This window comes from Rhinopithecus roxellana, chromosome 9 (genome assembly GCF_007565055.1).
Source record: "Rhinopithecus roxellana isolate Shanxi Qingling chromosome 9, ASM756505v1, whole genome shotgun sequence".
In the NCBI taxonomy this organism is placed as follows: domain Eukaryota; kingdom Metazoa; phylum Chordata; class Mammalia; order Primates; family Cercopithecidae; genus Rhinopithecus; species Rhinopithecus roxellana.
In genome coordinates, this window is record NC_044557.1 from 144,321,771 (window position 1) to 144,454,123 (window position 132,353).

The 132,353-nt window shown below is 47.9% G+C and overlaps 1 protein-coding gene and 1 pseudogene across 1 annotated transcript; one reads left to right on the forward strand and one right to left on the reverse strand.

Moving 5' to 3' along the window:
- The first annotated feature begins 7,806 nt into the window (after window positions 1-7,806).
- Window positions 7,807-7,901, forward strand: LOC115899743 (annotated as a pseudogene).
- Window positions 7,902-25,424: 17,523 nt separating this feature from the next.
- LZTS1 (leucine zipper tumor suppressor 1) lies at window positions 25,425-82,697 on the reverse strand. The gene is made up of 4 exons (XM_030938279.1): window positions 82,456-82,697; window positions 34,323-34,801; window positions 32,286-33,089; window positions 25,425-29,587 (listed from the first exon to the last, which is right to left on the reverse strand). Exons 2-4 carry the CDS (start codon window positions 34,665-34,667, stop codon window positions 28,946-28,948), a joined length of 1,791 nt encoding a protein of 596 aa, XP_030794139.1. The 5' UTR covers window positions 34,668-34,801; window positions 82,456-82,697; the 3' UTR covers window positions 25,425-28,945.
- Window positions 82,698-132,353: the final 49,656 nt, after the last annotated feature.

Sequence of the window (132,353 nt, forward strand, 5' to 3'; positions counted from 1 at the left end):
ATATAAAATGAAATAAATTAAATGGAAGTTAACTAAAGTGACTCTGTATCTTCTAACGAGGAAAGCAACAAGCAAATATGTAATCACGCATCTCTTCAATTCACAGCTCTGAGCATCATAACCAGGATTGGGAACCAGCCCTTGTGTTGTAGGGACAAGGCTTCCAGACTGCCCTTGCCGCTCTTTTCAGTACCGTCCCTTACAGCGCGCTGTACTTTGATCCAGGGCTGAGTGTTCCTACAGGTGCTCCCCAGCATTCCTCATTTCAGACCTTATCAGACCTGTAGAGCCCATCTGCTGTGAGCAAAAGAGGGTACTAAATAGTGAAACACAACTTGAAGCAAGCCAAAACCTGTTTCACATAAAATCTCACGTGGATGTCCAGTGTATAAAGAAACCTGGTGAAAGCACCGGACATGCTGTCATGGAGCCTCTCATTTCTCCCCACTGCAGTTCAAGGTAGCTTTCAGGAGATGTAGAGGAAAAAGCTTCATCATAAGAAGAACTCGGTAGACCTGAGTTCTCTTTCTGATTCTACCAGTACTACATGGCCTTGCTTAGTTATTGAACAAATTCGAGTCTGCTTGTCTGCTTGTATGCCTTTTAGGGTTATTGTAAGGATTGGAGATTTTTGTGTGTAAAATACTAGGACTGTGCCTGGTCCGTAGCAGGCCACTGTTATTAGTAAACCTTTTTAAAGATAAATTTGCCTTATTACTCTTACATAATACTTAGGATTTGTTGGTTATGTAGCACTCTTATTAGTTTGTAACTTATTTTTTAGTGAAAACATTTTCTTAAGGAGCCTTTTTATTCCGGAATAAGACCTAATGAAAAGACTTGTTAGGAAGCCAAGTGTTCTCAAAGGTCAGGCTGACTCAGTGACTCATTCAGCATTTATCCTTGCAGTTGACGGCCACTTCGTTGTGTAAGATTTCGTGTAAGTGAAAAAATGTTTTCAGACTAATGTCGTAAATACCTCGCTAAGATGTTTTATTTTTACCAAGTGTGGGGGTACAAATCGTCTGAGGTCAACAAAGCATCCTGTGCTCTTGAAATTTTCTGTTACTCTCGTAAGAGAGAGTTAGCTTAATTCAGTATTAGGAGCCAACAGATAATAGTTCCCCAGACTACATTTAAAATAGCACTTAGAGACTACAACAAGAAAAACTTGGCAAGGCAGTTCTTGAGGGAAAATTATCCTTTGTGGGGCAACCTAAGTAGAAGGAAGTGAGTTTTCTTAAATGCAACAGTCATGTTCCTTACTCAGCTACCAACTGTAGTTTTATTTCGAGCCATTTTTCCAGTTTGGGGTTGAACACCTGCCTCACACTCAGGCAAACCATGTGGTGTCCCCAGCTGCCCCCTCCCATATGAAGCCCTGCAGTGGTAACAAGGAGCGGGTGACTGATGTTTGGAAACAATGAGAAATCGCTTCCAGTCACTAATGGGTCACAGAGCTTTGCATCCTGAGCTAGTGGCCAAACTCGTCCAGAAAACTTAGTAAATGTTTTTCAGACACGTGTGAAGGCGAGGAATTGTGGGACCCTCCCTGAACAGTCTGCTGCATTTCTACTTAAGGGAAAAGCAAAGCATCTGACCGTGGCTCTCCCTGATGCCGAGGCACACGTGAACAATGCCTCGGTCTCCTTTGTAGGAGGCTGAGGGTCCCTAACCTAGAATCAAGCCCATGGCTCTTTGCTGTGATTAGCAGCTACAAGTAGTGCACATGTGATATGCCACTGTTCTCTAAAGAATTTCATCTCCAAACTGCTAGAGCATTTTCTAAATCTAATAAATTATAGCATTCCAGGTAACAGTGGTCATATAGCCCTTTATCCGCAGATGCAACTAGAAAATGGCTTGTCTGGGGTCACAAGGGAATGGCAGAACATGAGCTGGAACCTGGGTCTTTAAACCTGGGCTAATGCTCTTCCCAAAGCACTATGTTAACATCCAAAGGCCACTCCACGCATCAAAATGGCATTCACAAATGTCAATCTTGCTAGAAACCAGGATTTTGTATTGTGGCTAAAGTTCCGTATCCTGGTGGACAGAATGGTGGCGTGAACGTAAACCAAAGGCCCTGACTCTCTGGACCTAAGAACTTCAGGGCCCACACTAAAAAGTTAAGCTTTTAGGGGAAGGTAAGATGGGAGTGTGTGTACAGACAGTAGCCTCCAAATGCATCTAATTTCTTTTCTAAGCAGTCATATTCTTCATTTCCACAAGAGGGCAGCAGCCCCTGAATGGTGTGACAATGGCTAAACATTGAGTTCCAAAAACAGACACTTTCGGCTCAGGCAATCAACAGTTCGCTGAATCAAACGGTGCTCTTTTTGGAGCTGCATGTTAGTCTGGGGACTATACGGGAACATGCTCTGATAAAAGATTAACTGAAATCCGTGTAAGGAGCCCTGTACTGTGGAATCGGGAGGTCGGGGTAGAGAGATGGCAGGGAAGATCTGGTCCAGCCCTTTCCTGATAACTGAAGGGCTTTCTGAGCATCTGAAGCAGTGAGATCCAGCTTCTGGTGAAGGTGGGACAGTGTCAGGAGGCAGTCCACTCGGGTGGGCATCTCTGGTAGTTGCAATTGGAATAATCTTCCTAAACCAAGAAACTTGCCTCCCTCTAACTTCAGGGAGGGCTATCCTTGGGCTGTCCACTAGGGCTCTCCCAAGTGTTGACCCTCTACCATTCTAAAGTTAGTTGTCCACTTTTAAGTCTTCAGTCTAAATGTTTCTAGTTCCCTTAACCATCCCTCCCTTTACGAGTAAGGGAATTACTCATCTCTCTGGTAACTGAACAGGTTTAGAAGTCAGATCTAGCCTCCTGACACAGTACTTTTGTTCTTGAGTCTGTGCTGTCCATAGAAAATCTTCTCCAAAATCTAGGAGCTCAGCTCTTGGAAATCAAGGCCTCTCCCAAACGGGAAGCTGGAGCTGGAGGCAAGCACTGACCATGGGCCTTGGGACCAACTCACAGAGGCCGGGACTCTGATTCAAGCTTAGGTTGCTGGAAACCTCAATATGCTCTGACCTAAGACATTGTATTCTCTGGTTCTACTATACTTTTCCGCAGGATCTACTATTCAGTAGCACTCAAGTGTGGCCGTAGCACTAAGGAAACTTCATTAGTGGTTTACCTACTAGACATTCATTGTTCATGTAAAACTTGTAAAGTACAGGTAAGCATGAAGAAGAGAGTTCCATAATCCTATGACTTTGAGGACATTTAACATTTTATCATAAAGAACCTTTCAACAATCATGACTTTACCAACTGTGGCTTTGCCCTTCTGTCTTGTTAAGCCAAAGCCCACGGCATTTCTGGCTGCTTTCTCCTTATATATACCGTGTATATATAAGATAATGGGAATCGTGTCAAGAAGATATGTATTTAAGGTGTAAACTTTCAGTGCATGCGATTACAAAACAGCCATGTAGTTTAATCTGAGGGGTCCATTGAAAAACAAAAATAATTTCAAAATAACAAAGTTCTACTGAATTCCTTAGATTACGTGTGCCATGAGGGGAATTGTGGTCCTTTAGCAGTACTTCTCAAAAGCCCCTTTCTTCTTTTTTTTTTTTTAAATGTCTCCCTTTGTCACCCAGGCTGGAGTGTAGTGGTGTGATCTTGACTCACTGCAGCCTGCAACCTCTGCCTCCTGGGCTCAAGCAGTTCTCCTGCCTCAGCCTCCTGAGTAGCTGGGATTACAGATGCACACCACCACACCTGGCTAATTTTTGTATTTTTAGTAGAGACGAGGTTTCACCATTTTGGCCAGGCTAGTCTCGAACTCCTGACCTCAAGTGATCCACCCGTCTCGGCCTCCCAAAGTGTTGGGATTACAGGCATGAGCCACTGCACCTGGCCAAAAGCCCCTTGCTTCTCATGGGTCTGCTGCTGTTTCCTTCAGCCACTTTGGTTTTCAGGGAGGGTTCAGGAAACCATCCTCCATTGTGCTTCTTGCCTTTGCTAGCCCTGTTTCCCATCATGAGACCCCAGGAACTGAAGTGGTGAGGATGAATCCTGTGGGACGATGAGGAATGAGACCAGGCTGAAGTGTGGACTTGGCAGAAGCCCTCCTCCACCTCCACCAGAAGGCAGGGGCGGAGTAAGGGCTGAAAGGTTTGAAGGTTTGTATGCACATTTCTGCGTTATCCAGAGAGGGGAGGAGACAGAGATAGAAAGTGAGTGAGTTACTAGTTAACTGTGTGTGTGTGTGTGTGTGTATTTAACAGCTCTACTGCAATATAATTCACATACCATCCAGTTCACCCACTGAAAGTGCCATTCGATGATTTTTAGTCACAGAAGTCACCGAGTGTGCATCTATCACAATCAATGTTATAACATTTCCATATTCTCTCCCCACCCCCAGAAGACTGTACTCATTAGAAGCTACTCTCCATTTCTCCCCAACCCTACCACTGATCTTTCTGTGTCTGGATTTGCCTGTTCCGGAGTGTGTGTGTGTGTGTGATGGAGTCTCACTCTGTCGCCCAGGCTGGAGTGCAGTGGCATGATCTCAGCTGACTGCAACCTCTGCCTCCCGGGTTCAAGCAATTCTCATGTCTCAGCCTCTCGAGTAGCTGGGATTATAGGCATGCACCACCGTGCCTGGCTAATTTTTGTATTTTTAGTAGAGATGGGGTTTCACCATGTTGGCCAGGCTGGTGTTGAACTCCTGACCTCAAGTGATCCGCCCTCCTCGACCTCCCAAAGTGTTGGAATTACAGGCATGAGCCACTGGCCCGGCCTGTTCTGGATATTTCTTGTAAATGGAATCATACAGCGCTTCTTTCAGTTAGCACAGTGCTTCCCAGTTTCATCCAGGTCACGACGCATCATCAGGCTTCATTTCTTTTTATTACCAAATAATATTTCATTAGATGAATATACTACTTTGTGTGTATCCATTCATTGGTGGACAGACATTTGAGTTGTTTCTGCTTTTGGGCCATTAATGCTGCTGTCAACATTCATGTGTAAGTTTTTGTGTGGATGTATGTTTCATTCCTCTTGAGTATATCCCTAGGAGTGGAACGGCTGGGTCATATGATAGCTCCATGTTTAACCATTTGAAGAACTACCAAACGACAGACCAAAGTGGCTCCCCCATTTTATATTTTCATTGGCAGTGTGTGGGGGTGGGGTTTTTATAATGCCCAATCATCAGGTTTGTTCAGGAAGCAAGTAACTTCTAGCTTATTTACTGAGCTTTTAAAGATACACTTAATGTTGTTTCTTAAGAAAAACCAGGTCTTTATTTACTATGAGACTCCAAGTGTTTTAATATAGTTGAAACTAAAGAACCATAAATTTTACATTCTGCCTCTTAATTGCATGGGAAACTGCACTTATTAAGTATTCAGTTTAATGACTAACACTTTATCATAAATACACCCTTCTTTTCTCTGTTTTTTAACATTTACCATATTTTCAACTTTTGCTTACACTGTGATGGATTTGTTGGTACATAAATATTCATCTGTGTTCTGGGATATTTAAGAGACTTCCGAAAGTATAGGACAAAGAATATGAACAGTACCAAAGCTCATGACTTATATTGGCTCCACTGCTCTAAAAAAGATGTATGACAGCCTTTGGTCTCACCATGATTTCGTTGCAGCCTGTCTAGCACTGGGTGCCCATTCTTGTTAAAACACTAAAACCAAAAACACCTTAATTTTAAGAAAATTTTCTTTTAGAGTAACATACATAGAAAACTGCACACAGATCATTACTGTGATAGCTTGACACATTTCCACAAAATAGACACGCCTGTGTAACAAGACCCAAGTTACTAGACAGGACATTTCCAGCCTCTCAGAGATCCCCATCCTGTCCCCTTTCAGTGACTAACCATCTCCTCTTTCTCTCCAGAAACCACTATCCTGACTTGTAATAGGGGAAAAAAATCCTTGCTAATTTAATGCATTAAAAAGTATACTGTATTAAAGTAAGCCAAGTTATCACAGAATTCCAACATTTTTAAGCCATCTGTATTTCTTGTGGAAATCCAGGGCCTAGCCATGTACTTTGCAAAGCTAGCTTTCTTCCTTTTAAGGTCCCCAAATGGGTGGAGGACAGGGAGCCCACGTGATTTCTACAATCCAGGAAATCTAAATCTGGCCTGCAGCCAGTGTGCCGTGGCTGTGCCCAGGATCCCTCTTGGGCAGCACATGGGACCTCTTTCTTGCCACATTCTCTAGGTAATGATGGACTTTTTGCTGTCCCTCCTATATCACCAAGTCAAACTCCAGGGGATGCCAATCCAAGACACAAAGCCAGCAGCAGAGCTTTTACACGATGAATGGACCGTTTCACTCAGGGCAGGACACTGCTGAACTCACCGTTCCACTCCTGATCAATTTTTCTGAGGTAGTGAGCTCCCTTTCTAGAACAGGATAGAATAAATACCTTAGGGGGCCATGGCTGTTTCCCCTGCAGACCTGTGCAGAAGTCTGGAATGGGAAGCTCTGGCTTCCTAGCTTAAGGACAAGAGGATCTTTTTCTTCCAGACCTGGCACTTTTCCCCAGGTCTGCCTCATGGACTCTGTTCCCTGGTCTTCCCCTTGCTTTGAAAAATACAAATACAAACATACAGGAAGTGACATTAACACATTCAAGCAATTGGAGCTCTTTGGGGAGGTATTTAGTACTCTGCTGCTGCCATGTAAAAAGAAGGAATAAGGAATAGAGTTTTCCTCAAGAGCCCAGGAGAGATTCCAACTGCATGGCTGTTGTCAGCACAAACCCCCATGCCCACCTTGACCCACTTCCTCTAATATTGAAGATAGGGCAGGGGGAACATTACTGCCTGCTACCTGAGGTTCGGGGAGGCCAAGTAACTGACCCAGATTTAGTGGAACAACTGGGATTGGAACTCCAGGATGCTGAAATCTAGTGGAGATTCCTTCTGTCACTCTGTTCCTGCTGTGCAGAAAGGTCCTGCGATTGTGGTAGCCTAACATGGAAAATCATGGGCTTTGGAAAACAGCAGATCCAAGATGAATTCTGTGTTCTACCGTTACATTATGAGAATTTAGACAAGTTGTTTACTATCTCGGACCCTATTTATCATATAAACGGAGAAAATGAACTGTTAAAGACTAAGTGAAAACACTACAAAATAGCGACCAGAGTATCTGGGTTTGAATCCTGGCTTTGCCTTTTTCTAATTAATTGCACAACAAATGGCAGAAACATCATACAGTAGAAATGAGAGATGAGAGGTCCTCTAGGTGAGTGGGAACTGTTTAATCTCATGGCCTTCATTTCTACATCTCTAATAATATACCTTAAAAAAAAAAAAAAAAAAAAAACTTAGGGGCCAGGGGCCAGGTGCAGTGGCTCACACCTATAATCCCAGCACTCTGGGAGGCCAAGGCGGGAGAATGACTTGAGCCCAGGAGTTTGAGACCAGCCTGGGCAACATGACAAAACCCTGTCTCTATAAAAATAAAAATGAAAATTAGTCAAGCCTGGTGGCATGTATCTGTGGTTCTAGCTACTCAGAAGGCTGAGGCAGGAGGATCTTTTGAGCCTAGCAGTTCAAGGCAGCAGTGAGCTATGATCATGCCACTGCACTCTAGCATTGGCAACAGAGCTAGACCCTGTCTCTGAAAGAAAAGGAAAAACAAGCTTTATATTTTTGTGATAAAATGAATTCACAGTTTTGAGAGATTTAAGGCCCATTCCTCAATGACTATGTCATTTAGCCTTAATTTCCTTACCTGTAAAGCAATCTGAGCAGGGATTATCTCTGTATCACCGGTTGATTGTAGACATCCAAAGTAGGTGCTAACTTTGGCAGCAGTATACTAAAATTGGAATGATACAGAGAAGATTAGCATGACCCCTGCATAAGGATGACATGTTTTTAAAAATTTTTTTTAAAGAAGAAAGAAAAAATCGAAAGTAGATGCAAACTATTTTATGATCTCATGATCTCAAAACAAAGGGAAAAGAGTAAGATTCCTTGTCTCCTAGAAGAATTAGTGATCTTAAGTTGCCATGAGTGTCTAGAGGACGCTAATGTTTTATTGTGTCTCTTACGTGGCTGATGAGAGATGCGTTCTATTTTATTAATGACGGTACTGAAGCCAGATGTTCAGTAACTTGCCCAAGTTCACAAAGGTAGTGTGTGACCAGCCTGGCTTTAACTCACGGCTTGTTCTCCAAAGACCATGGTTTTTTGTTTGTTTTGTCTTTGTATTGTAGGGTAAGAAGGTTATGACCAGGCCCTTAATCAGAGAAATAAGGTCAATGGCTATAAAAGTGGGTATGCAAAATTTCTTAGTAGGATGGCTAACCTTAGGGCTACCAGAATTGTATTCCTAAGTAAAACTATTTCAGGAAAGACAGGCTTGGGACTGGCACCCTTTTCATAAGAGCAAAATAAAATACCAAACTCTACTGACCTTGTACTATATTCTCTCCACGTCAATCACCACAACTCCCAACCATATTAAAAGAGAGGCCCCCTGAGGGTGGTCGGCATGGCAGCTGGAAGGTCTGATGCACCCACTAACCCAGAGGACCTCTCATTTCTGCTATATGACACCCACCAACGAGCAGGTCTCAGAGGACAGGGATGGGTAGTTACTAGAGAACTCTTATAGCCTGAGGACAAGACAAGATCCTTGTGGCTCCTGAGGGACCCAGGAAGGCACAAGGAGCAGGTGTCAGCTTCAGAAGCCTTTCCCCTGCAGGCCCCCCAGTCTTGGTGGCACGGCCCTGTCCCGTCAAGGAGCAGGTGCCCTTCCCCAAGGAGAGGCTCCAGGGAAGGCAGCCCTGGGCATCACCCCCAGGCAGCAGCTGCTCATGCCTGAGAGAGGGCGCCTACCTTCCCCAGCTCTGGCTGCGCCCTTAGACCCCAAGGCCCAGCCACCGCAGCTCAGTTTGGTCATTGACGATGCTTAGAGATTGTGTCACCAGTCCTTCCAGAGCAAGAATTACTTCTCAGCTCAGTGCCCAAAAAAGGGAGAACGGGCTTGAATCCTAATTCCTAGATAGGTGATTGACCACCTCATGGCATCCCCAGGAAGTGCTAATTTTTTAATAGATTTCAAGAAAGGACCAGATATGTCCTTCTCAAGCTGTTCCCTCTTCTTCTGTTCCTCTTCCCCCTCTCCCCACTTCCTTTTCCCAAATCCAAACACTCGGGTGCTCAGAATGACAGAGCCAGCTGTGCTGCCCCTTTTTGGGTTGGCCGGGGCAGCCTGGTTTTCTTTCGCTATTTGGAGGACATAGGTGAGGAAGGCATATTGTAATCAAGCAGCAGCAACAGCTTCTACTCTAGAGATTTTTAGGCCCAGAGAGGACTGACTCTCCCCTCCTTTTTTCTTCTTTTGAGGCAGAGTCTCACTCTGTTGCCCAGGCTGGAGTGCAGTGGCGCGATCTTGGCTCACTGCAACCTCTGCCTCCCAGGTTCAAGCGATTCTTCTGCCTCAGCCTCCTGAGTAGCTGGGATTACAGGCGTGCGCCATTACGCCCGGCTAATTTTTACATTTTTAGTAGAGACGGGATTTCACCATGTTAGCCAGGCTGGTCTTGAACCCCTGACCTCAAGTGATCTGCCCACCTCAGCCTCCCGAAGTGCTGGGATTACAGGCATGAGCCGCCACGCCCTGCCTGACTCTTTTCTGAAGCCTTCCCTGGGATTGACCTGGCCCTGAACAGAAAGACACCCAGCAGCAGCAGCACCATCATGGACCCCAGCGTAAAGCCCTCATAAATTTCAGGTCTGTGTCAGTTGGTATATGTGGGGAAACTTAGAGTGGCCATAGGCGCAGGTATCCATGTGTCTGAAGAGGCAGCAGTACTTTTAATCCTGTTACAGAAGTAAAATTAAAAGAAAAACACACACATACACGCGCGCACACACACAAAATCTTGCAACTCTCGCTGCATTTCCATTATTTACCATCAGGTGTCAGTAGACCACACGGGAAGAGGGAGCTTTAAGAGCCGGGGTGCTCAAGTCAGTGCCTGGGGAGGCAGCTCCTCCTCCGTATTCCTGTGGATCTCTTAGTAGGAGTCATCCTAGGCATCTCCTTTCCCCGTGCCCGCTGCCCTCATTCCACCCCTGGTCTGGTTTGTCCTTGTATTCCCAGCAATTCTACACTGTAAGATGACTTCTGTGTTCTCTGCAGGGCATCCCTCCCTGACTCGGGCTAGCAATGGCCAGAATTCATGCATTTACTGTGTGCCAGCTTGCCCTAATCATCTGATTTACTTATCAAAACAGCTGTCTGACATAGGCACAACTAGTTAGGCAGATTGACAGATCAGGAAGGGGCCTGGAGAGATGAAGGGCAGCTTGGTGGGATGCATGCATGTGGACTTTACATGGGCGGTTTCCCCAGAGGCAGAGCCATGACGCAGAGGCATGAGGCCACTCCTCTCTCCAAATCGTGCTAGATTACTGGGCTCTAAGTCAGCTCACAGGACAAGTTGTTTGTTTGTTTGTTTGTTTGTTTTTTGAGACGGAGTCTCGCTCTGCTGCCCAGGCTGGAGTGCAGTGGTGCGATCTCGGCTCACTCCAAGCTCCGCCTCTCGGGTTCACGCCATTCTCCTACCTCAGCCTCCCGAGTAGCTGGGACTACAGGTGCCCACCACCACACCTGGCTAATTTTTTTTTTTTTTTTTTTTTTTTTGTATTTTAGTAGAGACAGGGTTTCACCGTGTTAGCCAGGATGGTCTTGATCTGCTGACCTTGTGATCCGCCCGTCTCGGCCTCCCAAAGTGCTGGGAATACAGGCGTGAGCCACCATGCCCGGCCAGGACAACTCTTAATAGTTTCTGCTACCTCATGGCAAAGCCCAAAGACTGACCTTCTAATTCTTCCCAGCACATTGCACAGGCAGAAGAGACACAGCGATTATGCAGGGAGGGCAGCCTCCTTCCTGCCCCAGAGGCCCTGGCCCCAAGCACACCAGTTTTTGTTTTTGTTTTGGTTTTGGTTTTTGTTTTGTCTTCTCCCAAATAAGTCATACTAGAAAGCTCTCTTGCCCTAGCTTTAGGAGAGCAAGTATTAGGAGGGTGCTACTTCTTTGGTCAAAATCCAGCCAGGTGTGGTGGCTCACTCCTGTACTCCCAGCACTTTGGGAGGCCAAGGCGAGTAGATCACTTGAGGTCAGGAGTTCGAGACCAGTCTGGCCAACATGATGAAACCCTGTCTCTCCTAAAAATACAAAAATTAGCTGGACGTGGTGGTATGCACCTGTAATCCCAGCTACTTGGGAGGCTGAGGCAAAAGAATCACCTGAACCCAGGAGACAGAGGTTGCACTGAGCCGAGATCAGACCACTGTGCTTCAGCCTTGATGACACAGCGAGACTCTGTCTTCAAAACAAACAAATCCTACTCCACACTTAAGTCCAGGTTGAGTAGTGTCCCCTGCCAGAAACTATATATTTCAATCCTAACCTCCAGTACCCAGAATGTGACCTTATTTGGAAATAGGGTCATTGTAGATATTAGTTAAGATGAGGTCACACTGAAGTAGGGTGAACCTCTAATCCAATATGACTGGTGTCCTTATTTAAAAATGTACATGTGAAGACAGAGGCCCTGTGTGAAGATTGGAGTGATGTGGCTACAAGCCAAGGAATGCTGAAGGTTGCCAGCAAACCACTGGAATCTGGGAGAGCTGCAGGAAATAGATTCTCCCTCACAGCCTGCGGGAGGAACCAGCCTTGCTGACACCTTGATTTTCAGACTTCCAGAACCGTGAGAGAATACATTTCAGTTGTTGAAACCACGGGGCCTGTGGTTCTTAGTTACAGCAGCCCACCCAAGCAAAGGAATATAGTTCCTATTCCAATGCCTTCTCTTCAGAGCCACGGGGTCTTCCCTGCGGCAGGTCGGGACTGATGTCCCAGAGGAACCCAGGAAGGCACAAGGATCAGGTGCCAGCACCAGGAGGCCTTTCCCTCCTGGGAAAGGACAGGCACAGCTCTATCCCTTCCAAGGAGAAGCTCTGGAGAAGGCAGCACTGGGCATCACCCCCAGGTGGCAGCTTTGCATGCCCGAGTCCACCTTCCCCAGCTATGACTGGGCCTATAGACCCCAGGCTCCAGGTGCCAGTGCTGGGAGTTTGTTCAGAGCACTCTCTCAGTGAACCTTGAATTTCAGGGTGTCTTGCTCAGCCTAGGAGCTGTTCAGGTTGGCCTTGTTTTATCTCAGCCAAGACAGATCTGCCCCACTAGGGCCCTAAAAGAGGCAGGTAGCCCAAGAGGTAACGCGGTCACGGCTGAGAAGGGGGCAGATAAAGGATCTGGAGGGAGGAAGAAAGAAAGAAGCCATCCCTTCTTGAGCAAGGTCTGAGCACAGGAGGCCAGGATGGGGCTACCTGGTGGTTTTCTCTCACCTGACCTTACCCATTTTTGCGGGGGGCGGGTGCCACGACTTAGCCCTTTCTAGAAGCACCTTGGGTCCTAGTGAGGAAAGACTATGTTGAATATTATTGACAGGTGTTTTACATACACTTTCTCATGTCCACCCTGTAACGACTGATTCCTGTTTCACAGATGAAAAAACTGAGGTTTGGGTTAGATAACTTAACCAAAGCCCAATGGCGCGCTGGGTCTCACCGCCAGTCTCCATAGCTGCTCCTGCTCCTGCTCCGTCTGGTTCCCAAGCCCCAGCTTTCAGAGCAGAATCCTCCTGTCAGTGGTGTTGGTTTTGACTTGTCTTGTGGAGAAGCTCTGGGGTTTAAGGTGGAGCCTCATGGGTGACCCTAGAGCAGCCAGCTGGGACCCTCAGCCACAGGGGAGCCTGGCGCTAGGCATCCTTATCACCAGGGTCACTGCTGATTGTTATCAAAACCACCAAATGTCCCATCCTCCTCCTGCGACCTGCCTGACAGCCTGGGGCTCCTGTAAGTGAGCTGCTGTTAAACAAAGGGCTGCTCATGCCACCCTCCCCCCACCCAGGGCCCAGTGGGGACAGCAGGTATCTAAGCAAATGGGAGCGGGACCGCAGCTGCCACCCAGCACATTAAACACACTGTTTTCTTAATTCCCCCTCCCTGCTAAGTGCTGATTACCGGGTCTGCCTGGGGCCTGATCCTCCAGCCACCTGACTTCAGCCAGTGGGGCACCCAGAGAACGAGAGCAGCTGGCGGGTCGCACTTCAGGCAGGGCAGCAGATGCAAGACTGATTATTCTGGGAGGGCTGCACCCAGGGGCCGGCATTTGCACTTCAAAGGGGGATGGCCCCCTGTCCCTCACTCTTGGGACCTGGGTCTATTCTGGGGGAAATCATGTTGCTTTGAGTGAGTTACCCACCCGGGCCCCACCCCCTTCTTAACAGAGGGCGGTTTAAACAACCTCTCGGAGTTCACGGGCACTCGCTAGACGCTCCCTGGGACCCTCCCCCGTCTGGCAGCTCTCCTTTTCATGGGGTCTGCTCCTATCTGGACGGAGCAGGAGGGACTTGGGCGTTTAGCAAGCCCCAGGAATCTCAGTCCTCCCAATGCCCCTTTTTATGGATTGAATTGTGTCCCCCCAAAAACACTGATGTCCTAACTCCCAGGATTTCAGAATGTGACCTTATTTGGAAATAGGGTCATTGCAGATGTAATTAGTTAAGACGAGGTGACTCTTAATCCAATAGGAATGGTGTCCTTATAAGAAGAGAGACCCAGAGGGAGAAACACCACATAGAGACACAGAGACAGGGAAGAGATAGCCGTGTAGACAGAGGTGAAGATGGGAGTGATGTGGCTACAAGCCGGGGAACACCTGGGGCCACCAGAAACTGGAAGAGGCGAGGAAGAAATCTCCCTTGGAGCCTTCTGGGGGAACGGAGCCCTGGACCAAGCACCTCAATCTTGGACTCTCAGCCTCTGGAACTGGGAGAGGATTAATTTCTGTTGTTTTAAGCCACGTGGTCTGTGTAACTCATTATGGCAGCCCTAGGAAACTGACAGACCCCTGAACTTCGTGGCAAAGTGTCACAAGGATCTCGCTATGGTGTGATCCCACCCTGAAGCATGGCTGCGATAACCAGCCCTAGGGCTCCCACCCCCACCCACTCCCCATTTCCCTCCTCCACCCCCCCACCTTGTAATTAAACCCCGAAGTGATTAAAGAGTAACCAGTGCCCTGAGACCCCATCCCGAAATGGACAGATTGGACTAGACGCAAAGACCACTCCTTCTCTCCCCGAAGGGCAGGCGTTGCTGGCTTCCCTTCCTCTCAGGGCCTCTGAGAGAAAGCGGGGTCCGTCACTGTGCCCGCCCTTCCGGGGACACAAAGCAGGGGGAACCCCACCTCATGCTAAGCCTGCTCCCAGCTCCCCCCACCCCCAGGGTGCTGAGGGTCTTCACGGCCTCCGTGCAGCAGCACGTCCTGCTGTGGCAGGGAAAGAGCTCAGCTCTCGCGACACCTCACCCATGGTTGCAGTCTTTTCTCTCTTCTCTCTGTTGAGTACAATAGCCTGGAAACAGCCGCTTTCTCTGTCATTTCCTGCCTAAAATGGCGGCCTTGCCAGGCAGCCCAAGTCCTTTCCGGGTCACCATGACCCTGTGGGTAGGAGGAGCTGGGCTCCTGGAGGTCAAGGGATTTGCTCAAGGCCAATATGGAGAACTGGCCACGGAGCTCCTAGGAAGTCTGACTCCCCGTCCAGAGCCCTTCCTGCCCTCCTACTGAGCGCCTGCCGGGGGCCAGTGGGTGCTGGGCTGGCTTCTGGGGCCGATGTATTGAAGGGTAAGATAGGGCCACCTGTCAGGGGTCACCTACAGCTGAGCTGGCTCTCAGTAAGGAGCCTGGTTCTTGGGCAACCCACAAAACAACTACAAGGAGCCACCTCCGCCCTAGCCCTCTTCCCTCGCCAGCCCAGACTCTGGCTGGACCCCGAAGCACATTGGAGGCATTCAGCCAAGGTTCCTTCTCCCGGAGAGTTTGGTTCCTGGCGGCCAGTGTCTGCAAATCTCTACACAGTTGGCTGTGGGGCAGGAGGAGGCACGTGAATGTAGCCCATGCTGCAGCTTGGCCCGGGATGTGCGGTTTGGTATTGATGCCATCCATGGAGGGCTTGGGGGGTGGGGACTGGTGAGGGACTCTGCCACATCCATTAGGCATTGGTTTGTGGGGCAGGGTTCAGAGGCGGGGGGGCGCGGCAATGATGAGCGCAGAGAAGAGGGGAGAGAAAGGAGGGCGCGGGGGGACTCGAGGGTGATCCCGATTCCCCTCCAGGGAGAGGCTTTCATTCCCCAGCTGTCGAGAGTGCAGAGCTGTGTCCCTCTTTGAGGCTTGCCCTTGGCTGGAGAGAGCGTCCTGGCCCGGGCACACGCCCATCCTAGTTTGGGGAGGGGCCCAGGCACTGGCTGGGGGCTGGGATTGGGGTAAGAGTGGGGACGTCAAGGCCTAGCCCTCCCACCCCACCCCAGGTGAGGAGCAGCTGGGCCCTCCATTGTGACTGCCCCGTGGTGAACTCGCCTCTCTACCCATCCTTCTGGCTTCTTTTCCCCGTGGTCTTCCCCAAGGAGTAGCCAGAAAAGATTCCCTCAGACGGGTCTGCGTGCTGCGTCCTCATTTGCATCATAGGCACCTCCGTGAGGTTAGCAAGCGCCCTGGTGCTGGTGGGGGTGGGGATGACAAGAAAGAATGGAAGGAAGGCAACACTTTCCATATGCAGACACCCTCCAGCCCCTCCCACCCACATCCACACATCCACTCACACACATCCACACACACACACACAATCACACCTGCCCTCATGTATACATGCGCGTACACGCAAATGCATACACACACCCATATACATATATACACATAGATATGCACATATACACACACCCACATGCACACTCACACCTACCCCCATGTGTACACACATACACATACACATATATATACACACACAGATATGCACATATGTACACATACACACACCTACCCCCCATTTATACACACACAAATACATACACACACATATACATACACATATATATACACACATACAGATATGCACATATATACACACACACCATACACATGCACCTACCCCCATTTATACAAACACACACAAATACACACATACACATATGCGTACATACACACAGATATGCACATATATACACATACACACATACACCATATGCACACACCTAGCCCCATTTATACACACACATACATACACATATACCTATACAGATATATACACACATACACACAGATACGCACGTACATATGCATACATACATACACATACACTCACACCTACCCCCATGTATACACACACATACAAATACACACATACACATATACATATATATACACACAGATATACACATACATACACATACACACACACCTACCACCCCCACACATACATACCCATATACATATGTACACACACATACACACAGATATGCACACACATACACATATACACATACACATATACACATTGATAGGCACATAAAACACACACACACCTACCCCCATGGATACACACACATGTAAATACACATATACATATATATACACACAGATATACACATACCTACATATACACACACAACCTATCACCCCGCACACATATCCATATACATATGTACACACACACACACACTCTCACACCTACCCCCGTGTATACACACACAATACATACACACATACACATACACACACACATGCACATACATACACTCAACCCACCCCATATGCACACACAATTTACATAAACATATACATGCATACACATATATATACACATAGACTCACACCCACACATACATGCATGCACTTACATATGCACACTCACACATATACATGTGGACATACACATGCATGCACACTTACACTCAGCCCATATATACACATGTACACATATACATAGACTCACACATGCACAGCTATATATATGCATACACGAACACATATACATACCCACATACATACACAAACACACACAAAAACACATGCATGCACACACACAAACACCTCTGAAAAACACATGCATGCACACACACAAACACCTCTGAAAAACACATGCATGCACATACACAGATACCTTTGAAGTCCTAAGTTTAAAAGACATCTAGAAACTAGAGAAAAGGAGCAGTGTGTGTGTGTGGTGTGTGTGTCTACAGGAAAAGCACATTTGCTTAATAGGCTTTTTCCTTTTCTGATATAGCTGTACCCTTTGGGAATCTATAAGTAGGGAAATTCCCAATTAAACTATAAGATTGTAAGACAGCAGCAGGAAATCGGGCCTGGGCGCGTTCACTGCTCTTGGGCTCAGGAAGCAGGGGGAGGCAGGCCGTAACTGGATTGGGTGACGGGAGCGGGACTTTGAGTGGAGGACTTGCCTTTGGCTTTCTGCAGCATGAGTCTTGGGTGATGCCAGCTCTCCCTGGAGCTGGCCCATTGGCAAGGCTGTGTCCTCTCTCACTTTCTAAGTATAGTCTTGGAGGCCCAGCCAGATGAAGGCTGGAGCCAGAATTTCCCTGGAAAGCTTTTGCTTCACAGGGGAGGGGCCTGGGAAGCTAGTGAAGGAGGCAGGTGAGGTTGACAGTGGGCAACTGCGCTCAGGCAACTCCTTTCCTCTTTCCGAGGGGTGGGTGGGTCCCAGGCAACCTTCCTGCCCTAGCATGGCAGCAATCCAGGCGGGCAGAGCAGGCCAAGCACCTCCCAGCTCAGATGGGTGTTTTTCAGGGGCCAGAAGAAACGGTGGCCTGGGAGAGCTGGGCCACTCTGATGCGTAGCGTGGGAGGACAGCCAGGTGACCCTGACCACCACTGTGTCTCTTGTCCACTGCTGTAGCAAGGCTGGGAGGAGGAGGCAGTCTGGCAGCAGACCAAGAGCATGTGCCTTGGCCACAGTCGCAGGCCTGGGGCTGCAACTATCCACTGTGCACAGTACGATTTGCCTTGAAGGTGTAGAACACAGGGCTGCTGTGAGGGTTAAATGCAAGTGACAGGACTGAGAAGTCAGCCAGCACCCAGCCCAGTCAATGCCAGGGACTCCAGGGCACTTCCTTTCTATTTGGTATGGATAATACCCACCACCCCCAGCCTGCTTTGCTGAGCCCCTGGAGTCTCTGCCTGGAAGAGCCAATCAAGCAAAGGGAACCCTGGACCTTGAAACCCACAGGCTATGTGTGCACGGCCCCTGCAACCCAAGAAGGGACCATTTGAGTGATGGGCCATGGCAGGCAAATCGCCCTGTTATTTTTGGTGTAAGAAATTTAATTCGCTTCACATGTCACTGATTACAACTGCTATCGTGAGCCTATTTACCTCTCAATTAGCTGTAATTGAGGCAGTGGGGGGCAAGGGGCAAAAGGAGAATACAGGGGGGTGGGGGCTGCATGTGTGCATGCTTGTGTGCGTGTGTGTGGATGTGTGTGCATACGTATACACTCAGGCTGGCACTATGTGGCAGAGCTGAAAGAGGAGGGAGAGGGAAAGAGGGGCCAAAGGTGGTGAATACCCCATCTCTACTAAAAATACAAAAATTAGCCGGGCGTGGTGGCGCACACCCGTAATCCCAGCTACTCAGGAGGCTGAGGTGGGAGAATCGCTTGAGCCCTGGAGGTGGAGATTGCAGTGAGCAACCTGAACTCGTGAGATCGTGCCACTGAACTCCAGCCTGGGCGACAGAATGAGACCTTGTCTCAAAAAAAGAAAAAAAAAAAAACAAAGGTGGTGAATAAGGATTAAAACCAGCTCCCTTTCAGTCAGTGTCACAGTCACAGGCTGGCCCGGCCCAGCCCTGCTTCCTCACACCCCCCAGCAAATCCCTCCTTGTTCCTTTCTTTCCCCGGCTGCGCCTTTGTATGGGGGCATACCCCCATAAGGCAGCCTTCTGGTGTTGAAACCTGGAGAGAAAAGATTGCAGGGTGCTGGGGAGACAACTCATCAGAATAAGATCAGTTGTTTCCCATGGGGTAGAGCTTCGCCAGGCCAAGGGAACCTGGGGCACCACTGTAGCCCAACATGGCCTGAAGCAGGGACGTTTTGTTAACAGATACTAATAAGTATCACGTCACTAAATTGTGGTAGTCATAATAAACAGTAGCAATACTTTAACTTGTATTGAGTATTATCTCATGTAATTGTCAAAACAACCCTGGGAAGCCCAGAGAGTTTAAGCAATTTATTTAGTTTATTATTATTATTATTATTATTTTGAGACAGAGTCTCACTCTGTCACCCAGGCTGGAGTGCAGTGGCGCATTCTCAGCTCACTGTAACCTCTGCCTCCCGGGTTTAAGCGATTCTCCTGCCTCAGCCTCCTGAGTAGCTGGGGTTACAGGTGCGTGCCACTGCACCCAGCTAATTTTTGTATTTTCAGTAGAGACGGGGTTCTCAACATGTTGATCAGGCTGCTCTCGAACTCCTGACCACAAGTGATCCACCCGCCTCGGCCTCCCAAAGTGGTGGGATTACAGGCGTGAGTCACTGAGCCCAGCCTAAGTAACTTATTTCTTTTTTGAGACAGGCGCCTGTCTTGCCAAGGCTGGAGTGCAGTGGCGCCATCACAGCTCACTGCAGCCTCAAGCTCCCAGGCTCAAGTGATTCTCCCACCCCAGCCTCCTGAGTAGCTGACACTGCAGATGCGCACCACTGCGCCCAGCTAATTTTTGTAATCTTCCTGTCTCAGCCCCCAAAGTGCTGGGGTTACGGGATTTCAGGAGTTACTTAGGCCACCATGCCTGGCCTAAGTAACCTTATCTAACGTCACACAGCTCAACAGCAGAGGAGTTTGGACACGAATGTGGTCAGCTGATTATCCAGATGAAGGACTTAACCTCTGTACGTGCCGCCTCTTTGGGAGCGTCTCAGGTAGAACACAGGACTGGGCAGCAGAGTGGGGTCTTTTCATTAAGATTGTGATGGACAAGAGGAATCCCTCATTGTTGATGGAGCTAATGGTGATGATAGATGTGATGTTTTAGGGAATGTGCTCTGGCCCCTTCCATCAGATTCAAGTTTGCAGAGGTGGGTGTTGGAACCCCATGAAATGGAGAGACCTGAAAGCCAGCTAAGAGGGCTGGAGGTGATTCTGAGGTCAGTGAAGAGCCACTCAAGCTTTTGGGCAGAGCAAGGTTGTGATGGCAGCAGCACTGGAGGCGTAAACCGGACTGTTGTGTGTGAATGGGTTTAATGGGCCAGAGTGCAGGCCAAGAAACTAGCAGGGTTATTAGAGCTGTCAAGACCAGGTCTGTCATCCACTAGCCGTGTGACCTTTAGAAATCCCTCTTGTCTTTCTGGGTCTCCCTTTTGTATGTCTATAAAATTGAGGTGGTGAGAATTAGAAGATGTCTAAGGTCTAAGATGACTTGGATGTTTTGCAATCCTTTGGATGACCTCAGATGAGCTAATAGATGTAGAAAGAAAAGAGGGTGATGGGGAAGGCTGTAAGGAGTGGATAGAGCCTGCAGGATCTACGATCTGATTGGACAGAGAGGATGATGGAGAGGCAGGAGTCAACAATGGCTCCAAACTGCAGTGAGAGACGGTAGGATAGAGATACCCAGAGGGAAAGTCTGGATTATACAGTAGGCAGAATAAACTTGCGCTCGGAGCCCCAGTAAACACATCCCTCCCACCAAAACAAACAAAAAATACATAGATAAGTTGGTGGGGCATGGTGGCTCATGCCTGTAATCCTAGCACTTTGCGAGGCCGAGGCAGGAGAATTGCTTGAGGCCAGGAGTTTGAGAGCAGCCTAGGCAACACAGTGAGACCTCATCTCTACAAAAAAATTTTAAAAATTAGCTGGGTTTGGTGGCTAGTAGCTACTTGGGAGGCTGAGGCAGGAGGATCACCTGAGTCCAAGAGTTGAAAGCTGCAGTGAGCTATGATTATGCCAGTGCACTCCAGCCTTGGTGACAGAGACTGTCTCAGATAGATAGATAGATAGATAGATAGATAGATAGATAGATAGATAAAGTGAATTAAAGCTGAACATTTTTTAATTGTTACCTAGAAACTATTTTAATTTCTGCATCTCTATGAGAATCGTGCCATTTCACAAAATTTTGTCTTTAATATCATATGTGAAAAGAACAATGTTTAATGCTTAAGGCTTTTCAAAGGTCTTTGTTAGCAGGTGGTGGGAGGGGTTTGTTTTAGATGGAGAGGAAGGTAGAGATGTCCAGGGGGTGGAAACAAGAAAAGCTGAGGTTACGGAAGAAAAGTTCAAGTCCCCTGGTAAGATAAGAAGGTACCTGCTGAGGGCTGGCCATGGCGGCTCACGCCTGTAATCCCAGCACTTGAAAGACCAAGGCAGGTGGATCACTTGAGCTCAAGAATTCGAGACCAGCCTGGGTAACATAGCGAGACCTCGTTTCTACAAAAAATACAAAAATTAGCTAGCTATGCTGGTGTGCGCCTGTAGTCCCAACTACTCAAGAGGCTGAGGCAGAAGAATTGCTTGAGCCCTGGAGGAGGTGGAGGCTGCAGTGAGCTGTGATCGCACCACTATGCTTCAGCCTGGGTTACAGAGTGAGACCCTGTCCTGTGTGCCTGTGTGCTCATACACACACACATACACACACACACACACACACAGAGACACAGACACACACAGACACACATATTTATCTATTGAGACCCCCAGAGAAGAGATCTCTTTTTTCTTTTTTGAGATGGAGTCTCCCTCTGTCTCCCAGGCTAGAGTGCAGTGGCACAATCTCGGCTCACTGCAACCTCCGCCTCCCGTGTTCAAGCAATTCTTCTGCCTCAGCCTTCTGAGTAGCTGGGACTACAGGCGCCTGCCACCACAACTGGCTAATTTTTGTATTTTTAGTAGAGACGGGGCCAGGCTGGTCTTGAACTCCTGACCTCGTGATCTGCCCGCCTTAGCCTCCCAAAGTGCTGGGATTACAGGTATGAGCCGCTGCGCCCGGCTGAGAAGAGATTTCTAAGAGAGAGAATTTGGCACAGAGGGTGGGAAATCCAAGTTAGAAAAGGACAGAATGGGCTGTCAAGATAGTGACATAAGGTGATATTTGTAGTTCTCCGACTTTCCTTTCACAGTACCAGTTTCCCCACTTCACTCACTCCGCTCCAGTTATAGCACCTCCAGTTTCTCCACAGACAGCTTATATCACCCTCTTTATTTCCTTTTTAGCACTTATTATAATGGAAAATTATTTATTCGTTTTCTTCCAAAGTGTAAACTTAATCAGGAGAAGGGACCTTGACTGCTTTGTTCACCTCTGTATTTCTGGCATCTAGAACAGGGCTGGCAAAAAGTAGGAGTTCAATAAATATTTATTGAAGGAATACATGCATGCATGCATGAAATTGTGATATTTCAGGCCTTGTGGCACCTGGGTTGGGGAGATATTTGGGGACAGCATGACCTTCCTTAAATAACTCAGAAAACACCTGCTGCTGTGAATGCCTGGGGAGGATCACTGACTGCCTCCTTCTCACAGGCTCAATTGTGCACTGAGTCCGTCTGGGGCTCGATAAAAATATTCTGAGACTGTGCATTCTGTGCGGTGGAGGCTGAGGATTGAGCTGCTTGTTGTCAAGGAAGAAGGAGTCTCTCTCCTTCTTTCCCTTTTTCTTTGTCTCCTCTCTCTCTCTCCTTTCCCTTTTGTTCTATTCTTTTTCCTAAATTAATAAGCAGAGGGCTGAATGGGGTGGCTCATGCCTGTTATCCCAGCACTTTTGCCAGCTAAGGTGGGAGTATTACTTGAGGCCAGAAGTTTGAGACCAGCCTGGACAATATAGTGAGATCCCATCTCTACAACAAAACAAGACAAAAAATAAAACAATAAACATGTTTGGGAGGCTCCAGAGAGGCTCTGTCCTAGGCAGGGCTCTGGAGGAAATGGGGTCAGGAAAAGCCCTAGTTTCTCCACTCTTTTGTCCCCTTTCCTCACCGCTTCTCTTCCAGCTGGAATGGTCTTTCCCACGGCTCTGTGCTTTTCTTTATCTTTTGTTTGTTTGTTTGTTTGTTTTTGAGACAGAGTCTCACTCTGTTGCCCAGGCTGGAGTGCAGTGGTGTAATCTCGGCTCACTGCAACCTCTGCCTCCCAGATTCAAGCGATTCTCCTGCCTCAGCCTCCTGAGTAGCTGGGATTACCGGCTTGCACTACCATGCCCAGCTAATTTTTGTATTTTTAGGAGAGACAGAGTTTTGCCATGTTGGCCATGGCTGGTCTCGAACTCCTGACCTCAGGTAATCTGCCTGCCTCAGCCTCCCAAAGTGCTGGGATTACAGGTGTGAGCCACCACACCTGGCCAGCCCTGTGGTTGGTTTTCTAGGGGTGCTTTTTTTTTTTTTTTTCTTTTTTTTTTGTGACGGAGTCTCACTCTGTCGCCCAGGCTGGGGTGCAGTGGCCGGATCTCAGCTCACTGCAAGCTCTACCTCCCAGGTTTATGCCATTCTCCTGCCTCAGCCTCCTGAGTAGCTGGGACTACAGGCGCCCACCACCTCGCCCGGCTAGTTTTTTTTTGTTTTTGTTTTGTGTGTGTGTTTTTTAGTAGAGACGGGGTTTCACCGTGTTAGCCAGGATGGTCTCGATCTCCTGACCTCGTGATACACCCATCTCGGCCTCCCAAAGTGCTGGGATTACAGGCGTGAGCCACCGCGCCTGGCCTCTAGGGGTGCTTTTTTATGTCACTCTGAGCCCTTTGGATGGAGAGAGGCTTGTGAAGTGGCAAGCAAAGGAGCGTGCTGATGGGCATTCTGGTGATGTATCCTTATGCCATGTAATAGATCCCTGACGTCAGCGGCTTAAACACACTGTCATTTACTGTGCTTAGGGATCTGAGGGTAAGGACTGTGGCAGGGCAGAGGGGGGAACAAGGCTGTTCCCCATGGGGTCGGCTGGGTCCAGGGTAGTCACTCAGCTGCGCTCAGCTGGATGCGGGACCTAGCTGAGACTCTGGGACAAGTGACCCCTCCTACCCTAAGCGGCCTTTCCAGCAAAACAGGAGGATGGGCTTCTTATGTGGCATCTTAGGGCTCCCAAGAGTATAAAAGCGGAAGTGGGCCAGGCACAGGGGCTCATGCCTGTAATCCCAGCACTTTGGGAGGCCAAGGTGGGAGGATGGCTCGAAGCCAGGAGTTTGAGACCAGCCTGGGCAACATAGTGCCTACCCCTGACTTCATCTCCACAAAAAAATTTAAAAATTAGCCAGGTATGGTGGTCCATGCTTGTGGTTCTAGCTACTTGGGGGGCTGAGGAAGGAGGATTGCTTGAGCCCACATAGTCAAGGCCTCAGTAGGCCATGATCACACCACTGCACTCTCCAGCCTGGGTGACAGAGTGAGACCCTGCCTCAAATAATAGAATCAAAGTAGAAGCTGCTAGGCCTTCTGGGCTTAGGCTGAAACTGGCAGCACATCACTCCTGTTGTATCCTATTGGTTAAAATGAATCTCTGGGCCTGCTCCAGTTAAAGAGGAAGGTGTAACCCAAGAGTGTGATTAGTGAGAGGCATGTTTTAGTGAGGTCACCAGCCTGGGCCAGGTCTAGGAGGAAGATGGGGAAGAGTTACCCCAAGTTGGACATGACCCCTTTGTCCCAAAGCTGGGGCTTCTGTGTTAATCAGAATTTGGCTCCTGTCCTGGCTCAGTGAGTTGAGCTTCTGCGTGGGCCCCTGCACCCTGGTCCTCCTGCCTCTCCAACCCGCAGTACTACTCTTTTCCCATCACAGGTGGGCAGGGAGCTGTGTGAACGCCTGCCCCCGAGACACGTTTCTAGTCCTTTCCTCCCTCCCACTCTTCTTGTGTCCTACCCTTGCCCCAAGTCTTCTCCTGCCTGCCTCTCCCCAGACCCCCCAGTCTACACTAACCTTCCCCACCTCAGAGGCCTTGTCATCTGCCCCTTTTGTGCCCCCTAGGCTGCCTTGCGATTTCAATTTCCTCATAACATGTCCCTTCTGTCTCCTGCCACCTGAGCAGCAGCCCTCTGGGCCTAGGCTGTGAGCCCGGGATAGTAGGGAAGGTTGTCAAGGGGGCACCAGGTAGGCTGGAACCAAGAAGGCTGGACAGATGGCCATGGTGGTGACTGCACCTGCCCCACCAGGGGGCCCTGGGGCAGTGGCAACTATAGCCATGCTGGTCTTTTGCCAATAGGCCATATGCGGTAGACCCAGGAGTTGGCTGGTGAGGTGAGCAGCCGGTGGGGCATGCGGTTTGGGTGGGGAGGGGCTATCTTTTGGAGAGGATGCTCTGACTCTACAGGGGCACCTGTCCCTGGGTCCCTTTTCCTCTCATTTCACAGATAAGGTCCCGGGGTAGGTGATGGGGGCAGGGGCCAGCTAAAGCCTATCTGACTCCTGGGCCCTCCTTTCCCAGTGCCCTGTGCCGCCTTCCTCACCCCCCTCACTGGTGGAAGGGATGTCATCTTTCCTGTTCCAAGGGAAGAAGTGCCAGGGAGGTGCCACACCATAGCGAGGGGAGAGGAGGGCAGACACATGTGGCTCTAGAGAGCGTGAGAAATGGCATTCTTTATTCATAAATAAAAACATAAAATTGCAACAAATAGTTTACACGGCCAAAAAGTGACATCAAAAATAAAATGAAGCTGTCAAAAGCAAACCAAACCCAACAAGAAACCACAAAGAGAAAAACAACTATGTACATCTTCCAAATGCTGGTCTGTCCCAGCCCGCCTCTGCTGGGGGCTCCAGCTCTGCCTGCAGGCACAGCACGAAGCCCACCTTGCAGCGAGGTGGGTGAGCAGCCTCGCTGGCCCAGGGGTACAGCCTCTGTCATGGCAGCACCCACTGCATGATGACTTGAGGTCTGCAGGGAAATCCCTCTCCCAAAGCTGCTGCTCCTACAGCCCGGCCTGGCTTAGTTTCGGGCAACTGTCTCACCTAAGACATGGCCCAGGATAGGACCAGGCACAGGAGGCTCAGCAAGTGCCTCCTTGGGGAGAGATGCCCCCCACATGCCAGTCTCATGTGAGCTCAGTGCTATAGGGGCTGCGAGTGCCTGGCAGGAGTTCACCAAGAGAGCTAGGAGGGAACCCCGTGAGAGTCCAGTCATTCCGAGGCCCAGCGGCAGAGTTCGATCCTTGGTGAGGTGGTGCGGAGCGCTGCTCTCTCCTGCAGGCATCCTCTGGGGACACAGCAGGTTGGTCCATTCGAGTGGGTCAGCGTGCCAGCAGGCGTGCCCAGAGGGAAGGGCAGGAAGACCACCCCATCTGGGGCCTGGGGCCAGGCTCTGTGCTTGGAGGCCTCTGCTGTCCAGAGCCTCTTTCCAGAGAGGCAGCATCTGGCATGGTCCAAGAATGGTGAGGGCGCTTTTGGACAGGGCGGGAAAGAACACCCACAGGAAGATGAGGGCGCGAGGTCGTGAGGTCACGGGACATCTGCATTCTAGTGCCACTGTGGGCCACTCTGGGGCTGGGGCTGGTGGCAGCCCAGGGAAGACATCTGCTACCTCGGATGTTGGACAAGGCCTGGGGGGAACACGTCTGGGCCGGCCTGGGCCAGGGCCATGGAGATACGGAGAAGGCTGCACTCCCCCGTGTATGGAGGGCACCGGGACACCATGGCGGAGCACAGCCTCTTGCCTCAGGGCCTTCCCCTCGGTGTGGCAGCCACTTCTTCTCAGGCAACGTCTGGGGGCAGAGCACTGGACTCTGGCTGCTCTTTCCTGGGGTGGGGGGGTCTCCAGCCAGGGGAGGGGGAGCCAGCCCTTTCCTTTCTCTCCATGGGCAGTCTCACTGGGAGGCAAAACTCAAACAAGGCACAGCCTGGTGGAAATGAAGGAAATGAGGGCCGGGGGGCAAGGAATGGGACATCTTTGACTTGGGTCTGAACTGTGCCCAATGGAGGGTACCGCTCTCAGGCAGGGAGGGACTTTTGGCTTGTAGATTCCAGGTTTAAACCTAGCTTGGGACTAAGAGCAATGGTTTGAAATTCCAGAAAACCTCCTCTGTCATTTGAGGATGGCACCGTTTAACCCCAGAGTCAGCCACAGAAAAGGTGACTCTGGCCTCAGCGCACACTCAGGGACGGGCTAGGACCCATGAGGGCAGGGGGCAAGGAGAGAAGCATCTCCCCACCCCCACCTCAGGGTCTCTAAGGGCCAGGGGTGGGCGAGGCAGAAATGGGGACTGGCCTCGTACTCGCAAGTTCCCAGACGCTCCCCTCCTCATCTCAGCAGGCAGCAGGCACAGGCATGTGGGAAGGGCTGCTGTCCTGAGAACAGCAGCTGTGGCTACAGTCAAAAATAGCACATGGAACAGCCTGCTAGGTCTGGCTTGCTTCTGAAAAGACAAGAAAGCAAAAAAGAAAGAAAGAAAGAATAAAAGAAAAATCTGCCCAGGCACAGTGGCTCACATCTGTAATCTCAGCACTTTGGGAGGCCAAGGCAGGTGGATTGCTTGAGGCCAGAAGTTCGAGACCAGCTTTGGCAACAAAACGAGACCCCGTCCCTACAAAAAAAATGAAAAGTTAGCCAGGCATGTTGGCGTGCACCTGTAGTCCCAGCTAGCTGGAAGGCTGAGGCAGGAGGATTGCTTGAGCCCAGGAGTATGAGGCTGCAGTGAGCTATGATCATGCCACTGCACTCCAGCCTGGGGGACAGAGCAAGACCCTGTCTCATAAAAATAAAAATAAAATCCCTGAACCAAACAACAGAGAAATTCCCTTTTATCCTTCTCCACCACCTCCAGCTCTGCACATCTGCAGAGAAACCCTGGACTCCCTGGGGCACTGTCCAAGCTCCTGAGAAAGGAGCTGCTCTCTGGGTCCTTTAGTCTGGGACAAATGGGGGGCATGAGGTGGAGGGAGGATGGCTGGTGGCCAGGCTATGCACACTGCTGTGTATATGCCTCTTTTTCATCCTGCTTGGGGCTCTGGCTCTCTGGCACTCTGAGGAGCCGTCCTGACCTGTAGAAACCCAGAACTCAGCCCTGAAGGTGCTAAGGGGGGAAGGTGTGCCACCGAACCTGGCTGTAGGCAGAGGAGGAAAATGCCCAGATCACACATGTGCTGTCTTAGTGATATGAGCTCTTCTGGGTCAAGGAAAAGCTTGATTCTGGGGAAGGAAAAACATTCCAGAGTAGCCGCCGGCCACTGTGAACCAGGTAGGGACTCCCAGCCTCTGGCCCCAGCTGGACAGATGGGGAGGCTCCCCGAGGGCAACTGGAAAGCCACACCCTCTGGTTCATGGTGGCTTCAACCCTCCCTTCCCAGCACCCAGCCGGGGGTCTCAGGGTGTATGGCTTAAAGAAGAATGGTCACTGAGGTCAAAGGCCACTGGCTGTCCAGAGGCTGCTCAGCTCCCATTCGCAAGAACCAGTAAACAAGGACTGGGCCCCAGGGGTTGGCCATCACCCGCCACTGGTTCCCAACCCTTGGATTTTCCCTCTGCCCTCCTCTGGCTGTGGCACCGTCTCCACACTGCGGGCTGCCTGGCTCTCCCCTCCTTCCTGTGGCTTGCTGGGCCCAGGACAGCCCTGAGGTTTCAAAGCCAGCTTCACCACAGCTCATTTCACCCCTACATCTCTGCGGCCAGAGGAGAATAGCTCAGGTTCTGATGGGGCCGGTTCCAAGGCTTCTGGTCATATATGGCTTCTTTCTATTTCCAAGGCATTCCGATGTGTCCAGGAGGAAAAAGTGGTTGGGATGAGAAGCGGAGGGGAGCCCCTGTACTTGCTGTGGCCACCTTCCCTGGAGGAGGGGGAGAGGATATCTATTTTGAACAAAGGCCAAAGTTCAGGGAGCCCTCAACCAAAGCAGAGAGACCCCTGGACTCATCTCCTGGGAAAGCCAGAGGAGTCAGGGCCTGAGGCCTGGTGGGCTGCAGGGCTGGTGAACACTGGGAAATCAGAGAGAGAAGGAAAGGCCATCCTGCCCTCCCCTTGGGGGTCCTGGGTCTGTGTCCCAGGGAGTGGTGTCTCTCAGAGGGGTCTAGGTTGCTGAGCAAGGGGGAGGCACAGGAGAGCCCTGCCTCCCAGTGCCAGGTCCCCAGACTCGCCTTCCCAGGCAGCCCCTCAGATCTCAGTGGCTATGATGTCCTCGTAGGGGATGTCAGCCCCTTCCAGGTCAACCTCCAAGGGCTCCCCGGCGCTGTCCCCGCGTGCCAGCTGCTGCAGGGCCTTCTCCAGGCGCTGGTTCCGCTGGTACATGGCCACGTAGCTCTGCTGCAGCTGCTTCTGGTACTGAATCACCTTCTCCTTCTCCTCCTTCCACACCAGCCGCTCGTGCTGGAAGCCCGAGGACATCTGGTCATGGCCTTGCCTCTCCTCCCGCAGCTCGGCCCGCAGCCGCTCCAGCTCCCGCTGCAAGGCGGGGACATCCTCGGGGAAGGTGGGTGGCACCATGTCGCGGGCCAGCACGGCCTGGGCCCGCAGCTCCTGCAGCTCCTGCTCCAGCAGGTTCACCTTCTCCCGCAGCAGCTCTGCCTCATTCTTCTTGCGCTGCAGCTCATTCTCACAGACCTCCAGCTCCAGGCCCTTGGTGCGCAGGGCCCCCTCCAGGTCCTGGGTCCTCAACTCCAGGCCCTCCAGCTTGCCCCGCGTGTCCTTCAGCTGCGCCTTGAGACCCAGGATCTCGCTAGCCTTGGCGTTCACCTCTGTCTGGGACTCCTTCAGCTGCTGCTTCAGGAGGGAGATCTCGCCAGACTTCTGGCACACCTGCCGAGGGTGGGATAGAGACAGAGCGCCAAGACGTGAGTGTCCTTACCCAGGGAACTGACAGCTCAGCTGCCTAAAATAACCAAGCCACTCCGGATGCGGTGGCCTGGTGTTAGGCATTCCAGCCTTTGTCCAATCTGAAAGTAAGCTGGACATTGCTGTGACCTTTTCCCCAGGTTATCGAGCTAGGCTAGATAGTAAACTGATAAAATAATCATCATCATGTATAATGACACATAGTATATTATTATTGCTGTTATTGGAGAAGAAGTCTCACTTTGTCCCCCAGGCTGGAGTGCAGTGGCACGATCTTGGCTCACTGCAACCTCCGCCTCCCCTCCCGATTCTCCTGCCTCAGCCTCCCAAGTAGCTGGGATTACAGGCACCTGCCACCACGCCTAGCTGGTTTTTGTATTTTTAGTAGAGATGGGGTGTCATCATGTTGGCCAGGATGGTCTTGAATTCCTGACCTCAAGTGATCTGGCTGCCTCGGCCTCCCAAAGTGCTGGGATTGCAGGTGTGAGTCACCACACCTAGCCACACGTAAGTATATTATAAACATACTTTCACTAATAATTTATAGTGTTATTAAGTGCCAAGCCCTACATTTGCTCATCTATTCCTTACAACCCGATGAAGTAGGTACTATTATTAAGCTTCAATTTACATCAGTGAAACTGAGGCACAGAGAGGTTATGAGAAATAGCTGGTGAAGTGACCAGCCTGAGGGCTTATATATATATATATTATATAAAGTATAAGAGTAAGGATCTGATCCTAACAGTTTAATCACTACACCCCATTGTCACCATGGCTAATGTATTTAGAATCACCTGGATCATAAGCGGTCAAGCTGAGGTTCAAAGCCAGGCCCATGCCTCAGCCATGACTGTGTCACTCCCTTCATGACATGAATACAGGGTTGGCCTTGGAATGAAATTCTTGGTCCCAAGCAGGCATCCTGGGCAGGGTCGGATTTTCTCCAGGACTGTGCAGTGTTTCACTGAGGGCAAGGGGACATTTCTACTGCAAAAGGAAATGTGAAGGTGGCTTCCAGGCTTGCTCCAAGAATCCATTTTGTAGAGCCACATGCTCTGGCCTTCATTCACTCTTACAATTCAGCCAGACTGGCCTTGGTCTCCCATGACCCCAAATGGCCAAGATCCAGAGACATATGGATCTAACCTGTGGCTTCGGTGTTCATCATTGCTGTTGGCCAAATTTTGATGGGGGATAGGAGTGGAAATAGAGAAGAGCAAGAGGAGAAGACAATGATTCCTCGTTTGGCAGATGTGGACTGGGCTATGCATCCAAACCAGCATGGTACTAGTCACCGGGTACAGCAGTGAATTTGCAATGTAGTCTTTTTTTTTTTTTTTTTTTTTTTTTTGAGACGAAGTCTCGCTCTGTCACCCGGGCTGGAGTGCAGGGGCCGGATCTCAGCTCACTGCAAGCTCCGCCTCCCGGGTTTACGCCATTCTCCTACCTCTGCCTCCCGAGTAGCTGGGACTACAGGCGCCCACCACCTCGCCCGGCTAGCTTTTTGTATTTTTTAGTAGAGACGGGGTTTCACCGTGTTAGCCAGGATGGTCTCGATCTCCTGACCTCGTGATCCGCCCGTCTCAGCCTCCCAAAGTGCTGGGATTACAGGCGTGAGCCACCGCGCCCGGCCTGCAATGTAGTCTTTACCCCAGTAGAGAGGAGAGAGGAGGGCTGGGTGCATGCAGGGGTGAGGTCAGAGGGTGTGGGCATAAACATGGATGACAGAAATCAGGCTGACACAGAGACCAATACAGTTGGTGTTAAATGGGGGTGATACAGCTGCCAGCAGCAGGCAAGTCAAACCACTGGTTGTTGACTTGCACATAGACAGGGGTTTGCGTGTAGACTGAGATTTGAACTCTGAACTGGGGGTGAGGCAGGCACGTGGACAGACCAAGCAGGGTGTGAGCATGTAAAGAGCCTCAACGACAGACTTGAACTCCATGGGTCATCCAGACCACCGGGCTGGTGAGAAAAGCTGGTTTCCCACTAATAGGATGCAGAGGTTATGGGGTTCTCCAGCACCGTCAGGTCTGGATGCCTCATTTCCAAGTGTGACCGGGTGAGTGAGTGAGTGTGTGTGAGTGTGTAAATGTGTGAGCGTGTGACTCTTTCCTTCCTCTCCTAGGTTTCCATCAGCTCATCAAATAGAAGTTCCACTTACACTTCTGCAAAGAGTGGCCACTTCCATCACTGAAACCTGCCACCAATGGGGTGTCTTTTCCTAGTGGGTGCGGTCCCTCCCTCCAAAGCAACAAATACATTCTGTGCTCTCTTGGGCTCCTGGCCCCGCGTGAACTCAGGCATAGCTTGTGCTTCTTCTGAGCCTCCTGTGAGCAGACTGAAGGGAGGCTGGCCCACAGCCTGGCTGAGCCTTGGTTATCTGGCTTCCGGCTTCTTGGTTAATGGTTCACTCAGGGAAATTGAAATCTAGGGGCCATGAGGGTGATGGTGGGGATAGGAGGAAGCTCAGAAGTAAGTCGATCCCCCAACATGGTTTGCAGGGAACCCTTCTTTGGGTGATAAAACCAGCACGTGTGCCTCACTTGCCTGCACGGTCTGTGTTTGCACGCTATTGGCCAGCACCAGAAGGAGAGGAGGGGGACTGGCGCCAAACCGCTGACCACCCAAGCCCGTGAGCACTGCGTGGCCTCACCTCCCACTGGGTCTCCTCCAGCGCGGGGCCGAAGCTGGTCTTCTCCCTCTCGTAGGACCTGAGCTTGGTCTCCAGCAGGTCCTGCTCCTTCATGAGGCTCTCGAGCTCCTGCCGGAGCTGCCGCTTTTCCTGCTGAAGCTGCAGTACCTGCAGGTGCAGGACCTGCTGTGCGCGCTGGCTCTTCTGTGAGGCCTGCTTGAGCTTGCTGCCGCCTTTGGGCTCCGGGCCCTCCGGTTCGTCCCTGCAGCGCCGCGGCCGCTCCTCGTAGGCCAGGCTGGAGGCGAACTCCTTCTCCTCGAAGCTGCGCTGCAGTTTCTGGAGTGCGCCTTCCCTCTCCAATAACTTCTGCTCCAGCTCCTGGATGCTGCACTCGTCCGTGGAGATGGGGGAGCGGACGCACGAGGGGCCCTTGTCTGCCTTGTTCGGGTGGCCCAGCTTGCTACCTCCGTCAGAGAAAGACAGAGCCTTCAGGCTCATCATGTTGCTGTCCTGGAGGATGATGCCCTGGGTGATGTTGTGGGCAGAGCCCCCAAAACGGCTGGTGGGTCCCACGGGTGTGACCAGCGGGTCCAGCTGGTAGCTGCTGCTGGTGCTGTGTGTAGGCAGGCTGGACATGGAGTTCCGGCCGGAGTCAGACAGCGCCCCAGAGCACAGGCCAGGCTTCAGCTCCTGCTCCTTGGGCTTGTCTGGAGGGGCGGGGTGCAGCTGGTGACTGGCACTCTCCGGGGAGGAGTGCAGGATGGCCCCTGACCGCGGCAGCACAGGCTTGAAGGCTGTGGGCCTCACTGCACCCTTCTCGGAGCCCTGTAGAGGAAAAGGACTGCGGTGATTCATGCCTCCCCTGCACGCACATTGCACCCTCCCTCCCCGGGCACGTGTGCCGACCTTGAGCCAATCTGGGTTCTCTGAGCACATGCAGCACCCCTCTCGGTCACTTGTCTTAGCATACCTTGCCTGTTGCTTTGAAGCAGCTGAATGTGATAAATCTCTCTTAGGAAAGAAAAAACCCTAATGGTGACTTGGGCACTTTGTTCCATGAAATAGCAACCTGCCACCAGCTTGTGCCAGCCCTCCTGAGGTGACAAACACCATCTTGAGGCTCTAGGTCTCTGTGTGGAGCAGGTTAGGACATTAGGCTGGCCCAGCTTGCTGTCCCTCTCTAGGTCCGTCCCTTCTTCCTGTTCACTGCCTCTTCCATTAAGCCTGGAGCAATCACATGGACCTGGTCTCCTTCCGGGGTTGGGAGGCTCACTCCAAATCACAATCCTTTTTTAAAACTGTAATTTTCCCTGGTAAAGTGCTTTGCAGTTTACAAGCCCCTTAGTTTGAAAAGCTGAATGCTCTATGCAAACATAAGAGGCTCTTTCCTACTCAATCAAAACCGGGGATTCATCTCCCCAGGGCAAGGGGCAAAGGACTGAATAGGAAAATTGATTTCAGGGTCCACTCGCAGGACGCATGAGGGCTCGGGCTGGTGTGAGGGCTGGATTTCTGAGTGCCTGGGCCTCTTTTGCCCTCATCTCTGGTAAATGGATGACAAAATTCCAGCCTGTATTCAAAGATGCCTCCAGGTGCAGCTTGAGCAAGGAGCTAATGCACACCAGGGCAGCAGATGAGAAGACCCCACCCACCCGCACCAGTCTTCTGGGGAGAGAAGTGGTTAACTCCCGGTCTGCATCCGTTTCATCTGTGCTTCTAGATGAGAACAGGGCTCCCTCTCCTTCCCGAGGCGTCCTGCGTTGACAATCCAGCTACATTTCAGTGGGACTCCAGTCAGCTTACATGTCCCCTGTGCTCTTTGCTTATGGGCTGACCTGAGACTTGTGCTTCAGGGGACTGAGCAATGCTCCGATTCCTTTGTGCAACCTTTGATCTCTGTGGTGTGGCCACAGGCTTCTGCCGCACCCCTGCCGCTCTGGCTTTTTGGAGTCTAAATGCTCAGGTCACCCCTCCCCCTGAACTCCCAGGCTCTCCACCCCCATTTTGCTTTCTCCGGCCTTTCCAACCCACTCACCCTTGCCAGCGACCCCCACTTACCATTTCTAGCTGATTGGAGAAGGGCATGAGCTTGGGGGGTGTGGACGGGTCAAAGTCCACCCCAGCCTGGCCCCCTAAGTCCCCGCTGGACAGCGCCGTGTAATCTGGGTGGTGCGAGCCCCGGGCTTTCTGGCTGACCTTGATGTAGAAGAAGTCTTCGCTCTTGCCCATTTTGGAGCTGGACTTGCCATGACCCGAGTCCTGGGAGAAGCCAAACCTCAGCAGCCCGTCGGAATACCGGTTGAGCTTCTTGAGGTGGGAGGACTTGCGCAGCTTGTACTGCGAAGCCCGGCAATGCTTGCTGTGGAAGCTGTGGCCGGAGATGAGGCTACTGACGCTGCCCATAGTGACTCGGGGCTGAGGATGGGGCAGGGCGAGGCGGGCACCCGGAGAGGCTGCGGCAGCAAGGGGCAGTCCTGGCTCCGCGAGGGGACTGAGGTCATAGCAAAGCCCTCACAGAGCCTGCGAGAGCTGTAGACCTGGAAGAAGACACAAGACAGAAGTCAGCGTGGGTGGGAGTGGTCACAGCACAGTGCTTATTCCGACTTCCAAATCTGGGCAGTAAAGAAACCCATGTCAGAGCCCAGCACTGTCTCCACCAGCGGGTGCTCTGTTCCTTCTTCCTTTGTCTGATAATTCAACAAACATTCACCAGGAGCCCACTTCAGGTGAGCCTCTACTCTAAACACTCAGGACCAGCAAGTGACTAACCTGTCACAGCCTCTGCATTCCTGGAACTTAGGGTTACAGTGGTGTGGACAGGCCAGAAGCAAACCAATGTATACTGTAGCAAGTGGTACCAGTGCTGCGGGGGAAACTGGAGCAGAGAACAGAACAGAATTCTGGGAGGCGGCTGTTTTATGCAGGAAGATCTCTTTTGTTAGGGTAGCATTTTAAAAGGCCTCAAGAAAATGAGGGGGGTGCCAGGCATGCTGGTTCATGCGTGTAATCCCAGCACTCTGTGAGGCTAAGGTGGGCAGGTTGCTTATGTCCAGGAGTTTGAGACCAGCCTGGGCAATTTAGAGAACCCCGTTTCTACTAAAAATACAAAAATTAGCTGGGCATGGTGGTGCACACCTGTAATCCCAGCTACTTGGGAGGGTGAGGTGGGAGAATCATCTGAGCCCCGGGGATCAAGGCTGCAGTGAGCCGCAATCGTGCCACTGCACTCCAGCCTGGGTGGACAGAGTGACACCCCGACTCAAAAAAAAAAAAAAAAAAAAAAAGAAAAAGAAAGAAAGAAAAGAAAATGAGGTACAAGCATATGAAAATCTCAGGGGAGAAGGGTTACCAAAAGAAGCCCAGGTATAAAAGCCTGAGTCCCTGAGGCGGAGGGAGCTTGGCTGTGTGAGACCTGCATGGCAAGCAGACTGGCTGGAGAGCCATTAGCAAGGCTGGGAAGGAGAAACAGAAACCAGGAGCCAGCAGACACCAGACAACAAGGACGCTGTGCGGCTGTAAGAGCTCTGGCTTTCTTGGGTTGAGACAAGGAGCCCTTGGATGACTTTAAGCAGATGACACCTGGATCTGCCTTAGGTTGGGGAAGGTTACTCTGGCTTCCAGGTGGGGAAGAGGCTTTTGAGGAGATGGGGATAGAAGTGTTGGCCGATTACAGACTAATAGAGCTAGTCTAGGGTGGTAGTTGTGGATTAAGTTTTAGATGTGGCGGTGGCTCATGTCTGTAATCCCAGCATTTTGGGAGGCCAAGGCAGGAGGATCACTTGAGGCCAGGAGTTCAAGACCAGTCTGGGCAACAGAGTGAGACCCTGTCTCTAAAAAGCAGTTTTCAATGTAATTTTGAGGTTGAGCTGATAGGACTTGCTAAAGGATCAGATGTAGGGAGTGAACCAAAGAGAGGAGTCAGAGATGATGCCAAAGAGAGGAGTCTGGTTGAAGACATTCAGTTTGCAAAGCCTATCTGGCATCCAGGGAGTGATGGAGAGTAGGCAGGAGGGTGAGTGGGCAGCTGCTGGGAGCTGCAGATGCACTTGTCAGAGCTGGGAGTGTGGAAGTGGCTATGAGACTAGACGGGGTCACCAAATAGCGGATGCAGAAAGACAAGAGAAGCCTGAGGATGGTTAACATGGAGTACTCAGCATCCAGAGGTCAGGCAGGTTAGGAGAAGTAAGGAAGAGTAGCAGAGGTTTTCAGGGTGATGCGGATATAGAAGACCTAAGAAAGTCAAGTCAAGAAATTGTTTCCTAAAAATGGTGTTAAATGGTCAGGCGCAATGGCTCATGCCTGTAATCCCAGCACTTTGGGAGGCCTAGGCAGAGGGATCACCTGAGGTCAGGAGTTCAAAGACCGGCCTGACCAACATGGTGAAAGCCCGTCTCTACTAAAAATACAAAAAATTAGCCTGGCAAATTGGACATGGTGGCATGCACCTGTAGTGCCAGCTACTCAGGAAGCTGAGGAACCCAGGAGGCAGAGGTTGCAGTGAGCTGAGATCACACCACTGCACTCCAGCCTGGGCAACAGAGTGAGATCCTGTCTCAAAAAAAAAAAAAAAAAAAAAAAAAAAAAAAAAAAAAAAAAAAAAAAACAAGGTGTCAAGTGCTGCTGAAGTCAGACAACAATTGAGAATTAGTCAATGCATTTGGCCATGTGGAGATCTTTGGTAACCTTGACAAAAGCAGTCATTACAGCCTGAATGTTGAGAAGTACCCAGCTGACTTGGTGTGCGTTCTAGTTACATCACCTGCCAGCTATGACATGGAAGGTAAACTGTTCAACATCTTTAACCTTCAGTGTTACAAAGTAATTCTAATATATCCTTTTTTTTTTGATATGGAGTCTCGCTCTGTCGCCCAGGCCGGAGTGCAGTGGTGTGATCTTGGCTCACTGCAACCTCTGCCTCCTGTGTTCAAGTGATTCTCCCACCTCAGCCTCCCAGGTTGCTGGGATTACAGGTGAGCACCACCATGCCTAGCTAACCTTTGTATTTTTACTAGAGACGGGGTTTTGCCATGTTGGACAGGCTAGTCTTGAACTCCTGACCTCAGGTGATCCACCTGCCTCCCAAAGTGCCAGGATTGCAGGCGTGAGCCACCAGACTGGGCATTTTTTTTTTTTTAAGTAATAGGATAGCATCTAATAATCAATGCTTAAACAATAACAACCTTGTCAGTCACCAGACAGGAGAAATTGGGATGTCAATGCCAGCACATGTGCAGATTCAGGCAAATCTCTAAGTTTAGATCACACGATTTTCAAAGCTAGAAAAGGTTGTGTGATTGTCATGCACCATGAAGTATTTCTTAGTTAAAAGACAGATGATCCAATTAAGAGGGGGAAAGTCACAAGTTTAATAAACCAGGAGATGTGGAAGGAGCCTCTGTTCTTTGCTCAGCTCTAAATTACACCATCCATCCTAAAGGGGCTAAAGAAATCCCAGGTGGAACATGGAGAACTGCATGGACACAGCTGAAAGGGAGCCAGAAACTCTCTGACTCTGTTTTTTAATTTTAATTTTATTCTACATATATTTTGTACAATTAGCAGTTGTGCATGGAGACTCTGTGACTCTGAATATCTAGGCTTTGATTCAAACTTGCATTAGTATCCTGAAGAATAAAGAGGTTATGTTATGAATGAATATGTTCTGTATTTCATTAGGAAAAGCACAAGACAATGAAACTTCATCGTATAAGTTTAATACATGTTTTGATGTGAAAAGCTTTTATTGAATCGATGGCTTTGTAGACTCAAGGAAACACAGTGAAGCCTACCTCATAGGATCATTATGAGAAATTTAAGAAATACCACCATAAGATAACAGCTCTGGAACATTTACTCAATAGTTAGTACATAGTAGGCACTCAGTAAATGCTAGGCATTCTTATTAGTATGTGTTACCTATTGTCCTTGCCAGCATCCATCATCCCTAAGGATTTTGGGATCTTCAATGTCCACACTCACTTTCCAAAACTAGTCCTTTCCTTCTAAATGGAACCTTTCTGCCTCCCATTCCTGCGAGATGTGACTTAGGAGCACAGGGTAGCTCTGCTGAAATAAACTTGACACTGCTAAAATGTGTTTTCATCCCCCTAGGTCATCCATCTCTAGCTTAGCTGAGACCTCTAGGTCCTATGGGGAGAAAATACTACTCTGGTCCACGTGCAGGGGTGTCATTTTGGGCCAAAAGACCCTCCCATGCAATACACATTGACAAGCAGCTCTACCTGCAGTGCTGTACAGACCAGACCATCGGCTGCGGCATGGCAGGAGTTTGATTTGAAAATCAATCTCTCTGAGGTTTCTTCATTTACAAAATGAAAACATTAATATTACATAGGAACATTAGGGAGATGCAACAAACGAACAGAAGGAAAATACAATGCCCAGCACGTGGTAGGCGGTCTTCAGATGTGTGCACGGTATGTGTTGCCTTCAAGCCTGTGACACCGCTGGAGGCTATCGACAACATCGGTGCTAAACGGATCTGTTTATGGCTCTCATCCATCTCCTCTCACCTCCATCTCCTCTCACCTGGGCCTTTCCCCAGGTGTCTTTCCCCAGTCTGTTCATCAGACACATCTGAAGCGTCCAGGTCATAGCACTTCTTAATGGAAACCCTTGCAGGCTTCCCACTGTGTTAGAGTACAATGCGGACTCCTAACCTTGTCCTGCATGTCCACAGGGACAGCCACACTCATCTCCTTCCTGGTGGGTGAACACACAAAGCCTTGACCCATCTAGGAGTCTCTGCACTTGCTGCTACTTCCCCTGCCTGGAATTCTCCTCCTGGGCTCTTCACATACATCAGCCTTCACATACATCATTTTCTAGTTCTCAACTTGAGTCTCACCTCCGCAAGGTGGCTTTCTCCAGTTACCTTGAAACCCCTGCATCCCTCCCCCATTACTTTCTACCAACCTGTTTATTCCCTACGTAATGCTTGCTCTCACCTGTACTAAACTTATTATTTTTTACTTATTTTTAAATTTTACAAACAAAGTCTCATTCTGTCATCCAAGCTGGAGTGCAGCAGGTAACAGTGATCACAGCTCACTGCAGCCTCCAACTCCTGGGCTCAAGTGATCCTCCCACCTTAGCCTCCAGAGTAGATGGGATGATGGCACATGCCATTACTCGTGGCTAATTAAAAAATTCTTTTGTAGAGATGGGGTCTCTTGCTATGTTGCCCATGCCAGTCTTAAACTCCTAACCTCAAGCTATCCTCCCACCTTGGCCTCCCAAAGCACCGGGATTACAGGTGTGAGCCACCACATCCAGCCATATCTTATTTATTTATTTATTTTTAATCAAGACAGAGTCTCACTACTGTCACCCGGGCTGGAGTGCAGTGGCATAATCTCGGCCTACTGCAAATTTAGGGTTTATTGTGTGTATCTCTACCAGAATATGAGCTCTCTGAGAGCAATGGTTTTTGTGTCTTAGAACAAAAAAAGGGAGGCTGAGGCACAGACTCAAGAGGTAGGATGCCGTGGCCCTGGCCACTCAGTGACCAGTGACAGAGGTGGGATTGGAACCCATGCCCAAATGCCACAATCTCCATGCTAAAGTCACACGCTGCGATTGGGGACTGTAGGTGAGATCCAGAGATGTTAGGGTTCCTGTTCCAGATAGCGAAATGAGCTTCCTGGGTTAGGAAGAGGAAGCCTAGAGGAGGAATCAAAAGCAGACTTCTCTAGCCGAGCTTCATTTCCCTTTTGGGCCAATGCCAGCAAGGTTGTAGGTACTCGGAAGCTCTGCTATTCACCTGGGCAGCAGCCCTGTGCTGCGTCCTAGACGGTCAAGAGGAAGAAGATGGACAATGCCAGGAGCCCAGGAGAGGGGTGGCTGAAGAATGGCCACCTCCAGGCCTCCTGAGAGCATTTCTGTCCCTCAGCCCAGACACCCAGCTCGCCACTCCCCAGCTCTCGACACACAGAGGAGCTTTGAAGTTTGAGGCGACTTTGGGATCCACTTGAAGCTAAGCTAATCACCTTTAAGCGTCTAGACTTGTTTCACTGTCAACTTGGAGACAGCGTTACACAAAACTCAGCTGTGTTCTATCCTGGTTCCCAAATCCATCTTCTCACCTGCCCCCATCCACCCTGCTGTCTCTGCCCTGCATAAGAACAGGGTCAACAGACACATTTTTATTTCTGGGAAACAAATTCCCCTTGACTGGGAGTACCTACTTGGGGTGAAAACAAGACATCACATAGATGTTGGGGATTTGGGAAGGGGACAGGAAGAGGGAAGGATGGAGAGAAGGCAAAGGAACGGCAGAGCCTCACACTCCACATGGCATGGTGACCTGCTACGTGAGTTCCTACGGAAGGAATCCAGCTAGAGTTGGACTTTAGACCTTAGGAGAAGAGAAGAAAAAGAGGAACCCAAAGCAGCTGGTGGAAAGGGACCATCCAGCCTACCCTTCTCAGAATCCAGCCCCAGGACCAGTCCCAGCCCTCACACCCCTCCTGACACGATCTCCCATCTGCTAGCCCACCTCACTGTGGGTGGCTGCTCCACCAGAACGGGGAGGGGCCCCAGATATTATGGGAAGCCCTCACTTTTGAGCGGCTTCTACTCAAAAGTAGTGTGAGCACCTAAGCTGCCCCGTCCCCAACCCCATTCTGCATTTTCCTTCCCAAAAGAAACCTAAGGCTCAAGACAAAGTGACAGCTGCCTCGGAAGGTCCCTTTCTGGAATGTGGAGATAGAGGCATGGAGTTGCAAAGTGTTTTTCTGGATGCAGAGAGGTGTGAACTAACCTGACTAATCCTCCCATCCCAAACCAACAGTCTCCGTCTCATGAGTTGAAGCAGCTATGCCTTGGCCCAAGCCAAGTCCAGGGTTCTGGCTGGGAAGGGGAGTGGAGGATGCACACAAGCCCTCCTCCTCCTCTGCCGCCATGCAGTGTGAAGAGGTCACTCCCCAAGCCGGAGATGCTCAGCCTCCAGCCACCCCGCCTCCTGCCTCCCACTCAGCTTCTGTTATTTCCCCTCCTGCTCCCTGACATCCTTCCCTCCTTCTCCCCCTCTCCATCCTACACCTCCTCCCCTAAGCTGTAAGGAGCAGGGGAAAGGCTGCCAGCACTCAGCGGTGAGCTCACGGCTGTGCTGTGCTTCTGGTATCTCTGCAGTCTGCACTTGCCCCCTCTTTACCCCATCCATTCCCTCCAACACTTTTGACCTTTGCAGGCCCACAACAATGCAAGTGTTGTGCTGGCCACTCCCCAAGCCCACCCAGCCAAGCGTGTCTTCAATAACTGCTGTGCCAAGTAGGCTGTTGGCAGGATTGAGCTGATGGGGCTGCACTGTGGGGGTACATTTGGTCATTTATCCAACAAATATTTATTCAGCATCTGACATGGGCTAAGTACTATGCAAAATGTACAGGATCAGGTGAGGAAGAGGGGAGGAGAGAAGGAAGCAGAATAGTTACCGAATGGTAGATAAAAGCAAAAGAGACAGGGAGGACAGGTGTGTGTGTGTACATGTGTGCACGTCTGTGTGCAAGTGCGAACGTGTGTGTGTATATGTGTGCATGTGTGTCTGCTACTTTAGATGGAGTGGCCAGGAAAGCCTCTGAGAAGATGACATTTGAGAAGAGCCAGCCTGATAAAGTGGTTTTGTAAAATGATTCGCTCATCGGGAGCAGCAGGTGCAAAGGCACTGAGGTCTGGATGAACTTGGGCTTTGTGTCAGAGCAGCAGTTCTCAAATGGGGGTAGTTTGGCAGGACCTGGAGACAAGACATTTCTGCTTGTCATGATGGGGGTGCTACTATTATTCAGTGAGTAGAGGCCAGTGATGCTGTTAAACATCCTACAATGAATGCACACGATAGCCCCAAGACAGAGAATGATTTCATCCAAAATGTCAATGGTTCTGTGGTTAAGAAACTTGGTTTGCGGGGAAGAGAAGGAAAATATGAGTTTAAAACCCCAGCTGAGTCACTGATTCAGTGTGACCGTGGGCATGCTACATAACCTCTCTATGCCTCAGTTTCCTCACTTGTAATATGAAGGTAACCACACGGGCTCTGCCACATGACTTCAGTAGGGAGAGGAAAGGAAGTAGGAGCTTAGAAAGCATTTTGAAAAGTCCCCAGTGCTGGTCATTGTTAATATTCTTTCTCATTATTACTTCCCAGGAGAGCTCGCTGCGATGCTCTGTTGATTTGGGAAGCACTGCGGGGCTGGACTCCCAGGGCAGAAGCTGGCCTGGCCATAGAGGTCTTAGTGCCACTGCCCGTACCATAACCACGTTGAACTTGGAAGCAGGCGGAGACTGGGCAGGGAGATGTGGGTCTTCCCTTCACTGGTGCAGAGCTTCCAGCCCCCTCTGGGCTCAATTTCCAACCATAGCACAAGGGTCTGGATTCATTTCAGTCTTTTTTTTTTTTTTTTTTTTTTTTTTTTTTTTTTGAGACCTCTTAAGAATTTAATGAGAGCTGTCAACCCCCTCTTCAGAAAAATGCACCCGCCTCCAACATTTTGGCTCTGACTTCTAAGGGTTCCCTGACCCCTAATGCCCCTTGACTGACCTAGTTTAAAAACATTAATACATCCTGCTCTGGGGGATAGAACATGAACTTTGGAGAGGAACAAATAACGTGGTCTTGGATTACTGACTTCACTTTAAGGACTCCCTGCTTCCCTTTAGGAACTGGAGAGACCATTGGAAGTGAAACCAAAGCAAATGTGCTGCATCCTCTCAAGGCAGCCCCATCCCTCCACAGACTCCAGCCTGCAGCCAGTCCAATCCCCAAGAGGTGGGCGGACCTTAGACCACTCAAAGTGGGGTACGAGGTGGAAGAAGGGGTCTGGGCGGTCAGATGGGCAGGCCCTCTGGACTAGCAAGCAGGGCTCAGGGAACAGTGTCTCCCGAAGGCTCGCCCGATGCTCATCGGACATCCCACACGGCAGCTTCCTTTTCCTTGTGTTTAACAAATTTTTAAGATATGGAAATATGTACAAAAATAACCCAGTACCCCCATGCAGAATCGACGATTGTTAAAATGTTGCCATATTTGTTTCAGACATGAAACAAACATCTCGGAGTTGGAGTCCCCATTCCCTATTCCTTCTCCCCAATCCTAACGGTAATCTCTCTCCCTAGGGGGAAAATTCTCATGATTTGAGTGGGAACATTTTTGGAGCATTAAACATATTTTAATGTCTATGATACTATATGTTTTTCACTTTACATAAATGGTATCGTGTCATATATATCATTCTGCAACCTTGATTGCTTTACTCGACCTTTTATTTGATACTTGGGATCCATTCATGTTGACAGCATGTAGAGCTAGATCTTCCCATTTACCCGCTGTGTAATATTCCACCTCATTTCTTTCACTATTCCCTATTTAGATGTTTCCATTCTGTTGCAAAAACTCTCTTACATATGATTATTTTTCCACATGTGAAAGCTTTACTAAGATTTATTTTATTGGGCTCTCAGAAGCTGTCAATTTTCAAAGTCACCTTCCCTAAATTGTCTGGGTGAGGTGACATCTAGGAACCCTATTAGCCAAGACATCAAAGGAAGGCAGCAGCAGTGAGACAGAGAGCCCCTGAGTCACACTTGGCTGTGTTACCCTAGGGGAGGGGAGGAGAAGTTGCTGTTACTCAGAAGAGTGGCACTGGCAGAACTGAGGCCCAGGGAGGAGCCCTGTGACCAGGTGTGGTGAGCAGAGGAGTTGACCTGCTGCCGGTAAGAGGAGCCCCCTGCTCTGCGGCAGCCTGGAACCCGAGGCACAACCAGCCAGGCAGGACCTCGGCTGTCCTCTGCCCCAAATGCTTCACTACACCCTGAGGCCAGAGCGGAAAAGGGATTTGCCAAGCTCATATCACAAATTCCAGGCTCCAACCCTGTATTCTGTCTATTTGACGAACAGGACAGGGCCAACTGGGTTTCATTTCCAGCTGAGGGGAAGAGGGAGAGGGGAGAAAGAGCAGCTCCTGATCTACCTGGGCACATGTGGAAAGCGGAGGTGTGGGGTGTGTACGTGTGTGTGTCAGGTTGTCTGATACAAATGGGAGTCCAGCCTGTTGGGCTCACCGTGCTGCTCCAATCAGAGACGGTCACCCTGTGGGTTCAAGTGCCTGGAAGGCAGAGGAGGCCGCGGCTGCAGTCCCAGGTCAGGGAGCAAGCTGTCTCCAGGAATGGCCGGTGGTTGCTGGGCAGGGATCAGAGTTCTGCCTGTAGCTCTCTCCTTCCTACTGGGGCAGCATCACCAGCCCAGGGTAATTTCTAATCTTAGCCATGGGAACCACGCCTTTGCATTTTCATGCTCAGTTCCATCTGTGCAACCTGGAGAACTTCACACTCACTATTATTCATTCACATTGTCCCCCAGGGTAGCGGCATGGCAAGCATCATGTTGACTGCAGAGAAAAAGAGGAGCAAGGCCTCTCATAAAGAACTTGCATCTCAGCTAGGCATAGTGGCTCATGTCTATAATCCCAGCACTTTGGGAGGCCAAGGCAGGAGGATGGCTTGAGGTCAGGAGTTCGAGACCAGCCTGGGAAAAACTGTGAGACCCTCCCTGCCATGTCTACAAAAGACTTTTTAAAAAAATGAGCCAGGCACAGTGTCACAATGCCTATAGTCCCAGCTATTTGGTAGGCTGAGGTAGGAGGATTGCTTGAGCCTAGGAGTTGGAGGTTGCAGTGAGCTGTGATCATGCCACTGCACTCCAGCCTGGGCAACAGAAAGACTCTGTCAAAAAAAAAAAAAAAAAAGCTGGGGAGAAAACAACAACAAACAAGAATCTCATCATGAAACCTCAGCTTCCTTTCCAAGAAAGAATGCAGCCCTGTTTCAGGCCTGGCTCCCATCTCCCTGCTCTGGGCAGAGGGCAGGAAGTTCCCTCGGCCACAGTTGCTCCTTAGTGCTCAGCTCCCTTGGCCCTCAGCCTGCAGACAGCTCTTGCATCATCTAACTTTTCAGGGGTGAAAGTCTGTCATCCCACTTATCTTTAAACCCTCTTGAAGGCAGAGATAGGGCTAAAGCTTCTTTGTATCACACACAGGGTCAAACACAGTGCTCAGAATACAATAGGTGCTCAATAATTTTTTTTTTTTTTTTTTTTTTAAGAGACAGAGTCTCACTCTGTTATCCAGGCTGGAGTGCAGTGGTGCAATCATAGCTCACTGCAACCTCAACCTCCCAGGCTCAAGAGATCCTCCTGCCTCTGCATCCCGAGTAGCTAGGACTACAGATATAAGCTACCATAACTGTCTAATTTTTAAATTTTGTGTAGAGATAGGGCAGTGCTTGCTATGTTGCCTAGGCTGGTCTCCAACTCCTGGGCTCAAGTGATCCTCCTGCCTTGGCCACCCAAAGCGCTGGAATTACCAGTGTGAGCCACCACGCCTGCCCCTCAAGAAATATTTTTAATAAAATCAGCTCATAAGGAGGCACAGTGACTACTGACCTCGTCCACAGAAAGGAAGCTGAGGTCCCGGGAGGGCATGTGACTTAAACTGAGGTCTCCACATATGTAGATAATGAAGGCAAGTCTTTACTACCAGAACCCAAATCTGGTTTTCACCTGAACAGTCATCACTTAGACTTTGAGACAACTGGTCACCCAGGGGGAAGTGCATCCATCCCCTTCCTCAACAACCAATCCTGTTCAGAGTTTTGGACCAAGACAAAAAAAAAAAAAAATACAAGGCAGAGTTTCTGTTTTGTAGGATCTGCTTGAGAGATCTGACAGCTATGTACACCTAAACAAAAAGAGTTTAAAAAGCACCACGAATTTAACTGAAAATACAGCTTTCTTAGGAATTTGCTGAGTTAGAGCCAGTTTGTCTCTGCCTCTAGCAGGTAAGTGGTTTTTAATTTTTTCTTTTGTAGAAAAGGAGGTGAAAGTTACTCTCTCGGCGAGGCATGGTGGCTCACACCTATAATCCCAGCACTTTGGGATGCCAAGGGGGGCAGATCACCTGAGCTCAGGAGTTCAAGACCAGCCTGGCCAACATATCTCTACTAAAAATACAAAAATTAGCCAGGCATGGTGGTGCGCACCTGTAGTCCCAGCCACTCAGGAGGCTGAGGCAGGCGAACTGCTTGAACCTGGGAGGCAGAGGTTGCAGTGAGCCAAGATTGCACCACTGCACTCCAGCCTGGGCAACAAAGTGAGACTCCATCTCAAAAAAAAAAAAAAAAAAAAAAGTTACTCTTTTATCTGCTTCACCTCACAGGTGCCCTGGTGGAAGATGCTGTCTGGGCTGTCAGGTAACCTGGTTTCTGGCATTGTCCTTGTGTTCTTTTCCTCCAGGTTCTTTGTCCCCAGGGTGCTGAGAGCCCAGGAGTGCAGACCTGCTCTCCATGTTGGGGGCTGGATAACAGAGAGGTGCGGGAGTCAGGGGGTGCTGCAGTCAGGGAACCAGACACAGTTGTAGGTCCTTAGGAGGAAACCATCAGGCATCATTCATCAGAAATCACACTTGGTTTTTCGCTTGTTTGTTTTTTGAGATAGAGTCTCACTCTGTCGCCAGGCTGGGTGCAGTGGTGGCGATCTCGGCTCACTGCAACCTCTGCCTCTCGGGTTCAAGTAAGTCTCCTGCCTCAGCCTCCCAAGCAGCTGGGACTACAGGCGCACACCACCACACCCAGCTAATTTTTTTGTTTTTAGTAGAGACGGGGTTTCACCATGTTGGCCAGGATGGTCTCGATCTCTTGACCTCATGATCCACCCGCCTCAGCCTCCCAAAGTACTGGGATTACAGGCATGAGCCACCGTGACCGGCCCAGACCTCACACTTTGGCACACACTTTACTTGCATGTTCGCATTAGGCCCTAGACAAAAGATACCAGACCAATGGATCTGCTGTATCATCAGGCATACGATTCCATCTTTCAGGGTCTCCATTTCCTCATGTGTCAGATAAGCACAGTTGATACCAACACCCAGCCACTGACAGGATTAAATGCAATCACAGATATAAAAATGCTTGACCAGTGAGAACAGTACACGTTGGATGCATTGAAACCGAAGTGCACGTGAAATTATACAGCAGTATGGAAAGATGCTAGAATTAGATCCCCGCATTTCTTGAAGTTAAAAGTGCAGGTCCTTTAGGAAGGACTCCCCACCCCCATCCCCACCCCCACTCCCATTTTACCAGACCTGCCTCACGGCCTCCAGGAGCGCAGCTGCTCTTGCAGAGATGTGAGAGCTGTCCCCAGGCATCTGCCAGCTGGGGCTGGGGGCCCCAGGCTGCACCAGACTGGTGGGCGGGCCTCCAGCCAGCTCCCCAGCAGAGGTCTCTCTGGGGCTGAATGGGGCACGTGCCCACGGCTAATTGACTCCCCTTTTATGATGATTCTCCCCATTCCCCCTCCCCCCATACATACTCTGCCCGATTCAGCTTTCCTTATCTGGAATTCCTCCTCCTGTTTGTATTCCTTGTCCTTGACCCTTCCTCCCATTTGCTGCTCTAGATGAGGGGGAAAGGGGTCAGGGGGCCAGGGCTGGGGCAGGGGTGAGCCTTTGAGCTAGTTAATCATCTCAGCCCAGGCTGCAAACCTCCCCGTGCTCAATTTGCAGACGCCTGAAGGGCTACATGAGCAAAGCTCGATACAGATTTTCTGAGTGAATGCATGAATGAAAAAGAGGCGAGAGTGGAGGAGGAAGGGGGTGGGGGAACGTGGGCAACATGAGGAGGGGCTGAGGTTGCTGAGGTGCTGGGAAGAGAGGCTGCTGGTGGGTTGGGAGCAGGGGCCCACGCAGCTCTCAGTTAAGTGCACTTGGATTCCGTGGAAAGGCAGAAAGTGAAAGGGAAATCGCTGGCAGGCTGAGTCATTCCATCGGGTCGAACAATCGGAAGCAATTCGGCTTCCCACTGCTCTGGAGGAATCAAAAGCCACTCTGCCGGGCGGGCTTTTGTGCGCAGGTTGTCAGCGTTCAGCTGCCGGGGAGCCTTCCTCCGTCCCGGTGGGCAGCTTGTGTCTTAGCAGCGTTGATTGACACTTCTCCCCAGGAACAAGATTACCCACCAATCCCAACCTGCCCTTCCCCCTTCCAAAAATAAAGCCACAGTTACATGCAAAGCTCATGCAAATTTCACCCTGCTGCTGTTTGTGCTGCGGCTGGTCCCACGTGAGAGAGCAGAAGGCAGGCTCATCCGCATTCATGGCTTGGACACCAGGGCCCAAGTGAGCCAGGCACCGCCGGAGGAAGGGAGTCTCTTCCGACGACCCGTGATACAGATCTTAAACCGGGGAGTGGGTGTAATCTCGAGGAGGGCTAGGCATCTGGCTAGACTCCCTCCCATCTTACCTGGACAGACAGAGACTGGAACCTAGGAGCAGATGGGACTCTGGAGGCCAGAATGTTGGGGGCAGATGGCCCCCTGCCTGCCAGGTTTTTAACACCCAGAGTGGAGACTAAGTGGGCACCCCTGGAAAGTGAATTTAAAGATCCCAGGTCTGAGTCTGAGTGATGAATCGACATGAACCAACAGGGCCTTGGATGGGAATTGAAACATAGGTTTTACCCATTGACCAACTCGGTATTCTGAGGCCAGGTTCAAGTTCAGTAGGGAAGAATCAATGGAAACTGAGCGATGGCATGCATGGGCAAGGAGAAGGGGAGTGGAGCTGCTGTGAGCTCCCTAGGCAGGTTGACACCTGATTAGCTTTTGGCAAATCCGACAATCCCAGATTGGATGGGAACTCTCTCAACGGATCTCTGACTTTGTCGGATCCTTTGTAGCTCCCCTCTCTCCAAAATTCTGATCTTCCCTCACCGTCCCCAGGTCCACACTGTGGTCCTCTTCACTCTCTAGACCAGGGTCTTCCATGGAAGGAAGTGCAGCAGGTGCACGACTCTCCATTTCATGCCAGGAGATGGGATGGGCACAGGAGCCTCTCACTAATGGGCACCTTCAAGCAGACAGAGGGTGTTGGGGCCCCTTCAGGGCATCACAGAGGTACCCACCTCCTTACTCCAACTGTGCCTGAAGCCCTTCCTGAGCGGGCAGGACCAGGCGTCCCAGGCAGTCAAATGAGTTGGCACGAGATCACAGATGGAACCACAGAATGGAGAAAAGCTGTTAAGGCCAGCAATGCTTCAGTGCTCCACGAGGCCCACAGAGGGTAGGTGACGTGTCCTAGGCCACTCAGCAAGGCAGGGGCAGAGCTGGGCTGGAAGCCTGACCACCCCCCCTCCCACCCCAGCTCCCTCCCCAGTGCTCTTTCCTCTTACATCGTGCTTTCACAATAGAGTAGGAAGGAGGCATAGGTGGAGGGGGAAGCTCATTCTATGCTGAGAGGCATTGCTACAAAAATACTCCCATCAGACCAAGGATGAAGCCAAGTCTCCCGCCCTGCACCCCAGCAGCCTGCGGCCTCCTGTGTCATCAGCCATCAACAGTGGCTGAGGGCAGGTGATAAGTGCTGTCTTTCCATGGAAAATCAAGGGCAATTTGGAGCTTGCGAGTTTGGATGGGGGAAGAGCATGACGAAGGGCAGAGGTGGCGAGACAGCGTAGGAAAGAAACAGGCAGCCTGGAAAGCCCTCTGACGCCTCTGCCACCCCTGGGAGGGCTCTGCTTTGGGCAGGGAAGAGGGAGAACTTAGGACAAAAGGCGCAAACTCCTCCAGGAGGTGGGCAGGTGTGGGAGAAGATGAAGGGTGGAGGAAACACAGTACAAGTTTTAAAGATGCTCCCTCCCCTTCTGGCCTTACCCTTCACCCCTACTGCAGTATGGCTCACCTTTTAGATGTACTGAGTGTGTCGCGCGTGTGTGTGTGTGTGTGTGTGTGTGTGTGTGTGTGTATGTGTGTGTGTGTGGTGGGGTGAGGGGTGGAGCAGGGAGACCTGGTTGATTTCAGATTTCTGGGTTTCGGAACCCAGAAAGGATTGGAATCGAGGAAGTCCCACCAGGAGGCACAGCTCAGATTCCTGAGTTTGGGTGCTGGAAATGACCTGGTGTGGCACGAAGAGTTTAACCTGGTCCCTCAGCGAGGGCAGCTTTGGGTACCTGGCACTGTCTGTGTGTGCCTGAGTGTATTTTTGTGTGCTCAACAGCATGGGAGTCTGTGTGCACAAGCCAGGAAGCCTGTGGCCATTCCCAACGAGTCTCTACCTGTCCTGAGTTAAAGCTCTCTTGGTACCCTTTGATGTGTCTGGCTGAGGAATTTTGACTTCTGTGTCACCTCTGCCCTGATTCCTCAAGTTCCCTGCCTCCTCCTCCTAAGGCTCCTCGGTGAACTAGAGGCTCACATTTAGTACAGGAGCCACTGAGCCTGGGTTGAGCATCTGGCCATGTCTCCACTCTCCTGGAGCCTGCAGACCCCATAGCCCCTGACAGTGAGATAATTAACCTCTTGTTAGAAGCCCAGGGCTCCTGCAGTGTTGGCCCCCAGCTGCCACCTAAGTCCCTCAGCTGTGTCCCCTCTGTCTCCGTGAACCTTCCTGGTGAATGTTACCAGCTGGCAAGGCCAGAGGTGCTTAAAGAGGCTCCTGAAGAGCCACCTGTAGACGCCAGCACATCAGGGTCACTCCCGCTTTGCTCCTGAACCTCCTTGTCCTTCTGGCCCCGGTGATGCCAAGCGGCTTATAGGCCCCACATGCCATCCTCTCAGTACTTTCCCACCTACTCTTCCCTCTGCCAGGAACAACCTCCCTGACCGTGGCTGCTTCACCAGTGCAGGGATGGTGAGAAAGCACCTTTCCCTCCCTTTTGCCTTCCCTGACTGTGTCTGAATAAAGCAATACCAGTCTTATGCTCTGTTAAGAATTCAAACCCAAGACTATGCATTTCCATTGCCTGTGGTTTGGTGGGTGCACAGCGGCTGCTGGACAGCCTAGCCATAGGCAAGCAAGGTGAAAGTAGGGCCAGGGCCCGAGTTGATGTGCCTGGTGGGGCAGGTGCAGCGGGTGGGGGGGTCATCTCCCAGTACATGTGTCAGCACTAGCTTTGACAGGTAGAGAGCAGCCACTGGAGGGGTGAGCTGCTGGGAGCACCTGTGCATTTTTTCAATATTCACAAGTACTTATGGAACATTTACTGTGCACAGTCTCCATCAGGGCCCTGTAGACATAGCACTGAGTAGAACAGAATCTGCCTTAATAGAATCATGTCATGAATCATGTCAGAGAATGAACACATTTAACTTGGCATCCAAGGTCCGACGCAATCTAAGCCCAACCTGTCTTCCCAGGTCATCTCCCACTATTTCAGGCTAGAACGACTAGGCCTGCTTCTTGACTGATCCACGACGCGCAGTCACTGATACTCTGGGTCACATCTGACCTCGAGAGTGACCTTACTGGTGTCCCTTGACCACCCTCAAGGGCCTGTCTTGCCTTTTCCCTCCCCTGTGGCTTTGCTCATGCCAAATTCTCCCTTCTGAGCCCGCCCCCCCTTCCCAGATCAGGTCCTCATTGGTCTTCCCTGCTGGGTGGACTTTGTATTTTGAAGTGGTGCCTTTGTCCACTAGATAGGGAACTCCTTTTGAGCCCAGATGTCGATGGGGATCCAAGAATCAAAACCTCCTAGCTGACTTGTGCTTCTCTTGCTCCGTTTTGCATTTCTCAAATCCTATCAATCATTTGCCACTTACCAAGCCCTGTACCCACCTCTGCTGCCACACTCCCTGCAGACAACTTCATCTCTATAACACAGAGATAAGCAGAATCGTTGGGAAGAAACTCCCTCAATTCCCTGAACTCATAAACCTGCAACTGACATGACTGCTGCCTCCTCTGTGCCTGTCACCATGAGACAGAAGTCTGTCTTCATCTCAGACTAATCCTTCCAGCCATGGCGTGACTCTCGTCAACGCCAACCTTCTCACTTCCAGTTTTCTATTATTCTCTCCCATGAGCATTTAAATGTGCACAAGTCTCCTGGTTCAAAAATAACATGCAAGCTCCTGGACTCCATTTTCTTCTCCAGGGACTGCTGTCTTTCCTCCTGTTCACAGCCAAACTTCTCGAGAGATAGAGAACATCATACTCACTATTGCTGCTCGCTCATTTCTCACTGGCTCTTCAATCCACAGAGGCCCTGGTTTCTGTCCTCACCAATCCGCTAGAACTGCCCTCCAGGATTTGCTAAATCCAATGGACCTTCCCAATAGTTAGCAAACTTGACCTCTCAGCGGCTCTGTCTCTTTCTTTTTCAGTCTGTGTTTTCTGAAACACTGCTTCCCTGGCTTATATGATACGATGATTGCCTGGCTTTCCTCCTGTTGCCCAGCCTCTCCTTCTCTGTCACCTTTACCTCTTTCATTCTCTAAATGTGGATGCTTTTCAGGCTGCCTCTGAGACCCTGACCTCTGCCCCTTCTGCACGGCTTCAGCTGCATCCCCACAGGGATGATTTTCAGATCGGTATCTCCAGCCAAATCCTCTCCCCTGAGCTCCTGCCCTAAACACCCAACTGCTCTTCCCTCGGAGGAGCCACATCTCACCCTCAGCACATCCACAGTGGAATTATTCATTCTCTCTTCCTTGCCAGGATCCACCTGCCTTCAGCGTGCCCCTCCTTCTGGAATCCCAGTGTTAGTGAATAGCACAACTGTGATCAAGCCAGAAACCGGTCCCACGAAACCTAAGCAAACCAGGAACTTTTGATTCCCACTCAGCCCTCAGCCTACTTCTGACCAGCCACCAAGCCCTGTCTCAGTATTGCTTTTCCTCAAAACCAGCATTTCCCTGCAATTCCACGGCCACTGTCTTAGTCTTACGTTGCTATCATACTTCCCTTGGGAAATTAATAGACCTGTTATTTGGTTTTTTTCTTAGTTCTCCCAAGGATACCCTATGGCCCCCAAAATAAAGCCCAAATGTCCTAACATGGCAGAGAAGGCCTTCATGACTGGGACTCTGTGTATCTTTGTATCTTCATGTCATCCACCACCACTTCCTCTCCTCCTTTCCCCAATCCTGCCCTCTGTCTATTCTGAGACTGGAGTTTGTAAATCTGTCATTTTCTCCCTCGGACCCGGCCCCAGGTTTTCCCACACTCCTCTTTAGGCCCAAAGCCCCTGGGACTTTGCTCGGAAGGCACTCTTCCGCTATGAAGCCTTCCCGTGTCTGTGAGGTCCCTTTTGCGTCTTCTTACAGTGGGCGTTAATCACTCTGTAGCACAGCTGCTCTCTACTTTGAGCTCTTTCTCAATAGATGGCAAGACCATCTTTCACCCAACACTGTACTCCCAGCCTCGAGCACAGTACCCAGCCCAAGACTCAATGCTTGCTTGTTGAATGAATGGATAAGCATGTGTTTATGCATCATATTTTATTTTATGGTGCCTGGGTTCTACCAGCTACCCTTTCCCAACTGCAACATCACAAAACACTCTACACAGTGGGTGTTTATGAACTTTTCATCCCTTCTCCCCATCCTAGGGAACCCCTTGGAATACACTAGATAGCATGGAGCACAGTGGCAATCATCTCCATCCCAGTGTGTGATGAAGGCTTTTCCATGTGGGCACTCAAGCCTCAGTGGCACCCCGGCCTGAGCATTGGGTTCAGGGCTGTGGACGTGTTGGAGTCTGTGGGCCTGAGTGTTAGATCCCCTTTATGTGGAGATAAGATCACAGTTGGACGATGTTACCCACTGGGGTGTACGTGCGTGTACCAGCATCAACACTCCCTTGTTGTTGAGCTTTTCTGCACTCCAAGCTCCACTTTGTGAAAAGATCTGCCTGGGACTGTGGGAATTTCTGGGACGTGGGATGTCAGTGCTAAATCACCAGGGAAGTCCTAGTAAAGTGGGATGTGTTGGTGGCCTCACCTAAACTGGAAGTTAGGATTTGTACAAAAGAAGATTGAATTAGTTCTCAGTGACCTCTTGACCTAACCCTTGGTCCCTCACTGAGTGGGCTCCCTGGAGCGCTGTGATCAAAAACAAAGATAGAGTGGCTGCCATGAGACTGTGTGCGTGTGTGTATGTGTGTGTGTGTATGTGTGTGTGTGTGTGTGTCTCTCAATGGGATTACCTCTCAGGAGTGTGATCTTGGCTTCCTGGAGGGAAATGTCTGAAGGGCAGTGGGCGGGGGAAAGAGACTAATGTGTGTCGAAGAGATGGATAGGTCATTAACTGGGGACAGAAAGAATTATGGCTGGGCGCCGCGGCTCACGCCTGTAATCCCAGCACTTTGGGAGGCTGAGGCGGGTGGATCACCTGAGGTCAGGAGTTCGAGACCAGCCTGGCCAACCCCAGGTGAAACCTCGTCTCTACTAAAAATACAAAAATTAGCCAGGTATGGTGGTGGGCACCTATAATCCCAGCTACTCGGGATGCTGAGGCAGGAGAATCGCTTGAACCCGGGAGGCAGAGGTTGCAGTGAGCCAAGATCGCGCCACTGCACTCCAGCTTGGGCAACAGAGCAAGTCTTCATCTCAAAAAAAAAAAAAAAAGAATTGTGCATGTGGGTTAGCTCCCCTCACCTGGGAGAAGCTTTCCTGCAGACCCCAGAGAGAGGTGGGCTGGGAGTTGGGGAAGGGCCTGAGCAGGAGGAAAAATCTAGGAAGGTTTGGCGAGGGAATCCTAAAGGGTAAGGGGCAATCTGGGGGTAGTGGAGGAGAAAGAGAAGGAAACAAGGAAGGGCAAGGAAGATGAAAAGTGCTGGTGGGTCCAGTCCTAGCAGCAGAGGGAGGGGTGAGACTTGGACTCCGGAGAGGATCTCCATTGTGATGTAAATGAGTGACTGGGCAGAGAGAAGGGGCCGTGTGGGAAGGGTGAGGGTGCAGGGCAAGGACAGCAGTAAGAGCTGAATGCAGCGACTGTATCATAGCTGCTGGTTATGAGGATCGGGTTTCTTTTCTGCAGATGTCATGTGCCGGGGTGAGCTGTTATTAACTAAAAGGAGTCAGGGCTTAGCTGCAAGCAAGGAGGTATGTGGTTGAGTGCATTTCAGCATGGGTAGAAGAAATAGTGCAGCCTGCAGAAATGAAGGCAGCTTTTTGGGACCGGAGCACATTTTAATGGGAGGAGAAGTCTATAAAGCTACTAGCCCCCTAGCTACTCCCCCATTATAACTACCTCCAAAAAATAAAGAAAGCAAGAAAATGTGTAAGAGGCCTTTAGGTTATCAAGAAATAATGTAATCCTGGGATAGATTCATTTTAAGATATGATGGTTTAATGAATGGGTGACTATGATATTATAAAATATATATTTGGTCTTTGACCCCATTTCCTGGCATCCTAAAATCCTTAGAGTCTCCAGAGTGATTTTTTTTTTTTTTTTTTGTAGGCTAATTGTTGACTGTTGGCTGGTAGCTTCAGAGTAGGGCAGGTCACCAGAAAGACCAAGGTAGGATTAGATGGTTGGGACTTTCAGCCCCTGTCCCTAACCTCTGGGGAGGAGAGAGGGGCTGAAGGTTAAGTTGATCACCAATGGCCAATGGCTTAATCAATCATGCTTATGTAATGAAGCCTCCATAAAAACCCAAAAGGACAGGGCTCAGAAAGTTTCTGGATAGTTGAACACCTGGAGGGTCTTGGAGGGTGGTGTGCCCAGAGAGGGCTTGGAAGCGCCCCACCTCTTCTCCCCTGCCTTTCTCTATGCATCTCTTCATCCGTATCCTTTGTAATATCCTTTGCAATCACTCAGTAAGTTTGTTTCACTGAGTTCTGTGAGCTGCTCTAGCAAATTAATCAGACCCAAGCCTGGAGTCATGGGAACTCCAATTTATAACCAGCAGAAGTACCAATGAAACGACCTGCTGAATTAATCTCCAGGTAGGTAGTGCCATAAGTGAATTGAATGAGAGGACATCAGAGGGTCCTCTGCAGAGCTGATTGTTTTCTTGTTGGTTGGGAAACCCTCATACACGTGGTAATATAAGTCTTCTGTGTTGTTATGTTGTGAGATCAGAGGAAAATCGTTTGTTTTTTTCCCACTCAATATTTATTAAAGGTGTTCCCAATACTGGACATTAGGATTACCGGTAAGCATGTCAGAGGCATTTGAACCAGAGCAGCTCTGAACAGGGGCTGGGTAAAATAAGGCTGAGACCTACTGCGCTGCACTGCCAGGAGGTGAAGGCATTCTAAGTCATAGGATGAGACAGGAAGTAGGCAGAAGACACAGGTCATAAAGACCTTGCTGATAAAACAGGTTGTGGTAAAGAAGCCGGCCTAAACACACCAAAACCAAGATGGCGATGAAAGTGACCTCTGGTCGTCCTCTCTGCTCATTATATGCTAATTTAATGTATTAACATGCTAAAAGATATTCCCACCAGCGCCTTGACAGTTTCAAATGCCATGGCAATGTCAGGAAGTTACCATATATGGTCTAAAAAGGGGAGGAACCCTCAGTTCTGGGAAGTGCCCACCCCTTTCCCCGGAAAGCTCATGAATAATACACCCCTTTTTTAGCATATAATGAAGAAATAATTATAAGTATATTCAGCTGAACAGCCCATACATCCTGCTGCTCTGCCTAGGAGTAGCCATTCGTTTGTTTCTTTACTTCTCTGGCAAACTTGCTTTCACTTTATGGACTCGCCCTGAATTCTTTCTTGAGCAAGGTCTAAGAACCCTCTTTTGTGGACTGGATTAGGACCTCTTTCCAGTAACAAGTATATAAGGCTGGTATTAATTCCAACAGGACAAACCAAGAAATGGCTTAAGAACTGGGCCTTTAACTGTGGCTTTTCACTTTGTAGGCTAATCTATGAGTTGGAGGAAATAGGGTGGGGTGTCAGAAAATTCCAGCAACTCCAGGTGGGCGAACTGTCCTAAAAGTACCCCTTTCTCTGTTTCTATGCACCATAGTGCCAAGAATCTGGTGCAAGATCCAAAACAGCAGGATTTGTCAGCCTCCTGGCCATTTCCCAGTAGGACTCGCTGTATCTAATGCCAATTCTAGCTTGGTGCGGAGCTTGGGAAGTCCGGGACTGGAGGGAAGCTGGGAGCAGGAGAATGTGTATGTGGAAACAGTCCCATCTACTATGAGCACCTTGGAACGTCTTGCTCATCACTGTATCACTTAGCACAGCGCCTGGCACATAGTTGTGTTACAGTAGGTAGTCAGGCAGGCATGAGCAGGGCAGGAGAGTACCCGACCCAGGAATGCCAGGTGACCATCAGATGGTCAGGCGGTTGTTACAGTGTCTCGCTAAAATAATAATTGGTCACAGCTGGTGCCAGGGAAAGGCAGTCTTCCAGTAGGTAGAAACACCTGAAACTGGTGATCAGCAGTTTCCTGATAAGATCTCAGGATTTAGGTGTGTGGGTTCAAGCACGCGCACTAAGGCAAAATGGTACAACTGGATATGACCTTCCTCTGGGAACGAGACAAGTAAGGAGAGAATTCCTCAAATAAGCTTGTGCACAATGTCAGTAAACACACAGTGCATGCACAGCATTTGCCCTCCAAGTGCTGGCAGGCCGCCGTGCATGTGGACAGCCCACTCCAAGGGAAGAATCAGGGAGGAAATCACACAACCTGGGAAGATGCCAACATAAGACCCCAAGTCAAAGGTCAAACCGTGCACTTGACTCTCTCAAGCCTCCCACCTGGCTCTCTTACAAGCATACTTCACTTCCTTTCATTCCTGCCCTGACACTTTTTAATACACTTTCACTCCTGCTCTAAAACTTGCCTCAGTTTCTCACTCTGTCTTAGGACTCCTCTGTCTAATTCTTTCTTCTGAGGAGTAAGAACTGGGGCTGCTGCAGGCCTGTATGGATTTGCCGCTGCTAACAGCTGGAGCTCAATACATGTTCATCAAATGAATGAATGAATGGACTTTCTACCTTAGTTCTCTCCTAGCTCAAACAGATCTTCCACATTGCAGCGACTAGGCATTGCCTTTCTAAAACACAGACTTGACAGCTTCAGGTTCTTTTCCAGCCTCTCCTCTCTCCAAAAATTGTCTTCATTTCCTTCCTCAGGGATCTCTACTTATTCCCTGCAGTACATTCATGACCCTGTATGCCCTGGGTCCTAACCCCAATTGCCAGTTTTGTTTGTCCTGTCACCTGTCACTGCTTTCTCACCATTTCTTCCAAATACCACTCAGCACATAATGCTCTCATGTGCTGCTGGCACAACCTAGAATCTCCTTCACAAAACGTTTCCCTGTATCTTCAGCCTTCTGCCTGTGAAAACCCATCCTTCAAGGTCCAGTTCAAATATCACTTCCTCTAGGAAGCCATCCTACGTTTTCCTTGCTGCCTTGTCTGTCACTGTACAATGGTGGACTGAAACTCTTAGAGCATTGATTTCCTTCTGCTCCTTAAGTAGCCTGTTCTTTATCTGTCTATCCCCTCTACTAGTCTTTGGGCCTCTCGAAGACTAACACTATTTTATCTGTCTCCATTTACCCAGCTAAACAGTCATCCAAGGAAGGAGGGAGGGAAATCAGAGAGGCTCAAAAAAGTTGGAAGATGTGTTAGTGGGCTGGTGACAGGAAAATAAAAAATAACAGACGTCCAGCCATTTGCCTTAGAAATTGCTGGACTTTGGAAGTCTGAACTGAGAGATGCCTTAGGCCAAGGGTTCGAGACCAGCCTGGGTGATATAGTGAGACACTCTTGTCTACAAAAAATTTAAAAATTGGCTGGGCGTGGTGCCATGTACCTGAAGTCCCAGCTACTTGGGAGGCTGAGGTGGGAGGATCGCTCAAGCCCAGGAGTTCCAGGCTACAGTGAGCTACAATCAGGTCACTGCACTCCAGTCTGGGTGAAGGAGCAAGACTCTCTCAAAAAAAAAAAAAAAAAGAGGCTGAGCATGGTGCCTTATGCCTGTGTAATCCCAGCACTTTGGAAGGCCAAGGTGGGCAGATCGCTTGAGTTCAGGAGTTTAAGACCAGCCTGGGAAACACGGTGAGACCCCATCTCTAATATAAACAAACAAAAAAATCAGCCGGGCATGCTAGCACATGCCTGTAGTCCCAGCTACTCAGGAGGCTGAGGTGGGAGGATCACCTGAGCCCAGGAGGTTGAGGCTGCAGTTAGCCATGATCTCTGAGCAACAGAGAGAAACTCTGTCTCAAAAAAAATAATAATAAAATAAAAAATAAAAAAATAAAAAAAAAATCTGAAATTGCCAGTGATTTTTCTTTTCCTGATTTCACTTCCATCCCAAGAAGCAGAATTGCTACTGAGCAAGAAAAGAGAAGTGAAGGAGGCCTTAGAGCATCCTCCTACACAGGAGACAGTGAAAGTGCTCTTATTCCCTTAGGCACCACCCCAATGCCAGATGACGCTGGATTTCCCTCCTTGGCTCAGTTCTTTCTTTCGAAGACTCGGCCCTGATTTTCTTAGAGTAGCCCACAATAAGGGTGCACCCTTCCTTCTGCTTTCATCTGCCCAGTAATAGTGCTAATTGGAAGGACTTTGGCTTTTCCCGCAGCCTGGCTTTGTCAGGCATAACAGTCCTCTCTCATTCTCTGATGTGGCTCGTGTTCCTGCTGGCAGTCTTCCTCAGAGTTCACTTGTCACTCAGGCCTCTGTGAAAGGCCCCTTACAACGTGCTCATTCACTGTACCTCATTGTCCCTGCCCATTCATTGACATTCATGGGGATAATTCCTCCCACTGCCACATGCACGGAGGCGCGTGCACATGTGTTCAGACCCCATGTCCCATTAGCAGTGAGGACACTTGAAATAAAAAGCAGCACCGCCTGAATGAGGAACTGCTTTCCCCTTTAATAGCGGGGGAGTCGATTGCACTAATGTTATTTCAAGAAGTACCAGGAGAATTGGTGGGCACAGCAGAGCAGGGAGGGAGGAAGGAGCCGGGTGGTCTTAATAGTTCCCTTCCTTAAAGCACTGTCAGTGACATCACTCCAGACAGACACAGCTCTCCTCCTCCCATCCTTCCTCCCTAGATCCAGCTAGTTCTGGGAGCTGCACTCCCTACCTTCCACCTGGACATTAGCCTGGCATTCAAGGCTCTCTAAAAAACACTCACAAGTACCTACCAGACTTACCTTCTACCTCCTCTCTAGGCTGAATTCTTCTCTAACCAGCCAGGTCTATGTCTATGATGTGCAGCTCACACTTCGTTTACATATTCTTTCAAATCATTGCCCAGGGCCTGGGTGGTTGCAATGGCAGCAAGAACAGTTGTTCTCCCTGAGCTACTCAGCAAAGACGGTGTCTACTCAATATTTTGTAACGTAATGGTTAACGAGAGGGTTGAAGAAAATCATTGCAGAAGCAGGACTAGGGTAAGATTGTGAGATGGGAGAGGATATCATTTGGATGTTTGTCCCTCCCAAATCTCATGTTGAAATTTGATCTCTCAGGGGGGAGGTGAGGCGACAATGTATTACCATTTTTTATTCCAAAAATGCCAATGGGGCTGGCGACTGGTGGCTCACGCCTGTAATCCCAGCACTTTGGGAGGCCGAGGCAGGTGGATCACCTGAGGTCAGGGGTTCAAGACCAGCCTGGCCAACATGGTGAAACCCAGTCTCTACTATAGTTACAAAAAAAAAAAAATTAGCTGGGTGTTGTGGTGGGCACCTGTAATCCCAGCTACTCGGGAGCCTGAGGCAGGAGAATCACTTACACCTGAGGCAGAAGTTGCAGTAAGCCGAGATCACGCCATTGCACTCCAGCCTGGGCAATAAGAGTGAAACTCTGTCTCAAAAAAAAAAAAAAAAAAAAAAAAAAGAAAAAGAATGGCTGAGTGCCCTCCTTACAGTTGTGAGTGAGTTCTTGCTGAATTTGTTTGCACAAAAGCTGGTCATTGAAAAGAAGCTGGCACCTCCTCCTCTCTCTGTTGTTCCCTCTCTTACCATGTGATATGTCTGTTCCCCCTTCACCTTGCACAATGGATAAAAGCTTCCTGAGGCCTCACCAGAGCCGAGCAGATGCTGGGGCCATGCTGGTATAACCAGCAGAATTGTGAGCCAAATAAACCTCTCTTCTGTATAAATTACCCAGTCTCAGGTATACCTTTATAGCAATGAAAAAAAAAATGGACTAATACAGGAGATAAGAGAGAAAAGAGTTGGTGGAAGGATGGAGCTATCATTATAGTTGAGTCTGCTACCAGCCCCCCAAAGTACAGCTCCTGGCCACCCCCGACCTTCGGGAACAGGCTCCTTTCTCTCCGATGTTAGGACCTGAACTTCTCCTCTGAATACTGCAATCCCCTCACCAGGCCTTCCAAGATTCACTTTAGTTCTGCCTTTCCATGAAGGGGGCCTTCCCTAGTCACTACGAGGGTCCACAGTCCTTTGACAGCCATGGGATTCTTGGCAATACCCTCACTGGCACTTACAAGGCCCTTCATGTGCACACATCCTAATGACTCATTAGAGACTTCAAGTTTCAGGGAGGAAGAGGTGGCGGCTCATGCCTCTGTAGCCCTCCAGAGCACTGGTGGGAAAGACTCGCCTCTGAGCAGCTGCTCTCTGAGCCTGCTGGGCCTCTGATCTGGCAGATGCAGAATGGTGTTTGCTGGCCATGTGGAAAACAATAGAATGTGTTATCTCACAGATATGACAGATATGACCTGGGGGCAGTTGCTTCTGAGCACCAGGAGCATTTGGTAACCAAAGAAGCACAGGCTCTAAGGTCAAACAGGAGGACTGCAATGTGGCTCCTTCTTGACTGGCTGTAAGAACTGCTACCTAATTGCTTTGAACTGCAGTTTTTCCTTTTGCGTTTAAGTTGTGCTTGGGCTTCTCCACCTTGGCATTATTGACAAAGGCTAGGTAATTCTCTGTTGTAAGGGGCTGTCCTGTGTGTGGTAGGTCCTTTAGCAGCATCCCTGGCCCCTACATACTATGTGCCAGTTGCACTCACTCCCCTCTTCCACCGGTGGTGGTGACCTTTAAAAATGTTTCTAGATGTTGCCAAATATTCCTTAGGTGGGTGGGTAGGGGGCAAAATCTTTCTCAGTTAAAAATCACTGATCTTTACACCTTGGGGTTTTAAAGATGAGAGGATGTGATAGCACACGAGAGTTGTCTGATGATGTCTAGCATATAGTAGTAGATACTCATACATGTTGGCCCCACTGGATATTTCAAGAATAGAATTCTTTGAAAAGAATGAATTAGAATAGAACAGAATAGAACAGAACAGAACTAGAACAGGACAGGACAGGACAGGACAGGACAGAACAGGACAGAACAGAACAGAACAGAACAGAACAGAACAGAACAGAACAGAATAGGACACTTTCTCTTCCATCCTCATGCACCATGGAGCATCCCTGGTGGCTCAGAAGTGGGATGGAGCCTGACTGGGCCTGAGAAGAGCTCTGGAGGAGGTATCCCCACCCAGTGATCTCTCCAGTGACTTCACTGGTCAGGACTGAAAAGAAGACATTTCATGGATGCTCAGATGTGTTCTGGAACTGTCTCATGGGAAAGCGATGTTCTGTAGCTCACTATGGTCTGAATGCTTGTGTCCCCCCAAAATGCATATGTCAAAACCCAGTGACCAATGTGATGGTATTAGGAGGTAGGGCCTTTGCGAGGTGATTAGGTCATGAGGGTGGAGCCCTCATAAACGGGATGAGTGTCTTCAGAGAACTACCTTGGCCCTTCTACCATCTGAAGACAGCAAGAAGGCACCTGCTATGAACCAGAAAGTGGGCCCTCACCAGACACTGAATCTGCTGGCACCTTGATCTTGGACTTCTCAGCCTCCAGAACTGTGAGAAATACATTTCTGCTGCCTATATGCTACCTCGTTCATGGTATTTTTTTATAGCAGCCAGAACAGACTGGAGTCTGTTCTAGAAACCCGGAGAGGGATGCAATTTCAGCAGTTTACATGGAGAGCCATTTCCAAGCAGACAGCCCGTTTCTACTTCAGTTCTTCCTCCACACCTGGTTGTTCTGGGGAGACAGATGGTCCATTCTAGAGGAGGGAATATGAGTTATGTCGAGTAGCAGCTCCTACCAGCAAGGAGAGAGTGTGAGACACACTGCTGAGATATCAGCTTGGCTGGAGTGCAGGATGGAGGGACTCAGGGTCTTCTGGCTGCAACTTCAGGTCACAGAGGACAGACTAACCAGCTGTGGCCACTGCACATCTGGCCTGAACAGCTACAACATCCTGCCTGCCCAAATCCAGGCCTCTCTATTCCTTCAGGCCTAGGATCAGTGGAAATCTGCCAAGTCAGCAAATCAGGTTTCTACCAGAAGCAAAACCAACTGAATATAGGAAATCTCAGGGTTGCCCAAGCAATAGATGCCCCAACCCATCTTTCCTGATGGTGGAGTAGAAATGACAATGGATGGGAGGTCAGGCATCTTGGACTTGAACTTGCTCTGCTGGGCCATTGACTAGTTGTGTGGTCTTAGTGAGTCATTCTCTCTGGGGCTTCCTTTCATCATCTCCCCTTGGGCAGCTTCATAACCGCTCTTTCCAACTGAGAGACTCTGGCTGGATCAGCAAACAAACACACTTTGAGAAGAGAGAAAGGATTGTTGGCAAATGCCCACCAGAAAGTTCAGCCTCATGTTGAGGAAGCACGGGCCATGCCAGGGCCATTTAAAAGGGAGTCACTGGATGAAGGACTGGGCTAACAGGATGAACACAGACCAAGGCGGACCATTTCTGGGAGACCAGAGCACAGCTGCCCTTCTGAAAATAACCAGATCAGTGTGGAATAAGAGCTGGGAGCCCGCAGCCATCAGAGCAGGGGATGAGAAAGAAGGAGTTTATTGTTTGTTTTTGTTTTAATCACAGGATTAGCTAAGAGAGGGTAAAGGCATGCACATTTCACTTTTTTTTTTTTTTTTTAAATGGAGAGAGAGTTGAGAACCAAAAGCCCGAGGGAGTGTTCTTCACTCATACATGTACGTTGTCCATGGATACCTGTAGACCTGACCTCGGGGTACCAGGCCACACTCTGTGGTTCTCCGCTCTGCATTTGCTCGTTTCCACCCTCTCTGCTCCCTACCTTGGGGCCTGCATCATCTCATGCCTAGCGTGTAATGACAACCTCCAAGGCGGCTGGCTTACCTCTTCTGCCTCCAACCCATTCTACACAAAGGTCATTCTAAACACAGATTTCAGCACTTGGGTCACTCATCTGCCTGCTAACCTTTTCCTGCTTCCATAGCCTATCTCATCAAGAGTCATGCTCCCATCTGATAGTCTTAGAAAACCTCTCCATTAAGTGGTGAAATGAAAAGGCTGTGATTGAAACTGATCTTACAACTACTTCCTCATGGGGAGAACTTGGCCAAGCCTCTTTACTCTCTGAGCCCAGTTCCTTATCTCTGAAAATGACATAAAGAGCTCACAGCTGGTGACCTCATAGGCACACAGTGAGGATCAATGATACAATGGATGCAAAGCGCTTTACAAACTCTAAAGTACAGTACCAACATTCCCATGCATTCAAGTCTCTGCAAGATAGCTTTCTTGTGGTTCTCACATTGTTTCCCTCCGTAGAGATTCTCCCTCCTTTCACTCATCAGGAAAATCCTGCCCTTGTGAGCTCACCAACTTCCACACCTTGATGCCTTCCTTCACCGACCATATCCTTTAGGACTGAGCCTGCCACCCTGACCTGCCTCAGTTCTTCCATGTGTAGATACGAGTTAGTGAGCCCCACTATGTCTCTGGAGCTTACCCATAATCTCATTTACTTCTCACAATAAATTAATACACAAAAACCAACTGAATTTCCATATACTCGCAACAAATAAATCAAAAAAGACATTGAAAAACATATAATTTACAAAATGTATATGTTGGGAATGAATATAACCGAAGTTGTGTATGACCTCTATCCTGAAAACTCTAACGTATTATTGTGATAAATTAAGTAAAATCTATATTAATGCAGAGATATGCCAGGTTCATGGTTCACAGACTTGATAATCTAAAGATTTACATTTTATACACATTAACCTAGTGACAATACAATCACAATCAACATCCTAGCAGCTTAGATATTAAAGTGCAAAGGGGCAAGAATAACCAAGACCACTTGGTAAAGAACTAAGCTGGAGGGTGTATGTCAACAGACAGCAAGACTTAATGGTAACTAAAACAATGTGGTATTGATACAGGTAAATAAATTGACCAATGGAACCAAACAGATTTCAGAAACAAACCCAAATACATAAGATCACTTGATTTATGAAAAAGGAGACATGGCGGGGCAGTGAGAAAAAAAAAATGCTGCTGGATCAACTAGTGTCCATTTAGGAAAAAGTAAATATTGATTCCTACTTCCTACCACACATGAATATTTCCAGATGAGTGTAGACATAAATGCAAAAGGTAACGCCCTAAAGCTTCTAGAAGAAAACCAAGGATAATATCTTCTTGACCTTTGGATAGGCAAAAATTTCTTGGCCAGGTCATTAAAAAAGCACTATTCTAGAGGAAAAATAGTAATAAATTAAGAATTTCTCTTCATCAAAGGTCTCCACTTGGAATGAAAAGGCATGCCATAGAATAGGATATATCTACAATACACACACCTGACAAAGAACTCATATCAGAATATAGAAAACAATTCTCATACATCTCTAATAGAAAAACAGAAACCAAATTTAAAATGAGCAAAAGATTTGAACAGGCACTTCATAAAATAGGACATGCTAATGGACAAAAATATATAAAAAGGTACTCACTGTGAGTACTGATTAGGAAAATGTAAATTAAAATCATAATTCAATACCTACCACTAGGCCACCATTCAATGGCAAAATGAAAAAGTCTCATAATACCAAGTGCTGGTGAGGATGTGAAGCAGGTGAAACTCTCATACACTACTGGAGGGAGTGCAGACATGCTCAGCCACGCTATGAAAATGTTTGGCTGTGTCTATCCAAGTTAAACATAAGTCCAGCAATTCCGCTTGTACACCTGGCAGAAATGGCCACATGTGTTCAATTAAAGACCTAACAGTTTTGTGAGTAAGAGTTCCAAACTCAGAATGTCTGGAGAACTAAATGCCTATGCACCGTAGAATGAATGGGCTGGGATTCATGTGTAGAGTGAATCCCAGGGAGCAACGGGCATGAATGACAGCATTGCTGCTACAATCACAACATGGACCAGTTTCACAAAGGACATGTTCTGTGCAATTCCATTCAGTACATTTAAAAAGAGGTAAAAATTATGGTGTCAGGATGGGGAGCAGTAGGGATTAGCAGAGAAGACAAGGAGTTTCTGGGGGTACTTTTAATGTTCTCTCTCTTGACTAGGCTTCTATTTATATGAAAAATTTGCAAACTTGTCTAGTTGTTCACCTATGGTTTGTGCACACCTCTGTATGTATATTATACTTCAATACATGGATTTTAGAAGATTATCACAATAATCCTACGAGGTGGTTCTTTCTGCCCAATTTACCAATCAGGAAACATGTCTCAGAGAGGACAAGAAAGGTGTTCAGTGCCAGTCACTTGGAAATGAGAGAGAGAGCGAGAATTCAAACCCACGCTGTGTGAGTTTCTAAACACCATCTCCTGACTTTACATGGAGCACTGTCCACCCTTTCATGGGGCCCAGCTCCTCACTGGAGCTTCGTGCCCCTGAAGGCAGGGACTCTAAACTCCCATATGTTTGCTGCCAGCACAGAGTTGCATACTGCTGCTCAGCGGATGCTCAGCAAGAAGTAAAAGGTGAGAGTGAATGTAAGCTCTTGCCCACCTCATTCTTCTTTCGCTCTCACCCTCTACTCTCTTTCCCTTCCTGGCTCTAGAGACGGTCTGTGAGCTTGCCCTGGCTGTTGACCCTGCCTTGCTCCTCTGCAGAATCTGAGCCATCTCCAGGACAGGGAGGCTACAGCAACGCTCCCAGAACTCAGTCCAGAGGGAGAAGAGTGAGTGAAGGGGAGAAAGAATGCTGCTGCCCGGGCCCAGGCATGGTGGCTCATGCCTGTAATCCCAGCACTTTGGGAGGCAGAGGCAGGTGGATCACCTGAAATCAGGAGTTCGAGATCAGCCTGATCAACATGATGCAACCCCAACTCCACTAAAAATACAAAATTAGCCGAGCATGGTGGCACATGCCTGTAATCCTAGCTACTTGGGAGGCTGAGGCAGGAGAACTGCCTGAGCCTGGGAGGTGGAGGTTGCAGTGAGCTAATTGCACCACTGCACTCCAGTCCAAAAAAAAAAAAAAAAAATGCCGCCTGGCTTCTTCCCCTCCCCTAGGCCAGCCCACCTGCCGATGGGCCATCCCCAAGCAGACAGTTGGGTCCTCTACTCCTTTGCTGGGGGTGGTGAATCCCAACTGTGGATCTGCCCAGCCCCCACCTCCTGCCTCTGTCCGCCCCATGTGCAATCCTGACTCCCACTCGGTCTCAGCCTTACAAGCTCCTTCTCCTTCTCAAAGAGGAGTGAAGCTTTCCTGGTGTTGTCAGCTCAGCCGAGCAGAGCTTGTCTTCCCACTGTCTCCCTCCCTCCCCCACACAGCTGGGAGATTCTGAAATCACCGCCTCGCTGCAGAATCAAGACCTGGATGTTGTCAGGAGCCTCTGCAAAGGCTGACTGCCAGCGTCCCACGTCTCAGGAAGGGGGTGGCCACTGCTCGGGAGAGGCTGCCTGGAGACAGCCTCCCTCCCCCGCCATCACCTCTGGCCAGAGGCGATGCCCAAGTGGAAACAGGAGTGTCCAGTCCAGTGAGGGAGGACACAGCTTCCTCTTAGGCTTCCATTCACTGTGTCTGTCCTGTGCACTAGGTATGGGACTATGTATGACACACACATGATCCCGTCCATGCGTCACCCCAACACTAAGAGTGGCGGCACTGTTACTACCCTATCTGATGGATGCAAAAACATGATGCCTCAGGTTTTATATCTGGCCAGTGGCAGTACCCGGCTTCAAACCTAGGTTGCAGTCAACAGCAGTCCAGCAATACACACAGAGGCATCGAGCACATGGCTCTCCCACCACTGGGGCCCCTGGCACCCCTCTCCCCACAGCTCCCCTGCTCCTCTAGAACTCACCCCAACTCTGTCCCCAGCCCTCCCCTCCTCTGCCTCCCCTGTGTCTTCCAACCCTTCCCTCTGGGTTCAGGTAATCCCTTCATTTAATCCTCTTCCCCCAAGTCTTGGGCCACTACTTCCATTCCCTTGTCTGTAAACTGGAGCTACAGGTAGTATCCATCTCATAGGGTTTTGGTAAGTATTGAGCAAAATCTTATTTGTAAAAGAAGATATAATTAAGAGCTTAAAAATAGCAGCTGGTTTTTTTTTTTTTTTTTTTTTTTTTTTTTTTTAGACATATGGGACTTGGTGACTTAAGACACAGCGGGATTGCTGGGGCTCAAACTCTTTTTACATTTGTCTCCAACTTCGCAGGCCCCTGGGCTCTATTTCTTCTGGCTAGTTATCTAAAGAACTCACAACAATGCCATTTGGGGGCTTCAGAGATTAGATTTAGAAAAACAGATTCATAACCATGTATCGATTGTTTGCCGGAATTGCTCTTAAAGTGCTTGGAAGTCACCGATCTAACTTACAGATGAAACATTTCCTGAGGACAGACCCTCCCCTCTGGAGGCATCCTTCTATCATTGCGTATGGAAACAGATTTGCCTGCAAACGCTGAGCCCTCCCTGATCCTTAGGAGAAGTGGGCCAGGCAGACAGGTGGCTGCTCGCGGGGGTCCTACTGCCACTTCCTCCTGCGGAGTTCTGTCCTGCCCCCTAAGAAGCTCGGGTCTGGGCAAGACCCTGAGACCAGCACTGCAATTAAGCCACATCCACAACTGGCAGCTGCCAGAAGATCCCCACCCACCTCCTGGTCCCTCAACTGCCCCGGGGTCAGGCAATGGATCACAGTTCTCAGCTGCTGGCAGGAAAGCAGGGAGGGCTCTGGGTTTGTGTTGCCATTTCCTCTTGTCTTCTGTCCTGGGACCTCCCTAAGACCCTACCGGGTGGAGGCTTATTAAGCAGGGACCCTATCGCAGCACCATGATCTCAACTCTTGGCAGGCTTCCCTGAAAGCATTTTATGCCAATGCAAGTGAGGCCTAATTCCAGGCTGCCTGAGTTTAACAAGTTCCCCATCTCTCATCAGCTGCCGACTCCCCAAAGCAAGGTCAAGTGGGAGTTTAATAGCTGTTCCTGGGACTGTGCAGAGGGCAGCCCTTTGAACTCGGTGTCTCAATCCCACAAGGGGGAGGTTCCCACCACGGCGTAATTTCGAGGGGGAGGGCCGAGACTGCCTGAGGGGAAGTCCCACGGCTCCCGGTTCCAGGCAGCTCTTTGATATCTCCTGGAGCACTCCTGGTCCTAGAACCAGACAGCTCTCAACTGAACTGGCACAAGTAACAAACGCAGCATCCCCTCTCCTAGGCATTCCTACAAGCCATGCGAGCCCCGTGTTGGTGGAGACACTGCCTTCTCCCCGGCAGATACCAACATGTTAGAATGGAGAAACTGTCTACGGCCCTACCACCCTCAACACGCTGGATGTCATCTCATCTCGGAAACTAAGCAGGGTCGGGCCTGCTCAGGACTTGGATGGGGGGATGGATAAATCGCTGGACTTTTGACGATGCAGGTTTTAACATCAGATCGGAGCCCTAATAGCTGTGTGTCTCAACTGTCTGGGCCACGGCATTAACAGGGAAAAGTTTCCTCCACTTAAAGAAAGAAAAAGACAAAGAGGAGAAGGAAGGCAATGCGGAGCTCTCCTGGAAGGTACATTAAATCATTAAATGCCAGCATGCCTGCTTCACGTAGGAGGACTCGTATATGTATTCCTGGTAGGGAATGTGTGTCCAAAACACCAGCATCTTCTTCTCAGCCCACCCAGGCTGCCCCCATCTAGTTTGATGCCATTTAGGCAGAATAACTATTTCTCCAATTTTCCAGTGCAGAATTAGACTCTTAACTTGACTTCTGCATTCTCCTATGTGAGACTCTGACGGATCTACGTCCTCTCCCACGTGTACAACCCCCATGAACTGAACCAAGAGAGAAGTTTCATTTTGTTTTTCTTTCTCTCCCTTTCCTGACCTTACGTGCTACATAATCCAGAAAATGATCCAGATGGGAAAGACATTGGCTCTGAAGCAGGAGGAAGGAGGAAAGAGGAAGGAATAAAGGAAAGGAGAATAACCCTACTTCTGTCCAGCCGCTGACCGTGGGGAGAAATCTCCCTCCCCTAAAGTCTGTCCCATGCACGGGCTCAAGATGGTATTGTGGGGTCCTTCCCGAGGGAGGACAGAAGCCCAGCTGACTTGGATGGCCTCCCAGCCTTCTCCCCTCACCTCCTCTACTCCCGCAACACATCTGGCATAAGTCAATCTGAGCACGACACCCACTTTCAGCGCTGAGTCCTGACCTCAGGACACTGAATGATGTCACAGCCACCTGTTCTACATAACTTCATAGGCTTTCAATCTATTTTAACATAGTTAGATTGACCACATAGATGAAGATCCAGAGTTGTCAAGGTACAAATGACTCCTTCCCATAATGTTTCCAGTTAAACCATCTCCCTTTGCCAGAGTAAGCAGATAAGAGGATAAGGAGGTAGCTCCACAGGCAGTACCACCTGACCCTAAAGTTGTCCCTCCCTGACCCCCTGGACGCCTGCCTCTACCAAGCACTCATAAACCTCCTGCACAGGCAACTCAGTCGCGTGCATGGTTTCCTCCCTTCGGAACTGAGGGGAAGAGGGTGAGACTAATATTAACTGAGCTTCTACTATGCTTCATGTGCTTTCACTTCTACTGGCCGTGTAATTTTCATAAAAATTCTATATGAAACACAACACATTTTACAAATGAGAAAATTGAGGCTCAGAGAGGCCAAGTGACTTGCCTGATGTCACACAGCTAACAGGTAGCAGAGCCAGGATCTCTCTCGCCATTGTTCCATCTGCCATCGAGCACCCTTTCTGCAGAAAGTAAAGATTGCCTTGCTGAGAGATCTTCTGTCTCCGTGCTGACTTTTCTTTGCAGCACTAATTATCTATTTCTAACACATTTTACACATGAAAAAATTGAGGCTCAGAGAGGCCAAGTGACTTGCCTGATGTCACACAGCTAACAGGTAGCTGAGCCAGGATATGAACACTGATCTGATTCCCAAAATCATGTTTTTTTCCACCGTCCACTCCCAAATTGGCCTCAGGATCAACTCACAGGAAAAACCTCATGCCTTGTCTTAGGAACTTACCTGCTGTCTCCACCTGCTTCTGAGACTGCCAGCCAGGTGAGGGTGAGTTCCTCTGGGAGACCAGGGGAGGCTGACATGGGCAGAGGTGTTTCCTGAGGAAGGCTCTGCCTCCAGGGGTCCCCTCTCTGGAAACCTCATAGGACACTGCTACAGCTTTGTCCCCTCCCTTGGCTCACGGGGTTTTTAGAAGGCAAGATGAAAACGCCTGAGTGGGTACCAGGCTGAGGAATCTTCCAGAGGAAGGTGGGAGATGCTGTTCTGAGAGTTTCATGGCAGTAGGCAGAGGGCCCCTGGCATCCAGTGTGTCTGAGACTGAGGGATGTCCCACCTCTTCTGCCCTCTCACTGACATCCCACCTGGCATTAGGACACACATCTGCCTCCTGTCTGGAAATCTCTCCCTATGTGGTGTCGCTGTATGGGTGGCTAGCCCTGCTGACTGGCACCCAGCAACCCTTCTGTTTTGTTTGGGTTTGGCTTAAGCTGTGCACATATGAGAGAGGCAGAGAACTTGCTTTTCAGTTTTGAAAGTACCGACTGTTAGCAACTGTGACCAGCACAGCCTTTGCTGTCACAGAACCCTTAGGACAGAAAAGGCAGAGGAACAGACGGAAATAAGATGCCTCCAGCACTCAGCGAAACAAGACAGAAGAGTGGTGAGAAAAATACAGAGCGCTGTATCAGCTGTCACGAAAGTCCAGGGGCTCCTTTGACTGGGGTAGGGAGAAAAATCTACCAAGATTGAAAGCCTCTCTCTATTGCTGTGTTCTCATATGGCCCCTGGGCAAATCTGCCTACCATTGAGGTCTGAGGGTCTGATGAATTCTGCTGGCTCTTCAGTCCTCATCCACCGGCCCCACAGCACGTTAGTAGAAAGAGCCCTGATGTGGACCATCGATCCTGGTTCTGTCCTGTCCCTCAGACATGGGACCCTGAGAAAGTCCCTTCCCCTATCGGGGCCTCTATGTCTTCATCTATGTAAAAAACAAAAGCCCTCTGTGATTTCATTCAGATCCAAAGCAAGGAGGTATTATCCATCTGTCCCATTAAATAAATCATCCTGGGCCCAGCATCTTGACCTTGGATTAGGAACTTCTCTCTCCTTGAAGCCTCGGTCACCCCAAACATTCCCCGGCTACAAGAGGTCTCTGGGAACCTGTGCTATCAACTAGGAGATACGAGATGAAGATGGGTATTCCAATAATGGTATTTCTAGAAAGAAGTCTCTCCACCCTTGAATCTGTTCTATATTCCATTGCTAGATTCACTTTCTAAAACCAGAGTCTGCTCTAGGCCGCCCCTCTGCCTCTGACTTCAGTGGTTCCCTGCTGTCTACCAAATAGCATGTACTCTCCCCAGCTGAATATGCAAGGTGGGTATGCAAGGGCCTCCTCAATCTGACTCCAACGTGCCTTTCTAGAAAGGTTTCTTTCCCCACCACCTGCTCTTCCCTATCTTGGCCACCCCTCCACTTCATCTGCCTGGAAATCACACGCAGCCCTCGGGGCTCTCCTCCAGCTCTGTATCTTCCATGAGCACTCGGTGCTGATTCTGTTGTGTAGAATGATGTTTTTCTGGATGTTTTGTCTCACCCCCAATACCGGACAAGTGACTCGTTGTGGCAGGGTCTGTGGTTGCTCATCTTGCTCCTGAGTGTAGCACAGGGCTGGACATGAACCCAGCCTTCTGTGACTTTAAAAGGATGGAGTTGAAATAGAAAGAGATGGGGGATGGTGGTCCACACCTATAATCCCAGCACTTTGGGAGGCTGAGCTAGGGAGATTTCTTGAAGCCAGGAGTTCAAAACCAGCCTGAGTGACGTAGCAAAACCTCATCTCTACAAAGAAATTTAAAAATGGGCCAGATATGGTGATGCCCACCTGTGGTCCCAGCTACCTGGGAGGCTGACGTGGGAGGACCACTTGAGTCCAGGAGTTCGAGGCTGCAATAAGCAGGGATTGCACCATGCATTCCAGCCTGGACAACACAGCGTGACTCTGCCTCAAAAGGCCAAAATAAATAAATAAATAAATAATAAATAAATAAATAAATAAATAAATGAAAAGAAAGAAAAAGAAAAAAGAAAATGGAAAGAACTGGGTTCCTGGGGTATGAAATAAAAGTTCTTGGCAGTGAGTACTTGTATATGTGTGTGTAGGGGAGACAGGGAGAGGATGTGGATAGAGTGGTTTTTAAGCACCCTTTCAACCCTGAAGAGTTGTGTTTGCATGTAGAGTATCTGAAGTTTTTTCAGCACAGGCTCTTTTGTGTCCTGACAAATCTTAGAACCCTAGGGTTGAAGATCCTGTCTGTGGTTCTAGTATAGACGTAAGTCCAACATCAAGAAAAAGTTTCTAAGTCAACAGATGTCTGAGGCACTGGTAGAAGCCCAGAGAAGCCAAATGCCTGGTGCTTCTAGTTTGATAGATGAAGAAATCCTGTCTTGGGAATAGACACACATCCTGCCCACACCTGCCCCACCAGTCACCAGCCGGCTGCAGAGCCTTTGAGCGGGGCCAGCTGCGGGCCTGGCAAGGGGAGGAGCCGAAGGCAGCTGGGGAGTCCGTCCCAGGCCTCCTTCAGGGGCTGGCTCGCTTTACAGTGCAGGTGGAGGCTGGGGGCTCCGCCTGGCTCCTCTTGTTTTCCCCACCTGCCTGCAGTGTGGTTTGTCTGCTGGCGCCACGGAGGCGTTGGGGCTGGGGGAATTTGATAGGCAAGGAGGGGGAGGCTGTCTCCTCAAGATGTGAGTGCCGTTCAGTCCGTGCTTCCCTCCCTCCTCCCCCTGCACTGAGGAAATGCCCTTTGCAGTGGCGGGGAGCAGGGAAGAGCTGAAGTTGGAGTGTCTGAAGGTTGCAATAAATAAGGGAAGCTACCCTGAGTGTGTTGATTGTCCTTTTGGACCTCTGCTGCCATTGACCATGGGAGACAGAGGGAAGGGCAGACCCCACACAGGTACCTACAGACACCAGGCATGGGGCTGCCTCTCTAGAAGGTCAAGGACAGCCTCAGGGCTCATCCCCATATCTCCCCGCCTCCCTAGCTGGGGAGGCTTCTGTTCTTGGTGTTTTCCTATTATCTCCCCCAAGCAGAGTGTGGGAGGCAAGGAGCCTGGGTTGAGGGCCCCAACAGGTCCCAAGCCTGCTTAGGATGGCATGAGTTCCCTTTCTAACCTCTCCCTGGGTGCCCAAACAAATGTTATCAGTGACTCAGAGAGCCTCCTGTCAAGGTCAGTCTGCCCTGCCTGACGCTGTCACTGCTGCCTGATGTGAGAACCGATTCTGCTTCCTACCTCCTGCTAGCCCCGGCAGCATGCCTGGGCATTGGGCATTAGATGAGCTATCAGTAGAGCCCGTGTGCCAGGTGGAGATCACCCCGAGCCTTCTGCATGAGGACCGCAGGTCTCTTAAGTTTCTGCTTTCCTGGCTGGTCTGTTCTGCAGTGTAACCCTTTCCCTCCTTGGAGCTTTCCACTGAGATTGCAGACCAAGCCCTGTAGTTTCCCTTGCAATTTCATCTCCTTTTGCTTGCCTGGCTTTCCAATTTCTGTGGCCCTTGAGTGGCACAGAGAGATCTGAAGTGGCTGGGTAGAAAGAAGCACTGTGGGCCTTAGGGCCATCCATCTCAGCCATTTGAGACCGAGCCCTAGACCATCCCCAGGTCCCGGTGCTATGTATCAGATGCGGGACACACTTTCTCTTTTAAGGGCCTTATAATCTACGCTGGGAGGGAGGATAGAGATAAAAAGCTAAATACGAATACACGGGAACAAGTGCTCAAATGGGAGTGACAAGTACGTTGTACACTGCAGAATACAAGCAACAGGGAGTTCACGGAGGGCAGAACCCTTCTCTTCCCATGGCTAATGTCCTTTCCTGCCTCCAGACCAGGGGTGGGAAGTCACTCAGTAGCAGGTGGACCCCTTTGTCTTCTCCCACTGAGCCAGGACCCACTCACCTATAACACCCCCCCAATCCAGTGTCACTGGGGTCACCAGGGAAAGGTGCTGGCAAACCCCAGGCCTTGTTTCCCTGCCTCCTTCATGCTGTCTTCCCTCCTTCCCTCTCTCCCCTCTCCTTGCATGTCTATACTCAATTCTCTGTCTTTACAGCAGGAATATAATGTTCGACTGCTTTACACCCACTCTCTGAATGCTGCCAGCGAATAATGACTAAGGTGGTGGGTGGAAGTACAGCAAGTTGAGACCAATTTAGCAGTCCAGGGTGCCAAGAGGAGGGTGATTTAACAGCAAATGGCTTTGCAGCAGCAAGAAGAGTGAAAATGCCCCCCAAGCCAACAGGCCAGGGAGCCAAGTGCACGGCCCTGCCCTGGTGCCTTGGGCAGGGATGGCCTCAGCCACCTGACAGGTTATTCCGTGAGGTCAGATTCATGCACAGGAATGGGAGGGGTTGAGAACAATGCCCACTCCCATCCCCATCTCACCTCCACTTTCAACCTCCTTGAGGGGCCCCAGTTCTTGTACCCCGCTCAGGCTGAACATCTCACCTAGACTGGCCCATCCTCTTCCTACGGAGTATCTGTAACTCTGATGGGCTCATGACTGCCCAAAGACTACCCCGGGCATGGCATCGGGGAGGGGCTGTCTGAGCTCACCTCAGACCATGCCACAGGTAGGCAGAGGTGTGGATCTCCTGGGTCCTGACATTTTGGGAGTCTCTGAAGATTTGTGTAATGTGATGTACATGGGCTTGTGAGTTTGGGTATCACAAGAAAGCATGTCTCAGAGGGAGAGACGATGAGAGTGGATGAATGAAACGGATGAATGTGCGTGTGCGTGCACGCGTGTGTGCATGTGTGTGTGCCTGTGCTCTGGCACTGGCCTGAAGGTAGCCCTATCTTCTCACACAATGATTAACTGACATGAAGCAGTTCTACTGGCGATCTCCGTGAGGCAGCTCTTTGCTGTCTTTGTTCCAGGTGCTAGATGCAACCCACATCACATCTGTTCAGACACCAATTTGGCCTGTCACTTAGTAAGAAAAATCACCTCTCTGCTGGATTGATTAGAACAATTAGCTTTAGCTGTTAGCTAACACACACATTCCCTCTCTGCTTGTCTTCTGTCTCCATCTTCCACCTCCCTTTACTCTTCTCCTTCCCACGATGCTCCATCCAATTCTCTTCTCACCTGGGGGCAGCTTCCATGTGTGATTACCCCTGAAGTCTGGTTTCCACACACTGTTGAGCTACCAGTGAAGAGACTGCTATCCCATTTTAGTTCGGAACTAACTTGCTCACAGGCAAGGTGGAAACACTGAAATATATTATGCAATTAAGGTTGGTATTCCATGGAAATGTCATTAATTCAAATTCTGTGGAGGCAATATTTGTTCTAATTTCAACGTGGAGTGGACTAAACCTTTTGAATTGACAAGCTATAAAGAAAGAACTGATAGATGATAAATTTTCATTCCCTCAAGCAAATCCCAAGTAGACATTCCATTATCCTAGCTACATCCTAGTTTATTGTGGGTTTTTGTTTGTTTGTTTGTTTGTTTGTTTGTTTTGAGACAATGTCTCGCTTTGCAGCCCAGGCTGCAGTGCAGTGGAGTGATCTCGGCTCACTGCAACCTCTGCCTCCCGGGTTCGAGCGATTCTCCTGCCTCAGCCTCCTGGGTAGCTGGGACTACAAGCGTGCAACACCATGCCCAGCTAATTTTTTTGTATTTTTAGTAGTGATGGGGTTTCGCCATGTTGGCCAGGCTTGTCTGGAACTCCTGACCTCTGGTGATTGGCTCACCTCGGCCTCCTAAATTGCTGGGATTATAGGCATGAGCCAGTCGCGCCAGGCTCTAGTTTATTGTTTATTGAACTTAACATATATGCATCACAAGCACTTAGAGAAAAGGCAGATGGGGGGTGAAGAGAGCACAGAAAAAGTGAAGAAGATTCAAATGTATTACTGGGTAATACAATAATTGAATTACTGGGTGCGGTGGCTCACACCTAGAATCCCAACACTGGGAAGCCAAAGTGGGAAGATCACTTCAGGCCAGAAGTTCAAGAACAGCCTGAGCAACATAACGGGACCCTATCTCTATAAAAATTAAAAACAATTAGCCAGATGTATGGGTACGCACTTGTGGTCCCAGCTACTCGGGAGTCTGAGGAAGGAGGATTGGGGATCACCTGAGCTTAGAAGGTCAAGATTGCAGTGAGCTGAGCCATGATCACATCACTGCACTCCATCCTGAGAGAAAGAGCAAGATCTTGTCTCTAAAAAATAAAGAAACAAACAAAAAACCAGTGGGAGAGACACAGGATGGAAACCGCAGCAACGCAGCGGGCTTTGCCAAATGGTAAAGGGAGCTAACTAGCCGTAAGCTCACCAGCTATGCCCACCTGTAGCTGACATATCCCCATCAACTTCTCCAACCCTTGGAGGAGGGGATCTGGAGGCTAATGTGCACACTGGCTGGAGGCAGTGGTGAGAGGTGAGAGGTTGAAAACCTCCCATTTCTTATGCACCACCTCTGTTTGTTGAGTGGCTGGCCAAACCTGGCATAAGGAGGCAACAGACTCTGGCTAGGGTTCTTGGAAGAGAGAGCCCTGTCTCCTCAGCTCTGTTTGTATCTTGGAGCCGTGAACTTGACTTCTGCTTCCCTGACTCCCTTCCTACCCTCCTCAGGTTCAACTTCGAGGTTCAGTTCACGGCCACCTCCTCCCTGGTAAGGAAGGTTCTGGCTCACCTGCCTCCTGCTGAGACACTGAGAAACTGCTGTATTCAAAGTTAGTATTTTAATTTCAAAAACCACCAATTACTTTTGCACCAACCTAATGCAACCCAGTTTTCAACTTACTTGTTGTTGTTTACGCACGCCAATTCTTCTTCCCAACCGTCATCACAAACTTTAGTCTCAAAGCATTATTTATTTCGTCTTTTTTTACTGTTGTTCCCCACTCCCTGGCACCTCACACGGATAAGACCTTTAATACATAGTGAAATGCAGAGTTTTTCAAACTTGATCAATGATCTTTAAAAGGAAAACTTACCGTGGACCCCCGAGAACACAGGTTGTAATTCCAATATGAGAAATAACAGGGCGATGGAAAGGGCATGGGAGGACAATCATCCGACCGCGTGGCCTTGGAGAAATCATGGCCAGATTACCTCCCCAAACATGGTAGCGATTCACACTCTCCACTGCAAGTCTCGGAGTGTCCATTTTAGGCTTCAAACTGTAGCAGCACAAAGATCTATTCAACAGCAAACTCAAAGAGCTAATATGTAAATCACCTCAAGATTCCCCAGGCAGTTGGATACTTCTTTGTTGGCAAAATCCCAGAAACGTCTCATCATTGCCCTGGAACCATCTGGCCCCTGGGGCTCCAAGTGCAGGATTTTAAAACCCCAGGTCTAGGTCACACCTAGAACGTCCCCTTCTACAACTGTGTTTGTGGGTTGATGACCTGGAGATAGAGTGGGTGGGGGCAAGGGTTCCCTCAGGCTCCCCGAACTGTTGGTGGGGCCTGAGATGGCCCCATCTAGGGAGAGGCCTTGAAGGAGCTGGCCCAGTAACAGAGGAAGGAAAGTCAGTGGCCACTCTAGCAAAGGGCACCCATGCAGAAATCTACTGTTGGGAACAGTGCTCCTGCCAAAGGTCTCTGAGAGCTCTCCTCTTTCCCCTCACCTTATTAAACAAGCATTTACCAAGGGCATACTCATAGTATCTACAGAAAGCCAACACTGTATTTTGAGCTCGGAACTCACGACGCAGTCTCTGCTTCTAGGAATTCTGTAGACTCCTCAGGAGCCAGTGGGTAAATGCTATAATACACTGATATGATGGTAGGGACTCCGAGGAAGGTACCTGACCCGAATTAAGGAAAAAATAGGGGAAACTTTCTTGGAGGAGTTGATCCCTATGGTTAAAACCCACAATGGGGCTGGGTGTGGTGGCTCATGCTTGTAATCCCAACACTTTGGGAGGCTGAGGCCAATGGATCACTTGAGGGAAGGATTCAAGACCAGCCTGACCAGCATGGCAAAACCCCATTTTTACTAAAAATACAAAAAATTAGCCGGGTGTGGTGGCAGGCACCTGTAGTCCCAGCAACTTGGGAGGCTGAGGCAGGAGAATTGCTTGAACCCGACAGGTGGAGGTTGCAGTGAGCCAAGATCGCACCACTTCACTCCAGCCTGGGTGACAGAGCAAGACTCCATCTCAAAAAAAAAAAACAAAATTGGGAGCCAGTTAAGTGGAGAAGGTAGAGAGACCAGGCAGGAATATTTTACATAGAAGAAACAGTGTTTCTATGTTCAAAGGTAACAGAATAACATGGACAGAGCCAGGGTCCAGAACCTTACTAAGTTGATCTCAAATCCCTGCCCCTCGGTTTTGTAGCCTGGCTAAATTACCTAACTCTCCTCATCTGATAATTATACATACCCTGCAGGGCTGCAGTGAAAATTAAATGAGATAATGAATAAAAAGTCCCAGGCACAAGTGTATTTAGTGGTTGCTATTAAGTGTTACGCTATTATCCATTACACTGGTCTATAAGGTGCTTACCCATATAGGTTTGTCATTACATTATTCATCTTCCTAGCCTCACTGCCTAGCTCAGAGCCCTGCATTTGGTAGGCACCCAATGAATATTTATGAAATGAATGTTGAATAAGCGCAAGGCATATAAATAAGTTTTCAGGATTAGAAAGCCATTTATATACGTCTGGAGCCCATGTATAGCTTTGCTATACACGCTGACCCACGGCTTCTCAAAACTGAAAGGCACATCTTTCCTTCACACACTCCCAAAGCACTGGCTTTCCCCAGCACACCCCACACAGCAGCACTCCTTCTGTGATAGCACCCCTGTCCCACATCCAACCAGGCACACACAGTTGGGGGCACTTACTGCAGACAAACAAATGCACAAGCTGAATTGCTGAGACAGGTTTACTTCGTGAAACACACAGTCGCTGCTATAAATGTTTTTTTTTTTTTTTTTTTTTTTGAGACGGAGTTTTGCTCTGCGGCCCAGGCTGGAGTGCTGTGACCGGCTCTCAGCTCACTGCAAGCTCCGCCTCCCGGGTTCACGCCATTCTCCTGTCTCAGCCTCCCGAGTAGCTGGGACTACAGGCGCCCGCCTCGTCGCCCGGCTAGTTTTTTTGTATTTTTTAGTAGAGACGGGGTTTCAGCGTATTAGCCAGGATGGTCTCGATATCCTGACCTCGTGATCCGCCCGTCTCGGCCTCCCAAAGTGCTGGGATTACAGGCTTGAGCCACCGCGCCCGGCATAAATGTTAAATAACAACCATCTTCAGCACATCAAATGTCCCATCCTCCCTTTTGCTTGCATATAGACACCCACAGAGATGCCCTTTCTTTTTCTACTAGTTTTCTTCTCTTCTTAAGGAGATTGAGCGCCGCACACTCACATCCACCCAGCGGGGACCTCTTACTAGGACTCCCACTTGCTCCCTCCCATTAGCTGTAGGACCTCAGGGAATGCCTTTCCCTTCTGATGCCTCCGTTTCTTCACTGGCAGGCACAGAGAGCCCACCGCACCAACCTGATAGTTATGTTGTGAGGATAAAGGAGATAACATATGAGATAACGTCTATGATGAGCAGAAAGCGCCTCCAAAGAAAAGCGCTGGATAAATACAAGGTGTAACGCCACGTCTGATTAGCCTGTATGCTCTCTGCCCGCAGACTCCTACCCACAGACTATGTCCCATTCCACTCTTAAAGATAAACACCTTTCCTCTCTGTAAATGCTATCTCTAATACCCATATGCGCACACTCTTCAGACACCTCCATACTCCCTCTGGATGCCTGCTGAAAACTGTTTTTGAACTTAGAGAAAGCTCAGGTTACAAACACCCTCTTGCCCGTACCGCAGACTCTTCTCAGGGTCTTGGTGCAGGAACTGCCAAGCAGATAGCTCATCTCTTTGTGGCTGGGCTCCTGGGCTCCCAGCACTCCTATTAGGCTGCACTTCCAGCAGAGTGTGGGATCCTTATTAGGAGCAGCGCCTGCCCAGCACGGTCCAGAACTCAGTGCCTCCTCAGTAGTTTCCCAGCGGCCAGGACCAGAGAGCAGAGAGGCTGATGGCAGCGGGACGGTGTGGAGGGAATAAGCCAGACAGGAAACGCTTTAGGAGGCCAGATCCCTAAGCACTTCTTATTCCTGGTAAATTGAGGACTGCGAAGCTAACAAGTCTGGAGCACTTTCCCAGGCCTGACATACTCGTGGGCGGGCACAACACTCATTTGCTCCACAGTTCAAACCTTTCCACTTGGAGCAGGAAAGAGAAACATCACCTGGCCCTTGGTGTCTCGAGGGTGCCTGTTGCTGCCGAGCTGCGACCTCTGAAGCCTCTCCAGCCAGAGCAAAGCCTGTGGCACGGTGGAGGGGTGAGGTCTGGCTGCCTAGGGTGGCGGTGGAAGAAGTGAAATTAGTGTGGTGCTCTGTCTGTGTGTGCGTGGTGCTTTGACTAAATTCCTGAATTGCACACCCAGGACCGACCCCAGGAACCTGTAGCCCCAGGGAGCCACTTAGACACTCCGATATACCACCTTCCTCTCTAACCACCTCTGCCCGTATGACTTATTCCTTGAGGGAAACCTTTGAAATATCTCGCTGCATCGCACCGGTGTCCTCCCCACCGGCGTGGACACAGCTTATCCTCAAAGTTCCAGGCAGCGAAGTTCAGCGGCTCGGCCCGACCGCCGGACCTTCTTCCTGCGGCCTCTGCCCCTGCGGCCTCGCGTCCCCACGTCCCACTTCTTCACCTCCGACACCAGTGTCACCTAACACTGACGTCCCCGCCAGGATCAGCATCGGGGCTGGAAATAGACGAGCCCCGTCTGCAGGAGACACGGAGACAAAGACAGGAGGACGGACGCACAGTCAGTCACCTCCTCCGGGCCGGGCCGGAGCAGCGGCGCCCACCCTGCAGAGGGGAGAAGACCCTGACAGCTCCACGCGGAGACAAAGACACCTCGACAGCCACGGACACAGACAGACAAAGACCGACGGACGCGCGGACGCACGGACGGGCCAGCCCGGCGCGGGGAGCTAGTTTTCCCGCAGCCAGGGCAGCAGACTCTCCAGGGACGGGGAGACCCCCGGCCACCGCGTCTTACCTGCCCCCTGCGCCTCGGGCGCACTTGAGAATTTTTTTTTTTCCCAGTGTTTCCCGGTGTGTTCCCGTCTCTCTTTTTCTAGAGCTGCTGAGCGGGCCGGGCCGGTCCCACCGCGCGGGATGCAGTTCCCAGCTCCCACTCGCTGGCCGAGGCGGGCAGAGAAACTTTCGGCCTCCCCGCCCGGCCGCTGCCAAACCGCCAGCTCCAGGCGCGCCGGCCTCTGCGCGGGTCCCGGAGCCGGGGCGGGGCGGGGCGGGGCGGGGCGGGGCCGGCCCGGGGCGGGGCCAGCGCCGGCGCCGCTGATTGGCAGCGAGCTGCCGGCAGCCTGGTTTGTGCCGTTCGGCGGCCTTTGTTCCGGGCTGACAGCTGGGGCTGCTGGCGACCTCGCTGCTCCTTCGCGCCCGCGGCCTGCGCGGGGTTCCCGGTCCGGTCTCTCTGCTCTCACTTCCATCAGCCCCATCGGGCGACCCTGCCCCCCGGTCTTCCTTTCTTGCTTGGCCCCCTTTCTCCGATTGTTCCTGTCTTGCTCTTATCGCATCCTTTTTTCCGTTTCATTACCTGAAATTCTTACTCCGGTTATTTTCTTTAATCCATTCCTTCTCTCATTCTCTGTATGTTCCCCTTTCTCCATTACCCCTTCCTCTTACTCGCCAGTTTCTTTTTCCTAATACTGTCTCTCCCACTCCCAACTCGCGCTAAAGGGCATGTGTTTTGTTCAAGGACTGGACTGGCACCCAAGTGAGGGGCATTGCACACCACACCGGGATTACAGACTAGAGTTCAGAGAACCGAGACTCCCACTCCCAAAACATTTCAAAAGCAAACTTTTCCAACTCTGAGAGAGCTGAGTTTCAGGTGAAAGCAGAGGCCTGTTTCAAGTTTATAGCTATTAATCTCACCCAGTCCCCTTCTAACACTATCATTTTCTCTACCACCCTCACTTTTAACTTGTAGCAATTGAGCCAGGAGAGGATACAAGCTTACAGGGTTTTGTAGGACAAAGGGTCAGTTAACCGGAGTGCCAGGTGCTGCCTGAGGCTTGGGGACTTGAGGGTGCACTGAGGCTAATCCGCTAAAACCAGGCTTGACGGGAAGGTGGCAGTTCTGCCCAAGGAGTGTCAGCCTCACCTTGAAAGAAGCGTGTGTGGGGGGAGGTGGGGGAGCGGGTAGATGTAATGGATTAGGATTGACATGACCGATCTCTGATTATAAATAGCATGGGGGCTGGATGCGGTGACTCATGCCTGTAATCCCAGCACTTTGGGAGGCCGAGGCGGGTGGATCACTTGAGTCAGGAGTTCGAGACCAGCCCGGCCAACATGGTGAAACTCCGTCTCTACTAAAAAAAAAAAAAATACAAAAATTATGGGCCGGGCGCGGTGGCTCAAGCCTGTAATCCCAGCACTTCGGGAGGCCGAGACGGGCGGATCACGAGGTCAGGAGATCGAGACCTTCCTGGCTAACACAGTGAAACCCCGTCTCTACTAAAAATATAAAAAAACTAGCCGGGCGAGGTGGCGGGCGCCTGTAGTCCCAGCTACTCCGGAGGCTGAGGCAGGAGAATGGCGGGAACCCGGGAGGCGGAGCTTGCAGTGAGCTGAGATCCGGCCACTGCACTCCAGCCCGGGCGGCAGAGCAAGACTCCGTCTCAAAAAAAAAAAAAAAAAAAAAAAAAAAATTAGCTGGATGTGGTGGCGGGAGCCTGTAATCCCCGCTACTTGGGAGGCTGAGGCTTGGGAATTGCTTGTGCCTGGAAGGCAGACGTTGCAGTGAGCCAAAGCGCCACTGCACTCCAGCCTGGGTGACAAGTGAGACCTTGTCTCAAAATAAAATAAAATAAAATAAAATAAAATAATTAAATAGAATGGTAGGGAGTGGGGAGACAGCTCAAAGGAAAACAAGCCATCTGGTTTCTGCCACACCCCTGCTCCCTGCTCAAAACCCTGTAGGGGAACCTCACTGCCTTAGGGTCTTGACCCTGAAGACTCTGACCCTCCAATCTAGGCTTCCTGAAAGACGGCATAGGAAGGGGTTTAAGAACACAGACAGACTTTCTGCTTGTCATTTGAGCCAGTACCTTCCCCTCCCTCTAACTCAGTCTTTTTTTCTTCTTCTTTTTATTTGTGAAATGAGATAACAAGTCCCAGAATGTAAATTCCCTGAAGGCAGGAACTTGTTCTCTTTTATTGGTGGCTGAGGGACTTGGTCTGTTTTATTCATAGATGTATCCCCGACACCTAAAACTTGCCAGGCAACATAGTAGTCACTCAATATGTATTTGTTAAATGAATGAATTTCTCACATATAGGTTTGTTCTGATGATTAAGTGAAACTCACTGCCTTGTGGTAAGTACATACACATGGCAGTGATTACAAGCAATACTATAATTTCTAAGTGTCAACCCCAAAGGCTAATCAGCATTTTTCTGAACATCACCTCCTTTTCCCCACCTTTTTATATGCCTGCCCCTCAGTCTGAAAAGCTTTTCTCCTGCTCTTCTAACTGTACCTCTCAAAATCTGAGACAAAACATGGGACCCTTACTCATACCTTCTCTTATCATCCTAGGCAAAATAATGCCTCCTTTTTCTAAAGCCCCATGCTTCTTTGTGTTCCATTCATTGACAAAGAACATGTATTCTTGCTTGCTGGTGAGAGTATCTCAAGAATTTTAGCCGAATGAGTTAATATCGATCAAACATTCCAGCACTTTAAGGAAAGGGCAGATTCTTGGAAGGTAGATTAAGGGATCAGGTGGGCTCCAGACCTCAAACTCATTTTTGTGTCTTCAGAGGTGAGATTCCATGGAAGAGACAAAGGACTCTGGAAGCCCACTTTTTGTTATGGCCCTACCACTGACTATATGCTGTTGGACAAGCCATGTCCCTGATGAGGCCTCAGTTTCCTCATCTGGAAAGTGGGTGGTTTGGAGTCCCTGATGAGACCTTGGTTTCCTCATCTGGAAAGTGGATGGTTCGGATGAGAAGATACTCCTTAAGGACCCTCCTTCAGCACCGACACCTTTGTCAGTGACGTGCTAGGTAAACGCTGGGTATGATGTGACGCCTTCCTGGAATGACTGAGTCGGGCAAAGGGTATGAGGAGTGTGTTGGTCTGTGTATGACAGGTGGAAATGGGATACTCTATGGAACAACAGAAACACCCTTCTGAAGGGATACTTTAGAGACAGAGTAGAATGCATCGAGAGTGGGGGTGGAAATGAGAAGGCAGAATGGAGGAGGAGATCAATGATGGACAGCACAGCGTGTGTGTATGTGTTATGGTTCCGTGTGTGTGCATGAAAGCCTCAGGAATGTGGTCTCCAGCAGTACAAAGCCATAATTAGCTCCCTGATTCAGCAGTTGGGTATGGTAATGCAATGGCTGGGTGTGTCTACCCCCAACACCACCGGTGGGTTCTCAGTGTGGCTCTTTTTCTTCCTTGTCTAGTGAAGGTTCGCTGCCCTTCCTGAGTGTCTGGGTTCCTGAGAGGTGTCTCATGTGAAACTCTGCATCCCTCAGGCTCTCCCTTGTCTGAGTCGAGTCTAGAAAGCTGGGTCACAAAATGTTTCTTCTAAAAATCTCCTACCCTCCTCATCTATTCATCACCTGAGATACAGAGCATCTTGCTTCATCTCTAGAACCTAAGATTGGCCACACTGGACCAGACCCACAGACCAGTTAAGCCAGGAGCTTGTTTGGATTACAGACAACTCTGCCTTCCTCAAGGCACTTTCACTTATCACAGCTTAATTAATTGCCTGGCTTCTTGTTTGTCTGTTCAACTCTTCTGTAAGTTTCTTGTTCAAAGATCATGTCTGTCTTATTCAACACTGAATCCCCAGAACTCAGCACATTATTGGTATAAAGCAAATGCTCAAAAAGCTATTAGAATGAGTGCTTTGAGGGGAGGGGGGTGAGGTGATGTTTCAGAGAGATAAATTGACTCAAATTCAGAAAATCCACATGTATTCCTACTTCTTCCAATCTGCAGTCTTCTCACAACCTTTTGGAGGCTTAGTTGGCTATCAGTAAAAGAGGCCTAATAACATTTTCCCTATCTATCTTTTGGCAACAATACAAAATGAAAAGAATTAATAAAGTCAAAGGTGGTATGAAAAATACAAAATATCAAATAATTGTTTAATATTATTTCGAGTCTAAAAATCCAGGGCCTTGTGTTAAGAGACAGGAAATGCTGACTATATTAAGTGAGATTGGATAATCTCCAAAAACGGGTGAAAAAAATATGAACCTAGACCACTGAGCAAAGCTTTAAGGAATCAACTGAGGCTGCTACTGATTTCCCAGTGACCCCAGGAAAGGACCAAGAAGACCAGTTTTTCTGCAGCCAGAGCCAATGGTCCCATGACCTTAGAAGATGTCTTACCATCCCTGTCAAAAACAGTTCCAGTAGAGTTGCTCTGAACGTGCAATTTTTTAACAAGAATTTTCATTCCTTACCTGTAGGTCTCTGAGCACCTTGAATCTCTTATCCTTGGGCTTCAGGAAACTTGTCTTTGAATTGGAAGGACCGTCTCTTCTCCGTCTTCTCTGCCTGTTACAAAGACAAATGAGATAAAATGAAAGTAGTATTTCTACTTTCCTCGAAATTGTTGCACGACTTCAAGAAATTGTTAATCATTATCATCACTCATAATAGCATTATTATTCATAACTTCATTCTAAGTCTTCACCTGTATTCAGGTTAGGGAGATCAGAGAAGTTACAGAGAGAGCAAACACGCTTAGATGCCCTGGGAGAATTTGCTGACATACAACATTCAACATTCATAGGTCATCCCTATTCACTGATGACCCCTCCCTACTAAGACGCTCAAGTTATATCAGGAAAGATGTCCACCCTACTCTTTTAGTGAAAGGAAAACTGAGCCAAAATGCAAGACAAGAAATTGACCCAGCTTCACTGGAGCCGGGACATCAGAGTTTAATGGCATGTGCCTCCTACCTGCCTCAGAAACCTTGTAACTGATACAGGGCCTGAACGTGGTTTGATTTGGGCAGTGCTGACCACAAGCAGGCAGCCTTCTCCTGAGCAGAGAATAGTGAGACAACTAACTTGGCTAAAGCAATGTGAGGGCTCAAATGGCACTAACGGGCTGCGCTCGTGAATTGGCTTTCTTTAGGTACCAGCTGGCAAAGCTCATCTGAAAATTAAGTAGCAAGCCCTTTGATGGAAACTCAGGGTTGAACTAAATTACAGAGAAATGAGAAGGAAGTATTTTGAGTTGACTTCCTCGCTCCATCTTTTTCAATAGTGTATAATAGACTATTTATTTTTTTCCTTTCGTTTTCTTTTTCTTTTTTTTTTTTTTTTTTTTGAGACAGGGTCTCACTCTATTGTCCAGGCTGGAGTGCAGTGGTACAATTTTGGCTCACTGCAACCTCTGCTTTCCCAGGGCTCGAGTGATCCTCCCACCTGAGCCTCTGCAGCAGCTAGGACTACAAGCATGTGCCACCATCCCTGGCTAATTTTTGTATTTTTTTGTAGAGGCAGTGTTTCGCCATGTTGCCTAGGCTGGTCTCGAACTGCTGAGCTCAAGCAATTCGCTCACGTCAGCCTCCCAAAGTGCTGGAATTAGAGGCGTGAGCCAGTGCGCCTGGCTAACAGACTGGTTCTAATTTAACATCCAGTCTCTGAAAGGTCTGGCCTATTACTTGTTTTGAAATTTATCTCCTCTGTGGTTTTGTCAAGTTTGTCCACAATTATAAATCTTAAGGCTATTTCCATGTACAGGTAACAGAAAAGCTTGACTCAAAATACCTTAAACAACAGAAAAAAACCTCATGGATTAATACGTTCAGAGATCAGGTCCCAGGTTCCTTTGTACCTTGGCTTCCCAGTGGCATCAGGAATCCGGCCTCGCCATGTCTCTGCTCTGCCATGCTCAGAGCAAGGGCTTGGCTTACCCTTGGGATGGTTACTTCATGATCACAGGTTGAATCTCTTGGTCTCGTCGGGACACCCAGCACTAGCAATGGGCTGAGGAATAAAGGACCTTTGTTCCTACATCTGTTTTTCAAGATCAAGGAAACCTTTCCCAGAAGGCCTTCAGCTGACCCTAAACAGCTTGGCCACGTCATCCAGCAGTCATGGGCACACTCAGTAAAATCACCCTGACGGGCTTTGACCAGTCCATTGGTGGTAGATAGATACTGGAACATACCTGTGTAGCTCACCTTTGTCTTCAAGAAGGGGGAAGGAAGCCTTGTAGAAAACTAACAGCCGTTGCTTGCCTATCACAGACCACACCTTTGCCGGACATTTTACCTACAGTGTCTTACTTAATAATCACAGAAATTGTTATCTCTGTTTTCCAGATGAAGAAACTGCAGTTCAGCGTGGCTAAACAATTTGCCTCAAATCCCACCACTAGTAGTGGAGGAGAAAGAATTGGAATTCAGGCTTATCCACACCCTTTGCTCTCTCTAGTCTTCCAGGCTGTCTCTCCAGAGTCTATTCTTTTCAGCTCTACCCAAGGCTAGAGACCCCCCTCCCCCACCAAATGAATAAGAGCCTTCTAGGACCACTGTAAGCACAAGGCATAGAATAGCTTCCCCTCTTCAGCTTTCCCACACCCCCCACCTCCCCAACATACACATCTCCTATGTCACCCCAGAGCTCCACATTGCCTCCCCACCATCAAGGCCACATCCACATCTGTCCCTGTCCTGGCCCTCCTTCAAGCCAGATGGAAGTGTCTTTCAAGGCCTTCGCCAGGTCCTGACCCACCCTCCTTAATCTCCCACTCCCACCCCATTGAATGAAGTTTCACTGAACAACACATACACGTCCTACTATTCATTGCTTTATTGCGCACTTTGTAACTTAGGTGCTATTGTTTCAGGTGAATGAATCTCATTTTCCTACTGGTTTTGAAGTGCTCTGCTCAATGCTCAGTACATAATAGGCACTCAATAAACATTAAAGAAATACATGAGGACAAAGACCACCCCTTATTTTTCTATATCTTTAATAACACTCCGCTTGCTGCTGAGCACATGGCTGGTGACTAATGGACTAATTGACTTGGGGCTAATTTCCCCCCAGGGCTAAGGAATGGCACGCAGACAAAGAAGCTGGCATGGCCCTTGTCAGTTCTGAGGGAGGTCTTTTGCAAATGGGCCCTGTCAAACTCACATTTGCTTGTAGCCCTAAACTCATTTAAACAAATAGAGCATATGAGATCATGACTTCTGGGAAATCATTTAGTTCCCCTATGGGGAATGCTGGCATGCTCATTTCCTCTCCCCAGGGGGTAGAAAAAAATAGCAGAGGCTTTGGAAACCCTGTGTGCTGCAATTTAATTTACACATTTACTCAGTGGTTTCTCAGGAAGCGGCTCCAGGAGTCCTAGAGGAGAGGATGCCGCACACAAAGGGCTGGGGAGATCAGAGACTGGTTGTCTGGGGCAAGGGAATGCCCTGGGCTTGGGGTCCTGCAGGCCTGCTTGGTTTTCTAATTGAATCCTCCAGGTCACTTCCCCCCTCAATGAGCATCTCCACTCTTCCCTCATGTCTTCTGGCATTAACTACGCTCCCTTTACGCTGCATATCAGCTTTTCTAGGTGTTGACCATATATTTTGCTTTTATTCCCAAGACTGACTGTAGTGTCCAAGAGATGGACTCAATCTAATCACTTAATTTGGGAGGAGCATAAGGGGGCAGGCGGTTGCAGAAGGTCATCACTGAGGTCAACACTGAGATCATTTCCAGTGTTCTCTCTCTCTCTCCTTTCTTTCTTTCTCTCTCTCTCTTTCTTTTTTTCTTTCTCCTTCCTTCCTTCCTTCCTGCCTGCCTGCCTGCCTGCCATCCTTTCTTCCTCTCTCTTTCTTCTCTCTCTCTCTCTCATTTGTCTATTTCCCTCTGTCACCCAGGCTAGAGTGCAGTGGTACCAACAGAGCCCACTGCAGCCTCAGCCTCCTGACTAGCTGAGACTACAGGTGCTCACCACGACACCCAGCTAATTTTTTGTAGAGATGGAGTCTCGCTGTGTTGCCCAGGCTGATCTGGAACTCCTGGCCTCAAGTGATCCTCCTGCTTCAGCCTCCCAAAGTGCTGGGATTACAGGCATGAACCACTGTGCCCGGCCTCCAGAATTTTCTGTCTCTTTTCCCCCAGTTTCTAATAACAGAAAAAAAAAAAAAAAAAAAAAAAAAGGCAGCCAGGTTGAGTGGTCCATCCAGAAAAGGTCCTTGGTAAATGCTGACTAATTTTGCCTTCAGGGTTCAATGGAAACAATATTGCGAAGTAGCATCGGTTTCGTTAAGGTTTCCCAGGCATTGTGCCTACCTCACAATGTTGCGGTTCTGGTTAAATGGGCTAATACTTGTGCAGAGCTCAGGACAAGGAAAACTCTTAAGTGTTAGTTGTGGTTGTTCTCTTTGCCACCTCTCCCGCAATCATGAACCCAGAGCCCTTTCTACCCTATTTCTTCTAATTAGAAAAGGTCTCATGATTTGGCCTGAAGCCAATGCATTCAGCATGATGCAGTGGAAAAAAACATTTCGAGTCTATAGACCTGGAGTGGAAGACCTCGGTTGGAATTCTACTCTGCACTTAGTAACTGAGTGACCTTGGCCTAGTCTTTTGACTCCATAAGCTTAAGTTTGTGCCCTCTTGAGTGATATTAATAATAATATTCCACAGGACTGGACGCAGGAAGAATGTACAACAGACTAAAATCTACCACAATCCTCGGTGATAGTGATTGCTATACAATAGAACACTTAGACTAACATCTACCGCAATTCTCAAGGATAGTGACTGCTGTACAATAGAACACTTTCCACTACCGCGAAGCACAGTGACAGTGAAATGTTACTTCCTTCCCAGTTACAGCCCCACCCCTTCCCTAAGGTCTTTTCCTTTTATCAATGGAGATGATCAATTAATCTAAATGAATGAGGCAGCACTGAACTTCCTGGCATTAGCAGTGGGCGGAGGAGGTCCTTGGTTGGACAGTGGAGCTTCATTTTGTCCTTGAAACCCCAAGGTTAGGTACAGAGTGGAGATGGAAGGCAGAGAGCGAAAGTCTTTGCTCCAAGTTAAGAGAGACAGCCAGGGGAACCGATCCAAAATGGCAGCTTGAGAGGAAGCAGTCGGCTGCCTGTTCTGGAACCTCTCGGAGCGGTGTTTAGAATGTTCTCTCTTATTAATCCTATTTAAAGCCCGGCTGCTGAGAGGGGAGGCGGGGAGTCTTGTTTCAACTTGCAGCGGTGAGGTTCGCTGCCGCCACTGCCTCTGCTGTGGATGCAGGGCTGAGCCCAGTGCTGGGAGGGGCAGGGGAATTTCTCGGGGCCACCGCCGCTGACTCTGGCAGCCCCTCAGGAGATCTGCTGAGGCATCCCCTCGCCTCAGACCTGCTTCTGACTCGCCCGACCCTGACCCTGAATTTTGTTGCGGGAGAGGCTGTTTGCTAAGAAAGCAGGAGGTGTGGGCTGGCCTGCCGGCTGGTGATAAAGGAGTGTTGCAGAAAGGTGACTCTCCATTGAAGTGCCGTGGATAGTGGGTTAAAAAAAGCGGGGGCGGGATTTTGTGCAAGAGTGTTTTCTGGGAAATTCCCTCTCCCTCTGGGCATGGGGAGGTCTCTAGCTGGTTTTGAAAACTAGGAACGAGTATTCCCAGCCTTCCTCTTTGAGGTTCTTCTGGAAGAGCCAGATCTAGGGAACTGGGGCCTTCCTCACATTGAAGGGGAAACGTGTGAGTGAACCTGCGATGAATAATGTGGAGCCAGCGTTTGCAGAGAAAGAATAGTGGACAAATTTACCTCTGTGGCGTTATTTCTGAGAGGCCAAAAAGAGACTATTTTCCCCCCTTAATATTTCCCTGTAATTGATAGTCAATGCTTGGGGTTCATCTATGGATGGGCAGGTGTTATCTGCAGCCTGGAGCTCCTGGGCAGCTCTGACATTTACTAGCTACATGATGGTGGATAGGTCATTTACTGTGAGCTGACTTCTCTGTCAAGTGGAGAGAAGCCCCCTGCTCCTGTAAGTCACTGTGAACACAGGGCAGATGCATTCCTTTCACTGGGGAATCTCCTCCTCCCTTGTGCAGATTTTAAGCCTGTGGCTGATACTTTTCCCCAATATTCCCATTTGCTTTAAGGGTCAAACACTGAAATTTTAACAGAGACAAGCTTGCTGTCCTTGTTTCTTCCTCTTGATTTGGGGACAGTTTCCCTGGATCTGCTTCTGACTGTCTGCAAAGGTACGGTGGAGAAGGTCCCAGCCTTTCTTAGCAGGGCTGGCCTGTGATTGAGACACCTGTGTGCTACAATTGGGGGTAGAACTGACCCCCAGGAACAGGCAGAATCCTCCAGTGGCATCTGAAGATTTCGTAGCAAGAGTAATTTGCCAAGAGGAAGCCAAACTTGGGTTCGTCACCGGTCAGGCCCAGTGACCTTTGTGCAGGCTCTTCAGGGTTCTGTATCTTGTTTTTTCCTCCCAGTAAAATGGGGATAATAAAACTCATCTCATGTTTCCATTTGGCTTGCATGAGGGTGACAGGAGACTGTGAATGAAATGCTGAAAACGTAAGGTAATTTAGGCTCCTGGGATTGTCGGCTCTCCTTGATAAATGCCCATTTGGCGGTGCTCTTGTTACCTTGAAACACGGCCAACTTCACTCTGATCTGCGTTAAACTCCCACATTGCCAGGCACGATCCTCAGTGCCTTGAAAGCAGTAAAGCAGTTGGGTAGAAGATGCTATTTTAGGACTTAAAACTGAAAAGCAAAAAAAAAAAAAAAAAAAAGGAAAAATCAATGTGAGCATAAAGGGATAATTTAACAGGCTTGTACTCGTGAGGGAGGGGAAGAGACACTGTATATGAACTTCTAGTTCTAGTGGAACTTGACATTTATGTAGCAAGTTAAGTCACCACAACCGAAAAACAAGTTAATAGCCCTATTATCACCAAGCAGGGAAAGACAGAGAGGTTAAGGGAAAAATACTCTTATTTTGGACTGACAGAATCTTGGCCTGGATATCGGGGGATGTGTCTTTTTTTTTTTTTTTTTTTTTTTTTTGAGACGGAGTCTTGCTCTGTCGCCCGGGCTAGAGTGCAGTGGCCGGATCTCAGCTCACTGCAAGCTCCACCTCCCGAGTTTATGCCATTCTCCTGGCTCAGCCTCCGGAGTAGCTGGGACTACAGGCGCCCGCCACCTCGCCCGGCTAGTTTTTTGTATTTTTTTAGTAGAGACGGGGTTTCACCGTGTTAGCCAGGATGGTCTCGATCTCCTGACCTCGTGATCCGCCCGTGTCGGCCTCCCAAAGTGCTGGGATTACAGGCTTGAGCCACCGCGCCCGGCCAGGGGGATGTGTCGTTGTGAATTTTCTATTCTCCCTGAGGAGCAGAGACTTAATATATTTGTAGAACACTTTATACATTCAAAGTCCAAACGGTCTCTCATTTGATCTTTGCCAAACTTTTAACATAGGGTGGACAGGTGTTACTATCCCCACTTAGCAGATGAGAACACTGAGGCTCAGTAAGATTAAGTCACATACCTACAAGTCACAGAATGAGGCAGAAATCACTTATTTCTTTGGTTCCCGTTCCTGGCACCAAAACTGAAACACCCAGCCTGTAATTAGAATTTCACAGAATCTGACGAGGCTAAATGTCTTCCTGTCCAACTTCTCACCCAATGCAATAATCCTCACTACCAGGCACACAGCAGGTGGTGTTCCGACTCGGCTGGAAGACTTATATTGACAAAGAACTCACTACTTTATGAGACAGATCATTCTATTTTTTTACATCTGTAAATGTTGGGGAGTTTTGATAAAATGAAAACAAAAATCTGTCTCCTAGTAATGTTTACCCATCAGTCAGTGGTATATTAAATGTTGAAGCCGAAAGAGATCTTAGAAATGATGAAATGATGGCTCAGGTCTAAGTGATGGGGTTACTACGAGTGGGTGGGTGAGCTCAGGGCTCTGCCTGCCAGTCCAGTCCTCTTAGCCCAACTACGACAGGTTAGTTCTGCCCACCTGAGCAACCCTGATGAGCCTACTTTTCACCTGGAAGTCTTGCAGATCTCTGAAAACCACAATCCAGGCTGGGCGCAGTGGCTCATGCCTGTAACTCCAGCACCTTGGGAGGACGAGGTGGGCAGATCACTTCAGGTCAGGAGTTCAAGACCAGCCTGGCCAACATGATGAAACCCCATCTCTACTACTACAAAAAAAAAAAAAAAAAAAAAAAAAAATAGCCGGGTGTGGCAGCATGCACCTATAGTCCCAGATACTCAGGAGGCTGAGGCACGAGAATCACTTGAACCAGGATGGCGGAGATTGCAGTGAGCCGAGATTGCACTACTGCACTCCAGCCTGGGCGACAGGGCAAGAGTCAGTCTCAAAAAATAATAATAATAATAAAATAAAAATAAATTAAAAAAAATAGAAAACCACAACCCAGTCTACCTTTAAAAAAATTTTTTTTTTTAGATTCAGGGGGTACATGTGCAAGTTTGTTACATGAATATATCACGTGAAGCTGAGGTTTGGGCTTCAGTTGAACCTGTCACCTTAATAGTGAACATAGTGGCCACTAGGCAGTTTTCCAACCCTTTCCCCAACTCTCTCGCCCCTCTAGCAGTCCCCAGTGCCTATTGTTCCCATCTGATGGGAACAATAAGATATCCCGGCCGGGCGCGGTGGCTCAAGCCTGTAATCCCAGCACTTTGGGAGGCCAAGACGGGCGGATCACGAGGTCAGGAGATCGAGACCATCCTGGCTAACACGGTGAAACCCCGTCTCTACTAAAAAAATACAAAAAACTAGCCGGGCAAGGTGGCGGGTGCCTGTAGTCCCAGCTACTCGGGAGGCTGAGGCAGGAGAATGGCATAAACCCAGGAGACGGAGTTTGCAGTGAGCCGAGATCGCACCACTGCACTCCAGCCTGGGCAACAGAGTGAGACTCTGTCTCAAAAAAAAAAAAAAAAAAAAGATATCCCATGCGTACCCAATGTTTATGTCCATGTATACCCAATGTTTACTTCCCACTTAAGAGTGAGAACACGTGGCATTTCATTTTTTGTTTCTGAGTTAATTCACTTAGGATAATGGCCCCCAGCAGTATCATGTTGCTGCAAAGGTCATGATTTCATTTTTGATGGCCAGAGAGTATTGTGTCTATGTACTACATGTCACATTTTCTTTATCTAACCCACTATTTTTTTTTTTTTTGAGACAGCCTTGCTCTGTCTCCCAGGCTGGAGTGCAGTGGCACAATCTCGGCTCACTACAACCTCTGTCTCCCAGGTTCAAGCAATTCTCCTGCCTCAGCCTCCTGAATAGCTGGGATTACAGGTGTGTGCCACCACACCCGACTAATTTTTTTGTATTTTTAGTACAGATAGGGTTTCACCGTGCTGGCCAGGCTGGTCTTGAACTTCTGACCTCATGATCCACCCGCCTTGGCCTCCCAAAGTGTTGGAATTACAGGCATGAGTCACCACGCCTGGTCTGAAGTCCACTATGGATGGAATCAAGGTTGCTTCCATGTCTTTGCTATTGTGAATGGCACTGTGACAATCCCGTCTACAGCAGTTTCCTCCTGTCCAAGTTTAGTGTTCCCAGTTGACTTCATCCTTATTGTGTGATGTGATTTTCTTATTCATTCAACAAGTGCTTCTGGAGAATCAACTCTGCTCAACATGTGCTACGTGCCAGGAACAGAGTAGTGATCATTCAGGTTTGTCCTTGTCTTCATGAAGCTTACAGTCTGGTGGGGAATGTAGTCATTGAACAAATAAAATAAGATGTGGTGAATGTAATGCTGTAGGAGATTAGGTGAGGCAAGTGTTATGCTGTTGGAGGGATGGGGACATCTAAGAGCCATATTAGGGAAGGCACCCAATCTGTGCTGCTACTAACCATCATTGTTGCTTATGTACCCACATGCTGTCTCGTTAAGGTCTCTTTAATGTGTGGGCCCCTGAAAAGGTTGTATCAATTCAAATATTTGCTCAAGACAGAGAGCAGCCATACTCCTCTTTCTCTCTCTTTTTGCACACACCATGCTTTTGTGAAGGCACGCTAAGGCTGAGTTTGCATTTTCCCCAGATGCACGGTATTGCTGGCTTCTAGTAGTCTAAGCTCACCTAAAATCTGTGTGATCTACTGTCCAGTCTGATTTGTTTAATGTTTTTAGTGGCAATGAAGCAATCGACAATTTACACATATTATATTTCATCCTTTTGGTTTGACTCAAGATTCTAGTCTGTAATGATCTCTTCTTGTCTCTGTTTCTGTTAACAAAGATATGTTTGCAAGAACTAGAAACATGCTTGGGTTATCTGAGTTCATGGGAGTTTATTGTAAAAACAAGAAAAGCTTCTGCAGACTCCCATTGAGGGTCCCAGAAAAAGGACTATTATTCATAAATGAGGAGGTGACCTCAGCAGTTGCAAAAAAGAGAATGGCCTTGGGACCTGTCTACCACTGAAGTGTTCTCCCTCCTTTACCTCTTCTTCCTACTCTATTCTCTGTTCTTTTTCCTCCTCCTTTTTTTTTTTTTTTTAAGACAGGGTTTCACTTGTATTGCCCAGGCTGGAGTGCAATAACCAGATCTCCACTCACTGCAACCTCCACCTCTCAGGCTCAAGTGATTCTCCTGCCTCAGCCTCCTGAGTAGCTGGGACTACAGGCATGTGCCAACATGCCCAGCTAATTTTTGTATTTTTTGTAGAGACGGGGTTTCTCCATGTTGCCCAGGCTGGTCTCGAGCTCCTGAGCTCAAGTGATCTTCCTGCCTTGGCCTCCTAAAGTGTTGGGATTGTAGGCACGAGCCACCTCACCTGGCCCTGTTCCCTCTTCCTTCTCTCTGTGGTTTCTATTCATAATTTCTTCCTGTTGCCTTTTCCTTTCCCCCTCCCCCCCCTTTTTTTTAAGAGACAGCATCTCACTCTGTTGCCCAGGCTGGAGTGCAATGGTATGATCATAGCTCACTGCAGCCTCAAATTCCTGGGCTCAAGCGATCATCCTGCCTCAGCCTCCTGAGTAGCTGGGACTACAGGCATGAATCACTACACCTGGCCACTTCCTGTTGTTTTTTATTTTCCTCTTTCCACTTCTATACTCTTCTGTCACTTGTATTTGCTGCTTCTGATGCTCAGAAGCTCTGACTGAGTCAGCTACCTGTGTTAAGAATCATGTGTCCACATGGTCCTGGCTATTTGGATCAGGCACTATCTCTGTCCTGATTAGCTATGGACAGGGCTGTGGCATCGTGGGGGAACTAGCACACTCACTGGCACATAAAGAGTTTCTCAGAAGAGAGATGTGAATTTTGAAACAGGGTCTCGTTCTGTCACCCAGGCTGGAGTGCAGTGGCATGATCACGGCTCACTGCAGACTCCACCTCCCAGGCTCAGTCAATCCTCCTGCTTCAGCCTCCCGAGTAGCTGGGACCACAGGCATGAGCCACCATGCCCAGCCTCCTAAGGTGTTGGGATTACAGGCATGAGCCACCATACCTGGCCAGAACACAGGCTCTTAAATACACTGAAAGTGTCTGAGTGCCTCATAATGAGCTCCTCATCTATACAGGGATTTAATTTATTTAAATGCTTGTTTTATGTTTCTTAGATTTTATCCTTCTCTGTCTCCATTTCAGACATGGTACCTCCTTTACAAAATAAGTAGTTTTCATGTGTGTGCTGAGAGCCAAAAATCATGATCTCAGCCACTCGTCACTTGAACCAGGAGAGATTTATTACTTTTAGTCTAAATGATGCCTGTTATAACAGGTATGTCTTATGCATCAACAAAGATGTTCCCAAACTTGCGGTGGAATTGACAGTCATTTGGTGTCTTGCCCTATACTTTATCTTTTTTTTTTTTTTTTGGAGACAGGGTTTCACTTGTGTTGCCCAGGCTGGAGTGCAATAGCCAGATCTCCACTCACTGCAACCTCCACCTCTCAGGCTCAAGTGATTCTCCTGCCTCAGCCTCCTGAGTAGCTGGGACTAACCAAGAAGGGAGACACAGAGCTGGTTCTCTGAAGGGATGGGGATGTATGTGTCTGCGGTTCCTGTAGTCAGCTATTCTAACATCTGCTTTTTTTTTTTTTTTTTTTTTTTTTGAGACGGAGTCTCGCTCTGCCGCCCAGGCTGGAGTGCAGTGGCCGGATCTCAGCTCACTGCAAGCTCCGCCTCCTGGGTTTACGCCATTCTCCTGCCTCAGCCTCCCGAGTAGCTGGGACTACAGGCGCCCGCAACATCGCCCAGCTAGTTTTTTGTATTTTTTTAGTAGATACGGGGTTTCACTGTGTTAGCCAGGATGGTCTCCATCTCCTGACCTCGTGATCCGCCCATCTCGGCCTCCCAAAGTGCTGGGATTACAGGCTTGAGCCACCGCACCCGGCACATCTGCTTTTTTTGACTGAGCTTTATAGTATCATTAGGATTCGAAGTCTGCCACTCAAAATCATACCTCACCAAGGGTCGATTGACTACTCCCTACTTCAAACATGACACACAATTCCTCTTTGAGCTGCTTGCAAGCCAGGAATGAAGGTGAAGTCGACTAGTGCTGGCCTCCATAAAGTCTCCGTTTGGCTGTAGACATTAAAACAAGCATTGAGATAGGTAGAGCAGAAGTTCTTTAAGTATGAAATTTAAGTATGGCTGTGAAATCAATGTGCCCCTATTTTCTATGCTGTGACATTCAACGTATCGAGACTTATTAGAAAATGCAGTGTCTCTGCTAGGTTTGATGGCTCACATCTGTAATCCCAGCACTTTGAGAGGCTGAGGCGGGCGGATTGCTTGAGGTCAGGAGTGTGAGACCAGCCTGGCCAAAATGGTGAAACCCCAGCTCTACTAAAAATACAAAAATTAGCTGCACATGGTGGTGTTCTCCTGTAATCTTGGGAGGCTGAGACATGAGAACTGCTTACACTCAGGGTGGGGTGGAAGTGCAGTGAGCCAAGATTGCACCAGCCTGGGTGACCCTGCAGCTTGGGTGTCAGAAAGAGACTCTAAAAAAAAGAAAAAAAAAAGAAACAAATGCAATATCTCATGCAACTCCCCTACCCATAGAACCAGAAGCTCTGAGGATGGGACTAGCGATCTGTGTTTTCTTTATTTCTTACTTTATTTTTGAGACAGGGTCTTCCTCTGTTACCCAGGATAGAGTACAGTGATACAATCATAGCTCATTGCAGACTCAACCTCCCTGTCTCAAACAATCTTTTCACCTTAGCCTCCTGAGTAGCCAGGACCAAAGGCATGCTCTGCCACGCCCGTGTAATTTTTCCGATTTTTAGTAGAGACGAGGTCTTGTTATGTTGCCTAGGCTGGTCTCAAACCCCTTAGCTCCAGCAATCCTCCCACCTCAGCTTCAAAATGTACTGGGATTGCAGGCGTCAGCCACCATGTCTGCCTCGATCTGTGTTTAAACAAGCAGCCTGGATGGTTTTGTGGCACCATTGAAGTTTGAGAATCACTGCTTTTAATCTGAGAAATCAGGGCCAGTTTTACTTTTGCAAATATCGCTTATCAAGATAAAGGGCAAAATAAATGTGTATTGTAGATATTTATAATTACAAATGACACAATTGTGTGTGTAAGTTTATATAGATATATATTTATAATTTCATGTATATGTGTACTTATATTATTATATATTGTGTACTATATTAATATAATTCTCATAGGTACACATATTAGTGTAAGCACCTGAAACAGACCTTGTGAACTACGTGCAGTGTGAAGATGATGGTCTTTTGGGGGTTAAATAACACCATTTTTTTTTTTTACTTTGCACTCAGAATCAATTGATTAATAAGACAAAGAAACAATGGAGGTGCACAAAAAATCAAAACTCCACATTTGTTATTCACAAAGACTAGGTTGGAGAATGTGGCTTGAGTCAGTGGGAAAGTATCCCAAAAAACCCTCCTGTGAGGAAATGACAATCAGGAAAGCCACACATCACATGGAAGGAAACATCAAAAACAGTTACAAAGCATTGCTCCTTAACAAACCCTGGATGCTTAACCCCCAGGGTTTAGCCTTGAAACTGAGGGTCAACTAAGAATATGGCTCTCTGCATCAAGGGTGAAGATCAACACTCAATCAGGGCAGTCCAGCTTCCCAGCTTAGTCTCCACCTCCCAGGTTTCAGCTACAACGCTCTTGGACATCTTCCTGGTGCTTCTACAGGACAGTTTAGTTTTTCTCTGAAGGCTCTGAAATAAATCATAACAGTCCACTGGTTAAATAAACCCCAAACTGCTCTGTACCTGTGGTTGAAACTGACTTCCTTTCCCATTCCAAATTATGTCCAACCCCATTTTTCAACATAGTACATCAGAAGTCCTTGAATAAAATTGACTGATCCACTAAGATCTTCTAGTTATTAACTGCATGAAGACAATTCAGTAATAAAATTCCAGCAATTTCAGAACACCCCACATTCAAATATAAATGCCTCTCATTATCGAGTTCCCAAGGAGAATTCAAAGCTCAAAGTCTAAATTCCCTTGGTAAGTCAAAGTTCAAAGAAGCTAATCTCCATAATCATTCACTTGCTTGTGTGAGTTAAAGTTCAAGGAAATTAAAGTCTGAAATTCATCCTCTGCGATTTCTTACTCTGCTCAGACTCAGCCAGAAGAGTTCACGATGGCTGGGTGGAGCCAGGATTCTTTCAGCAGCCTCAACCTGGATTCTCATTAGATCATGTAATCCTTGCAGGGCCTTAGGAGTTTTATTAATGCAATGCCAAGTCTTAGATACCTCACTTTTGTTTTGTTTTGTTTTGTTTGAGACGGAGTCTCGCTCTGTCGCCCGGGCTGGAGTGCAGTGGCACTATCTCAGCTCACTGCAAGCTCCGCCTCCCGGGTTCACGCCATTCTCCTGCCTCAGCCTCCCGAGTAGCTGGGACTACAGGCACCGCCACTGCGCCCAGCTAATTTTTTGTAGTTTTAATAGAGAGGGGGTTTCACCGTGTTAGCCAGGATGGTCTCGATCTCCTGACCTCGTGATCCACCCGCCTCCGCCTCCCAAAGTGCTGGGATTACAGGTGTGAGCCACCGCGCCCGGCTGCCTTTTTTTTTTTTTTTTTTTTTTTTTTTTCTTTTGAGATGGAGTCTGGCTCTGTTGCCCGGGGTGGAGTGCAGTGGTGCGATCTTGGCTCACTGCAACCTCTGCCTCCTGGGTTCAAGCAATTCTCCCGCCTCAGCCTCCTGAGTAGCTAGGATTACAGGCATCTGCCACCACGCCCAGCTAATTTGTTTATTTTTAGTAGAGACAGGGTTTCACCATGTTGGCCAGGCTGGTCTCAAATTCCTGACCTCAGGTGATTCACCCGCCTCAGCCTCCCAAAGTGCTGGGATTACAGGCGTGAGCCACCGTGCCCGGTGGGCGACACCTCACTTTTAAAGAGCTTGATCATTTAACAAGACACATAAGATGATCACAGTTACAGACTTTCCGTACTCCTACACCCCCAGTTAAGAAAATCAGCCAACCTTTAGCACTTATCTCAGGTAAAATTACATTCTCAGACTCTAATATTTAGTGCTGTCCCAGGGCCATCCTGAGGGCAGGGGAACAGACAGAGGAGACCTTGGTTTCCACTTCACCATCATGCCTTTCAGTGGATGTCAGTTGTCTGGGATCCACAGCTGAAGAACTTAACCTCAATTGGAAGAAATCTCCTAGCAAAAGGTTAATTTTGGCACTATGCATTATTTTCAGCACTATAAACTTACCTAAACTGGGGCAGGACTCCATCTGTGTATACCGTCTGCACTGTATGAGAAGGACGTCGAGATGCTTGCGGAGCTTGCAAATTCGCATTTACAGTGTCTCTGTAGCCCTGAGTTCCGGAATTTCAGTGCTTCATTGAGGGGTGAGCCCTGACAGATAACACAGCCTCCATTCTATCAAGTGAGTAGATATTTTCAGTTCTAGGCCACAACAATGGCTGCCACTGATTCTTGTTATGGAATTGTTTAAGACCAAGAGCCTTCTACAGAAGATTTTTACCTCGTGTCCACATTTTTTTAAGCTGGGAAAATTACCCTCTGATGATTCTGATGAGGAGCTGCTATGGGCTTTTAAACCCTTTGCCTCTATGACCAAGAAAGAACCAATTCTTCCATCTTGACTTCTCAAGGCATTGCATTTTCTAGACTTCTAAATTCTATACATGTCCTGGACACATGGCCACAGGGCCCAAGCAGTGCCCAATGTCTACCTACAATACATGAATTATCTTGAAAGTTGCCTGGAAATACTATTATTTTATTTTTTGTTTGCACCTTAGAATAAGCCTCATGAATACAAAATTAATTATTCCAGATGCTCCCTCCTTGAACCTGAATGCAAAATGGTATTCGGGAAAGCAAATTTGGCTCTGCCAACTTAGGCCTGGAACTAATAATTGTTTTGTTTTGAGTCAGGGTCTTACTTTGTTGCCCAGGCTGGAGTGCAGTGGTGTGATCTCGGCCCACTGCAACCTCTGCCTCCCGGGTTCAAAGGATTCTCCCACCTCAACCTCCACAGTAGCTGGGATTACAGATGCATGCCATCACACCTGAATACACACATACAGAATACACACAATTTCTGTATTTTTTGGTAGAGATGGGGTTTTGCCATGTTGGCCAGGCTGGTTTTGAACTCCTGACCTCAGTTGATCTGCCCGCCTTGGCCTCCCAAAGTGCTGGGATTACAGGTATGAGCCACCGTGCCTGGCCCTGGCACTAATAATTTAAAATTAGAACCTCAGTAGTACCTTGTAACAAATATAGAACTAAGATGCCTTGTTTTTTAGAAGGACCTGATACTGCTCTGCCCTCTAAGGACTGAAAAGATCAAATGCCATCTCAGCCTAGCCTGGGATATAGGTCTAAGTTGCTTCTGCATAGTAAATTGCAGCAGCCTGCATGGACACTACTGTTTCTGTGTTGAGGCCACAGCTGACTTACCAGGCTGGTGTTTTCTCTGGCCAATCATATGGCCTGAGTACTTTTGCTTAAGGCAGGTACAGCCTGAGCAGCATTTGCTGGAAGCTGCCCATAATTCAGTCCCCCCAACCCTATTTTTTTTTTTTTTTTGAGATGTAATCTTGCTTTGTCGCCCAGGCTGGAGTGCAGTGGCGTGATCTCAGCTCACTGCAACCTCCACCTCCCGGGTTCAATTGATTCTCCTGCCTCAGCTTTCTGAGTAGCTGGGATGACAGGTGCCCACCACCGTGCCTGATTGATTTTTGTATTTTTAGTAGAAACGGGGTTTCACCATGTTGGATAGGCTGGTCTTGAACTCCTGACCTCAAATGATCTGTCTTCCTCGGCTTCCCACAGTGCTGGGATTACAGGTATGAGCCACTGTGTGCCTGGCCCATAATTCAGCTTTGACTCTATAGAAACAGCCTCTCTTCAGTGAACAAAGCCATTATAAACGTTTGCTCAGGGTGCAGTAGTTAAAAGCCAAATGCACAATGGCTAAAATCTAACTGTTTCAATATAAACCTCCACAAACACCTAAGGTCCCAGGGCCTTGCCTAGGTCAATGCCCATATACCCTGGCCCTACCAAAAAAAACTTTTCATGTGTTATTTTGATTTCAAAACTCCATTTCCTATGGATATGGTTTGGCTGTGTCCCCACCCAAATCTCACCTTGAATTGTAGCTCCCATAATTCCCATGTGTTGTGGGAGGGATCTGGTGGGAGATAACTGAATCATGGGGGTGGTTTCCCCCACAGTTCTCAATCATTTTATAAGAGGTGTCCCTTTTTGCTTGGTTCTCATTCTCTCTTGTCTGCCGCCATGTAAGACATGCCTTTTGCCTTCCGCCATGATTGTGAGGCCTCCCCAGCCACGTGGAACTGTGAGTTCATTAAACCTCTTTTTCTTTATAAATTACCCAGTCTCAGGTATGTCTTTATCAGCAGCATAAAAATGGGCTAATACACCTGTCTTACTTCTCAGTACTCCTGACCCATGCAACAAATGATGGTGTCTCTGAGTGTGCTCTCCATCAATGACTTCTCCTTTCCCTACCTTAGTTCTGATACAGATGAAAGCAAAGTCTTAAGACGTGGCTTACATCTTTGGGCAAGTATGCTTCCTAACTCCTTAAATTAAAAAACTTCTGCTCCCTACAGGCAGCTCACTCGCAAGATGAAAAAGGGAAGAACTGAGCTGAGCTGAGCATCCTCTGTTTCTTCTCTTCAAATTCCTGAATCCTGTTAAAACATAACCTTTTCCCCTGGAAACTGAAAAGTCCAGAGAGTCCAGGAGTGTCATACCTTCCTATGGAAGAAGCATCTTGAATGAGGACAATGTGCCCCCACATCCATGTAGAAGAGGTTGCATTAAATAGGAATGTAAGAGTGGTGTTTGATAAATCTACTGTGCAACAGAGTTCCCAAACTGGGAGTCCATGCCTTTTTTTCTTTAGGTTTTGCTCTAGAGATATGTTAGAAAGAAACAAACCAACAACGCCCTTTACATTGTCATGCTTGCATTTTGTAAGCTTTAGTTTATCCTTTTGCCATTCTTAGCACTGTTTAATTGGACTCTGAAGTATTTAATCATCTGAATGGTTTTTTGTTAAGTCTAACAGCAACACCTATGGCTACCTCAATTCTCATAGGTATCTTGTCTTTTATTGTTTTCAATAAAAGCAGGTTACATCACACATCCTCAAACAGGATGGTAAGCTAGTCAACTGATTTTCAGCATAGGTGTCATAACATTTAATAAGGGAAAGAATAGCGTTTTCAGCAAATAGTGCTGGGACAACTAGATATCCACGTGCAAAAAAATAAAAATGGATTTGGACTCCACCTCACACCATATCAAAAAAGAAAAAGAAAAAGAAAAACTCAAAATAGCAAATTTATATGTATAAGCTGAAACTGTAAAACTCTTAGAAGAAAACGGGAAAAATCTTTATGACCTTGGTTTAGGCAATGATTTCTTAGATAGCTGATAAAAGATATCAGAATATTTGGAATATATAAAGAACTCTTACAACTAAATAATAAAATGACAACTCAATTAAAATTAGGCAAAGGATCTAAATAGATATTTCTGCAAAGGGGACACAGAAATGCCCATAAATATATGAAAGAATGCTCAATATCATTTTTCATTAGAAAAATATCAATCATAATGCAATAAGAGGGCTAGGCATGGTGGCTCACACCTGTCATTCTAGCACTTTGGGAAGCCAAGGAAAAAGGATCACTTGAGCCCAGGTATCTGAGACCAGCCTGAGCAACATAGAGAGATCCCATCTCTACAAAAATTAAAATTAAAAAAACTAGCCAGGTATGGTGCTGCACACCTGTGGTCCTAGCTACTCAGGAGGATGAGGTGGGAGGATCATTTGGGCCCAGGAGGTCGAGGCTGCAGTGATCTGTGAGTACACCACTGCACTCCAGCCTGGGTGACAGAGCAAGACCTAGTCTCAAAAAAAATTTGTTTTAAGTGTTAATAAAAAATGCAATAAAATATCACACTCACTAGGATGGCTAGGAGAAAAGACAGATAATAAGTGTTGGTGAGAATATAGAGAAGTTGTAATCTCAAACATTGCTGATGAGTGTAGCCACTTTGGAAAACAGTCTAGTAGTTCCTGAAAAAGCCCCTATAATAGACTTACCATATGACCCAGCAATTTCACTTCTTTTATGTACCTAGGAGGAATTAACACTTATATCTACACAAAAATTTATGCATGAAAGTTCACAGCTACGCTATTCATAAGAGCCCCAAGGTGGAAACAACCCAAATGTCTATCGACTGGTGATGGATAAACAAAATGTGGTATGTCCATACCATGGAATATGACTCAGTATAAAAAGGAATGAAGTGCTTGCATATGCTACAACATGAATGAGCCTTGAAAACACATGCTTAGTGAAAGAAACCAGTCACAAAAGACCACATATTGTATGATTCCATTGACACAAAATGTTCAGAATACACAAATCTATAGAGACAGAAAGTGGGTCAGTGGTTGCCTAAGACCAGGGAAAGGGGATGATTTGAAGGGAAATGGGGATTGCCTACTAATGGGTACAGGGTTCCTTTTAAAATTGATTGTAGTGATGGCTTCACAATTCTGTGACTACACTAAAAATCGTTAAATGGTACACTTTATTTATTTATTTTTTTTTTGAGGCGGAGTCTTGCTCTGTCGCCCAGGCTGGAGTGCAGTGGCCGGATCTCAGCTCACTGCAAGCTCCGCCTCCCGGGTTCCCGCCATTCTCCTGCCTCAGCCTCCCAAGTAGCTGGGACTACAGGCGCCTGCCACCTCGCCCTGCTAGTTTTTTGTATTTTTAGTAGAGACGGGGTTTCACTGTGTTCGCCAGGATGGTCTCGATCTCCTGACCTTGTGATCCGCCCGTCTCGGCCTCCCAAAGTGCTGGGATTACAGGCTTGAGCCACCACGCCCGGCCAAATGGTACACTTTAATGGGGTGAATTGTAGGGTGTGTGAATTACATCTCAGTAAATCTCTTAAAAGACAAACAAAATGATACAAAACAAAAATGCCTGCTTCTTGAAGGTAGAGATCATGTTTCACACTTCTTTGTGCAATGAGAATGAGTAAAAGAGTATACCTCACTGATTTTGCACTTGATTGAGGTCCTCCAGCCATTCAAGGCTTGACAGCACTGAAAACAATAAAAGAGTCTCCTCAGTGATGTTTCCGAAGACTGCACAGGGCAGAGAAGAGTTCACCTCCGCAGGCAGTTTTCTTAAGGCACTTGGGGAAGGCTGGGTCCAGAAATACCACAACAACAGGCACTGGAAAGCCAGTCCTCTTCCCTCTATGCTTGTGGCTGTTGGATACTCTGTCACCATTGGATTACCCCACAGACCTGCCCCTGTCCCTGGTGGTCCCTTCTTATTGTCATTGTCCACCATGGTGTGGGAGCACTGTATAAGTGCCTCGATCTGCAACTGTGTCTGGAAAAGTTAGGAAGCTTCCGTGAACTCTGAGCACGAGTTCTCAGAAAGTCTGCTGCTTACTTTCAGTTCCTGGAGTACCTCTGCCCAAGACTTTCGTCTACAGATGCAGACACAGAAGACAGATCTTACCACTTTGTGCTGTTCCCTGACCTAAAGGATGCCTCCGGGAAACATGCTCTATCCTTTTCCAAAGCTGAAGCTCTCCCCTTGCTGAACCCAGACTGGATCAATAGCCTTCTCCCTTATACTCCTTCCTGCCTCTGTCATCGTCTTCTCCCCTCCTCCACCCTCTCCCTAGAGCTTCCAACTTCTTTGCTGGCAAGCAGTATCAGGAATAGATCAACACAGAATTTGAAGTTAGACAAACCCGATCAGCATCTTCCTTCCCTCCTCTTCTTGCTATCTGTGTTAACTGGACCAAGTGACTTCACTACTCTCTGCCTTTACTAGAGAGAATTACAGCTCCCTGGAGGGCAATGGGTAGTGGTGGTGTGAAGAGTTAAGGAGATAATGCAACTAAAGCATTTAGCGTGGTGTCTGGCCCCTGGTGAGTGGTCTGAAATCGATAGCAGCTGTTCTTATTTCCTCCTTTGGGCAGCAAGCTCACCCCAGATAGTGTGCTGTGGAGACACCCTAATGTGCTGAACCCCCAGCCTCTTGGCTGTGCTGTCAGGCATGGTCCCATGGGGCTGGACTTGTAACATCTTTCTCCACTTTTCTGGGAATTGTCTTCCTCGCACGTTTTGATAGGGTAGAGGCAGCTTGCCCAATTGCACAAACACGCAAGACAGTAACTGTGGCCCCTCGGAGTTCCGGGCTTCTGGATTTGTTACTGGGGTGGGGGCTGGAGAGGAGCGAGGGATACACAATTGCCACTTCGTTTCTTCCCTCTGCCCCACCTCTTTCTGTGAAAAAGCATTTAGTCCAGGACAATCATCTAAACCCTTCAAAGCATTCAGATCTGGAGAAAAGTCCATCCACTGACTAATGACTGATGATGTTGGTTAAGATAAATATTTTTTCTTTTGCTTTAAGAGATGGGGTCTCACTATTTTGCTGCTTTTTAGAAGCTGGTCTTGCATTCCTGTGCTCAAGGGATTCTCCCACTTCCACCTCCCGAGAAGCTGAGATTATAAGTGCATGCCCCTGCGCCCAGGTTGAGGACACGTTGACATGTTCAAATGCAATGCATGAATGCACTGAGGCCCCTTGGTCATAAGCACTTTCCAGCAACCTCCATCCCAGGCCTCTCCCAGCCCCCACACACTCCAACACAGCCAAAGTGTTCTTTCTCAGGGTTGGTGACCTTATTTAAGGAAGCTGGGGCATGGGGTTCTCATCGAGTCTCCGCACAGCTCTAAAGCCCTGGATGTTCGATGTGTTCTCATGTTTTCTCATAATGCACAGTACTTGACTAGGGCTCAGTAAGTATTTCTTGACCGGTTAGTCAGCGTGGGCTACTTTCCCTCTCCTTCCCTGAGAGCCCAGCTGAGGACGGAATGAAAGGGAAATGAAATAAACATCTCAGGCCCTGCAGCCCACCAGGGTCATGGTATTCTCAGCGCTGTTGTGAGTCAGCGCTGACCCTTCTTTGTCATCGACCGAGGCACCGGAACTAAGAGCATAAACAGAGGCGGAAGAGGAGGAGGGTTGGGAGCGGTGGGATTTGTCCCTGGGTAGTGCTCTATCAAAACCCACAACTTTCAATAATAAACTTCCAGTAGAAGCACTTCCGAGGCCAGACTGGTTTCTGAGCTCTCATGTACAGTATCACGTTAGGTCCTCTTAAGGCCCCCACAAGGGAGAGTTTTTGCAAGTTAGAATTCAGTGGGAGCCGTGAGCAAGTCCCCAAAACGATCTGGTTTAGCTTATTTTCAGACAGACTTTCGCTGCATCAGAGAGTGGCGGCCTGTGCTCTGTCTAGTCAGATATGGGGCTGGGGATTAGAAAAACGGAGCAGATGTTGCACCATTAATTGTCTGGGATTAGACAGTCTGGAGGTCCAAGATTTAAAGTTCCGTTTGCAATTTTGCCCACAGGTATTTAATGGAGCAAGGCATTTCCTTGGGGGCTTACCATGGAATTTAAAGCCCCCAAGGGTTTTACATTTAAGCTCGAATGTAAGCTTGAATTTAAAGCTTTTCCTACACACCTTGGTTTACAAATGCACCAAAACTAGGACAGAGAGAGGTTAAGTGACTTGTTCAATGCACTGCCGTAAGTTAGGGTCAGTGATAAGACCAGAAACAAAGTTTTCTGGTTCCTAATTCATGATTCTTGTTAATTCCTCCTTGTCTGGGACTTAGTTCCCATCTAAAGCCTTTGTGTTGAGGCTATGGAATGCTTGCTGGTCTTTCCTTAATGGGAAGCGGATGATGAGGCAGCTTAAAGCTTAGACACGACTCAGTGTTGTCCAGAATTGAGGATGGATCAGACTCAAAGGAATAAAGATCCAGTCACCTTTTTTTTTTTTTTTTTTTTTTTTCTGAAACCGAGTCTCACTGTAGCCCAGGCTGGAGTGCAGTGGTGCCATCTCTGCTCACTGCCTCTGCCTCCCGGTTCAAGCGATTCTCCTACCTCAGTAGCTTGGACTACAGGTGCACGCCAGCATGCCCGGCCAATTTTTAATTTTTTTAATTTTTTAGTAGAGAAGGGGTTTCACCATATTGCCCAGGCTGATCTGGAACTCCTGAGCTCAAGTGATCTGCCCGCTTTGGCCTCCCAAAGCGCTGGGATTCCAAGCGTGAACCACCACGTCTGGTCCCAGTCAGCTTTCAAGGTGAGCTTTGAAGAACTCTATTTCCAAGTCTTGGCAAGTAGCTCATGCAGGATTTTGTTGGTCTGGTTCCTGCCAATTTTCTGTAGCAAATAATCCCATGCAATAAATCATTCTTTTGGTTCATGTCTATGTCATGTTTTATGATGAAATAACATATATGTTTGTACTTGGATTTGAGGAGAACGTTTGCACCCTTAGCCACAGAGCTTACATGGATTAATGTTTCCAGCGTGTTGATCTTGGTTTCCTAATCAGATGACAACTTTCTGGAATGCAGAGAATAATCCTTAGATTTCTTTATATTTCTCATAGTATCCGTACTATTTTGTATTGTCGAGTGCTAGATTTTGTCGTACAGTCGATACTTTAAAAGTATGAATAAAATGGGCTAGGCACGGTGGCTTATGCCTGTAATCCCAGCACTTTGGGAGGCTGAGGCAGGCAGATCACGAGGTCAGGAGATTGAGACCATCCTGGCTAACATGGTGAAACCCTGTCTCTACCAAAAATACAAAAAATTAGCCGGGCGTGGTGGCGGGCGCCTGTAGTCCCAGCTACTCGGGAGGCTGAGGCAGGTGAATGGCCTGAATCTGGGAGGTGGAGCTTGCAGTGAGCTGAGATTGTGCCACTGCACTCCAGCCTGGATGACAGAGCAAGACTCCGTCTCTAAATAAATAAATAAATAAATAAATAAATAAATAAATAAATGAACAAAATGGATTATAAAGAATTGAGTGAAGCTAAGGCAGGAGGATCACTTGAGCCCAGCAGTTTGAGACCAGCCTGGGTAACATAGGGAGATCTTGTCTGCAAAAAAACACAAAAATTAGCTGGGTGTTTTGGTGTGTGTCTGAGGTCCTGGCTACTCGGGAAATTGAAGTGGGAGGATCACTCACCCAGAGGTCGATGCTGCAGTGAGCTGTGATCACAGCACTGCACTCCAGCCTAGGGAACAGAGTAAGACCCTGTCTCAAAAAAAAAAAAAAGAGAGAGAGAGAGAGAGAAAACAAGAGAGAAAAAGCTGAAATGAGCTCTCTTGTGTTCAGCTATCAACTTGTGCTAATAATTCCACTTCCTTATCTTCCTCTACCTCAGACATTCCAAACAGCAGACCAGCCACCTACAGACCAACTTTTAAAAACCCTGAGCTAGGTTGGAGAACAAAAAAGAAAGCTTTGGTCTATCTATGGAGATTTACTGAATGAGAAAAGCTAGAGTTAGAAGATGCCATAGAGATCATCTAGCTTGATGCTCCCTAAACTTGTCCCCTGGTAGCAAAGCTGAGCAAGTGTCTCCCTAGGAGTGGCATACATTTCTTTTAATCTGTGTGCTTTTTCTGTAAAAAATCATGTCTCTCTACCTACTGTCCCTCTCTAGCTACTGGGTTATAGGGCCATCCTCCAGACAGCTTTCTCATCTTCACTAATGCACCATTGGCCCCATCTATCAGGCTGAGTCATTCAGGTGGTCTCCATCAAGAATTTGGAACTCAAACTGAAACAGACTGGAAGTTAGAACTCTAGAAAGAAAAACCCAGAAAGACCTGATGCTGAGGGCTTCAAAACTGCCCGATGCCACCATTACCAGTGCCACTTGTTCAGACTCTGAGATGCCCCAACATCCTGCTGACACTTCACTTGTAGACATAAGCTAGCTTGATTTGATCTATCTGTTGTTTTGCGTATACACCCCTTTTCTTACTTTTTTTTGGTTTTTTTGTTTTTTGTTTTTTTGTTTTTTTTTTTAGAGATGGAGTCTTGCCATGTTGCCCAGGCTGGTCTCAAAATACTGGGGTCAAGTGATCCTCCTACCTCAGCCTCCCAGAGTGCTGGGATTACAGGCGTGAGCCGCTGCACCTACTCTTGTAGGTACCTGCTCTTTAATAGATATGTGTCCGTTTTATACTCAGTTCTCTTGTTACAGTTATCTCCATAACTGCAAGACTGGGCTTAATGGCTCATGCCTGTAATGACAACATTTTAATTTAATGAATGAGCATCCTTTGCCCCAATTAATTTAGATATCCTATGAATTTAATAATGTAATACAATTTGCTAAACAGTCGTTTGCACTAAAATAGAGTAGAAGTTGTATCAGGTTGAACCGTTTGAAATTCCTGGTATTTGACGATTTTTTACCTACAGCAATTTCATATGACTCAGATTAATGTATCTCAAGTTAACCAGTAGGAACAGCAAGGAATATATGGTCATGAGCAAGATAATGATGTTCCAGTCAACAATGGACCTCATATACAATGGAGATCCCTTAAGATGATAAAGAAGCTAAAAAAATCCTACTGCCTAGTGACACTGTAGCTGTCCCTAATGTACTGCAACACATCACTGAGGTGTTTGTGGTGAGGCTGATGTAAACAAACCTGCCTCACTGCCAGTCATATGAAAATATAGCACATATAATTATGTATAGTACATAATACTTGATAATGCTAATAAACAACTATGTTACTGGCTTATTACTATACTATGTAGTATAGTATTACTACTATACTGTATTACTATACTACAGATTTTTTTTTTTTTTGAGACAGAGTCTCGCTCTGTTGCCCAGACTGCAGTGCAGTGGCACGATCTTGGCTCACTGCAACCTCTGCCCCCCGGGTTCAAGCGATTCTCCTGCCTTGGCCTCCCGAGTAGCTGAGACTACAGGCATGTGCCACCACACCCGCTAATTTTTGTATTTTTAATAGAGACGGGGTTTCACCATATTGACTAGGATGGTCTCAAACTCCTGACCTCGTGATCTGCCCGCCTTGGCCTCCCAAAGTGCTGGGATTACAGGCGTGAGCCACCGCACCCGGCCTGTACTATAGTTTTTATCCTTGTTCTAGAGTGTACTTCTTCTGCTTATTTAAAAAAAAAAAAAGTTAACTGTAAAGCAGTCTCAGGCAGGTCTTTGAGGAAGTCTTCCTGGAGAAGGCATTGTTAGCCTAGGAGAGTAAAGCTCCACGCCTGTTACAGCCCCTACAGACTTTCCACCAGGACAAGATGTGGAGGTGGAAGACAGTGATATTGACGACCCTGACCCTGCATAGGCCTAAGCTAATATGTGTGTTTGTGTCTTAGTTTTTACAAAATGTTTAAAAAGTAAAAAAAAAAAAAAAAAAAAAAAAAAAAAAAAAAAAAAAAAAAAAAGAAAAAGACATAGAATAATGATAAAAAGAAAAAATATTTTTGTACAGTTGTACAATATGTTCATGTTTTAAGCTAAGCATTATTACAAAAGACAGCTGGAACTCTTTAAAAAAATTTTAAAAGATTGTACATTTTATAAAATAAAAAAGTTACTGTAGGCTAAGTTTAATTTATTATTGAGGAAAGAAACATTTAAAAAATTAAATGTAGTGTAGCCTAAGTGTACAGTGTTCATAGTCCACAGTAATATCCTGGGCCTTCACACGCACCCACCACTCACTCATGGACTCACCCAGGGCAACTTCCAGTCCTGTAGGCTCCATTCATGTTAAGTGCCCTACACATATATCTGTTTTTTAACTTTTATACCATACTTTTACTGTATCATTTCTGTTTAGATACACAAATACTTACCATTGTGTTTTAATGACCTTTAGTATTCAGTACAGTGCCATGCTGTTTGTTACAGGTTTATAGCCTCGCAGCAACAGGCAATACCACACAGCCTATGTGTGTAGCAGGCTATACCATCGAGGTTTGTGTAAGTGTACTCTGTGACATATTACGTTCCCACAATGACAAAATCGCCTAAACATGCATCTCTCAGAATATATCCCCATCATTTAGTGATTCATGACTGTATTAGGTTTTCAGTTTGCCATTCATTTCACTCACACTCTCAATAAATATTTCATTGAGCACCCTTATGTGAAGATCAGTGCATTAGATGCTTACAGAGCCACAAAGCAGAGTCAGATACAGACTCTATGCTCAGGGGGTTTGCTGGGGTGGTTTTAAAACATAAGATAGACAATGATACATATAATAAGTAAGATTAAGTACTGTGAGAGAGGAGAGAGAGATTTCTTGTAGCTAAGAATATGAAAAGTTTCATGAATGCGGTAGTCTTAGAGTGGGACTTTTATGTTTTTATGTTCAAATATTCAGTATAAGGAAAGTTTTCCAGAGAGATGGAAAAAAGTATGAGCTGGGAGAGGGAAAGAAAGCCGGGAAATTATGATTCATGCACAGTCACTAGATATTAATGCTGAAATGCAGTGAAGGAGAATCATGGGATAAAACATTGGAAAAGAAGGTTGTGGCCAAATTGAGGGAGAATTTTATAGCAATGAGGAATGACAAATGTTTTCCAACTAGGCAATAACATGATTAGAGTTGAGTTATAGAAAACGTGACCACATAGCATGAGGAGGTTGAATTGGAATGGGAATTACTGGTGACTATGGTCCAGGACTAAGGTGACGAAGTAGGGTAAAACCAGTGCAAGGATTTGTTGAGGTTTAGTCTGGTCTAACCAGGCCAAGATAACCACAGTGTGAATTCTCTTTGATATTTCAGCAACGAAGGTGATTTCACCTTCATTCTGTGATATCCTTACAGAGAAGGCAATTACAACGACTTGCTTCCAACAGGCAGCCAGCTTGTACTAACTTGAAGTAAGGAGTCAGTCTGAAGGACTTATGTTAAGCAAAGAAAAATAAAAATGTCTGGACTCATTTTATCTCACTTTCTCCCAATGAAGCCTCAGCTCGCTTCTTCTATTTGCTCTTGGGCATTTGAAATCGGGTGCTTGACAGATATTTGAAAACCAAATATTGTACAGAGAATTTTGAAGTTTTAGCCAAGAAAAACTCTCCAGGTAAAAGAGAGTGGCAATAAAAGCAGCCCCGAATTTTCTCCCTTATATTTCATATTGGGGTTTTCATTTCGTCCTGTTGGAGGAGCCATAGTGGATCTCTGGAGCTCTCTGCTGTTCAAATCTAGGAGGATTTTGTGGCTTAGTTTACAAAATAGACCAAGATTTTCACATCTGTCCTTTTTGGAATAACTGAGACCATGCATACCTTCCTGCTGTAAACAACTGGAAAACTGGAAAAATATTTGAGACAATAGTTTTTGCATATTGGAAAATAGGTAGCATAGGATTGTGGTCCCAAAAGAAAGGAAACAAGTAAGGTGAGCCCTAAGATTTCCCCAGCTTTCTACCTGGAGCACTTTCTGGACATTAGCGTGGGGAGGTGATCCCAAGAGAACACACCAGTCTTTCTGAGTGGTACAAATGGAAGATAGAATTTGAAGAGGTTTAGATAGTCAGAAATTATGGAGCAGTGTGTAGGAGATGAGGGAGCTGCATAAAAAAAGAAATCTGGCCAGGCGCGGTAGCTCATGCCTGTAATCCCAGCACTTTGGGAGGCCGAGGAGGGCGGATCACGAGGTCGGGAGATCGAGACCATCCCGGCTAACATGGTGAAACCCTGTCTCTACTAAAAAAAAAAGAAAAAAAAGTAGCCAGGTGTGGTGGCAGGTGCTTATAGTGCCAGCTACTTGGGAGGCTGAGACAGGAGAATGGCGTGAACCCAGAAGGCGGAGGTTACAGTGAGCTGAGATCGCGCCACTGTACTCCAGCCTGGGTGACAGAATGAGATGTCGTCTCGAAAAAAAAAAAAAAGAAAAAAAGAGATCCGGTCGGGTGCGGTGGCTCACATCTGTAATCCCAGCACTTTGGGAGGTCGAGGTGGGAGAATCACTTGAGGTCAGGAGTTCGAGACCAGCCTGGTTGATAGGGTGAAACCCCATCTGTACTAAAAATACAAAAATTAGCTGGGCATGGTGGCAGGTGCCTGTAATCCCAGCTACTCAGGAGGCTGAGGCAGGAGAATCGCTTGAACCTGGGAGGCGGAGGTTGCAGTGAGCTGAGATTGCGCCACTACACTCCAGCCTAGGCGACAAGAGCAAAACTCTGTCTAAAAAAACAAAAAAACAAAAAAACCCAGAGGTCCAGAAACCCACATAAGAATTCTCCTAAATTTGTTGCTCAATACTAAGCTACACAGCATAGAGTGAAACTCTCACAGGCCAGGTAAGGAACAACCAAGGAACAGGAGATTGAATAGCTGCCAGAGCCAGTCTGCAAGAGGTTTCAGTTCTGACCAGCGAAAGTGGAGAGTCCTTACTGAGCCTCCAGGCTCAATGGAAGCTCCAGAGGGTCTTGTCATAATAGGGGGTGCTAAACTAGTGCTAATATAAGGGCTTGTTTAAATCTGCCCTATAAATCTTATAAACAAGCCTTGAAAGGAGCAAGCCAATCCATAAGGAACTTAACTGTCTGCCAGAATAAAATGCAACACTCCCAACACTTTTCAAACGGAATGCAATAAAATTAAACACATGAAATATAAATTATGATTTCTAGCACCCAATATGAAATTAATAGACACAGGAAGAAGCAGAAATATGAGACCATAACGGGGAGAAAAATCAGTCAATGAAAGTAGACGCAGAAATTAGAGAAATGATAAAATTAGTAGACAAGGACTTATATATATATGTGTGTGTGTATATATATTTATTTATTTATTGTTGGAGACAGAGCCTCTCTTTGCCACCCAGAGCTGGAGTGCAATGGTGCGATCATAGCTCACTGTAGCCTCAAATTCCTGGGGTCAAGCTATCCTCCCATCTCAAAATTATCATAAAATTGCTCAAAAATTCAAAGGAACATATGAAGAAAAGAAAGAAACGTACATATATAAAATAAATACATAGAATAAAAATAGAAATAAGACATGAAAAATTCACTGAATAAGAAAAGATTCACTACAAAAGAAAAGATTAGTAAACTTGAAGACATAACAATAGAAACTATCTGGCTGGGCATGGTGGCTAACACCTGTAATCCTAGCACTTTGGGAGACTGAGGTGGGCAGATTATGAGGTGAAGACATCGAGGCCATGCTGGCCAACATGGCAAAACCTCGTCTCTACTAAAAATACAAAAATCAGCTGGGCAGGGTAGTGGTCACCTGTAATGCCAGCTACTTGGGAGGCTGAGGCAGGAGAATCACTCGAATCAGGAGGTGGAGGCTGCAGAGAGCCGAGATCGAGCCACTGCACTCCAGCCTGGTAACAGAGTGAGACTCCATCTCAAAAAACAAAAAACAAAAAACAAAAAACAAAAACCCAAAATAACTCATAACAATAGAAACTATCCTAAGTGAGTTACACTTTCACTTTAAGAAGCTAGGGGAAAAAAAAAAGAAATTAAATCTCACCCAAAGTAAATGCCTAGAAGGAAAAATAAGGAGCAGACATTTTTTTTTTATTTCGGTGAAAGTAAAATTAGAGAAAATAAAAATCAATAGAAAAGAACAAAGTCTTTTTCTTTAACAAGATAAAAATGACTAATCTCTAGCTAGACTGATCTCAAAAAATAAAACAGAGAGACATAAATGACCAATGTCAGAAATGAAAGAAGGGATATCCCCATGCATACTCATTTATTAAGAAGACAAAACAGACTTATATCCCTGCTTTTGTGATGGAGGTAAAAAACTCAGGAAAAGGATTTTTGGGTGGAGAGAAAAAGGAAGAGTAGAAAAAACATTCATTTGGTCCACGTAGGTGACCCTATGGAGAGAAGCATGGCTTGGCATTAAGAAAAGCTATGGAGGGCCGGGCGCGGTGGCTCAAGCCTGTAATCCCAGCACTTTGGGAGGCTGAGACGGGTGGATCACGAGGTCAGGAGATCGAGACCATCCTGGCTAACACGGTGAAACCCCGTCTCTACTAAAAATACAAAAAAACTAGCTGGGCGAGGTGGCGGCGCCTGTAGTCCCAGCTACTCCGGAGGCTGAGGCAGGAGAATGGCGTAAACCCCGGAGGCGGAGCTTGCAGTGAGCTGAGATCCGGCCACTGCACTCCAGCCCGGGCAACAGAGCAAGACTCCGTCTCAAAAAAAAAAAAAAAAAAAAGCTATGGAGTCTGGGAGGGTTGGGGAGATACTGGTCAAAGGACACAAAATTTCACTCAAATAGAAGGAATAGATCTATTGCACAACATGGTTACTGTAGTTAACAACAACGTATTGTATCCTTGAAAATTGCTAAGAGAGTAGATTTTAAATGTTCTCATCACAGGCAAAAAATGGTATTTGAGGAAATGCATATAATACACTCAATTTAGTTATTCCACAATGTATACATATTCATAACAAAAGGTTGTATACAATAAATAAATAAAACTTTTGTCAATTTAAAAAATAAACTAATATTTTTTAAAAAACCATCTAGTTCGTCCCTGGTGTGAATATTGGAGTGGTTGTGTTGTATTCCATTCTGATTTTTAAACTTTAGGCCTGTTGAGGAAGGCCACACCCTTTGGGTAGGTCTGGAGTCCCCTGCAGTGAGTGCTCGTTCTTTGTCAGGAGCAAAATTCTCTTGGGTCTTAGGTGGAAAACAGAAAGGAAGACCTTTAAAAAGTGTGAAAGTAGAAAAGAGGACTTCCTTCTCTCTTTCTTTCTTGCTTTGCTCCTGAGTCTAGGACTGTGGATGCCTGATGGGCCTACCTGGAGTGGTGTTTGGATGGTCTCTGCCATCGTGTGGGAGCAGGTTGAGAGCAGGAAGGATGAGTGACAGTAGTGGCTGCTAGCTAAAGATGAGTAAAGCATATCTTGCATGACCCATGTAAAAGCCTTAACTGATACAGCCTAGCAGTAGCGTGTTGCATCTGAAGAACAATTTAACGGAAAGTCAAATTCTTACTGACGGCTTCCAAATTCATTCAAGGGGATATAAGTACAGTCTAGAGACTCTCTTATTAACATACTCTGTCTTCACTTATTCTCTTGTGCTCAACAACTCCTGGACACCTCTAACCCAAAAGATCTTCTTCTTCTCTGTATTATCCTGTCTCCTTGTTCTACTCCTTCTGTCATCTCTCAATCTGGCCCTATTCTTCAGAAAACGCTGCTCCAAATACTTGTGCCCTCCAACCTCCCATCATATAAAACTCCCTAGGGAATATGTTTCATCATCTTTGACTATTTTTTATTTCTAGAATCCAAGTGTGTGGATTATTTTCTTTTACAGTAAGAAAAAGGGCAAAAGGCTATTGTGGTGGTGACGGTGGCACGAAGGGATGAGTTTCTGAATCCCTACGCAGACATCTTTTTTTTTTTTTTTTTTTTTTTTTTTTTTTTTTTTTTTTTTGAGACGGAGTCTCGCTCTGTCGCCCAGGCTGGAGTGCAGTGGCCGGATCTCAGCTCACTGCAAGCTCCGCCTCCCGGGTTTACGCCATTCTCCTGCCTCAGCCTCCCCAGTAGCTGGGACTACAGGCGCCTGCCACCTCGCCCGGCTAGTTTTTTGTATTTTTTAGTAGAGACGGGGTTTCACCGTGTTAGCCAGGATGGTCTCGATCTCCTGACCTCGTGATCCGCCCGTCTCGGCCTCCCAAAGTGCTGGGATTACAGGCTTGAGCCACCGCGCCCGGCCACGCAGACATCTTAAACTCTGCTCATACGTGTAAGCTTGGTTATTTAGCTTGATGTTATTTTAGGCATTCGTTTTCTCTTTATTTTTTATACATTGTTGGGTCTTTATAAATGTTAAATATTTTGTAATTTATCATTTATGCTATTGAGAAAAGTAATATAATATTGATAGAGGAAAATTTAACACTGAATAGAAAAACATTGAAGATATGCACACCTTTACCAATTTTACTACTAGAAGAAAATCTTGAAATCATTTTCAAGTTGTGCAAAAATTTAGCCAGATGTTACTATAACCACGTTCATAAAAGTGATGTCTTAGAAAGAACCTCATGTCCACTGATATGCACAATATCACTGTGGAAAGAGGTCAATAAAATAAATTACAGTATATACTATCTAAAATAATGCTGTGAAGTACTTCTTGATGAAAAGGTTTAAAAGTTTTATAATATATGTTAAATAGTTGTGAAAAACCATACAACTAAAGGATCTCATTTTTATAAAAATGTAACATTTGCAAAAATACTGAATCATATGCAACAAACTCTGGTGGGAGGGGACGGGGTTTTCATCTTTGTGCTTTTCTCTGTTTTTGACAACGTATGTGTGTATTAGGAATGTGTTTGTCTGCCTGCAAATTACAGAAAACTGATTTCAGTTGCTTGTCAGATACCCCCCTTCATTTACTGGAAATCTGAGTGTAGATGGCACCTGGCCTGGGCTCAGCACTTTGATAATGTCAGTGGGGGAACTGGAAGCCCTTTACTACTCCCAAGTCTCCCAAAGGGCCGGCTCCTTATCCTGAGGTCTCTGCTCAGCACGTCACCAGCATCTCTGACAGTCTTAGAGCCGTTTCCTCACATTTGCCCCATAAGCCAGAAGATGCTGCAGTTCTAGAGGTCATGGTCATGCCTGCATTCTAGGCAGAATTACTCTGAAGGAGGAAGCGGCAACATGGCAGGTCACCACTTTCGTCTTATCATCAGAACTGGAACCTGTGCCTTCTGCCTTTCCCCAACTCCAAGGGATGCTGGGGACTTGAGTATCTCAGTTATTCCAGCGTTGACAACAGAGAGATGTCTAGGATTGTGTGGTAGAGTCAACCTCTGACATCTGCCCCAGTATGTATTAATTGATGACAAGGTAACATTTTTAAAAAAGAGATTGCTAATAATCAAGATTATTTTAATGTTCTTTAAAAAGAGATTGCTAACAATCAATAGATTATTATAATGGAGGCCACATGAATGCTATAGAGTGTAGAATTTGATGGTACGATTCCAATTGGTTGGTTTGCTAGTATTTATGTGCACAACATTGTGCAAGGCGGTTATAGAGGAAAAGGAAATGTCTGAGATGATCAGCCATCTGGAGACTAATACTGCAGTCTAGGAGAAATGTCTTATATTCAGAACTCAGTATAATACTGCAGTCTTGGAGACATGCCTTATCTTCAAAGCTTAGTATAATACTGCAGTCTTGGAAACATGTCTTGTATTCAGAGCTTAGTATAATACTGCAGTCTTGGAAACATGTCTTGTATTCAGAGCTTAGTATAATACTGCAGTCTAAGAGACATGTCTTACATTCAGAACTTAGTATAGGGTAGAATACAATAGGAATAAATGTCAAAGCCAGTGGTAAAGATAAATATTGCCCTGAGATATCAGCTAAGAAATAAGTGTGTCCAAGGTGTTTCCTGGAGGAGATCACACCCAAGCTGGGCTTTAAAGGATGCGAGGACTCAGAGGAAGGCCTCTTTGAGCATGGCAACAGCATGTGGCCATGCACCTGTCAGGTGGGGGCCAGTGATGAGGTTGGGCAAACTTGAAATCAAGAGTAGGGGGTGCCAGAGCGAGCTTGAAAAGGTTTTCAAACAGATATTGAAGTATTTCCATTGCAAGGTGAAGGAAGCCACATCTTTTCCCAGGAGCTCATAGCTCATCCCTGTGACATTTGTCCTGCTGACTCAGCTTCTCTGCAGGACGGTTCCTGTTGTTTGCAAGGGGCCTAGATGCCAAGAGCTTGATTCCTGCTGTCAGGCATCTGCCTGCACTTTCTACCCCACTGGGGGCTGCCCTGCTCAGGCCTCTGCCTCCTGGTCTCACACACCTACTTTGCCAACTTTGCCGTTTGCTTTCTCCCACCCACCAGCAAGAGTCCTTGGTGATGACTTTGTGAGGCCACCTCAAGTGCCAGCATCTATGAGTTGTGACTTGTGACATGTGGCTGGGGTCGTTTACAAGATGCCTCAAGAAGCTGATTTTAGGCAGCCTGGATACAAGAGATGAATGACAGTTATAGTGTTAACCCAGGAAGCATGGGAAGATGGGGGTACTGTTATCAACGTCCACTGGGAGTGCTGTAGGGCAGATCTGAGTGCTGGAGGACCCAGGGGCCAGGGCTCAGTGGTGACCACAGAAAGAGCACTGGATTGAAAGCAGGCTCTGCTACTGACATGCAATGGAAGCTTAGGTCTTGGAACCTTGTATAATCTCTCTGGGCCTTGGCTTCCTCATCTGTTAAATGGAGGTATTAACACCCTCCTCACTCCAGTTTAACAATCCTTATTTATTGAACACACTTTATATGCCATACTATTTCTAGTCTGAATAAATGACTCAACAAAGCCTCAGGACCCCAGACTCACAGACGTACACAAACACACATGCACACACAGAATGGCCATCCTTAGAGGGACCTTGGAGGTGGAGTAGTCCATTGTAGGTAGAAGAAAGGCACAAAGGTTAAGCATGAACGTAATGTATTAATTGGGGAATGAGATATGAGTACCAACTGCCAGGTTTCCTTGCATGGATCTATCTCAGCACAAGACTTCATCCTTCCCATTCCTCTGCACTCAGTATTCAAATATAAATAAGCGTTAGTTAATGCCTGTCCTCAAGTTGCTCACAGCCTAATGAGGAAGCTGATACAGATGCAGATAATTGCAATATAAATGGCAAATGCTGCAGCATTTATATGCATTTATATATATGCATCACTAAGTCAATGAACCAGGGAAGTCAAGTTCCCAGAGGACGTGATGTCTGAGCTATGGCATTGTGAAGGGTGGCAGAGTGATGATCAAATCTAAGAGGCAGGTATTATCTAAAATAGCTGCCAGGGACATGGATCATTGATCCTTTGCTCCCATGACTTATCCTACTTCATCCCTGTAACTTTTTCCACCAGTTACTTCTTGCATGCACAGGTGAGTAGGAAGAATCCGAGTCATTCAGTCAGGAGACCTGGATTCTCATCCCAGCTACTAGTAACTTCCAATGTGGGCATTAGCCACAGTTGTGAGTGCTGTGCTTTGAGAGGTAAAGAGGACATTTGCCATTGAATCCCTTTCTCCATTTAAGGAATCCTCCATCTAAAAATTCTAGGTCAGAAAAAAAGTCCATGTCTCATTGAGAATGTGAAATTTGCCTGTTTCCTGCCCTTTCTTGCAGCTCGGGTGGAGATTGGTGAACTCGGTTCTCCCGATCAGAAGCCCATTGGCCAGAGTATGAGTCAGAAGGGAGTGAGGACCGTGGTGAGTCCTCCTGCAGGTGGTAGCTGTCCGAAACAGGGGTGTGCCTCTGCAGTACAAGCTGCAAAGTCCAGTGTCCACGATAGCAGCACCCACTTTCTCCCCTGACCTGCTCAATGGAGTGATGTTGGGCTTTGCTCCTGGACAGTAGTTCTCCAGCTCCCTTACCACACGCACTATCCTTTGAAGATGCTCCTTTTTTTTTTTTTTTTTTTTTTTGGTAATTTAAGCCTTCCCACTTTCTGCTGCTTTCTACAAAGCACCTTAATTGCTACCAGTGGTGCAGGATATTTCCGTGAGACTCAGGACAGAGGTCCCCTGTTCACTCAGCCCACCATGCTCAGCCATTCACAGGAGGGAGCACACGGGTGAGCGAGTGCAGGAACTGACCAGCTGTTTAGGTGCTGGCAGGAGCAAACTCTGTCCAGGCCCTGTGGCAGCATCCAGGTGGGGGAGCCTGTGACCCCAAGACCCCAGAGGACATGTCACAATACTCTTAGCTCTACAATCTGAGGACAGCAATGTGCTTTCAGTTCAATGGGCCCTCTGTCTCGTCACGTGGGGTGACTGTCCACTGCCAGTGAGGGCAAAGAGCCAGTGTGACAGCCTTTTTGGGTATCCGCATTTAGTGGCTCCTGAATTCTTGTCCAGTACCCAAGAAGAATTAGGTAATGCAGGCAATTTGAAGAATGGTGAATGCAGAGAGAATTTTACTGAAGGATGAAAATGGCTCTTGCGGAAAGGGGAGCTGGAATTGGGATGGAAAGGTGTCACTCTCCCATGAAGTCAAGTCGCCTCGCTGCCTCTCTCCTCTGAAGTCAAATCACCTCTTTCTGATGTCCAGTTGCTTCTCTGAAGTCAAGTCACCTCTTCTGATGTCCAGTCACTTCTCTGAAGTCAAGTTGCCTCTCCCCAACATCTAGCCATGTCTCTGAAGTCAAGTCACCTCTCTCCAACGTCCAGCTGCTTCTCTTTTCTTACTGGCTGAGTCTTGGGTCTTTATAGGCACAGGATGGGGGCAGGAAGGCATAGGTTGTTTTGGAAAAGGTAACATTCAACTGGTAAAAAGACTTTATTCAGAAAGAACCAATTGGGAGAGAGCAGGCAAACAGGAATAGAAGTTCTCACTTTGGGTTACAGGTTTTAGGCTACTTTTGGCTTGAAGGTGGGGTTTCCACTGGGGACCTGTCCCTGTCTGCCTGGAGTTTCTCTGCCTCCTGCCTCTGTCACCAGGGTTTGGACCAGATGCTTTCCAAGGTTCCTTCTAGTTCAGCGTTCTACAACTCTAGAATTTGTCTTTAGATCAACTGGTGCATTGCTGGGCCCTAAATTAATGCTTACCGAGTGAGTGACCAAAGAGGCCAAAGGATCCCTGCCTTGAACGTTCCCCTTGCTGTGCTTTTCACTATCTCACTCAGTGATCACAGATACCCACATGGAGGTAGCAGGAGCCACATCAGCAAGAAGCAGCAACGCCGTTCCACACTGCCCTATGATTTTATTAATGTTTTGAAAAATCGGTCAACATGGAAGCACTGTCTCCCTGCATGGTGTGCATCTGCAGGAGGATGTGCAAGATAAGGAAACCACGGTTTCTGTCCCCAAACAACAATAGTCTGATAAGGAAGAAGAGGTTAGCACATTTTAAACTTTTAGTGCTAAACAACGTCAAAGAGACATAAAGACTCAGAGAAAGGAGAAATTGGTGAAGAGATAAAAAAAAAAAAGAAAGTGGGAGGCAGAGTATGAAAGTTTGAGTATGATTTAGTTAAGCAGAAGGAAGTTCATATTTGGTGGGGAGCCCAGCACAAGTTGGGACCTAGAGCCAAGAACAAGTTGGAAACTTATTTGTCATTGGGGCATCGGGTTCACATGGGGCAGTGGCAGGAATAGGGGGGACGTCTTGTTTTCAAGGGCCTTGATTGCTTGGCAGGTCCTTCCACACTCTGCTTATAGGTTCAGAAAACAAACAAATGAGCCAGGTACGGTAACAGAAGCCTATAATCCCAGCTACTTGGGAGGCTGAGGCGGGAAGATCACTTGAGTCTAGGAGTTCAAGGGTGCAGTGAGCCATGATTGTACCATTTGCACTCCAGTCTGGGCGACAGAGCTGTCTCTAAAAACATTTTAGAGACCCTGTCTCTAAAAAAAATTTTTTTTTAATGTTTTTAAAAAATACACCAACAAATAAAGAACACCAACAAGGGAAATCACTAGACCCAGTTAGGTGGGAATCACTTGAAACCAAAGGAGGAGAATTCAACTCAATAAACGATTTTGCAGACTCTGGCCTAGGCACAGAGATACAGCAATAAACAAAGCATAGCCTGTTCTCATAGAGCTTGTGTTCTATGAGGATCAAATACATGATATTTACACATGCATACTCACACATAGACACATCCATGTCAGGTGGTGATATGCATCTGAAGAAATGGAGCCGGGGAAGGGTACTCAGGAGTGCGACTTCCAGGGGGAGCATGCAGTGTTTGAGGGGTGTTAAGGGAGAGATCAGGTCACCTCTTGAAGAGGTGAAACCAAAAAGAAGAGAGCGAGCTATTTGGGTTGCTAGGGAAAGAGTCATCTAAGCAGATGAAACAGCAGGTGCAAAGGCCCTGAGGCACAAGCCTGTGGGGTGTTCATAGAACAACTGGTTGGCCAGTGCCATAGATAAAAAATGAATTGGGGGGCCGGGCGCTGTGGCTCAAGCCTGTAATCCCAACACTTTGGGAGGCCCAGAAGGGCAGATCACGAGGTCTGGAGATAGAGACCATCCTGGCTAACACAGTGAAACCCCATCTCTACTAAAAAAATACAAAAAACTAGCTGGGCGAGGTGGCAAGCGCCTGTAGTCCCAGCTGCTCGGGAGGCTGAGGCAGGAGAATGGCATAAACCTGGGAGGCAGAGCTTGCAGTGAGCTGAGATCCAGCCACTGCACTCCAGCCTGGGCGACAGAGCGAGACTCCATCTAAAAAAAAAAAAAAAAAAAATTAACTGGGGGCTAGGCACAGTGGGCCATGCCTGCAATCCCAGCACTTTGGGAGGCTGAGGCAGGTGGATCACTTGAGGTCAGGAGTTCAAGACCAGCCTGGCCAACATGACGAAACCCTGTTGCTATTAAAAATACAAAAATTAGCCACACGTGGTGGTGGGTGCCTGTAATCCCAGCTACTTGAGAGGCTGAGGCACAAAAATCACTTGAACCCGGGAGGTGGAGGTTACAGGGAGCTGAGATGGTACCACTGTACTTCATCTTGGGTGACACAGTGAGACTCCGTCTCAAAAAAAAGAAAAAAGAAAAATGATCTGGGCTGGGGAGAATGGAGGGTGGCAGGGGACAAAGTCGGAGAAATCATGGGAGAGGGTAGATCCTGAGAGGGCTCGGAAAACGCGTGAGGAAAATAATCAATGTGGTGTACTAGCGTACGTGCTGCCCATTACAATCCATGCGCCACTGCGGCTGGTGATTCCCGTGGGTGAGCTGTGCTGGCTGCAATCAAATCCCAAAACGACCTGATGGCGCGGAGAGCTTGTGGCTCCAGCTCCTTTCTTTTTCATGTGAAATCTCGTTCAGGAAAGCCCCACTTCTCCTGCTCTTCTATCCCGTGGGCTCATCTCACATCAACAGGCCATGAAGCTGGCTAGGGCTTATACCACCTCCAGGCTTATGCTTGTCTTTGACTACATGAATAAAATGCTGATTTTCCACACGTGACCATTGTACCAACACCTGGTGACGGTTTCTCCAAGAGTCTTTGCTTTTGAAAATCTGTTTGGGCAATGTCAGCAATTTCCACTCTCGCTGAGTTTGCCTGTGGTCCTATTATTCTTGAATCCAGTTCATTTCATGCCTTGCCATTGGCTTGGCCTTAACTAATAGTGGTGGCCTGTGTCTTCATGCTGTCTTAGTACACAGCTTACCTGTACCAAGCTTTACTGCAAACATAGCTGTAAGCTTCTGCCCTTCTCTTTAAGAATACCCTGAGGGTCTCGGTTCCCTACCTGCATGAGGGATGGTGGAAGCCTTGCCTGCCACCCCAGTTTTCTCAGAAGCAAATGCTATGAGCATCCACTCCTTCTAGCATCTTCTAATGATCTTTCATGTCCCTACTGGATGTTTCCCTGTGCATTGCCACCCGTGCCCACAGGACTGAGGAAGCACACTCTGTGGTTGTCACTAGTGATCTGAAGGTGGAGGAGCGGTCTTTCAGGATGTTACAAGAACTGCATTAGAAATGCAAAGGGTGGGTTTTCAAGAAATCACGAACTCCTGTGTCCAGGATCTGGTTAATCTCAGGCAGACGGGACTGCCAGGTTGCCCCTAAGAACCCTGTGTCTGTTAAGTCCCAAGGGCAGCTCCCTGGAGAGGCTCAGGATGTCCTTTTAAGGAGAGAGCTCACAGGGGCTAGAGGCAGAGCAGGACCCGGGCATCTTCAGTGTCTGTGACCAAGGTGCTGGCACCCTCCAACTGCCCCCAGCCCACTCAGGCTCTGGAGTTTCTCAGTGATGTCCTCCCCTTCTTGAGTGTCCCTCCACTTCGCACACTCTGTGTGAAGAAATGCCTCCCCATTGAGAAGCATTTCAGTGGGGTGCGTAAGCACACGGGTTCTGAGCCAGAATGCCTGGCTTTCTTCCTGACTCTAACTCCCTAGCATGAGACCCTGGACAAGTGACTTGACATCTCTGTGCCTCAGTTACATGATCAATAAATTGGAAGTCATCAGAGTCCCCACTTCAAAAGACAGTCATAAGGATTTTATGTGTGAATACGTAAAGCTCTTAGAATTATTAGTGCGTGAAAAGCAGGTAGCACACATTGTTGATACAAATGACCTCACAGGATTTGTTGGTTCTATCTTGAGGTCTGATGGTGCCTCGCAGGCACTTGCCCACCTCTGGCCAGAGTTCCTTCCACGTGAATTATACTTGGCAGGTATAGGAACTCTCGTCTTCTTAAGGAATTAAAAAAATGAATACATGAACATAGAAAGCCTCAGATCTTCAAGCAAGAGAACAAGTTCTCCTTTGTGCCCATCTCCCTGGAGTTACGGCTTCATTTTGCCTGTATATAGAAGAACCCACAACAAGAGAGTTTAGGGTGCATGACAGTACAGGAAAATGGCTTATGCAAACTGTGACCCTCAATAAATACATACAGTTTATATTGGTCTGTTTTCACATTGCTATCAAGAACTACCTGAGACTGGGTGATTTATAAAGAAAAGAGGTTTAATTGACTCACAGTTCCACATGGCTGAGGAAGCCTCAGGAAACTTACAATCTTGGTGGAAGGAGAAGGGTAAGCAAGGCCCATCTTATATGGTGGCAGGAGAGACAGCGAGAAGGGGAAGTGCCAGACACTTATCAAACAACCAGATCTCGTGAGAACTCTTTCATGAGAACAGCATGGGGGAAACCACCCCCATCATGCAATCACCTCCACCAGGACCCTCCCTTGACACGTAGGGATAACAATTTGAGTGGAGATTTGGGTGGGGACGTAGTGCCTAGCCATATCACACTAGTTCTTTCACCAGACCACAAGGAGACTTAAAAATAAACAAGGCATGATTTCTGCCCTCCAAGAACTTACAGTCCTGTTAAAAGACAAGATTTTTTAAATGAGATGCTGAGTCCCAGGGAAGCATGAAGTAGAGTATCAATGATGGGTGGGCTACTCTTGGGGAGAGTCTTCCCTGCAGAGATGGGACTTCACGAACGGGTACATTGGACAGGTGGAAGGAAGATCATTTCAGCAGGAGGGCGGACCTCAAGGTAAGGATGAGCATAACCTATTTATCCATGGACAGAGCCGGGGAAGCAACTTTACCTCTCAAGGAGATCCCAAACCAAAGGAAGATGCATCCATTCTATTCACCTGCAGGCCTTCCTCTTAAATTGGGGTAGATAAGAAGCCTGGGCTGGGCATGATGGCTCACACCTGTAATGTCAGCAGCTTGGGAGGCTGAGATGAGTGGAACACTTGAACCAAGGAATTTGAGACCAGCCTGAGCAACATGGTGAAACCCCACCACCACAAAATACAAAAAAATTACCCAGGTGTGGTGGCATGCACCTGTAGTCCCAGCTGCTCAGAAGGCTGAGGTGGGAGGATAGCTTGAACCCAGGGAGGTGGAGGCTGCAGTGAGCCGGGATCATGCCGCTGCACTCCAACCTGGGTGACAGAGTGAGACCCTGTCTCAGAAAAGAATAAAAAAAAAAAAAAAAAAAAAGGTCTGGGGTCTATAGGATAATAAAGAACTCTTAACAAATCCTCAGATTTAAAGTGTACTGTAAAGGACAGGTTTAACAGTTATCAAGGCAGTATTTTAAAAATAGATATTATCTTTTATATTCTTCACACTGACACTAAAGTTGGTTTTTCTGCACATATTTTACAGATGGACTTATGAGGTCAATGGGTTTACTTATAAATTCCTGGTTTCTGCTCCTTACCCTTCCTTTACATCTCTCCTCTATCCCCATCCATATCACCTGCCTGCTTCTAGGAGCTGTAGAAGCAGCAATCAAAAGCTTCTTTCCTGCACTAATGCAATTGCATTTCCTCAGGGTGAGTGGTAGGAAATCTCTGGTTCAGGCAGTGGGGAAAGGCAGGGAAATTGCTGGTTATATTTAGTGTTAGAGGCTCTGGGGGAGGAGCTGGGGGCTTGGCAGAATTTCCTCACAGCTTGGAGGCCCCTGGAGGCCCGGGGCACTGCCTGCCCAATTCTCAGTGTTCAGGCACAGATGGCCCTCGTCAGCCCTTGAATTGGTGCGGGGGCGGCGGGGAGGGAGGAGGGGGCACACGGGTTCTTACTCCGGTGAGTCTAGGGGGAGGGATCTCCAGAGGTCCCTGCCCAGCTGGCCACCTCCTGCCCAAAACTATTCAGTATAGAAGAGGGAGGGAGAAACACCAGATGGGCCACAGGCTTTGGGCCTCAAGGTGTGAATTCTGTCCTAACCTCAGTCATCTTGGGTACAAGAGGAGAGACACCTCTTTATTAGGCAGCTGTTTGTTTCGTGATTAACCTAGGGGGCTTGGAAGGCATCCAGGATAATTGCCAAAGCCCGGCAGCCATCTCTGCTGTTGAGATCTTTGTGGGGTGGGGAACAGTCCTGGGAGGCAGGGGCGTCTCTCTGGAGTTACAGCTTCATTTTGCCTGTACGAAGAAGAACCCATAAGAAGAGAGTTTAGGGTGAACAAGTGCATGGGAAAATGGTCTTATGCAAACTGATCTCTCAATTAAATATATACACTTGGCCTTTCATGAGACCATGAAGAAATTTAAAAACAAGATATGATTTCTGCTCTCTAGGAACTTACAGTCCTGTTTAAAGACACGAAGAAAAAAACGAGATGCCAAACCACAGTGGGAGTTTAGAGAAGACTATGATGAGTGTTGGTGCATTCTTGGGGAGTCTTTGCTGCAGAGATGGGACTTGATGCATCAGTACATTCATAAAGTGTCTATGGCTGCCCTGGGATGCTGAGCCCCTAGAAACCACAGGTGGCATTTCAGCTATGAGTGAGAGGGGCATTTGGAAGGGGGAGCCCTGAAGGGGAAGACAATGGCCCAGAGAGAATGAAGTCAGCACTTCCCAGCCTCTGTGTGCTGCGGTCCAAGGCCTTGCGGGGGGTGCACTGCAAAGTAAAGTTCTGAGAGCCACGACTCAGGCTTAGCTGGCCAGAGCGAGCTTGGCAGCTGCTCTCTTCCCAGCAGGCTTTGCTCGCTTCCCAGCAGGCTTTGCTCTCTGAGGCAGTCATTCCCACCACACAAAGGCTGTTCTGTGCCTCCAGAAGGTGCTTGGGGCAGGAAATGAAGAGCGGAACAGACCCCATCAATCCAATAGGATTATCGTTTCACACTGGCATGGAACCTCAGACATCAAAAGGGCTGGAGAGTGAAGCCACGCGTGGGCTGTGAAGGTAAGCGGCTCTGCTCTGCCTGTGCTACCAAGCAGGGTGCCTATTCCGGGACAGCCTGGAAGCTCCCATGGTCATAGCTACTAGGGAATTGAAGGGAGAGGGCCAGAGGGAGTGGCTGGGGAGGTAGAAAGAGAAGGAGTCACACTCACCCCTGGGGTCTGAGATCTTGTTCTCCCACTCACTAGCTGAGCAACCTTTGGCGAGCTGCTTCAATCTCACCCAGCCTATTTGTTGACAAAAATGGCGGGCTTATCACCCACTTCCATGTGGTCTATTTGAGCATGAAATGAATAAATACTGGTAAATGTGCAGTGTAGACTGTCAGGTACTAAAATACGTTTTTGCTGTTGAATTGTTTACTGTTATCAAAAGAAGATATGGTCAGAACAAATTTGGGCCTTGCTGTTGAGTTGTTTACTGTTATCAAAAGAAGATATGGTCAGAACAAATTTGGGCCTTGCTGTTGAGTTGTTTACTGTTATCAAAAGAACATATGGTCAGAACAAATTTGGGCCTTGCTGTTGAGTTGTTTACTGTTATCAAAAGAAGATATGGTCAGAACAAATTTGGGCCTTCTATGAGCTCCCCCAGGCCAGGACAGGGTAGGGTAGCACTGACCATGCTGGAGGGAGAATGCTAGCTTGGAATACACAAGAAAGAAAGATGCATCCTACTTTCCAACTACCCGATCTCCCTGGTCCAGTCGGTAGAGAGATTATGGGATGGAAAGAATCTTCAGTCAGTTCCAACCTCTGGGGACTTCGTCCCTAAGGTCAGGAGTTTGGACCGCCTGACCAAACATGGAGAAACCCGTCTCTACTTAAAATACAAAATCACGCCAGGCGTAGTGGTGCATGCCTGTAATCCAGTACTCGGGAGGTTGAGGACGGAGAAATCACCTGAACTCGGGAGGTGGGGTTTCAAGAGCCAAGATTGTGCCACCTGTACTCCAGCCTGGAACAAGAGTGAAACTCCGTCAAAAAAAAAAAAAAAAAAAAAAGAAGAAGAAGAAGAAGAAAGAAAGAAAGAAAGAAAAGAAAAGAAAAGAAAATTCCTCAAACCAAAAGCCACCACGAACTCTGTGATGCTTTAAAATTAATTAATATTTTAATAATCACAACAGTATCTATGCACATTTGAGAAATAGTCTCATGGGGAATCATGCTCTATTCACCCTGTCTAAAATGCTTCCTGTACCCAGGCATTAGAAAAATCCCTAGAAATAATTCACCACGAAGT

Excerpts from the sequence above, each read along its gene's own strand:
- LZTS1 (XM_030938279.1), bottom strand. The coding sequence starts at position 34,667 with ATGGGCAGCGTCAGTAGCCTCATCTCCGGCCACAGCTTCCACAGCAAG. Across the intron at positions 33,090-34,322 it reads TCTCCAATCAGCTAGAAATG|GGCTCCGAGAAGGGTGCAGT; the intron begins GTAAGTGGGGGT and ends TTTCCTCTACAG. Across the intron at positions 29,588-32,285 it reads TGGAGGAGACCCAGTGGGAG|GTGTGCCAGAAGTCTGGCGA; the intron begins GTGAGGCCACGC and ends CACCCTCGGCAG.